This window comes from Periophthalmus magnuspinnatus, chromosome 5 (genome assembly GCF_009829125.3).
Source record: "Periophthalmus magnuspinnatus isolate fPerMag1 chromosome 5, fPerMag1.2.pri, whole genome shotgun sequence".
NCBI classification, from domain to species: Eukaryota; Metazoa; Chordata; class Actinopteri; order Gobiiformes; family Gobiidae; genus Periophthalmus; species Periophthalmus magnuspinnatus.
Genome location: NC_047130.1, coordinates 22,080,771 through 22,202,666, shown reverse-complemented (window position 1 = coordinate 22,202,666; position 121,896 = coordinate 22,080,771). Strand labels below are relative to the sequence as shown.

The following is a 121,896-nucleotide window of genomic DNA, read 5'->3' as shown; positions in this document are numbered from 1 at the left end:
ACATATACGTAAAACTGTCAAGTAGCCTCTAATTGGTCCATATGTCCATCTATTCTGGCTGTCTACCTGCTGCATCGTATAGGATCAGACAGCTGAAGGACTGCATAGCAACACTGGCACTTTATATAGAGGAAACACCGCAAATTCACTAAACAAATCATATATAACCGATTTCCAACGCTCTGTTAAGACTTGCAAGGTGATGTGCATGCATGAAGCGCGTCTTACCTGGTTGTACGTGAGGAAGAGGAGAGCCATCGGGAGGGATGAGGATGGGTGAGAGGCAGCTTTGCAGGAGCAGCGGCAGTAGCGGGGAAAGAGAGCGGACCAGTCACGACACGCATCCCGAGGTCCCTGCGCCTTTGCCGGGCTGTCAGTGCTGCCTAGTGGCGCATCAACACGAACATTCCTCCGGGTGACACCTGGGTTTCATACGGAATGTAAAATGTCTGGTTTTTAATGATAAAATCTAATAGAAAAGTGTCATATGGTTTTGAAATTAGCTACTTTTCAAGAATATCAAGCAATACCACCAATTACATGAACGTAATAACGCCAAGGTTAACTTACGTAACTACATGCTAAAATTCATTATTATGCCATATTAACTTAGCTAGCTTGACCTGACGTCCCTATTTCGACTAATTTGATACCCTCCAGCTGTAAAAAAAAAAAAAAAGGGGAATATACTGTCACATGTTTGTCAGAAGACCCTTAGATTATATACTGACCCATAAGAGTCAAAAATTGACAATGTGACGTGTTTTTTCAGTTTTATTTATACCAACCAAACCCCAGTTATGACATTTTGAAAATCTGGTCACCTTGTTGTAAGCCTCTTTTGGAAGTGCAAAGTAGGGTCAAAGTTTCCTCTAAAATCATAAGCTGAAAGATAAATTACGCACATACACACATTTCAGATAAACTAGATAAACAATGCTTATTTAGATTATATATATTTACCACAAATCAGTCATGGAAACAGTCTGCAGCTAAAGGTGGCACGTGCGTCCTCACACAGATGATTATCCAACGGTAAATTCAAAATGGCGCCTCCAGGGTTTTAGGCCTACTGTGTTTTTTCCTTGTAGTTTTATTTATTTGCCTCAAAATGTTTGCGTGACAAAAAATGTACATTCAATATTGACCTAAATATTAACCCATAAATTAACCCATACCTAAAATGTGTGGGGTTTGGGTTGTTTTCTTGTTTTTTTCAACCATTGTAGCCTAGCAAAACAATCCATGGCTTTTAGCTTCCTGTTTATAGGCAACATTTTCAGGACTTTTGGTCATTCAAAAGACAGAATATTTTTGGTATTTTGTAGCTTTATGCATATAAGCCAGCCAGTGCAATAAATTGAGTCAAAGTTGCTAGCTTCATTATAGCACAGTAGTTATCCTAGTGAGAAAAGTAGGACACAGGCATACTACTTTTAATCAGTATGAACCAGTAAGCAATAAAAAGTTCATTTTTTCTGTTACTATGTGCATCCAAGAACCACCTTAAAATTGTTTGCAGGCACAACACAATAATAGATCAATGCAGTTTGCAGTCAAAGGATTTTATTAGAAACTAGGCCACTTTAGACCAACCATATTTGTTGCTTGTCAGCTGTGCCGCTTCAAGTTCCATGGCGAAAATTTGTAGCAAGCGTCCACTGAGCTGCAAAACTGAAGCATATTTCCCTTAGACAATGCAAATAAATGTGAGATTTTTTTTATTGTTGTTTAGCTACTCATGTTAATTTTTTGACACTTAAAAGCCATTTATTTTCTTCATAACTTTCTAAATGTGTCTTTCTAGATTAGAATTCACTTCATGTTTTATCCTGGTAAATACACACAATTATTGTCTGACAGTGAATAACAGGACGAAATTAAACAAATCAGCTTGAAAACCACAGTATTTCCTGATTGTTGAGTGCGAAAGAAAAAAGTACAGAAAGAGGTCAATATTTCTCTGTTTAAAAACTAACCACAAACGCTTGTTCATTAATTATGACATTTGATGCTTAGTGCCATTGCCAAAATTAAAAAATATTGAATCCTACCCTACTGAATAAATATAATCTTAGACACCAACCATTTCAGACATTTTTGTTAACCACAAAACTAAGAGGGTTAACAATACATGTCCACTATAAATGCAAAAAAGTGCACTATGTAACTTTACTGGTGGACAGTCTGCTATCTTCTCGTCTCCATGGTAAGGAATTAAACATAAATCTCCATGGAGACAAGGAGGTGATGCTACCAGGTCAAGTTACAGGTAAAATCTGTGGAGAGGTGGCTCAGCTCACATTAAGTATCGATATTTTCAAGGTGTTATTAAGCAATAAATGTGATTCAATTAATGCAAAATGGATCATTTTAATGCCTTACAGCGGAACAGTCCACACAAGGCACAAACAGAGAGAAGCGGATAGCAGACCCTACCCCAGAAAAGTTACAGTGAAGAAATCATTGTGACAGTACAACTTAATATTGTAATAGACTTCTATGTTGTCCCAGCATTTATTCATACTTTTATGAGTAACAGAATCAGAATGTAAATGAAAGAATCCAGTTTGTTTTTAAAGTAACATTACTGAGTTGATGTGAAGTTATTTCAATGGTTTCATGGTTGGATGGTTTTACGCCTCGGCCGTGGTGGGAAGAACCCTCACAAATAGGGTCTTGGTGTCCAAAGATTTTAGAGAAGAATCCTTTGGCAATTCTGTAAAATACAAGTTAGAAAATTTAAAAAAATGTATTGGCTCAATACATTTTTATCAGTTTAAGGGAATACAGTTTATCGTTTAAAAAAACCCAAGTATTTAAAGGGGATATATAATTTATACATGGCTTGACCATGTGGTAATAATGTTCCTGTATTATTATCTCAAAGTTGTATTTCAGCTGATTCATGCATGTTTGAGTAATCATGTTTTGTCCTGGATTCGAGGCTTGAGTGCTCAGAAAATTACCCCTTTCATCCAATCTCTATCCCTTCCCAGCTCTGTATTTACTTGCATAAAAAAAATAAAAATAAATCCGAGTCTGGATTACACATGTAGGCTTCAGAATTAGTTATTAATCAGTAGCTGACTAGTTTCAATATAATTTTTTTGATGACCCTATTGGACTTATGCATTATTATTATGTGTGTGTCCTAATTACTCCAATAACTATATGTGGTGATAATATGAAATACCATAACCCCGACTTCTCACCCTGGTTGAAGTCCTGGTCCAGATAAAGCTTGAGTCTTCGGCTACGGAGCCCGAACACTTTGGCCACCTCTGAGTGTAGGCGTGTATAATTCAGTTCATTTTTACCAACCGGGTTCAGCAGCAGCAGGGTGCCCACCTCCCCTGTCTGACACTCTGGGGTAGACAAGAGGACAGTGAGAAATCCAAATGTCATAAGAACAGAGGGTAAGGAAACTTTAATTTGGAAATATGGAGAAATTGACTTGTTACAACAGCAAATTGCATGAACGTAGGCTGGTCATGTCACTAATTTCGAAGTGCAATATATTGTTTAACTGATTATAGAAATAAATGGTAATATTGAAACCAAACCATAAAACGGAGTTATCCCCAAAAACTATTCTAAATGTATAATATGGTTAAAAATATGAGCTGCAGTAAATTAATAACAGAATGCAACACTTTAGTAGTTGGTTTGCATCTGTAATTTCACAATTGAACCTTCTACAGCTAAAATCTCAGAGTAGGACACAATAATAACAAAAATTTCCCCACTAGTGCAAAGAAAAAGTACTCAAGATAAATACTGACCCCAAAAATAATAGTTTCATTGATCATGTATTGAACGATAAATCAATATAGTAGTTATTGTGACAGGCCTACATGAATGACTCTAATGAAGAATAATAAAGAATGGCAAACTGGTAGCAAACTTTATAGATTAAACAATTTTTACCTCAAATAAAAAAAAAAATATATATAAAAAAAAATATATATATATAAAAAAAAACGTTGAATATAAACAAAAGAAAATACATTTGAATTAGAATCTGAATTGCTCAACAGGCTGGTTATGCAAAAAATTGGTTGAAGTCATTTTATACTACATAAGGATTATACACATAAATACACACATTCTTATTTAATTTTCCATAAAAGGCGATGTTAATCTGACTTCTCTGTATGCAAGTATTTCAAAGACAAAATTACCAAAAAATTACCAAAATTACACCACAATGGACAAAGCTGAAACCTTTAGCATAATAGTCTTTAGCTGTTCATTTGTTTACTTTGTTTTCAAGCAAATACACACACTCACCTGTTGGCTGGGCGTTGCAGAGAATGAGGTTGACATAAGGACAGAGGGGGGAGTTGCTGGACACAGATCCAGGAGAGGAGGAGGCGGAGGTGGCCACTAAAGTTTTACCACTCACACTCAGTAGGTCTGTTTTGGGCGTAAGCTCTGAAAAAAAAGTGATGATTAGTTATGATTAGGGATGTAATTTTACCACATCCTTCTTGTTCGGTAAAGCTTTTTAAATTAATTTGTGTGCAATGTGAAATCTACAAATAATAATAATGCAACAGGTTGATATATAGTCCTTTTTTGGACACTCAAAGACACTTATCAGAGCATTACTCATTCACTCCACACACTGTAGTGGTAAGCTACTATTGGAGCCACAGCTGCCCTGGAGTATGATGAAAGTGAGGCTGCCAATCTGCGCCAATGGCCCCTCCTCTAAAATCTACCTTTTGTAAACAAGTACGTCTTTAGCACAATAAAAGTGTTCCCAAATTTAGTTAATCTGACTATAGCACTTTTCTTTATGCTGTAGTCAATTTTAAACAAGCTTTCTTTTATCCAGTCCCATCAGTTGAACATACAGCTACAGCAATACTAAATATGTTCTGAATGATAGAGGCAAAATTAGTTCATTATTTAATTGAATGATGGATTCCACACAGGACAGTCTTACCTGTGGCACCGTTGTAGAATCTGATGTTGGTGTTGGTCCCAAAGATGCTGCTGCAGACCTGCTTCAGTTTGTCCAGGTTCAGTCTGTTATCACCTTGAGGGTTCTCCAACAACACTACGCCCTCTAAACAAACAACACAAAAACACACAACAAACTGAGTAGCTTTAGGGATGGGAAGTGGCCAGATAAAACTGCCACAAGATAATGCACATCTGCGGAAAAATGAACACAAAAGGGTTAACTCTGATAAACCTTTTGAGAAATCTTGTCTCATACACAAAAACTCAATCTTGTGCCTTTCCTTGCACTGTGAAAATTGTGTCTTGTAACCTAGTAGCTGCAACAATTTCAAGTTAGCGCAAAGTGGGTGGTGGACTCTAGACCACTAAAGGTCCACCACCTGCTGGTCTCCATGGAGATGTTATTGCTTGACAAGAATATTCCACAGAATGAAACCTCACCTGCCTGTTAATCATTGATGACGGAACATTTAATACCAGATCACATGACTGCGTAAGGCTAAGGACGAGCTGCACCAAAACTGAGACGGGAAAGAGGCTTTTAGCTGTTTTGCTTCACAAAAATGAATACACTCCAAGGAAAAATCTCTTTAACATAGACGTGATCAGTGCCTTAAAAGCAATGGTTATAAATATTTACAGTACAGTATACATATTTTTTATTACCTTGGTCCTTGTTGTTGACTTTGACTTTGAGATTGACATAGGCACACGCTGGTCCATTTAGAGAAATCTTAGGAGTTGAGGACCCTTTGACGATGGTGAACTCCAAATCTGACCCTTTAAGCTATAGAAAATACATTAATACATTTACCTTAGCATACTGGTAAAACAATAGAATACAAAAATACAATACAAAACCCAATCCTCTTCATAACCTGGCCACTCACCAAAAACAAAATGCATCTTACATACATTTTTACTGTATAATGTAACATTGATAGTAAGATAATAGTTTGGGTAAAGATTATAGATCAGCTCATTATGCAAAACTGACCTCCTCTTATGGAGCTTTGTAAACATAAACACCTGGCACCAGATAAATGACTTGGCTTTCATATATATACAGCACATTACACTAAGTTACACCCCATGAAACACCAAGGCTAAGCTACTGAATAATGCATTGTATAAGATTTGGGTGCTACTGCTTACATTGTGTTTGAATGAACTGAAAGTGTATATGTTTGCATATCTCTAGCATTTAATATAGTTAGATGTGGATGGGCAGTTAGTACTAGGACTGGCCAAAAAGTTCATGTCACGATTTTCATAGCTTACATCATTCATTTTATTATAATTTATATATGCCTAAGAGGTAACTAAAGCAATCTGCTGAGTTCACGCCTCACTATGATTGGATACACTTGTGCCACCAGGCCTGTCACAATAATTACTATATCGACTTATCATTCAATACACGAAAGCTGGAACAATATATTTTGGGGCTCAATATTTATCCTGTGTACATTTTCTTTGCTATTTTTATGTAAAAAGGTGAGATTTGAGCTGTAGAGAGTAGAAAAAAGCCCTCTAATGATGCAGTATATTTAAGAACTAGTTTACTGGGATTACCCTGCTTTGTGTCAGTAGCTTAAACTACTTCCCATGTTATCGTTTATCACAATATTTCTCTGTAGCAATATAGTAAGTTTTGAAATGTGTTATGACAAGCCAAGGTGCCACAATTGTATTTTAATAATCTGGTGATAGACATTTAAAATCATAATTGCATACATTTTAATGTTTTAATAGAGCAATGCAAATATAATTATTGTCTTGTTTGCTTTGTTTGTTATGTCTGAACAGGCGCTCAAGAAAAAGCATCTGGTACTTTCATTAGTCTTTCCCTGTATAAATAAAGATAAATGAAATGATTGGTAAAATCCTTCTGTCACTCAGAATTAAACAGAATAACTAAGCCACAATATGAAGCTTTCACCAAAATAGCATATTGTCACATGCATCAGATCAAACTGTAGTAGTCAGAACGAAATGTAATGTCATCTTAGTCAGTATTCAATGCTGATGTACAGACAGGGGTGAGACACCATATTAACATAATTGATCATTTAAGCTTTAAGGTCTTATAATATGTTAATAAGGGATAGAGCGGCTTTCCACAAATGCAAGAAAGAGTTAGGGCCTATAGCTGATCTTCAGATTGAGATAAATGGCTTTTGTATTATGCAGCCTGTTGCAAATGCAGATAATTGTGAAAGAAAATGGACAAAAAGACATTTTTGCATTTTACAAAAGCGTTTTGTTTGGTAATGGCTAATAGAAAAGTTACTGAAAGGGTCACTCACTTTCATACAAGAGGAAAGAATCATGGGAAACTGCTGTCTCACACTACACCAGACAGTTAATTCTCTGTCATGATGAACTGGTGAGTATACAACACAACATGGGTAGAGATCAATGGGAACTATGAAGGTTACCTGGGTCTTCTCCTCAATGATGACACTGCTGGTCTTGGGCACAGGGAACGGCAACATTGGTGCTTTGGTGGTGGCCAGGATGAAGTCATTATGGGCCTGGATCACAGAGTCTAAGTAGTCCCCCTTTGGCTGGCACTGGTAGTACACTGTAATTTCATCAGAGGGAACCAAGTGGGCCTGGGAGAAGAGGAGAGTGGTAAATTAAAACAAGAAAACACCAATCTCCATGGAGACAAGGATGTGACCCGATCAAACCAAAGTATTTTCAGGGAAATGCAATGCAGTGCATGTAATTGAATAAATGAAAGCTAGCTAAGTTTAAGAATGCCACAGTGGAACATCTGTAGCAAAGCAATAAGAACTTCAAGAGACAAAAACAGTACACATTTAATAAAAGATATAACTTGTAGTATTTCCTCCTCAAATCTCTCTGTATAAAAATCCATCCAAGTACCCAAGGGCAACTGATACCAGAGGTCACGGGAGAATGGCTGAAGAAAGAAAAGCAATAATAACTCAAGGTCTGGAGAAAACCAGATCGGTCTTGAAGTGGATGGGTCAGAGTATTTGGTATTAAGATCCAGCTATTGTTACCCGGGGTAGTAGAAAAGATTAGGATTGATAAGAAGGGTTGTCAAAATACTTCTAAAACACTTACACTTACTTCTAAAATACTTAGATGCAAAATACATACATACTGTAATGATCTGATATGTTGTGTTTAGTTCAGAGTTGACACCTTTTGTTGTTCTGGTAACTGTTTATGTGTTGTTGTTGTTGTTAATGTAACCAGTTTTGTGTGTGATACTTGGTTGCTGGGAGATTTTATTATTCGTTAGTTACCGGCCTGTTTTAGACACTGACTTTAGTGAGTTGAGACGGCTGTTGTTTTGCTCGTGTTTTGGCGTGGGTTACGGCCTACAGTAGCCCTTGTGCTCATAAAATAAACAACCAGAAGAAATTTGGCGCGTTTCCTCACACCAGAACGCCATAATACGGTAATATTCATTTCTAAATGCTGCCATGGTCAGTTCGATCACCTATCTAAAAGAAAAAATCCAAATGGTAAAAAATAATTGAAAAACCTCTCTGGACTGGTTGGTGAAAACTAAAAACTTGATTCTGACAACACCACCTTAGTAAACGAAATTTTAATTATTGCCAATGGTGCAATGATATTTTGATTAAACTCACTCACATAAATAATGAAACATTAGTGAATTGAAGATTAACACATATTAAAGGGGCAGACGATTGCACTACAGTACACAGTGGGCCCTCTCCAACCTTGACACATTGAAACATATTGATCTGACAGTAATCTCAGTGTGTGCGTCCACAGACTTCCTGTTTAATGACTGCAGCTCAGTGTGTGGCTCAAGGGCACAGGGGTAAGGTTAGCAGGATACACACGAGCTCAATCAATGTAGAGGAAGTGGAGGGGGGTGTTATAGGCTTCTCCTGCCAAGTCGAAGCACTGACCCTGCCCTGCTGGCATCACCATACTGCGTGTGAGAAGGTCATTTTTAGCATAATTAATATACTTCAAAAAACGTAAAGGGCTAAACTACTACAGTTAGGTACTTTTAGATCACAACCTTATCTTGAGATAATACACTGGATGCCCTCACAAAGATTGCTTGCCATTCATCAAGGCTTGGGACTGGTCATCTTTAGCATAATCAATATACTTCAAATGCAGCAAAAGGATACACAACAGCTACTTACTTCAGATTACAACCTATCATGAGATCAGGATCTTTACACCGGATGCCCTTCAGAAGATTACTTGCCATTTATCAAGGCTTGGGACTGGCACAAATTATTTTTCAGTTTCATTTTAGCAGTATAATGTTTGAAGTATCTGTCAACACCAAGTACCAACTAAAGTGAACATTACATCTGATCCAAATATACTATACAACTATTATTATTTTAACAACAACTCTGCAACCATACTGGCCAGAAAGTGTGTAATAAATGAATCAGTTTGTCTAATCAAGATCCACAACAACCTGGTACATTTTGGGAACATATCCACCCTTAATACCAACTGTATTTGTACCACTGTGGCTTGTGGTTGTTATCTCTTGCCAGTTGTAAATACCCAAATATAAGCTTTACAAATAACACATTTCCGAAAATGACACCCGGTTTTAGTTCTACAAACATGTTCAGATTAAGTCCGTGGTGGAAAATTCCTTAGTTTGAAATAACACGAGGAATTTGATCTGGACCAGAGCCAGAGCACAGCGCTGTCTGCTATAGGGAACGGAAAAACTGTTGTTGCTCGTGAAAACAAAACTAATCCTTCTTCAAGTCCCCAGACCACTTCAAAGCCCCAACATTAGAATCTGAAAGAGGCCAGACTGTAATTAAGCTCTTATTAAGCCTGCCTTATGATGGAGAAACTCTGTGACGCGCCAGTGGAAACATTTCAACACTGCTTTGGTTAAAGTAGACCGAAATGTTAAAAGGAAAGAGGGTGCAGGGGTCAAGTGGGTAATAATATACAATGCCTATAGAAATGGGTAGTGGGCGGGATACATATTTCTAGCAGAAAGAATATTTGGGTTTAGTTAATAATAACACTGTATTTTAGCATTAATTTTGCAGTAAGTACATTTAGCAGTACAGTACATTTTAAAGGTGCACTATGTAACTTTTCTTGTCCTCTCTTCATAGAGATAGACAGGTTTACTCTCTTAGTGCGAAACATTCCAGGCAAAGTAATATCTCAGTGAGACAAGCAGGTGGCAACTGAAATGTATCAGCCAATTTGAGTAAACGTTCTATAAATTGGTTTCTACTATACAACTCATAAACTTTGTAAATTCATGAATTCTATTGGAGGCAAATTTACATAAAATGTCATAATGGATTTTCAAACAATCAAGATTCAGATGGGAGACTGTGATCTTTTAAAATTTATGTTGTGTAAAACATTTTGTAGAGGTTGATATGGGATTGGGACATTAGTGGCAAAGTCCCCCATACTGCTGTAAAATATCCAGACATACTGGCCAAAACAAAATAAAAAAGTCAATAAAAGAGCACTGGAACAACCAGATAAGCTGCTGGTGTATCGATGCATTACAATGCATCTGTATAATTTAAAAATAATGCCAAGTTAAGTATTTCACATCTTAAAACCTCCTTTGATTAACTGAAAACTGTATGTGGGTGACAGTAGCTCAGTTGGTACAGCTGACCTATAGGTTGTGCAATTCCAGTTCCCACAGATGAATGCTGTTGTTGTGTCCATGGGCAAGACACTTAACCCACCTTGCCCCCAGTGTCTACGTGCACTGGCGTATGAATGTGTGTGAATGAGTGGTTACTTGTTGTAAAAGGCCTTGACAGTGGACAAACGCTATATAAAAATGTGACGATTTACCATTTACCGTATGTGTTGTAAGGAAACATTGATCTCTTTATCAATGAACACAGTAAAATTAGAATCACAAAAAATCTGGTCATGTCTGTAAATGCAGTACTACCAAATACAACTTTACTCCTTCACAATAGATCTATATTAGAATTTACTATGTATTGCCCCCATGAGTCATTGGTAAGAACCGCTCACCCTGGCAGTGCCCTCTTACACTTGTTATAAACTATGAACGCCTCAGCATTATCTTCATTAGGCACTGGATCGCTACATTCATTTAAACTGTGTGATCTGTCACTCTGTTTGCACACAGAGCAGTGGGCTGGTGTCACTGTCCCATACAAAGCAGTGGGTGGGTGAACACTGGAGGGGAGAGGGAGGGGGTGTGAGGGTCCCACCTTCTTGCGTAGTTTCTGAATGCGATTGATGACCTCACGAGCCACTCCCTCATCCACCATCGACTGGTCCGGGGTCACGTCCAGCAAAACCAGCACCTGCACGAAAACAGATAATCCACAGTAGAGCATTATTTTCCAATGTCAAATCAAACGCCCTTCACATATAAATGAATGGTGAAGCCAGTCCCCATATTAAAGTACATAAATGATGATATTTGATTATATTGATGTGTCATTTATCTGGTCTCCTAACCAGTAACATGTACATGGTCACTAAATGTTTACCAGAAGTTCAAAAATTTCAATTGAAAATTGATTAGTCGTTAGCTTAGATGCCCATTTTACATACCAATTAGAAATCTAAAATAAAACGCCAAAGGGTTTACACACAAGAATTACTTACTTACTATGGAACCTCGACCTCACGCAAATGTGGTCGATGAGTTGGTATCAACTGATAACCTCGGGATTATTCATAATTTGCTAATTTTGTGGGATAAAGCGAATGGTTGTAGGAAAAAATACAGGGGACTGGCTTCGGTGTTCCATAACCTTCCCAGACTAAACAAGTTGCTAAGTGGATGATTTGCCAGTTTATAAAGTAGGTTGATTTGTGTAAAAAGTTTTATGTTCACATGCACCAACAAGGCAACACTGCACCAATCCTCTAGAACGCTTTAAAATGGCTTTGTAGTACATATAGAACTTATTTGCTGTCAAGATCGGCAGTCCCATAAAAAATAATACAACCCGAATGACGATGGTGGTCCCCACAGCAACCTCCAGAATATGGCGAATATATCAATGATGCTACTGGCAATTTTGTAAATTACTATGAATATATATGCAGGTAAGGCTTGATTAGAAATGCAGGCTAATCTGTTCTGGCTTTGCTCACACGTGACCCTGCTCTGGCAAAATGCAGGTAAATATCCAGATCAGGCTGTATGTGTGAATGGGACTTTTGAGAGGTAAGGCTGTCCTGTGTGTAAAGTGGTGCAGCTTCACCGTGTGGCGTGTGCACGGCTGGAGGAGCACTGATTAGACGGAGCCTGTGGGGCTGCACAGCTCTCCACTTAAGCGTGAAATGATTTCATACATCACACTTAACAGTAAAGACATCAGGCCCTGTGCAGTCTGTGGCAGCTCAGTGCAGCAGAGCCACTTCCCCTTTATTTCTTTTACATCATGAGACATTTATAGCAACAACGCGCAGGTCGCTAACAGGGCCAGCAAAGACTGTGTGGGATGCATTTCAATACTTGTTCAGCATGGGACTATTGATCAGAATAGTCCAATATAATATACATTTATCTCTATGGAAAAATCAACAAACTGCAATATCCATAATGCTATATTGGTTGGTCTTCCATTTGACATTTACTCAGTCTAAATAACTGTCCAACATGTGGTGCAAGTGCCCTGTAGTACTGCTTGACTACACAACAGTTTCAACCCACCTCTTCTCCCTGGCATTTAATACTAGCTAGACATTGTATCTTTGTGTTTTATTATTCTTTGTTCTTTTGTATAGTCTGTATAATTTTTTTTGTTGACTTTTATGTGAAGCACTTTGGGGAGCTGAACTTGTGTTTAAATGTGCTGTATAAATACAAATTGAATTGACTGAATTTAATGTAATGTGTATTCTAAAATTCCTTATTGGTACATTTGTAATAGTTACATTATATACTGTGTAAATTGAACAAAAAGTCTATATTGCGAGAGAAGAAATATCTCAGTGTCTCGTGTTTTGTTTCATTCAACCACGTTTAATACAAAATCCCTGCATATTAAGGCTGTGCTCTCGCAAACAGAAAACACTGTTCTAACTTGTGACGTCATGTGGTAATACAGGAAGTGCTCCACTGTGTTTTTAAACTCCAGAATCATTTGGATGATTTCAGCCCTCTACCATCTCTACTGAACTAAAGGTAAAAGGGAGCTGTTAACTTAAAAAACTACCACTAAAAGACATCATAAGGTGGAACAGAGCATTTTGAGCTTTGGAGATTGAAGGACGTAGAAGACAGACTAATAAACCAGGATTACTCAAACATGTGTGAATGAAACAAAACACAACTCTGGGTATGTTTTTGAGGAGGTAACATTCAAAACATGGCTTTAGGTTCAAAAGAATCAATTTTGTGTAATATTGAAGCTTTAATGTTCCAAACCTGTGCGTCGGAGTGGGCCTCATACTGAGCAGAGGCTGAACCAGAACTCTGATCAAAGGTGTACATCAGCCTCAGGTCCTCCTCATGTAGCTCGTGTCCATCCACCACTATGGAGCCTGAGAGGGAGTGGCAAAGAATAAGGAATTAGATTAGATTTAACTTTATTGCCATTACAACTGAACAAGTACTGTGTAACGCTAAGTAGGCTAGGCAGACTGACTGCTTAAGATAAGTAACGTTGTATTACTGTAGCCTACTTAGCGTTACAACTGTACAAACAAATCCAGTAATAGACACACCACTCATTATAAATATAAGCTGCTAAATTGTGTACCAGAAATGTCCAGGTTCATTCTGTGATACCAAGTTTGTACACCAATTTTTTTTTTCAAAAACACAAAAGGTAGAAAGATAATATAAATAGTCAATAAAAAATATTCACATTCAGTTTGTGGTGCCTAGTTTGTTTTAAATTACAAAAGAAGAAACCAATGTATTGTATTTTACCAATGTCAAAATATAGAATTTATCAACATCAACAAGTATTTTTGTAATAGGTTTTAGTTTAGTAAATCAATCAGTTTGCAATTTTGTAATCTGGTTTAGTTTTAGGCCTGTTGCAATAAGTCATGGAAGCTCAAATCTAATCATAGAACAGGAAAAATTACCTAAAGTTCCTAAGAAAAGTACTCTATACTGAATGATAAGGTGATACAGTCTTTATTGCGACCGGTCTATTTAGTTTGTATATTGTAATATAATTAAAACTATATAAAATTGATATTATTTTCACATTGTATCCTTTTTATCAATTACACCAGCAAAATTATTTTAAGATTTTTTTTTTTTATTACTGAGGTGTTTTTTACAGGCCTAAAATAAACAAGACACAGCCTGCAGTGACTTACCCCCTGAGTTCCATGTTTTCCAAAGCTAAAATTGATTTTGGCTACACGTCGCGTTAGCTTCCTTCCACACTTTTAATTAAACTTCTTGGCTTCTGTCAAATTTTACTTCTTGCATCCATTCCAGGAAGCCACAAGCCAATTCACATTATACTTTTCTTCGCAAGTTATTTCAAGGTTGTTTATGGTCACATTTCCTTCTAAAACCTTAGTGGGGCAAATACCAACAAACACTAAACAAAAAGAAGTCAGGTGCAGGCAGACTTGGCTGGAGGCACCAATTAACTCCACTAAAAACCATGACGAGCTCCTCCACTGCTCAGACCCAGAGGCAGAGGAACATTTCACTCCAATACTGGATTTCCATAGTTCATGTCCCCACCATCTTCTGCTGTGGTATTCTCAGGAAATAAGATGGGGATAGAGGGACTGAAATATCAAGTTTGGGCCAATTATCTTTGACGTTTGTAGTCAATATAAGCGAGTATATATAAGCGATAAGACTAAAAAGCATTATAATGAGTTTTCATTTCAACAGTAGGATTCCTGATTTCAACAACCATTTGATTCTCATGTAGTTTAAAATGATTGATTTCTTGAATATGTACCATATTTTATTTAGTTTATTTGTTGTTTTTAATTTTATTTTGTCACAGGGGACAGAAATGTTCTCAGATGTATTACCCACAGACAACATAGTATGCCCTGAACCTCTGCACTTAAACTACAACAGAAAAATATTTGGATTTAAAGACACACTAAATGGCCTTTCTGGTGGCTTATCTCTTTCCCTGAGATTTTCCACAGTATGGCATTAATTAATAATTTAAAAAAAACCTTAAAAAACATGCATTCTTATGGTGAGCGAGATCTGTAACTCCCGTTTGTCTCCATAGAGATAGCCAGGTTTAATGCCATACTGTGGAATATTCCAGGCCAATAAGATCTCCATGGTGGACCTCTAATTAACAAAGAAGCCATTTTGATGATCATTTGTGTTTTTTCTAAAGACGTTCAAATTACTGCTTAAAAAACATTAAATCTGTACGATACATTATACATACACTATAATCCTTCTCCCTGCTGGTATGTTTCCATTAGTCCCATTTTTTTCCATGATTTCTTTAACTTCCCGTTCCTGCCGTACTCATCCTCTGCCGACTTCAAACATACAAATAATTGAAAAAGTTCCCACAGCCGCTCTGACCCTCTGCCTCCTCCCCAGAGACTGCAGGGCTCCCCAGTGCAGAGATAATTGGACAGACAGGATACCTTTTTTTGCTTTGATCGCCCCCAATACAATACAACGCTTCAGGGGGTAAAGGATGTGCTAAGCTTTTTCAAATAATGTTTATACACTGCATTAAATAACATTAAAATTGCTACAATGTGTTGTGAGTATAAGAGAACCTTTAAAATAGAATATAGCTAAGAAAATAATGGTTATTCCAATAATGTCCCATTTACTCTGTCTTAAAAACCAAAATACCAAATTATAACTATTATTTAATCTGAAATCCAGTTAGTTTAAACCTGAAATGATTCTCTCTGTTCTGAATCATCACTACATTACTCCAAGCACCTGTTCTGAGCTTTCATATGAAGCATGACCTGTGCATAACCAGAGTATGAGGAAAAACTTGTATGTGTTTTGTATATGCACATTAAGGGACTAGCAAACCGGGTTCAGTTGTGATTGTAGTAGCTTTTTTAAAACCGTTTTCTCAGCACAAACAGACCTGGAGTTGTGTTTTGTTTCATTCACGCATGTTTAACATAACAGCCCTGCATATTTAGGATTTAAGAGTTCTTCTCTCAAACTGAAAACACTCTGGAGCACTTTCTGTATTACCACATGATATCACGAAAAGGATCAGAGTGCTTTTAAACTCCATGCACTTGAATCATTTGGATGATTTCAGCCCTGGAAAACTACCAGTTCATGACATCACAAGGTGGAACAGAGCACTGAGCTTTGGAGATGTAGACAGACTAATAATGCAGGATTACTCAAACATGTGCGAATGAAACAAAACATAACTCCGGGTATGTTTTTGATGAGGTAACAACATTATTAACGTGGCTTAACGCTCACAAGAGTCCATTTTGTGTAATATAGGATCTTTAAATGAACTATACATTTCTAAAAACATTGTACCATGAGACTGGTGTACAGTCTCTACTAATGCCCATAAGTAACACTGTTCAAAAAGTGTTTACATATTGTTAATCACCCTTTACAGTTTACTTTTACATACCCGTTTTCTGGAAGGCCTCGAGCTGCTCGTTGCTCAGGCTCTTGATGGAGGCGGTGACAGATTTGAACGCGCCCTTTAACCTCTTCCCCAGAACCATGTGATCAGGCTCCGCCCTCAGACTGATCCCGTACCGGTCCTTATCCGTGGAGAGGGTCAGCTGACGAACATTCAACTCCTGTAGGACGAGGAAAAGATTTATAGTATTTTATGAAACTGATTCATTTGTCATAAAGATCATGAGTTTAAAGGTGCATTATGTAACGTGTCTGGTGGGGTCTGCTTATCTCCATGGCACTATGATCCTACAATGTTCCACAGTATGCCATTAATTCATCCATCCAGCATTTATTGAAGTATTTAGGTAGATGTTATTTCATTTCTTGGAGCAATCATAGTTTAGATTAAGCCAATAAGTGGCTCGTCTCCTGCACGATTCCATGGAAACAAAGTTAAAACCATACTTCAGAACATTCTCCATGGAGTTTTATACCATGCTGTGTAATATTATAGCAAGGAACAACATTTCCATAAAAACAAGTAGGAGGAGGCCCTCATTCAGGCCAAGAAAGAGTCACGTTCACGGAGATGCAAACCCACTCACAGTAAGAAGTCGGATGCTGCTGAAGACTTTTAAATTCCTAATATAAATGCAGTCCTTCAACATCTGCTGCCTATATTAACCATTCAAATTAGGCATACTCCATTACCACTTTGTAACTCATGGCTTCAGCAAAGTTTCATATTTTCTACATCATTTAACTGCAACTTTTCACCTTTTAAAAAGCATTTGCCAAAACTGTAATATATATTCATCAGCTCCAAAGGGACATTTTTCTAATATGTTTTTGCTTTGACCATTAACCAACATTAACCAACAAATATCTACCATATCTGCAAAAAAGTGAGCAATGCAAGCCTCTCCAAAACCCAATTTAAATCAGTATTTATATTTTATAGTCATTTTTCAACAGTTCATTAATTTTACAATAATATACTCAAGTCCTCCTAACATCCCAGTCACAATAACACATTTTGAAGTGTGATATATTGTTTAAGTAAATATAGCCGATAAACGGTAAATGGAAACCAAATCATAAAACAGAATTATCTCCCCAAAAATATTCTAAATGTACAATATGGTTTAAAAAATCTGAGCTGCAATAGATTAATAACAGAATCCAACACTTTAGTAGTTAGTAGTTCTGCAGCTCAAATCTCAGCGTAGAACAGAAGAACAACCAAAAGGTTCCCACTTGTGCAAAGAAAAGTACCAAAAATACAAAAATATTGACCCCAAAAATTACTGTCCCATCTATCATGTATGAACATATAAGTTGATATAGTAACTATCATGTTAGGCTTATTGCCTAACCAAGTGAAAGATTGACATACCTGTAATGTGGAAGAACTTTATGAATCAAATGAATTAAATTAGTTTTTGGAGTATGAATAACATTTTAATATTATATCTAGCTATAGCCATTATTAATACATTTAATTCAAAAACAAGAGCATTTTAACATCTACAATTACAATTTACCTCAAGCTGACGACCTTAGTTTCTCCTAATTCTGTTCAGATAAAGCTTGTTTACTTGTGAGAGCCACAGATCAGGGAGGTTAAATGATTTCTTCACCACAAATATATCCAAGTACAAGGAGCCTAAACTTTAAAACAAGGCAACAGCAATCTGAGTAACACCGCTCTGATCCCTGGAGTCTGTTAATCCAATCTCTCTTTTTGTCGGTCAGCACTGAGAAGACAAAGACTTAATTTACATTTACCATGCATCTAGTTATATTTAATCCCTGTATAATGGAATAATGTTGAAATATGCAGCGGCCTCATTCATTTTGGCTTTTCTTTCTGGGGTTGTTGCTGAAAGCAGTTTTTTCTTGTATTTATTTTAAACCTAAAAGCCTGGTTTACAAATATTGTTTAAATTTATAAAGCTTAATTGATTTAAGTTTCAGGCAAAGTCTCCTAGTGTTCAATAAATGAAAAAAATAAAATTCAATGTTACGCCACATCATAAATTATAAGTTTTAAGAACACAATCTCATAATCTCCAGGGAACAGATTTATAATGGAACATATTGCATCTTAAACAGTCACTTCTCATAGCCACCATCACAGTGTGTAGTATTTTGAATATTTACAGGTTTTAAATCAGATGTCCTTCAATGTCTGGATTCCTGAGACAAATACCCATCCACTTAAATCCTTTTTATCAGTACGGTTGGGTTTCAGATGACATCACCACATTATACACGCCTATAATATCTCAGTCAAAAGTAAACTTGACTTTAGTAACTTTAGTACTTTTTTCAACTGTATTTTATTGCTATTCCATAATGAGATCAAAGCCCCAGTCTCTAATAAAACATGGATGGATTTTGTGATCAATATGGAAATCCTGCCCACATCCCAAGAATCCAAAAAACATCCACTGTCAACACAACTGTCCCATTGTAATAAAACAAAACATTTTTGCTTTGATATGGAGTATACACTGCTTGTTTAGATGCTTTTGTTGAAGAAAAAAAGGCATCCAAGTCCTGGAAATCTATAAATTATGAAGCTATGTAAATATCTGTTTTCCTCACTCACCTCCAGGATATATTTCTGAAGAGACTGTATGTCCTTCAATGCCTCTGGGTCCTGGTGAATGACGACCACCTCCTTCAGTGGATACTAAACACAGAGCACAATATCAACCGAAATACATCTGAAGTACAACTATATAAACTTATATACTGCATTATTCAGTTGGGGTATTTAGAGATGAGGTCCTTTACCTTCACTGGGAGGGTTTTTCTGTCTCTGATGACTCGGCCCAGTTCAATCACCGACTGCATCTGAGACACTGCACTCTCAATGCGTTTGTCGATCACACTCTCCCTGATGAATTAAAAAAAACATGAAATGATGAAACAAAAATATGACTGTTATAGAAAAATAAAGTGGTTTCAAATAGCAAAAGGTGGGCAGGTTATTAAAAAAATGTGTAAGAAGAATCTGTAATATTTGAATAGTGAATACATTCTTTATAATGAAAAATGCTAAGTGAATGTATTTTGTTAACTTCTAAATAAAAAGACAGTCATAACACATTTTTCTCTTGGATTGAGATAATATGAATACTGTTTGTGATGGCCCAAAAAGATCTGAGTGGGCAATACTGATAAAAACAAATATCTCATCATTTATTCAACAGCACTTGTTTTAGTTGAGGATTTGCCTATATTTGCTCTGTACCAACTTATAATGTCAGGGAGTGGTAGTTTTCAAGGTAACAGCTAACTTTTACCTTTAGTTCAGTAGAGACTGGTAATTCCAGGACTGAAATTATCCAAATGATTATAGTGGAGGTGTTAGAGTTTAAAAACACAGTGGAGCACTTCCTGTATTACCACATGACATCACAAGGTGGGACAGAGCGTTTTCTGTTTGAGAGAAGAACTCAGCCTAAATATGCAGGATTTGTGTGTTAAACATGTGTGAATGAAACAAAACACAACTCCAGTTATGTTTTTGATGAGGAAACAACATTATAAGATAGATAAGAAAAAAGCGTAATATGAGCCCTTTAATAACATGTTCTTGCTTGTGATTCAATATATTGCAACAGCCCATATTCTGATTATGCGACTTCTGGCGAAACAATATCACAATACTACAATATTTTGGTTACTGTGCCAAGAAAAAGGCCCACCTCTAAATCCAAATTGCCTTTCCTTTATAATGAAACAAACTCCAAGGTTAATAAGAGTCTATAAAATTAAGAAAATATCTCCGCCTAAAGAGATAACTGTTCTACAGCCCACTGAGTAGCAGCAGCTTCATAAGAGCTAAGTGTGTTTGGGGATCTGAATTTTCTAAAACCGGGCTTCACTTCCTGCATTCATAATAACAACAGTGGAGTAAAATGTGTTAAAGTGGACACCAGGGAGGAGTGAATGAGGAGCAGCTGGTGCACGGTAAACCACTGCACGTCTCAACTATAATGGACTGGAATGAATAAACCAAGGGCAAGAAGCAAATAAAGTAACAAAGATGAGGTGGCATAGACTAGCAATCAGCCCCATTAATTTTCAAAAACATGTATTCATCATTTATACATAGATTAAAGAGGGAGTATTACACTTCTATGGGGTATTAACTGCCAACATATAGCTTTAGATGTTTAATTTAGATGACCATGTTACCCTTTATTGTTTTGAAAATGCTATATTCACCGAAAACAATGTATTAACATGTTTTTTAGTTTCAGTTTTAGACATTTTGAGTCTCCCCTCAATTTGTTCTCCACGCTAAGTCACTCCCCCTTCAGAGCTCTATCACATTACAATCAGTATGCATTTTGTTACTGAAAATACTGCACATTAGATCAAAAGTTAGAGTGTATTGTTTTCGAATGCTTTTGTATATTTATGGACAATTGTCTTCTGGGAGCATGGGTGATGGAGGCTTGTGGGCTGAGCATCGGACAGAACCTCACAGCTAACCGCAAGGAGGGTTCAAACAGGGCACAAGAAAGAAACATGCATGGATGACACCTAAAACCTCTTCAGGCAAGTATTTGATAAGGGAACAAAGTTATAACAGGGTAGAACGCTCAAACATGTAAATTTTGCATAATACCCCCTCTTTAAGCAAACAACTTCTAGCAAATTAGAAAAATCATTCTTACTACGAAACATTTAACTGAGAATCATTGAGCCCAAAACAGTGATGGATTATGGGTCGACTAAGGCCTTGGATATTTTTTTTTATTGTTTGAAATAAAATTCTGCTCTTACTGCACCGCTTGAAAAATGTCACAAAACACAAGGAAGCCAGGGGAAACCTTCTGTGAACTTTTCAAACTTTGCTTTTGAATCAACCATCAAAGCCTCAATGTCTACACTAAACAGTTAATAACGCTACGTTGAATTATAAGGCTTATCAAGAAACAGGACAAAATATAATCATTCTTTAGTGGTTAAAAAATAATAGAGGGTGACCTATATACTTGCTTACCCAATATCAATTATTACTTCATTATGGTATTCATTGCAGCTCATGCCTTTTAATAATACTATATATTTTAAAATTGGTTTACTGGGATCATCCTGCTTTGTGTCAGTAGCATAAAGTCGTTTCAGTACTATCGTTTATCATGGTATTTCTCTGTAGCAATTAATCTCTCTTTAAAATGGTCTTATCATAACAGACCTATGTACTGGATCAATAGTTCATTTGTGTTCTCTGCACATCTTTGCATTTAATACCCAGGGGAAATTTCCCTTTGTGGCACAATAAAGTGGAACTTCACTTTTAAAAATGTTTTGTTAGGTGAATTGAGAACCTCCTGTACCAGTTTTCTTTTTGTACTTTAAAAACACATCCGATTTAAAAGGAAGAAAACGTCACATTTGTAATACTGATTTTAACGAGGTCTTTATGAGCACCTATATTTGTTTTCCTACCGCACTTGAGGCAGCATAAGGTAGTGGATGCTGCTGGCGTCCTTGTCCTCCACAGAGGCCGGGTCAATGAGGTGCCTCAGGTTTTGGTACATCATCTCAGTTATGAAGGGCGTGAAGGGAGCCTATGGGAGAAATGAACAAAGTCAACCATGACGAGAAAACATATTACATGCTTTATGCTATAATTGACATTTTCACAACAGCAGCATATGGAAAAAAATATCTGTTCTCTTATGAAATATAATGCATGAAAGGTCAAACAAAGTAGAGCAGCAGAGAGGTTAGCGCTAATGAAACAGCCCCCCATTACAACCGCTGCTAATTCACTTGTATGGCCTGTACTGCGATGGTATTGATCGCTTTGCATGGGAATGTTGTTAAGGAGTTATAAATAAAATCTACTACCACTGATGCATTATTCATGATCACAGAAGGGCACTTGTACTTTATGTGAGGGGGAATGTTTACACTGGTATGGTTTTGGTTGGTCTGAGAAAGTTTACAACATAATCTTTACTAGATTGGCCCAGGCCAATCTAATAAAGATTATGTTGTAAACTTTCAAATAAAGGCTAAAGTAAGTATGTGAGTGAATTACAGAAAGTTTTCCTGTCCAGGGACTGCAGGTGGAAACTAGCACAAGGCATATTTTCTTTTTATAAAATGAATGCCTTTTGTGAATAGTCCCTGCTCAAATAAATACATTTAAATGTAGTTATTGCGATATCGCCATTCTTAATGTTTTTCCTGGTGAAAAATACAGTTAGACATTACACAGTATTACAGTAGAGATAGATGATATTTGCACTTTTTTACACATTAGCTATCGGTCTTAACTCTCCTGCGTAGGCCGATATTTGGTTTAGGTTCATCAATTACTGCATAAAGCTTTATTTTAACACCTTACAATGAAATTACACAGCTCCATTATGGGTTAGAAGTAAAAACAGGGTTGTGAATGTCTAAATATGTCATTATTATTATTATGCAGGGCAGTAAAAAGTTTATGTTAGTATTAATTTTATGGGGAAAATAATCAAGATCAGCTGTTGGTTGCTGTGGATTCTAAACAATCGGTATCGGCACTGGCTATAAAATAAACAATATCGGCCGATCTCAAATGTAGTTAGTTGCTAAAAAAAACACAAAGTTCCTTACACTGTACCATCTATTGGAAAAAGCAGGCCTAAGTAGCAGCTCAGCACATCAGAGCAGGCCAGTCTCCGTGAGAAAAACACTTGTTATTTTGGTGTGAAGAGAGTGACTCACCATGAGGCGGCACATGGAGAAGAGCACGCTGAAGAGGGTTTCCAACGCCCACACACACTCCTCCGAACCACTCTCGCCCTGAAACACAGAGTAGACTTCAACCAAGACCGTTACAATACAATGAACCAAGACTACAGCTGAGACCACCTGCTTTAAGCTACTGATGAATTTACTCCTTTTTCCCCTCTCAACATCCATCTATTGAGTTCATCTATGGGCACTCATGTGTCCTCCTCAAGTAGGTCTGTCACAATAACACATTTTGAAGTGTGATATATTGCTGAAGAAAATATAGACGATAAGCGATAACACTGAAATTAAATTATACCAGTGACATAATAACATAAATGCAGAATTATCCCAAAAGAATATTCAAAATTGTTTAAAAAAATAGCAGCAGAGAACACTTAAGTAGAGGTTTTTATCTATATTAAGTATAAGTATATTAAGTATATTAAGTTAGTTATTCAACCCTTTACAGCTCAAATCTTATAGTATTGCAGCAAAATGGTAAAAAGTCCCTCACTACTACAACGAAAAAGCACCTACGATAATACTAACATCCAAAAACAATTGTCCTATCAGTCATGTATTGAACAGTAAGTCGATATAGTGATTACTGTGACAGACCTATCCTCAAGGTTTTAAAATGTCCCTTTTCTGTTACCAGACTTGCATTGTTTTCACATTGCAGCTAAGCAACCTTCGATTTTAACAGCTGTTATATTTTGGCCTCCACTGAGATGTTATTTTTTTGTGTGGATTGTTGAACAGTATGGCATTAAACTTCTCTATAAGGCCAAGTTACAGATCAGATCTGTGGAGAGATGATGCCACTAACAATAAGAATGAGTAAATGCAAAGTAATTATTTTTAATGCCATACTGTGGAAGAATCTGGGGAAAATCATTTTCTTCAGTGGTGGATATCTTCATTTGAAACAACTTTCTGAGCCAATGTAAACAATCACATAAATACCACATGTTATTTAAGACACTATAAAAGTAACAGAACCGTGAACTACCACAAGGACATCACAGTAATCCCCATTTCAGACCTGAACTCACCTTCAGACGGCGACGGTTGGTCCTGACGTACCAGTTTGTGAGCATGTCCACAAACTTCACCAGGCGAGGAACCACAGTATAGAGACGATAAGCTAAAGTATAAAAAAGTTAATTATCTTACAAATACAAATTCTACTTCAAATCAAATGTTATCAAATGCTTTGTTGTACCGTCCATCTCAGCTTTGAAGAACTGGATGAGGGACTGTGTGAAAGACTGGATCCATTTGTCCATGATGTTGTCACTTTGTTTGGCCGTGTTTTCATTATAGAGAAACTGGAGATTCTCCTCCTGACAGTGTGACAAGAATTTTAACATAAGATTGTACAATGTTGCTAATTTATTATGCAATAAATTAAATGTCTTGCAATAATCACAAAGTCCAAGCTGATTTTCAACTGAGTATTAACCAATAAGAGTAACATTTAGACTTTGTTTAGTCATGAGGTTTTACACTGGGGCAAATCTTAACAAGTAAAAAGGAACATGGAAACCATTTTTACAACCATAACTACTTACTACTTAACCCACCACGTAACTTTTACCCACAAAAGGGACTATGGTTTATTTCTATTGTATAAACAGGTGTTGTGCCTCCTCCAGAAAAGTTACACTGTGTTGCTTTAACCCTTGTGCCCTGTTGAAAAAATGTTTCATACAAATTGACAATTTTATGGCAAAAAACAAAATACACAAACATTAATATTTTTCAAAATTTTTTTTTTCAGATTCAAAGACATATTCATTACCAACACAACCAAACCATTTTTGGTGACTTTCTGTATTTTCATCTGGTTTTACATGCACAAATTGTCCAAACATTTTGTATAGGATGACAATGGTCATGGGGGGAGAGGCAAACATTTGGCACATTTTTGAAAAACTTTTTTTTTCTAAAATTAATTTGATTTTACTGCAGAAAAATTAGCAAAATTATGATAATGGAAGGCAATGGATATGCAAATTTCCAAAACACGCTCAGTGCCTACAAAACTTCTCACGTTGCTAAAATTGGTCAGATCAGGATGAAATTCACGTATGTCTAAAAACCTGTAAAAACACATGTGAATTTGCATGGCAATCAAACAACCACAGTCAGAGTTATCACTATAACTGCACCCTCAGATTCACATATTTCTATACAAGGGCATGTGAGCCTCTGATTCAGCGACCCACAGAAACATCCTTTGAAATATTTTTTTCACTCCAACTATTCAGACTTGAAGAGGCACTCATTACCAACACATCCAAACCATTTTTGGTGAAAAAAATCTCCCTTGCTTTCTAGGCACCAGTTGTTCATAGCTATAACATAATATTTACTAAAACTCACTGAGTTTGCTACAGAAAAATGAAAACTTGCCCCAAAAATTTGTAGGTCAAAAAATGACTTTATAATGGATACACAAATTTCCAAAACAAGCTCAGTGTCTTCAAAACGTGTTACGTCGTCAAAACTGGTCAAATCAGGATGAAACTCACATATGTCTAAACCTGTAAACATCTGCATGAATTTCCATGGCAATCCAACAACAGCTAAAATGATCAAGATAAATGTACATTCAAATACACAAATTTCCCTTAACAAGGCAATAAAAAGACAAATATATCAGAATCAATCAATCAATCAACATTTATTTGTAGAGCACTTTACAACACTCAAAGTGACCAAAGTGCTTCCCAGTAAAATCAAATTAAAACAAGTTAAAATCATACTAAAACAGTAAAATAGGAGAATAAAATAGAATAAAATACATTAATACAACAAAATATAAATAATGATAATGTGTCACAACATTACTAGGTGTTGAAGGCCAGTCTGAATAAATATGTTTTGAGCCTGGATTTAAAAAAAAAAAATGTAGCTAATAGTACTACTTTTAAAAAATACTGTGAGCCTCATTTTTTTAAATATTGTGAGCCTTATTAATATTCTCAGACTTACTTTCTCCAGCCTCTGAACGTTCTGCACCAGGAAGCGGTAGGCGTTGTACCAGGGCAGAAACACATCCTTTAGGACGTCCCGGACCCCCTCCTCTTTGAAACGCAGGTTCTCTGCTCTAACCACTGGAGAGTTGATCAGGTACAGTCTGCAGGGACATTGGGAAATAAGTTTAAAGGGAGACAGTATGTAGGAACCGTTAAACATAACTCAAGTATGTTTTTGATGATTACTGTGGTAAAGTTCATGAGTGTCAAGTCAAAGACAAGTCAAAAATTTGTCTGTGTAATCCCTCAGTCGTCCAAGTATGATCTAACCACAGCTGCCCAAAGTGCTGTACAAAGGCAATACAAAGTGCAATCTCATAAATTCAAACATGCAAAAACTTGATAAAACAATACAACAGAAATGTCCCACTCAGCTTGTGTTAAAAGCCAGAGCAAACAAATGAGTGTCTTTCAAAATGTATCAATTCCTCTAGTATGTGACCAGCTTTCGGTAATAAATGTTTTGAAATGGTAAACTTAATATGAAACAAAAAGCAAGAAAAAAATTGCATTTAAAGGGACTGTTTCTGATGATTACCATCTTAAAAACAAGTAGTTCACCTTTAGTTGTAGCATCGGTCCAAACTTATCACTTTCCCAACCATTAACAATACGTAATTACCGACGCCCTTTAACACTCTCAATTTACCGGGCAAAATTCATGAAAAAAGTGAATTCAACAACATGTGGTTTGATGAATTAACTTTTTTTGTTTTTTTTTTTACAAAACTACTGTACTACTGTATGAGGACACTACTACATTTTAGGGAGGACACTTTTAGAGACACCCTTGAGTTTTGGCAGCAGATCGTTACTCTGGCTTTGTGAAAAGTTGAACTTCCAAGTCCAATAAATCCAGTTCTCTTCATAAACATTTTAAAGATGTGAGAGATTACAAGTGCCTTCATGTCTACTCCTAAAACGTACTTTTTATAGGAACTTTTTATCAAGTTGTTACTCTGCAGTTAACATTGTAATTCAATTCAAAAGTGATTGCCATTTTGTAATAAAGGCCGCTGCCAACATAACACTTATTCAGTATTCAGTGCGTATGTACTCTGCATTAAGTGTTAATCTGTGTAGTAACTCAATCACATCAAACTCTGGAAGAAATCCTTGAGCTTTGGCTGCAATTCAGTCCTTGGGACTTTTCAGAAAAAGGGAAAGAAATTGGCAAAAATAAAAAGTTGGACTACTGTGGAGTAAAAACATGTCAAACTGAAAAATCATGTTCCCCACGCCCCGCTGTTGATAGATGGATTTTAAACAATGTGGATTATTATACTGCATTTGAAAACCTCCACTCTGAAGTTCCTCTTTACTGTAAATGTGGGCATATGGTTTGGCAGCATAGTGCTTTATTCATAGGCCCATATGGTGCTGTGTGTTTACACCGGAGGGCAAAGGACACTACTATGTATGTACTCTCTATCCAATCTCAATATTTACTGCTCTATCGCTTATGGTAACAGTAGCTGAACAAGAACTGTGCAAGTAATGTAGGAAACTGTGTAAACTTCTGATAAATAAGTGTAAAAGGTGTTGGTGGTTGAAGTACAGAAAGTAGCCATGATGAAAGAAAGAATCACAAACCACATAGATTCAGTATCGAAAAAGTACATAAATGGGATAAAATTGGATCTTTTCCTGTTTGTGACAAAATCTGTATCAAGAGCCAAGCCTTCTCCTTGAGATCAAAATCAAGTTTGAAATCAAGTCCCAAGTGCTAATATCAATGGTAAGAGTAATAGGAGTTGTTGTAGTAGTAGTTTAAGTAGTAGTTATCATAGTAGTCACAGTAGTAGTTGTCGTAAGTTGTAATACTATTAATATAAACCTGGCATACTTTGAAACATATTTTATCCTAATAAGATGTTTTCCACACAGTACTAGTAACAAGAAGGCTTTTCACACAATTACAACAGCTTTTCAAGACTTCTGGGGCTTTGGGGAGTTCCTTGTCCCTAATGTACATTGTTCTGTTGGTTGTGGGGCAAATATTGAAACATTTCTGACATAAACATGGAGATCAGAAGCCAGTGGCACATAAACTTCCACGCTTCATTGGCCCACACGAGCAGTACCAACTAACCTGAGGGCATCGGCACCATAATTCTGCACGATAAGACCGGGATCGGGGTAGTTTTTCTTGCGTTTACTCATCTTCTGTCCATCACTGAAGGGAGAGAGGGAGAAAGTGAGAGAGAGGAGAGATGGATGTACAGGCATTAATGTACAAAGGCAGGAGGAGAGCATGCATGATCAGAAGTGCATGTTGGGAAAAGCCCGAGTTGGATTTTTCAGTTTAAGTGAAGTCTTCCAGGTCAGCAGTCTGGTGAGCATTGAGCTGCACTGACCCCCGGGGCTGAAGAGGAGATGCTAGTGCTGCGCTACAGAGGCTAAAGCTAGCATACACTGTACGACAACAATCAGAAGAAACTACAAGTAGTGAACTAAGTAACTTTCTGGTTAGGGGTCCTACTCTTGCTTGTCTCCATGGGCAAGTTATTGCTTTGCCTGGAATAGTCCACAGTATGACATTAAACTCATCCATCTACCATTTATTCAATTACATGTATTTTTATTGCTTGACAGTAAGTAGGAAAAACGCGCGCTGCGCAGATTTGACCTGTTACTTAGCCTGGTGAAGTCACCTCCTTGTCTCCATGGAGATTGATTAGTTTAATGTCATACGGTTTTTATTCCAGGCAAAGCAATGATCTCTCCATAAAAGTTAAAGTGGACAATGCCTACAGCTTGATTTAGCTAATAGGGCATAAGCGTCACACTAGTGAGTCATAGCATTAAATCATGTCCAATTAAGTCACACTATAACTAAATGATATTTCAAAAGGCATATATGACATTTTCAGGTTAATATTCAATGGTACAAAATACAAAATTATATAAATAACGTCAAGGACAGAAGGGCGAAAAAGTGATTGTAATTTGCTGTACTGTACCTGGCCAAGACCAGACCATTGACAATGACGTTCTTAAAGGGAGGTTTGCCGAACAAAGCAGTGGAAAGGACCAGGAGGGTGTAAAACCTAGAAAAACAAACAATATTTTTTTTTACTAATCAAATACAAGAATTTTAGGTTTTTCCAAGGTTAGTAGCACAGGAAATGGTTTAGTTTTGTTGCGAGTACTAGCCAATGCCATATTGTTCACAATAGTTGTAGATTTAGTATTTGGTGTTTAAGTGAGTTGACAGTTCTTCTCATTCAAACACATTTCGTTGAATTGGTGACTGTGTGTTAACGTGTATATGAAAAAAAAAAACATCTAAATCTATCTAGTCATGCTTCTTCTCACCATCCTCTGGTTTGGTCGATGCCCTCGGCGATGAAGTCTGCGGGGAAAGTATCTTCAAACTCCTTTCTGTTCTCAAAGGGATAGTGCACCTGGGCATAAGGCATGCTCCCAGACTCAAACCAACAGTCAAAGACCTCGGTGACTCTGCGCAGCACGCCTTTACCACAGCGGGACGGGATTGTCAGACTGTCAATACTGCAATGATGGAAAACAATATCTATACATTAATATCTGAAATAACCACACTTCTTACTCAATATTACCTTGTAAATGATTAAAAATACGAACAACTATAATTGGTAATTGATAACGTTTTTTTTATACCACAATAATAAACACTCTTTTGGTGACTTGCTTTTGTCAGCATGGAAGGGCATTTTGCTGAAAATTGCCTTTATGACATTCAAAAGTCAGGTCTAGAGATTGACCAATATGGATTTTTCATAGTCAATGCTGATTGTTTAGAATCCAGATCAACTGATGGACAATAAAATCTGCCAGTGTTTTGGGGCCAATATGTAGAGCAGATTTTGATTATTTTGCACAAAATCTGAAATTTGAATTTATTAAAAGAGAGCTCACTCAGAGCTCTGTTTTACCATAATTCTATAAGATAGCTGGTGTCATATTTTTGCAGTTACCTGTACTCTCTACGAACTAAAGTGTTCAAATAAAGTTTGATGGGTGTTTTTAGATCTACTGGTGTGTAGGCTACAATAACCACATAGTATAATCGACCTTACAGATCTACTAGATCTAGTCACTAATAATTGCAAGCAACTTTTCAAAAACTTTGGCAAAGTTACTGGAAAATGTTTTCCAAAGCCCATCTTCATTTGAGACCGGTATTCATTTATTCAAACTTAACTAATGAAATGACTAAATAAAGTGCCTTCTCACCTCTCCCTGTGCAGATCAGTGACTTTGACTCCTGTCAGCTCCTCCAGTTCAGCCATGGAACCAATACACACCACCTTTACACAAGAATAACAATACAAAAATTGTATTAAATTTAGACATCATCACTATTAATTACATAATTCTAACCTTCTACCCACTCCAAACCCCATACCAATACCCATAGAGAAGTACTATTAATGCCACACGAGTCAACCTGCTAATTTAAGGCCTCTTTTGCGTGTATTATTATCCCAATGTCACAGATTTAGGCCTACTTTAGGAAACCTCTAGGTAACTTTACCTCCAAACTGTTACGTCGACTCCTCAGAGAGCTAACCTGTAGGATCTGCTCCATTTATGCCAAAGCAAAGTGGCCCAGATACAGCCCCATTTTCAATTTAATTTCATTTAAAGGCTATGGAGGTAATGGACATGGTTATGTAGCGCTGCAAGCTACATGACTTGGAAGATGTCATTCTAATCTACTGTCGATTAATAACAGTATATTTTTGTCAAATTTGGCTAAAAATTAAGCAACAAACTAAATAAATACAATTAAATCTGATTTTGCAGTAAGGGTCGCGGGTCATTATTTTGGGGGTCCCAGTTTAGAAAAAGAAAAAAAGTAATTTTACATAATAACATAAATCTAGCTTGGGACGAACACTATACCAAGGAAATAGCAGCATTAGATAATGAACTAATAATGGGGAAACATGGAGCAGATAAAACAAATTCACTTCAATTTTTAATGAAATAACTGCAGAAAAAAGACCAGTACAGCAGTAGTGGTACTATAGTAGAAATATTTATGGTAGGAGCTGTGGTGATGGATAACAGTAGTGGTTCCGGTCAAAACAAAAAGTACTTAAGAAATAGCAGCAGAATCTTCTATGTAGTACTCATAAAAAAAATACTTTGACTATACTGGAAATAAATGATTAGGCAGAGAAGGAGTATTGGCAGCCACTGATAAACTGCAGTGTGTTTTGGGCGTGTGAGTGGAGTGCCCACAGAGGGGAAGGGGGGTGGGGGGGGCATCGGGGACAGTTCTGGAAACAGCCAGGATCCTATTTGAAGAAGGAGGTCACGGACTGTCCCTCTTTCAGCCTCTGAGCGAGACTCCATTTCTCCAACACTCAAACAGCCCCATTTACGACATCGCCACGGCGCTCGGGCACAGGGCAGATTGTGACGCACTGACCAAAAATTACTCTGCCACTTTCATCGTGGAACATTAGAAATTGACTTGATTTAAATAGTTATTTTCAACACACTCAAAATTGTAAGTGTGCATGTATTCAATCCATTATGATATTGATTATATAGAAGCCTATACTCTTCCCATACAGAGAGGATGTGCAATTGAGATCGAGATTCAGTAATTTATATCTGTCAGTCATCAACTTGGGCATTTTCAATCGTGAGTGCTACAGCCAATCCTATGCCAGTAAAAGCATGTGGTTTGGAGCAGAGATCTGACTGCGAGGGAAAACATTTGACTACCATTTGTGTGTTGAAAAGCCATGATTAAAATGTATTGGTCATGTTCAAGAACTTCAAATACTGAAAGCCATTTGTCTTTAAATAACATTTGAAATCTTGATCAATCACCATAAAAAAAATAAATAAAAAAATCAAATTTCATTTGCCCAGCCCCAATACACCACCTTGTTCTGTTTTTGTACACGCTGCTGTACCTCACCTCTGCTGCCATCATCTCTGGTGAAGTGAGTTTAACGCGCCTCACGCTCTGCTCACTTTGTTTATTTATTTGCCTTTAATGAATTATTGATGTGATCTGTTTCAGTTTTAGTTTGACGGTGGTCTCAACAGTGCCTCAGGGGAGCAAATTCACACGGCATACACTGGTCTGTCACCGCCTCTCTCTATCTCCCTCTCCATCACTCTCCTTCTCCCACCACCTCATCTCTCTCTTTCCTTCTCTCCCCCTCTCATCCTCTTTCTCCCTCCCCTCTCTTTTGCTCCTCTTCTCCCTCTCAGTCTCTCACCTCCCCTCCCTCTACCCCTCTTTTTTCCACCCTTTCCTCTCTCTCACAGCAACCATCTCTGCTCCAGACCCTTCAAACAGAGACGTGAGCTTACTCAAGTGTCAAAACCAGGTCAGAGGGGAGAGATGCCCTGGCTCTGTGCGGGAGAAAATACGCTTTGGAGTACCACGGGCAAGAAAATACTTAGAGATGGGGGATATTTATATTGCATAAGGCTGTCAAATCAATCAATACCTGATACAAATCAATACTAGTTTGAACAAGTATCAGTACACAAAAAAACTGTAGATAAATAAGACAGAAGTTGACAATTCCTGAATAGTTTTTGAATGGTCTGGATCTATATGTAAACTAGTATAAGATCACATGATAAGATTATAGGTACAGTATGTCACTTTCTGGAGATGGCACGTCACTTGAATGATTCCATGGAAATAGAAAGTTAAAGCAATAATTTGGAACATTTAGATACGTTTTACGACATACTGTGGAAGTTTATAGTCAAAGGAACAACATTTCCACGGAGAAAAATATGAAGAGGTTTGCGTTTATTGCACTGAAAAATCAATCATCTCAACTTGTTGTGAACGGGTTTGTATCTCCACAACCAAAATGAAAAATCAAGCTTTTAGTCTTTTTTTGGCTAAGAAGTTGCATTCTGTGCCTTTATTTTGTGTTGAAACTGACTGAGTGGTACAGGAGTATTGATAATTTCTGACATTACTGTATATGGTAAGGAGGATATGTGTTGCGAGAAGCTGTGTTTATAAGACAGTTTAGTTAAGAAAAAACAAAGCAAAAACAAAAAAAACACGATTGACATGATGGATTTACGATGAGCCTAACGATCTGCAGATAGTCAGATAGTATTTTTCAAACCAAGGACCAGAACTACAATTTTATTTTTTCCATGTAGCATCTTACCACTAATGGACTAAAATGAGTGAGTCATGGTTTGCGTAGTACAGGGAAAAAGGTAACACAAAAAAATTGTTTGGTTAATGCGGCGAATACAAGACATAATCCAGAACTACAAGGAAGATGTGTTTTTTACCGTTCTTAGTTAACTAATAACTACTAAAGTATAGTGTTTTAATGTGCAGCACAATTTACTATGGAATCTACTACTGCTGTAAAAAGTGCTATAGAAATTAATTGGATTGAAAATACTAAGTCACACATTTTAATTCAATGTTATTTTTTTATTAAAACAAATCCGTAGTAATTTCCTTAGCATCAACATAACTGGCCATTATTAAGAGTAAAGAGTCTACGTTGTGGTCCTCCAAATTCTGAACTCTGCTTCAAACCAAAGCTTTTACAGCGAGAGGATTGGCTGTAGACCACTTCATTAAAAAGACCCAAGCTGATCATTGACAATTAGAAATGACAGGATCTTGATCTCAGTTCAAATTAGATTAATTGCACAGCCCTACATAGAGGCCTCTTGTTTTGCTTCTTTGAGTGTCGTACTTTGTAACTCAGTGTATAAGCACAGTTTGATTGCTGACCTCCTCGTAGTCATCGCTGACCCACAGGGGGATGGGAGTGCCCCAGTATCGGTTCCTGGACACGGCCCAGTCTCGAGCATCTCGCAGCCAGTTTCCAAAACGCTTCTCTCGCACAAACTCTGGGACCCTACAGGAGGAAATATGGAAAGTCAATAAGACGTCATAACCTGAGACTTAATAATAATTCTGACTGTATTTCTGCATTACACAGTTATAAAAAAAATATTGATACCCTAGAAAACTAGTACTGAAACTAGATTTGAACAACACTGAAAAAATATAAATAGGAGAATATTTAACCTTTTCTGAATAGTTTTAGAATGGACTTTATCTATAGAAGAATCAGTATAAGACTACACAGTAATATTAAAAGAACCACTGTTATTTGTGTTGAATCAGAATAGGAGAGTATCAAGTCTTTTCCAATACTTAAACCTGCCCTAAGTATAAGAAAAAACAGTAAAACTTATAACTGGCATTTCATTTAATTAAGGACTAGGGTTGTCAAAAGTATCAATTTCGAGATATTAATCGATACTAAAACTATTATGAAAATTAGATACTCATTTGAACAATAGGCCTGTCATGATAATTACAATATTGACTTATCTTATTCAATATGTGAAAGCTGGAACAATATTTTTTGGGGCTCAATATGTACCGCAAGGGGTTTTTGTTTATTTCTTTGTAGTACCATAAGATTAGAGCAGTTTAGGGTGAAACAAGTAACTTCTACGAGTCATTATAGATACAAACTAATTATCGTTTCATTCTTCTTCGTAGAAGTTCATGTTTTTTTAATAGTATACATTTGGAATACCATAGTAATCCTGAGAGATAATCCCACTTCAGGGTTATTGTGTCAGTGGCATAAATTAGTTTAAATATTATCGTCTTTACCGTACTTCTAAATTTGTTATCATGACAGGCCACTTATAAGCATTGATAGTGAAAAATAATAAAATACAAAATACCGCATAAACAAAACATAATCTATACCAGAACTAATATAATACCACATAATAATATTAGCGAAACTACTAAGATTTTGTGCTGAAAAATAATGTTGTTTATAATGACTATGACTATAATGATGTTGAAATTATTATTGGTTTTCCCTTGGTATCAAAATTAGATTAGAAGTTTGAGTATACGAAACTTCAAGTACTTTTTGAAAAATGCAAAAATTAAGAGTTCAAATGCATCAGGGAGGCTAACCAGCTACGTGCTAACTAATATCCATAACGTGGTTGTCTTAAGTCCAAAAAGGCTGTTTAAAATGCATGATTCTTCAAAATGTTTTAATAACTTTACCGTTTATAAAGTTTCAGAAACAGATTTTAAATAAAATTATCTGTCTTGTGGTCATTAGTTACCACATATTACTGATTACTTATACTGATTATCCCCGAGCAAGATTTCAAACTTTTAATATTCATTATTTTGGAAAGTCTATGAGTAAAATTTATGGGAAATTTTGTTATGAAGCTGTGGGGTGGATGGTCACTCTTGAGCTCCATAGTGACAGACTAAAGAGCAAACCACCAGAAGAACTACTGATTTTGTGTTGTATAATTACTTATGTATGGCCAGATAAAGTATAAAGATATAATTTTCCTCATGCATGAATTATCTGATTTTAATCTTTATCAGAAAAACAAACAGCTCTGCTCTTCATGAGGCTCAACCACAAAAGGTTATCACTTCCTTCAAGGCATAGTCCTCTTTACATTTATATCTTATACTTTATACTTAGCACCAACCAATTACTGACTTTGCGAGTATCTCACAATCTTGATATCTTTGGCAGTTTTCCCTCTTGGATAACAACATAAGGGAACTGATCTATATCTTTACAGCATATATTAAAACATGATTTCTTATTTTGTTGTGACTGTGGCAAAGTTCTACTGCTGGACCAAAGACAAAAGTGATAAAAACAAATTGTTTCTATCAAAATGTTCAGGCTCTGGGAATTATATTTTGATAAATTCTGAAAACTTAAATCAAAACATTATCCTTTCCTATCCTAACATGCCATCTCACAGTCTTGTAATTTTCTAGATTTTGTTGGTGCAGTGTTGCTCTGGTGCAGCTGGTAGTGTGTGTATGTGTGTGTGTGTGGGTGTGTGGGGGTGTGTGTGTGTGTGTGTGTGTGTGTGTGTGTGTGTGTGTGTGTGTGGGGGTGGGTGTGTGTGTGTGTGTGTGTGTACAATCCATTCGCTAACCAATGAGTTCATCAATTCCCATTTGAAGAAGGCATTTCTATTTAGGCCCCTAATATATCAATTTAACGATTTCTTTGGCAGAGTTCAGCACCACCCCTGCAGCCCACCACTCCCCCACTCTCTTCCCCCGCTCAAGGCTAAATCTGGATTTAAACTGCACCACAGTCTTGTAGAAAAACCCATTTAGGCAGAGGAAGGTTTCTATTGTAGGTCAAATACAGGGGGGGTGGGACGTTATAGAGTGAACTGGAGAAATTAGCATTAGCAACTGAATCTGCGGATTGAGCCTGATACAAAAATGTTTGGGAAATGGCGACAAAACATAGCACATCACCTGCATTCGGAATTGTCTCCAAAGAGATAAATTTTATGCCACACTGTGGAATATTATAGCCTCAAGGACAGCATTTCCATGGAGACTATGAAATTCAGGTTTACGGAGATGCAAGCCCAGCATTCATAGTAAGGATACATATTTTTCAGTTTTTTCAGAAAAATCATGATTTCATTTTAGTCTGTTTTTGGTTAAAAAGTTACATGGCGGGGCAGTTAAGATCAAGCATAATGTTTCTTACAACTAAAAATTCCAGTTTTAAAAATATATTACCAAGGCAACCATTATGATTGCAGAGCCCTGCTTAACATAACACTGGGTAAAAAATGATGAAAAAAATACATGTATAAAACCCCGTCTTTAACAGCAGATTTTGCTTCTGAAAACTGTACGCGTGTTCTGCCTGCTCCTGTAGATCCTCACCTTTCTAACGCACCTCATTCATCTCGGTTTGACAGTCCCATTACCAGCGGCAGCACAGAGACAGGAGCACAGGGCAATACCACTTAGCAAAGCCATCATGTGCACACACACTTCTGATACTGGGATTTTCAATTACAATTAGCATTAGGCTAATGTTACCCACTAACGTCATTTAAAGTGTATTATGCTTTATAATACTTTAAAAGGGGCATTAACAACGATAAGGTGAAAATAGCAGAGGGACGGTATATCAAGCCTCTAGAACTATTTATCAAGAATGCTTCTATTCTTCCCAAAATTAAGTTCTTTCTTGTTACTTTCTGGTGCATTGTGTAACTTTTCTGGCATGGGGTTCAGAAATTAATTGTCTCCATGAAGATGTTATTGCTTTTCTTGGAATCTTTTTGGAAAATTTCTCTGGCATTAACATATCCATTTTGTTGTCACTTGCCTGTCTTAATGAAGAATAGATACATTTAATGCCATACTAACTACTTAAGTGTTTCATTCTATTTATTTATTGCAGCTCATGATTTTTCAACAATATTACACATTTAAAATAGTTTTGCGGTTTAAGTCTGCTCTTGGGTTATTGTGTCAGTGGTATAAATTAGCTGCAATACTGTCTATATTTCAGCAATATACTGCACTTATTGTGACAGGCCTATGTATGAAGACCATACTGAGTTATACATTGACCACACAAAAAGAAATGAATTCGCGTGTAAGAAAGAAAATATTTTACCAATAGCATTTCCCGTTGTTGTCCAACAGTTTGTCCACCATGTTCTCCACTCGCACAAACCAGCTAGGCACAGCTTTGTAGATGAGAGGTGTGTCTGACCTAGGGAAAAATACACAATGGTCATTTCACTTTATGTAGTCATTTTACTTTATATAGTCAAAACATAATAATAAAACACGATCGCACTACATGAGTTCAATTATGCAGACTGGTGTTTTGGTAATGTTTTGAAATGACACTAGTCAGAGGGACCAGTGGTGCAGAATGACAGTTTTGCTTCCTTCAGTTTACCCCGGGGCAGCAGCGGCTAAGTGACTTGCCATTGGATATGGAGTAAATAGTGCAATAGAAAGCATTTTGAGTGCATTTCTGTGCATTTGTAAATTAATTTTAGTCCCACGTAAAGCTAACAAACAAACTGGCTACATAAGGTCTATTGGCAACACTTAATAATATAATAATAATAACTACACTACTTAAAGCCTATATAAAGCATGAACAAACTTCATAATGGGCGAACAGTTAATCAAGAATGATTCGGGTTAGTATTAAATAAATAGTTACTAAGCTTGAATCATTCTTAATAAACTGTTTGTTCAGTGATCTGAAGGTTCTCGTCATAAACATCACTGGTTGAGCAGTCAGATCCACTGACCCACAGGTTGGCAGTGTCTGTGTACACTGGAGTATGAATGTACGTGTGAATGTGTGTGTGAATGGTTGAGTGGTTCCTTGATGTAAAGTGCTTTGAGTGCTATGAAGGTGGAAAATGTGACCACTATTTTCATGATAAAGTGTTTGTTCATGCTTTATTAAGGCTGTAAATACTGTATTATAAAGTCTACTACCATCTGGCTCTCCATAAGGGATCTTTAGTTACCGTGGGATAATGTGGGCTGATGTTATGTGTAAGTCAGCAGACTGGCTCTGCATTGATTTTGAGCAGAAACCACAAACCTCTATTGACAAAGTGCATGGATCCTCAGGGAACATTGTGAACAGAAAACCTACAAACCACCAAGTCTGAATACAAGGATTTTACATCAGACCACAGCACAATACCTGACATTTATCATCATTGATATATTAACAAGTCCAATGGATATCATTGTGTCAAAGGTCTTTTGAGAGAGACAGATTTTATCAGGGAAATGGCAACTCCACTATAAATCACACTGGGGCTGACAAAATGTAAATGCAGCGCAGTGAGATACATAGCATTTTTATGGTAAATCGGATTAGATTGGGGTCTTAATTTGAACTGTGGTGGTTGGTTTAGAGGCGGGGGTTTAGGGCCAGTGTTTAAATCCAGATTGAATCTAGTCTTGTTAGATTTAGGTAAACTTAAATTGAGACTAAGCTGGTCTACGTCTGGGATTTATACTGATACCACATTAGTTTAGTTCTTGTTTAGGACTAGAAAAGATTATTCCCAGTTTAGTCCCTTTAGGCCAGGGGTGGTCAATTTCTTTGACACATGGGTCACAATGGGTTCTAAAGATTTGGCCTGTAACATGTAGCAAAGCTTGAATATGCAAGGCTCACTGTACAAATTGTTTTCCAAATGCATTAATTAAATTAATAATTAATTTAATAAATTTCAGTTAAATAAACACAGCAGAAAAACTTTGAACAAGGTTTACCTTACCTATTTAATATAACTTGGTCACGCTTGGCGGGCCGGATTAATAAGCCTAAAGGGCCGTGTGTGGCCCCCGGGCCGTAGTTTCCCTATGTCTGCTTTAGGCTCTTTAGGCCAGATTGTCAAAATAAAAACTGACTGTGTTAAATATTAATGGGCAGTCCCATCATCAACTTTGGTTTACACAATTTGTAGCGTCTCCATTGATGTTAACATGAAATTATATTTCTAAGGACAATCCCCAAAGCATGACTAACCTAAATATAAATAATTTTTTCCATTTATTTTGGGACTTGGGAAGCAGTGGTTTTATTATAGCCCCGTGTGAACATGTCTTACCTCCAGCAGAATGGGTAACTGTGTTTGAACGTGCTGGCATTGACGAGACGCCCGTGCTCCTTCAACCACTTGATGATATTTTTGTCAGCATCCTACACACACAGAAACACACACAACAGAAGACAGGCATGCACTTTAAGAAATACTCCCAGAGGCCATGTTAAAAATACATAAAACATCTCCTACTCAAATACAAAGTTAGCTTGTTCACATTAGCTTAGCAATAAGAAGCAATAATGAGAACTGTGATACAATGATTGATTAAAAACCAACCTTTCTTCTGTTGTTAGACGTGTGTTTGGGTTCTTATATTTGAATCAGTTATAAAATCCTTATGATCATCTATCAATTACATTAAATCACATGTATCTCTCCATAGATGCATTATTTCTTTGCCTGGAATGTTCCACAGTAGGATTAAAATTAATCATTTCCATGGAGACAAGAAGATGATACCAAAAGGCCAAGTTGCAGTTACATCTGTAAATCCAAAACCTATGTGTTTAAAGTCATTCTGTTGAACATGGTAAGCAAAGAATTAACATTTCCATTGAGACAAGCCAGTAGCAGATCCATTGGAAAGGTTACATAGAGCACCTTTAATACATCATTTGATGTGTAATCATGTTTCATAGTGATAGTGAATTCAGATCGACTGACATGTTTTTTTTTTTCATAGCTGATGCAGATACCGATTGTTTCGCATCCAGAGCAACTGATAGCCGATAAGCTCTGCCGATATTTTTCAGCTGATATGTAGGGCCAGTTTTTATTATTTTCCCCAAGTTCCATCATGTAAATTTACCAGATTCACCCACAGCCATAAGACTATAATAGCAGTTGCAGTGCAGTTATCTGTTTATACTAAAGTGTTCAAATAAAGCTATTCTTTTATGAAATATTCCTCAGGCAGCAGGTTGGCCAAAACATCAAATCGGCCTGTGCTGGAGATTGAAGCCCGACAGCTAATACGCTAATAAAGGGTAAATATCTGCAAATATATGCGTACATTCACCATTCTCATGTTTTTTTCACAATCCCATTGAGAATTAATGAGCCCAGGGACACACAGCTTTCACGACTCCTTGAAATTTACTCAGCATTAGAGCACAGTTTATTCAGCCTTCCTCACATGTAATCTGTTTGCAGTATTATAAGCTCACCTGACAGCTCTGTTTGCATAATATCTGGTGTTATTAGGGTCAATTACTTCAATCTTAACAGGAAATGTAGTCATCAGTTCAACGATAAGCTATATTACTGTAAGCATAGCCATAATAAACTCTGTGTGTGAGAGAGAGAGTATGGAGGGGAGGGTGAGAAAGAGTGTGAAATGTGAGCGTATGAGTTTGTAAGTGTGTAATATTTTGGTATTTGATTTTCTTGACAAATTCACTGTATTGATTTTTCTACAAATAATCCCACTGCTTTTTAGTGAAATTTGAACAGTTTTAAAAGCCCTTCTGGGGACTGGTGTTGCGAATTGGCCCAGGCTATAAACACTGTGCATCAGATTACTCAGTTGTTACTCTATGGTTGTTGTATCTGTCCCTATTCAAATAAACAATAAAAAAAATAATAAATAAATAAAACATAATTTGAGATGTGTTTGCCGACAGTCCCCATGCGTCTTTGATTCTACAGATTTTGAATGGAATGATATATATTTTTTTGTTATTGTTTATTCATTCACACCCCACAAAAAATACATAATTTATAATTTATAAATCTAAATAGATAATTGTGCTGCACATGCATTTTTTAGCTCACTATCTAACACCTAATCAGCCTTGTGCAAGTTATCACACAGTATTTCATCTTCCTCCAACCAAGCCTGAAAAGCCAATTAACAAAAGACTCATAAATATTAATTCTCGACATGGTGGAGCTAGGCAAACTGCAGTGACCTTTTAGTTTTTCCGCCCATGCTAAATTTTGTAATGCCTGACCCGTGCTCATTAAAACATCAGAGTGTGCTTGTAATGTGGGGATATAGAGCAACTTCACTTCACCACCTGGTCCATCAAAACAAAAATGAGGTGGTAGAAAGTTAATGAAATAGAGGTTTTTGAGAGATTAAAAAAATGTAAACAGAAGGCTAAGCCAGTGGAGATTCTTTAATGGGGAAATCAAACCTGGGTCGTCATGGAAGTATGGATATGGCTTAAAATTAATTAATTATTGGAGGAATACTAATATAATGAGAATGAGTTTGGTGAACTAAACACTTTCCCAGCACCTGGATTACTCCTTAATGACATCACAAGGTGGAACAGCCCATTCTGAGCTATTGAGCAGGGAGATTATCCAAATAAACTGATAAAACATGAGGAAACAACATTTTTAAATATAGAAAAAGCTAACTGATGGCTAATTGGCATTTTATTAGCACTAACTGTTCGTTCTACACCAAATAAAGGAGGAATGAATAGCTGCCATTTTGACATAACTTTCTGTAATACGGTTCACTGTAATTCCATTAATAAAATAAATATTGTAAGATAAGTGAAGAAATCCTTAAATCAAAGTCAGTACAAAATCTTCCTTCATAGATTGCATAAGCAAAATTTTGTGAAAAAGATAAAGCATGTCATTAAGCATTTATATTCTTCCAGTTTACACCAACTGTATTAAAATGAGTTGTGTTTATAATTCAACTACCCTCTCTGCCCGGGCTAGATCCATCAGATTTCGCCCTGTTACATAAATTGAATTGAACAACTCGCATGTATTTAATGTGAAACCACAATGTAAAAATATATTGTTACTTCACAATGTAATGCAATAGAAGAAAGAAATGAAATTAAAAGCATTCACTACACACTTTATTAGGTAAAGATGCAAAGGTGTTTATTGGAAACCAAGTTGACTTAACAGATTTGAGCTTGTATTGAAAGTACAGAAGATAAATTATTTCTGTTAGAATCACAGATATTGACAGGACGGACATGAGTTAGACAAAAATACAGAGGAATGCGGAAAAGACCAGACTTCAAAAAAGGTACTAATTATAAAGCAAGACTGTCTATACAGGTGAGGGAAAGCTTCTACATTGATCAAGCATAACATTAAGACAACTTGCCTATTATAAGCAATCAAATCCATCCATTACTGTTCATTTTGTGGATTTTTGTGGATCTTTTGATAGATACAGACCAGTACAGAGCAGGACACCCAACAAGGAGTGCAATTTCAGCTATGCTCTCATGCAGTTGTCTAATCACCATAATTTAACTCCCAACAACCCATTTATCCTGCATCCAACACGTTATCTTTGACGACAACATGTTCTCTGGCCAAACATTAATAGGTAATAAAATGTAGCGAAAGTAGTCCTAATGTTATGTCCAATCTATGTATAACTATTTTTGCTTTCAATACAGAAGGAACTATCTAAAAAGGCACTATCAACTTCGTCCCCCTCTGCGTCGCGTCCTCAGGCATCTTTGGCGATCCCGAGTCTCGTCTCCTCCCCTTCCAGCAGCTTCCTGTAGGTGGCGATCTCCGCGTCCAGCTTGAGCTTTATGTGCAGTAGTTCTTGGTAGTCTTGGAGGTACTTGGTCATCTCCAGCTTGGTTTCACACAGCTGAGCCTCTAATTGGGCGATGACGCTCTCAAGCCCACCCACTTTATCCAGATGTGAGATTTCCATGTCTTCCAGTTGTTGTTCTAGGGCGGCGTTTCTAGCCCTCAACCCGTCAATTTGGTTCTGCAGCTCTGTCACTTGATTTTGGAAAACGCTAATCTCTTCTTTCATTGATTTAATTTGGTCTTCATGCTTGCCTGCGTGCTCTTTCAGGGTGTCGAATTTGCTTTTGTACCATTTTTCAGCCTCTTGGACATTTCTAGCAGCGACAGATTCAATTTCGGCCCTCATGTTGCGCAGATGAGCCGCCAAATCGGGTCTATCGCTATCCAGATCTGCGGTAATCTTTGAATCCTCAATTTGTTTCATTAGATCAGCAACCTCCTCATCGTGCAACTTCTTCAAGAACTCAATTTCGGCCACCAATTGCTCTATGCGCTTCTCCAATTCAGCCTTTTGCAGTGTGGCATTGTCAACATCTTGGCGAAACTCTCTTAAAATCATTTCAGCCTCTTCCTTTAGTGCAAGCTCTTCTTCTAATTTCAAACGCCAAACTTCGACTTCCTCCTCGAGATAACCCCTTTCGATATCAGCTGCTCCTTTCTCATTGGTCAAAGTTTCAATCAGATCACGCACCTCTTTGAATTTCAACTCGTACTCTTCGCCGATAGTAGTGGGGCCTCCCTTGTAGCGGTTTTGGAGGGCAGCTAGCTCGGCGTGGAGGGCGGCGTTTCTCTGCTCCAGCGCTTGTACTTTCTCAATGTATCCGGCAAACTTCACATTGAGTTCTTGCATCTCCTCCTTTTCGTTAGCATGGTGTTGGTGAATTTCGGTCCCCAATTCAACCGCGGTACCTCGAAAACCAGAGCGTCCGCGGCGATCATAAGAAGATCCACGGCATCTTGAAGGCGAGGGACTTTGCACACGAACTCTACTGCCCGAGCTGCTAACTTGCAAGCTCTTTTGGGTATAGGATGCAGCTCTCATTTTAGCAATAGAAGTAAGTAACCGCCTTTGTCTGTTCCGATGTTTCTCGTTCACCACACGGGATGAGACTGTTGCACACTTCAATCAACCCTGACTTTATATTGCCTGGTAAAGAATCTGTCGGACAGCCTTGAAACTAGCGCTTGGCCCAAACATATTTCAAAAGTAGAGTGTGACAGACACTTCATGGATGGTGGCTGTTTATTAGATAGCGCTGTACCGTGAGTGGCCGGGCAACTCTAGTACACTCCCTGGTCTTAGCACTGTGGTATGAAATAGTGATCAGATCATGTATGAATGCTACACTGCAGTTCTCACTCTTGATGCATGTAGAAGTGGGATGAGGTTGGGTGGGATGACGGTCAACAATGCCACAACATTGATTAGCTACACAAATTGCCCAGCATTAATATACAAATTATGCACAGTGACTGAACGCAGTCATATACAATGTATATAGCTGTGGTATTAAATTGCTCTACAGCGCCCCCTTGCAATTTTCAAGACAGTGGTATTTTAAAAAAATATATATTTTAAATAAACAAACTAACTTGCTGCCATTCTCCATGTATATAATGTTGCAATACCTGGAATTTTCTGCAGTATGTCATTTAATATATCTATCGCCACGGAGACAAGCAGGTGATTCTACCAGGCCAAGTTACACTCATACTAAGAATACATGATTTTCCAAGATTTTTTTTTTAATAAAAAATTCTCCTGTACTTAAATAAATGCTAAATAAACAAGTTTATTACCATACTGTGGAAAATTCCAGGAAAAGCAATATTATCTCTATGGAGAACGGCAGCAACTTACATACTGGTGTACTGTTTTTTTGGCAGACCCCCAGTGGAAAGCATTTGTGCTGTTAAAGCTATAAAGAAAAAAATACTTGCCAATACAACCTTTTGATTTCGTTTTCACAAAAATACATAGTTTGGACCAAGTGTAACACCACATTTGCTCTTAATCATGTCAGGATTTCAGATTTTTTGGCTAAACATCGGTGTAAATGTTTTGGGTGTCACTCACTTTGACATATTGTCCAGCGAAGTCTGTGACCTCTGGAGTGAAGCAGCCCGAGGCGTCCACAGGGCAGATCGGAGCCTGGTCCTTCTGGATGATGTTGTAGTCGGTACAAACACGGAAATCGTCCTGTGGCAGAGATGCAGAAAAATGACTGACACATATTTTAACTCACTTTTATATTTTCTATAGTCAGACATCATGAGACTGGATTTCAAACGTTAGCATTTGTTCTTTAAAAATATAGAGATTTTGTCCATGTAAATATTTTTAAATTTTTTTATTTATTGATTTTTTGCCTTATAATGCTTTAACCATTTTATTTTAGTGCCACTTTGACCATTGCAAGAAATTATTACATTATTCTTAAGCGTCACGGCATTTCAAAGTAGAAATTGGATTACAATTAACAGATATTATATTTGAAAATTAAAACAAAGGCATTTTAATTTTATATTATTTCATCTAAACTCAATCTAGCAGCCCAACAATCCTTTAAGTTATTGTGTTTGTCCAAAATATAGAAAAAGAGGGTTATATCTAGGAGAACATCTGGTGTAAAAAAAAAAAAAATTTAAAAAATCCTGCCAAAAATAAATGAATTGAGGTGTCCATAAAGTATTACGTGTATCGCTTCCAATTGTCAGTGATCGGATTTAGAGCCAATCCTCAGTCAGGTAAAGTACGTTGAATAATTTAGACTCAGTTTACAAGAATCAAATCTATTTCTTGTAAAATCCTTGCTTATGTTCATGTTAAGGTCATATTTAATTGTTTTTGATATTAAAAAAATAAAAATTGAAGAGAAAATTGTGGCCAATTAATACAAGGAAATAATGATTGATGTTTTTCCATATTGCCAAGCCCTTAGTAGTTGGAACATCAGCATATAATCCCTCAGTATCCCTCTATGATGTAAAGCCTATGGCACTTGTTACTCATTTGAATGCCTGTTTGGTGGCGTTGTCCGTAGCTCCAGTGGCATGTGGCAGTAGCTCATGAAAATCCCTGCCGTGTAAATGTATTCTGTCATGTCAGACCGAAGACGGATGGGCATCAGGGTCACTTCACAGATCGTCATGACAACATTAAATCTGTGAGGCTCAGGTCAGGGCCTCTCCGCTCACTGTAGATCTTCTCCAAATGTGTTTGTCCAACAGATTGTAGCTAGTTAGAGCTGTCCACTGCAAGATTGATGCAGTGTTCCCATAACATTACAAGTCCATGTTGGGGGAATTTATTTTGAAAAATGCCCTTAAACAGTATCTTTGGCATCATATTTCATTAATGTTAAGACTTATTTTCATGTTTTCGATCTTGAAAGAGGTCAAGTAGTCCCCCATTAGTGTCACGATGGGTAAAATAAACAGACAGATTCATATATACAATATACAGGATTTTTTTTAAATACATGTAAAAAGAATAGATCTGTTAGTTTATGTTTAGAGAACTATAACTATGATCGTCAGCAATAATTCATATTGCTAAGCATAAAAAAATCCACATACTGTTTTTGACCATTTTCCTGGTATCAATATTGTGATTCAACAGCTGTGATTGGTTAACAGAAACATTTACCAATAAATCATGGTGCACGTATATCACATTATACTTTTCAGTTGTAAAGATTACATGGGAAGTTCATTACATTTTTATTTTGTGCTTATTTAGAAGCATTTGCATGTTTTTGTTTTGTTTTTTAGTTTTGTTTTTTTTAAACGACAGACAGTATACTTAATATTTAAATTAATTTTGCAATCCCAGTAAAATAATTAGTTGAATTGACCAATAAAAATCAAATCGATCAAATGCCTACATAGTTACGAGCTATCTCCCACCTCTTGTTGCTTTACAGTGTCTGCATCTCGCTTGAGCCTCAGAGCCACATGTGCCCTTGAGAGGACATCAGAGCTATTACCAATAACCCACTCGATCTCAGAGACCACATTTATCACAGGAGTACATTAACATTTTTATAGTTGGAATTGCATTATCTAGTCCAGAGCAGTTCGAATCTACTGTAAAATGTGTTGACTGGCGCAGCATTGGTGGTCCTTATCAAAAACATTGGAGGTTGAGATGCACTTGTAGTAAAATCAAATATACTTCTTCACAACGTTTCTGTGTCTGACCGATGTTGTTTTTTTCATGGTCGAAGCTTTTTTAGAATGAAGAGTAAACGATGGCAAATAAGCTCTGACAGTGTTCTGACGATGATTTCAATAATTTCCCCAAAACTATGATTGAAATGATTAAAGACCCCCAACAAAACAGTTTATACAGTGCAATGATCTATATAAGAAAATCATAATAAGAAGGTCCTGGTTCACTTCTGAAAGAGTTGTGCGCTCAGATTTTGAGCAGCGCCCTCTTGGTATGAAAGTCTTTAAACAAATCTTCATAACCTATGTCATTTGTCCTTTAGTTCAGTGTTTGGCCCAAACAAACTACTAGTCTGCTATATCATTAAGGCTGATAGCCAACAGTCAAAAAGTGCATACTGCTAAGAAGGTCCTAAATTAAGCATAATCCTCTCCAGGGGCATGGAGAATTGGAGCCGTTTAAATAAGTCTATACACAATAGCTCCTGGATTCAACGTTTAGAGGCATCTTAGTGAAGGCAATTTTAGCATCCAAATGATCAGAACAACTCTGGTAAAAGGTGTATGAAGGAGCACAACCAAGATTACTTACCACCTACTCAAAAAGAAAGTGGGACAGAGCATTTTGAGCCCAAGTATGCAGGGTTAGTGAAATAAAACACAGCTCTGCAGGTATGTTTTTGATATGAGCACACTATAGGAAAACTAAACAAAAAAGAAAAGAAATATCACATACAGCTCCAAAGTACGGGGCCTGATGGACCACTCCTGTACCCTCTTCCTCCTTGACGTAATTATCCAGCACAACTTGGAACGCTCCTTTATCGCCACACTGAGAGAAAATCATCAAAAATCTTGGAATTAGAAAGATTAAATGAACATATGCATATAATACCATACAAATCTATACAGAGTGATTTAGCAAAGACATCATAATCATAGTATTATAAGTACAGGAACAGTCAACAGACCTTGGCAAAATACGGGAACAAGGGCTTGTATTTCTTCCCTTTCAAAACTTTGCCCGGAAATCTAACAATGAAAAGAGATGAGATATCAGGAATTAGGCCTTGTAAGGATCACATTGTTGAAGAAAATGGTAAATGAAAAGAAATACTCATCCAACAGGAAATGGAATGTAGACGAAAAGAGGTGGGCCATGAATAAACAGGAATAGTGTTATATACTGGAATATTTCAATGCCTTTTAGTTTGTTTAATAATGCAATATTTCCAATCAATGGTTCTTTTTAATATTGGAAGACCGAAATGAACCTCTTTGAAGTTTTAATGCAATAACTGATCCTTTTTATTTATGATTTAACACAACTTTAAATAAGGAAAAAGCTATTTATCAAATTTTAATAGTCAATGATATACTTTTTTATCCATATGTCTACAGCCAATGCAGCCAAGCCTGTGGTTTGGAACAGAGTTAAGAGATAAGAGGAAGAAACTTGAAAGGGTAATGATTTAAAGTGTTTACTGGATTTAAAAGTTTAATTTGTCGGCTTGTTCCAGTAGAGAGAAAAGCTCATACATCTTTCTTGTCAACAAATGTACAAAGCACTTCCCTCTGCACGTTTTTAACAAACAAAATAGTATTTTCACTAAAAGAGCCTGAAGTGCATCCATCAGCATCGCCATGTTTGTTTTGCCAAAGCACTTCACCTTTGGCATCCACCCAAACCACAATGCTGTTCTGTTATTGGTCTGAACCGCTGGTCAACTGGGCAATAGTTGGGTAACAGTGGGAGTCGGGCCAGGTGGATTTGTGAAGCTCATGAACTCACTGCTGGCGAGTTTGTTTGTTCTTAATAAGACAATCAAATCAAAATTGGAAATTGACAAAGAGTTAAATATGCAGGGGTAAAAAAAAAATCAAATAAAAAAAAAAAAAATCACCAAGCCCAGTGCAGTGATGTAAAGCAATGCAGTAGTACAACTTTAAGCCACATACAAACTCACTATTCTGAACTTATTAGAAACAGCACTTTGTAGGCAACACAGTCCACTATTAATCACATAAACACACCTGCGTCCCAGTAGATGGGGATTTTGTCCTTGCACTAGGAAAGATTTGTACCGATTAAAACATTTTTCAAGCCTCACATTTAATACCAGTCAATTTCTCCAATGCAAGGATGAATGGGCAGAAACCAAGCCAGGGAGTATTTCCAGAGCTTACAACCGTACGTGGTTGACACTACGGCTGCTTTCTGGTTTGTACAATTCCTTTTTATTTCATTTCTTTTTCCTCTAGGCTTTTGCTCTGGTATTGTCCAGTGAGCTGGGAAATTGGGGAGGTGATTTGCTTCTGTTGTGTGTGGTAAAATATGGCTTTGCTAAAAATCCCAATGGTTCCTTACTTCATCCATCTCCAACTACGGAAGACAGACCATAACCCAGGGGGATGTAATAAAATGAAGTGATGGGAAAGCTTGGACAGTTTTGAAGATTGTGCCAACTTTTTAAACAGACTATAAATGTTCAGGATTGGGTAGGAGTTACAGTGAACCATGAAGGCAGCATAGCATAGAGAAGCCGGTGGAATTAGTCTGATAGGAAATAGCTAAAAGGCTTGATAATGTTGCAATAGTACAAGAACTTACAACAGTGTTAGTCAAACTTCTAATGAAAAAAAAAAAACTTTCCAAGTGCCAGCAGATCTAACTTGGGTCTATAAAAAGGGCTATACTCAGCCTAACCAAGGTCTAAAGGAGGACTACATTGTGAAAAATGTGAATAATTTGGATTATAAGTCCAAAACAAGTCCACCAGTGGTACGCAAACAACATTTTGCAAAATACTGATATTAGTTTATAGTCAGCTGTGTGCAATGTGCAGCTAATAAAGGATTTTATTGTACCATAATCCGAATATATTCAAAAGCATGCTAGTTGTTGTTAGCTTTACCATCAAGGCAAAACTCTGCTCTAGCCCCTGAAAGTTGTAAAAAGCGATTATAAACGGTGACGGTGAATAATTCATGCTGGGAATGCAAGTGTAGTAAGTGAGGACTCTGAACCACTGGAACCAGTTTAAAATGAAGTTGTGCTTTTCATGTTTCTAAGATAGGTACAGTGCCATTAGCAGAAAATTATAGGATCCATCTGAGAATGATTTTTTTGATGTGCAATCCGTACCTTCAGTCCCCCAGAACATATAAAGTTACACTGACAAAATTGAATGTACAACTGAAATGGAAATGGAAACAAAATGAAGTTGTGTTTTTCACATTTTTAAGATCGGCATGGCGCCATTAGCATAAAATGACTGGACCCATCTTGGTATGGATTGCACATAAAAAAAAGTCATCCCTTCAGTTCCTATACTGGCAAAAATGAATGCACAACTGAAATATATTGGAAACATGCAAAATAGAATGTATTGTATTAAGAGCAGTACAGTGACTCACTTGTCGAGGACAGTGTATTCGCTCTCTGCCTTAAACAGAGCACTGAGCCTGGCCTCCATCATGATGTAGGTCCTGTCAGTGGCGTTATCTGAGGAAAAGAAATCAATGGCTTGGACGGTTAGCACTTCGCATACATTAAAACTGTCATAGGCAACATAAAAATCGAAATCCTACTCAAATTTAAAATGGATTTGAAAGAGCACAATATTTTAAGTCTCATGTTATGCTTTTAATCAAGTTTAATTCCTCCTTGAGTTCCATAATTTACATTGGAGATTTTACGCTTCAATTTTCTTTCGTTACATGGTGTCTCTTAATGAAAAAATAATTAAAACGAGCCAATGCAAACAGAGATATAGCACATCCATTCATAAAAAAGCGCATTCAGCATAATACATTAAATGAAATTATATTAAATTTATGAATTCAAAATCCAAATGCTACACAGTTTGGAGTCACTTTGTATTTATGCTATGACTTGTGTACGGCACTTTTGGCTACTTTCTAAATAAAAACAAACAATACATTGAAACATGCAGTGAAATATATTTTAATTCGACACTTTCTATTCAATGCTTATTCAGAACCATTCATTTAAATCTATTTTATTCAATTCGATTTTATTTATATAGCATATTTAAATGCAATTTCAGCTGCCCAAAGTGCTTCACATAAAATGTCTAAAAAAAACATATACAGATAAGAAAGTACATAGGAAAAGAACAATAAAACACCAAGAGATCCTGTCGTCAATCAAAACCCTTTCTAAAAAGACAACTCATTTTTATAGCAAATTATTTATTTACTTTACTGTGCAGCTCAACAGTGTGAACAAACATTACAAATAAGGTATTTGCTGACTCCTCTCAACTTGACTTATGGTAAGTGTGAAAGGTACATTTTTTAAGGCGACAAAATGGGAGAAAAGAGACAAGCAAATAAGGCTGCTAGCATTCCCAAGGACAGAAACAGGTGGATGTCAAACTATGAGAAGAGAAGGGGGACATTTAGCAGAATAACCAATAGATTCAGAGCCAGTGAGGATCATAAAGAGAGCAAGAGAGAGGGATGGAAGAGAGGAGGGAGGAGAGAGAGAAGAAATGAGGGAGAGAGGGACAGAGGGAGGAAGAGGCAGTGGAAAAAAATCATTAGTATGCTGAGGAGGTCTTCAGTGCAGCACCAGCATATAGATAAGACATGCTTCAACACTGCCCCCTGCAGGAGCTAACAGGGAAGTGATTAGTAGGGATGAAATCTAGGTCACTCTGAAATCCCACCAGTTTCTCTCAAAGGGGACTAAAAAAATACATTGGGAGGGCAACACCAAAACACTAGATCTGTCTCCAGGGGTTGAACAAGGATGGTCTTTTTAGGACGACCTCATTAGGAAAGTTCACGGGTGGTTTGAATACAGAACATGGGAATTGCAAAGACAAAATATATAACTGTTTATAAAGCCAAGGTCAGACAGGATTAAGAATTACAAAATGATGAGTTTGTGCAAAGCTAATGATCTACTGTTAAAATGCTTCATATTAACTTGAAGGTCGTTCAGTTAGTTTGTTACTACGGGTGGAATCTGAGGCAATTTGACTATTTATAAAATGAATAGTGTCACAGCCGCTGTTGTGCTGCGTTTTTATTTATAACTAATATTGTGTCTGTTTTGGAGGCGACCTGTATGCACTAGGGCCCAGCGCATCCACCCGACTATAAAAGGGACCACCTCCACACCCTGTCACTCTTCTGACTCAACTCTGGCCCTTCCGTCAGCCAATCTCCATAACGCACTTTAGCTCAATTTGCACATATTAATTGTAACTTGTAATCTATTGAATAAATACTCCAACAGAGAGCTTAAAACTTTTGAAGCCATGTCTGCCACCTTTCTTTGTTGCGGTCATATGAGAGGGGCCGCAACAATTTTATGAAGAAAATCATATTCCTGGGTTTCAGTATTATGAGAATTTAGGATTGTTGCCATAGCAATGTGTCCTCAAAATGGCACCTGTAAACAAGAAACTGAAACCCATGAATGCAGATTTTGAGTATTGCCACTTGTAAATTGAGCTTTTATTCTCAACGTGGTATTTCTAAATAGACTCGCATTTAGACAGATTTTGACACCATTATGAAGCTACAAATTTAGTAATCATTGAAATGGTGCAATCTACTTTCACACCAACCAGGGCTGGATGTTGCCAAGTAACGTTTTGCTACATGCTCTTATTGTGCTGAATAACAAAATGCATTAAGATTTCGTGTGCACAGTGGCCTAAATATATTGATTTATGAATAACTAACTTAGCAGATTGACTCTTAATGCCCTAGTAAGCAGTGTATGAGTCAAATATATTGCCATATCGATATATTGAATAGCCCTAACACTAATCAGGCTGGGATTTTTTTTATAAATCTAATACTGTAGCTAACGTGTGTTTTTCTAAGTTTGTGTTATGACTAAACTGTAGGCGTGTGCACATTTTACAATCTCAATTGTTCTGAACTAGTTGTGCCAGACGAGTTACATTTTGGCTAGACGCAATTCAGGTTATAAACTGTCAGGAACCAACTCACAAAATACACCAGACAATTTCTATTTGAATGAAAAGAACGTGATAGCAATAACTTGACCAGTTTGACACTGAAAAAATTATAAAATTAGGGAATGCAAAAGCACACAGCATAAGTCTCTTTTTTCGTCCAACTTTAATGTAAACCTCTTTTCTTTGCTAATACTATACAGATTCCCTGAGTAAGAATGTAAAGATTATTTGATTAGTTAATAATTTGGAACATTTAGGTCATAATATAATTGAAAATAATAAAATAAAATATGTACTGTACTTTTAATTCAATATATACTTTAAAGTGCAGGTCTAACACTGCGTGTGACAATACCTTTATTTTTATCATTAAGAAAGATTAAATTTGTAAAGCGAGTCCATTTTTAGGATTTCGACCAAAGAGCCAATCCAGAGTCAGGCTTTTGAAGGTAACCACTCGTTTAGCAGGGACTGGGTGATTAGCAAAGCTGTCAATCAAAACTGTTGGTAACATTTGTGGGAGCGACCTCAGGGAAAGAAGGTGCCTGATTTGGCTGTTATTAATGTCCATGTCTTGAGTTACGGACACAATAGCAAAATAAAAATACCAGGATAGTGTAGAGCGGGTTAATCTGGACATTTTAAGCCTGACAGCAGCAGGGAGAGGGGCGACAGTTTTTCAACACAAAGTCAGAGTTGATGGAGCCAGAAGCGCACCCATGATCAATTCCTATTTGGAACACGGCGGCTAGCGGGTTGGCCATGTCCATTTATATAAACAGTCTATGATTAGACACTAGACTAGACAATAGCATCAGAACTTTGTGTTGTTAAATTGGTACCCCTAGCCCTGAGTAAAAGTTTTATGATTTAAATGAAAGAAACCAGGCTTATAACTCACCTTTGACTTTGACATACAGGAACTCCGGGTTGACACAGAGAGCCAAGTTACTGGGGAGGGTCCATGGAGTGGTGGTCCAGGCGATCAGAGAAACATCCTCATTCTCCAGAAGAGGGAAGTTCACAATCACAGAAGGGTCCTGCACATCCTGAACATCAAATTATATAAAGAAATTAAACAAGAGCATAATTTCTTGTGTATAATATGACATTTAGCAAGAAATGAAGTGGCCAGCAGGGATATACAATACAAGACAAACATAAAATACTGGGAATTTACACTCATATTTTTCAGGTATTTTCATACAATTTCTAACAAAGCCACTTTAATAAAAGAAACAGAATTGTTATTGAAAGTTTGAATAAAAACAAAACGGTATAGCAATACATTAGTAGGGCTTTTAAGATTATTTGTATATAATTATAAAAACTAAAAATAGTCTAAGTCACACAATCAGAAAGTTAAATCAAATAAAGCTAGTCACATACTAAAGGTGTTAAACAATAGTAATAAAAGTTTGGATTTTACTGTTGTTAGGTCACTTGGGAATAATTGTTAAATTGTGACCATTCTTCTCACAATAATCGTAAAAACAAAATTTGCTATATCCCTCATACAAGCTAGACAGGATCTCTTGGTGTATTATTGTTATTTTCCTACATATCGTATTAGTAGATTTTTATTTTGTTGACTCTCATGTAAAACACTTTGGGCAGCTGAAGTTTTTAAATGTGCTATACGAATAAACTTGATTTTAATAGTTTGTTTCTTGTTTTGTTTTTTCATCTTAGCAAAGAACTGTCATACCTAAAAGCATTGACGTCAGAATCCTTGTACAAGGACTCTTAGAACATTGGATCAAAAATATATTTTTGTCAGTTCTCCACAGACATCTCTTGAAACATTTCAATGAAGGGCAATCCCAGAGCTCCAGAACATGATTTAGAAATTTAGTTAGAAATAGAAAAGGCAAAGGATCCAGGGCTCGACTAGTGGTATGGTTTGTTATGCCATTATAGCTTTATTCACCACCAGTAGCACCACCATATACTAAAAATTTACCTTATAGTTCTGATGGGCCTCGAAGTTGGACAGAGGAGTGTTGCAGGCCGTGGAGAAGGGCATGACTTTGACACCTCGATAAACCAGACCCTTGTCATACAGCTGCTTAAACACCCACCTGGAAAAATGAATAAAATAAATAATAAATAATAATAAAATAAATAACACATTGTTTACAATTAATACAAAACCAGTAAGGTGAGCTGTAGAATCAGGCTCAGATGAATTAGCCAACATTAATATTGCAAAAATGTAAACATGGCATAGGTTTATAGGTACTATTCTTGTCATTATTACATCATGGGGAAAAAAATGGCGGAATGAAAATGAGTATTTCAGCTCAGATACTACTGATGGGTAGAAACAATAGTTAACTGGGATATTGCAATTAACACTTTGATTCTAAAATAAACCTAGTTCTCCATATGATATAAGCCAGATAGTTTAAATAGATAGATAGTAGTCAGATAGTATAACTGGCACTCCAAAATTCTCATACAAAAGGCTGAACACATAATATAATCACTTGGGAGGTTCTTGGGTTTATAAACAAATGTATTAAAAGTTTAAAAATCTACCAAACTGTCTCCATGAACCAGGGATAAAGGGTCTTATAGTCATTCTTGAAGTCAATCCATCTTCCCATTCGTCTCACTGAGATCTAAAAATAAAAAATATTATTGTGAAAATAAATCAAATAAATGAACGCAAATCACGTAAATTAACACCGGTGGATAACATACCTCCCATTCATTGGAGTATCTCATGACAATGTTCCTGCACTGTTTGTTGTACTCAGCAATCCCCATTTTGGCCACATCCTCAGGACCCTTGATCCCCAGAGTCTTGTCAATCTCATACTCCTACAAAGAAAAATGTAGTGGATACAAGATTCATTTTTCAGAACAGCACATTTGATCCTTTTAGTTTGACAGGGATCAGAACAAGAAAGTGTATTTTTTTAATCAGCTGTATTGTTTCCTCTATACAATGACAGTGTACTATTCAAATAACAAATTATAAAAAGTTTGTATTTACCACTGGCAGGCCATGACAATCCCAGCCAAAGCGGCGGTCTACGTGGAAGCCGCTCTGGTGAGCAAATCTGGTCACAATGTCTTTGATGGTTCCAGCCAAAATGTGTCCATAGTGAGGCAGACCCGTCGCAAATGGAGGACCATCATAAAAGGTGTATCTAGAAACAATATTATGTGTCACTGCAGTTAGAAAGACTGATTTCAATTTGGAAATTTGCTCTTTGTTATAATTGTAATGTGTGACTGTGAGCTAGTGTGTCAAAGTGATTTCACTTGTAACTATTATTTCAGAATATTACAGGAGATACAATATAAAACTCTTGATTTACAGAAACAGTATACACTTTTAATGCAAAATCAGATTTTAAGGGCTAATATACATAACCCACGATAGTAGTATGAGCAGTCAGTGTTTGCATAGAAATAAGTTTCTGAAATGTATTCAACATAAAAGTGAGTGTCTTTAGTCCAATGACTTTGCAAAACAGTTTTGACATGTGGCCATACCGGCTTGCCAAACCCTAATCTCATCATATTTCAGAAGCTAAAACAAACATACTTTGGCAAAAGTAACTTATTTTGTAATGATTGAAATACAGTATATTTGCAGCAGTACCTGGGCCTGTTCTTGGACTGTTTGAGACATTCCTGGAAACAGTCCTTGTCTTTCCAAAACTGCAGGACCCTTTCCTCTTGAGAGGGAAAGTTGATGGTCTCAGGAACTGGTTCCACCATGGCGTCTGCACGTAAACAAATGAGACGTTCGTGACATACAATTAATATTCATCCATAACAAAAAATTCAATTCTGCGAACTGGACACAAGTTTTAGAGTGAAGACGTTTCAAAGCTCATCCAAGCGGCTTCTTCAGTTGTGGCCAGATTGCTGGTGGACACTGCCTTAAATCTATCTGAAGGGAGGAGCTGACTACACCAGTTCACACCATCCACTGCAGTACAAAGTCAGAGTTTTTTGAACACTATAACAAAGGGCTCAAGTGGTTCCTACAAGCACAGAGGGAAAAGGGAAAAAAGAACAACATGTCCAGAAAGCCCTCTCTGCTTGTGGACATCCCAAATGGGCCTTCAATGCATTTAAGTGAGCTAAAACACACCACCGAAAATAAGAACCTAGGAGAAAAGGTGTAACTATTCCCTACACAGCTGGTGTGTCTGAAAAGCTTCAGAGAATTTTCAGACAGCATGAAATCCTGATTTATTTCAAACCCACAAACACTTTAAGACAGAAACTGGTTCACCCAAAGGACAAAATCCTGAGCCACAAACAAATAAATGTGGTTAACTCCATTCAGTGAAGTGAAGGCTGCAGTGAATGCTATATAGGAGAAACAAAACAATCATGTCGCTAAAACAGCTCGGGACCCTAATCTGCCGTACTTCTCCATCTCAAAGCGACTGACCACTTCTTTGGACAAAGTGAGGTACGTACAATCCATGTCTGAACAGGAATGGGGGGCAAAGACATCATTTATCCCCCATGTATAATAACATCCTCAGACATAAATCAAAACAAGGAAAACAACAGCAGGGAGAGCTAGTATGCCAATAGGTGTGACCGATCAATCATGCTAAATATGACTTAGGGACAGTTCACACTTAGTGCAGTTCAATAGACTTAGCTAACAAACAGAAACTGTAAACACATAGGAGTGTTACTTTCAATGCAGTTAGCTCCTCCCTTCAGGTACATATAAGGCAGTGTCCACCAGCAATTTGAGAAACATGTTCATTATAAAACGTTTGTCCAGTTGACAGAATAGAATTTTTCGTTTGCTATGGCTCATAACTGGACGACTGAGGGATCACAGGCATTCAACTATAACTGTACATACTACACTTAAACACCTGCATTTAAACACAGAGAATGGTAGTACACAGCAAAACGAGCTCCACATAGTGCCAAGAAAATCAATTCCACATTTGACAGATAACCTGTTAGAAACTACAGCATGGGCAACATAAACTGAAGACCAAAGTTTCAAATAGTGTCTGTATTAAAAGCAACATTGTTAATCTGTCAGTTATCCACAGTATCCACGATGGAGAAGTACTTTTCTAAAAGTTATATGCAACAATCTTTCCAAGTTCACCGGCACTTCTCTCAGACTGAAGGCAGCTGTTATTAGCCGCTCAAGCTAACCAGCTATAATACTGCAAATATGACGCTACTTCAGCAGTGCATACACAATGACAAAGTTGGCGATTATTTGTTTGTAATATTTATATAATGTCGGTAAATGCCGAGGGCAAAGTTACTTTAAATCGGGCCGCATAGATTCAATGAATATACTCACATGTTCCTGAGTGCGGCTCCGGAGAATGATGCAAACTGAGGCCAACGTGAGCGGAAGTGACGTAGTGACGTAAAGTCCATGATAGCGCCCTCCGCTGTGAGCTTATTTCCAGTCAGTTTTATTTCAGAATATTCATAGATCTATGCTTCCATCAAAATATTACTCAGTGTAAGTCTTGATTTTATAGAAACCGTATAAATTTTTATAGCTATCAACAGAATGGGACTGGTCACTTTAACGCAAAGAATTTTAGCTCCCATGTCTGTAAATTTAGTCACCACACATAAACCACATCTCTGAAGACAACAGGCTGCACATAAATATAAATACTAAAATGTTTCTCCGTTTAACATTCACTTTTAAGTTCAAGCACTTTATCACACTTTCCCTTTGTGTAATACTTTTAAATTCTTACAGAAAACTAAAATAGCAGGGATTATGAATTAAAGCAATTATTAATTTATAATAGCTGACATGACAAATGTTGGTATCAAATAATCATCCCAGAAACAGAAATAGTCAACAAAGCATAACTTTATTAACACAAAGAGTGGAAACAGTTTATTTCGGGGCGACAGCAGGGGCAGGGGCCTTATTCTGAGCCTTCATGCCCTTCTTGTTATGCTTCTTGGCAAAACGCATGTTCCTCAGGAACTTGGGATCCACCTGTAAAAGAAATTATAAAAATCTGTCAATGCGAGTATACAGGACACAAAATAATTTAAAAGGTTCCTTAACTTTTGAATACTAAAGGGGGCTGGCTGTGTACACAGAATGTTTTTTCAGTTCATCCTACTGCTTAACATTGATACAAATGTTTGGGAAAAAACATTTGTAGCCCTCAAAAAATATGAAATGCCATGAAATAAAGAAACTTCTTAGCAAAGCGTCACCCATAAACTTCACCATGTCCAAGAACAGAATGCACATACAACTAAAAAAGAAATTTCACTAAGCAAAGAAAGTGGGAGAAAAAGACTAAAGAAATTCTAAGATTCAGCATTCATGCCCATACCATGGCTTATAATGATCATATCCCAGGTATCCAACTGAAAATGTGTCCAGTGGCGATGGAGCAAGTGTGACAAATGTTTATGTTCATATTCACTATTAACTGCATGCACAAAGGCCCATAGCCTGCAGTTATTCCACACATGTGACTGGTTCAAAGGAAAGATCTGACCAATGCAAGACCAAAGAAACATTTGACATCTGTGATGCTGTAACGCTGTGTTTGAATATTAGTTAAGTATATGCAATTTGAGCTTCAATCTCCACCTTAAGATTTTGATGTGCGATACAGTGTCTTGTTTATTATAACTGGGCACTGCTATGGGTAGGTTGACACATCTCTGGGTAAGCTGCCACATCTTTGCAAATTCATACATTTAAGATCGCATAAAATGTAGGTGTGCATTTGGCGCATAAAGACTAAAAAAATTGCATGCCAAAATCCATCATGTAAAACATTTCCTGTGCTAACGCAAATACAATCTTTTAGTACGGATGCCAAAACACAGAAAATCTGACAAAACAGTCTTACAAGAACATAACAGGTGACCACTATGACCCAATAAGTTAACTTACAAAATTAACAGTTTGATATTGAAACCTTCAATCTTCTCCAAAAACACTAGAGCAATGCCAAACACTATTGATGCACAACTTTTGGACAACCACTGAGTCATGCACAGCTAAGATGTGACAACTCAAACTACAGCTTTTACCTACTGCATGCTACACACTGTATTTACATACCCCCTTTAGAGACTCGTAGCGCTGAGACCTGGGCTTCTTGATGCCATTTCTGTGGTGTTTACGAGCTGTACAGAATAATACACATTTAATATATACAAATTTTACACAATCTATATTCAACAAGAACAACTTACCCTGGTTGTGAAACGTGTGGTTCTTTGACTTTGCCATTTTGGGGACTGGTTAATCTAAAAGAGGGAAATCTTGGGTCAGTATTGCTTCGCATCTAACCCTGATGCTACCCGGTTCATAATATTAATCTAAATAACGTCTAAAAATTATATTCTTAAAACTGAATAGTCGCCTATCTTAAGAGTACTAGGTTTTGTAAGAAAATGCTAAAATAGTTAATAAATAATTGAAAACTATATGCGTCCAATGCACAGGCGGTTCACTTAGCTCCAACGCCTTAGCCCACTTTAAAACGTAATATTTAGGATGTATCACCATTTATCGTCTAAAATTTTGAATGGATAATGAAGCGGGGATATGTATGCATTAAAATATATTGTCAAATTAACCTGTACGTGTTTATAACTTAAAGATTGACAAAGATTAAAAATGTAACCCGGTGAAAAATATACCTGCCACACGAACAGACGACAACCGGAAGAGAGAGCGAATCACACCGGAAGAGAATAAAAAGGTATGGCGCGTGTGTTTTTGTTACAGCGACCTCTTATGGTAGAGTTTATATTTGAGAAAAGCGGCCACGAGATGCCACTGTCCGTCTATGTTTCTATGTATGTATGGGGTTTCAGATGACAGCAGATCATTCTAATAGACAAATTATATTGAATGTACGTGGGGGCAGTTAAAATAAATGTTGTTCAAATGCAAACTGTTGTAATATAGCTACATAACAGGGTCTTACTGATAGAAATGATCAGGTTCAGCATTTTTGGATAGGCCTATTGTGTTTTGCCCCTCATTCAATAACCTGAAAACAATATGAGTTAGGGTCATGTTTAGTCTTTTTTATTATAATCACACCATAGAGATCCTCTGATACCAGATCTTTTCAATTTGGTCTAATTTTCATTACTATATTTCTCATTATATTCAGAAAAGATGAAAAACATATATTCTTACTGTGAGTAGTAGTAGTAACAGTCCACCTTCAACCCCATTATTGTGAATTAAGTAACAGCAGGGCTATTCCTAAAGTTAAATTTGTGTCCGTATGGCTTGTATTTGTATCTCACTTCTAAAACATAACCATCGTAGTTATTGCTTGAGTTGTGAACCAAAATAATAACAAATTCTGCTTATTTTTTATATTTCTAGACTATAATGTGAGACAAATACGAGCATATGTAGACCTAAAACATAGTCTCGTAATAAAAATCTATCTGTGTGATCCAGTTATAAGCGATAACAACAGGACCCCGAGCCATCAGTCTAGCACAGTGGGAGCAGCGATTAGATTTCTCATTTCTGCTTCCTCCTTGTGGTCTCATGTAATCTGACCTCACCATGATCTCTGTGACCCACCGGCTGCTCTTATAACAGTATATAATGATTCCCTATTGTGGCAGGCTTGTCTTTGCACAATTTGTCCAATTACTTCAATTACACCATCTAATACTTCACCCTGAGACTACCGTATGGCCATGTAATAGTCATTTCACCTTTTACAATGAGTTAATGAGATTCAGAAATCATTGCTAATGTTTGGGAGTAATTATTTTAATAGCCCGTAGCTGTAGCAAAGAGCCCTGTGTGTAATTAGGTGCTATTACGCCCATAGATGCCAGTTCAAAGAGAACGATTGGATACTTGACATCTTCAGAAGTGACAGACCAGAGTTGGTTTTTAATGTTGTGATTATGCAATGTGTTACCTTTATCTGTCTGCCAAATGTGCTTCATAAAAAAGGTTTAAAAACGTGTTAAAGACACATTGGTGGAGGAGAAGGTGTTATATTTTTCATTCACATCATTTCTTCATTGACTTAAATTGACGACTGACAAAGCAGCACATTTTCATATTTCTTTCTGTTGTTGAAAAATGGCTGCGTGACTTTTGTGAACCGTATAAAGGTAAAACATGGAGGGGGAGATAGGGGGTAGGTGAAAATAGAGCTTTTCAGAACATTCAAGTTTTGAATGCAGGACAAGACAGAAAAATAATGAGGAGATCAGTGGTGGAAGAAGTACTCAATTTTGTTACTTGAGTAAAAGTACAGATACAGAGGTAAACAGTTACTCGAGTAAAGCTAAAAGTATCACATGAAAACATCTAATTAAGTAAAAGTACAGATACAGAGGCAGTTACTCAAGTAAAAGTAAAAGCATCACATGGAAAAAAAAATCAACTTAAATGAAAGTATTGAATGTACTTTAAGAGTAAAAAGTAAAAGTATTTCACACATGTTAATTTGTGTTGGGTAGAAAGTACAGATACCTGCTCTCAAATGTAGTGAAGTAAAAGTAAAATGTATCCACTGTAAAATCTACTTAAGTAAAGTACAGATACCTAAAATACATACTTAAGTACAATACTTTACTGCTTGTTCTTTGTTACCTTCCATCACTGGAAGGGACACTGTTAATGTGGTTTAAAACTCATAAAAGTGGATTCTACATAACTTCTCCTCTTTAAAGAATAGTCTATCAACCAGATGTGCTCCATTTTGATTTGGCCGTACATCATTAGAGACCTTAGATTATTTATTACTGCATAAATCTGGTGGTCTACATCACTTCCATTACCGTTGTACTGTACGTATTTAGTTTTAGGGCTGTGCATTAATAACATTTTCAGATCAAGATTCACTCATTTCTGATCTATGTTTTTCAGAAAAAGTAAAAGTATCATATGAAAAAATACACTTAAGTAAAAGTATTAAAGTACTTATTTAAAAATGAACTTAAAGAGAAAAAAAAAAGAAAAAGCTATTTGGATGGATTTTGATGAGAATTGTGATGAATGAAATCATTGAATAAATATTTTTTTTCTGGCTGTTTTTATCTGTATATTTTTCTTTGCTCAAACTATGAACTTGATAAAAAAAAAAAAAATTAATAAATAAACCCTGAGACTTTTCAGCAGGTCTCAAGAAATAATAATAATAATAATAAAAAAAACTTTTACTTTTCAATCCAGTAAAAAACGCAGTGGAGTAGAAATGTAAGTAGTAAGTAAAGGTAAAAAAGTATTCACTAAAATCCAATCCAATTTGTCCAATTTAGAGTACAGATAGCTAAAATTTGTACTTAAGTAGCATACTTTATTACTTCATTATGTTCCACTACTGCACATCTCCTGTATCAATATATGTTTATGAGCCTGAGCTTGTGCGGGAGGTTGAGCGTTACCGGCTAGATATAGTCGGCCTCACCTCCACGCACAGCTTGGGCTCTGGAACCCATCTTCTTGAGAGGGGTTGGACTCTCCATTTCTCTGGCGTTGCCCGCGGGGAGCGGCGGCGAGCTGGTGTGGGCTTGCTCATTGCCCCACAGCTCAGCCACTGCGTGTTGGGGTTCACTCCGGTGAACGAGAGGGTCGCGTCCCTGCGCCTTCGGGTCGGGGACAGGTCTCTCACTGTTGTGTCGGCCTACGGGCCAAACAGCAGTGCAGAGTACCCGGCCTTCTTGGAGTCCCTGGGAGGGGTACTAGACAGTGCACCAACCGGGGACTCCGTTGTTCTCCTGGGGGACTTCAACGCCCATGTGGGTAACGACAGTGACACTTGGAGGGGCGTGATTGGGAGGAACGGCCTCCCCGATCTGAACCCGAGCGGTGTTTTGTTATTGGACTTCTGTGCTAGTCACAGCTTGTCCATAACAAACACCATGTTCGAGCACAAGGGTGTCCATCGGTGCACATGGCACCAGGACACTCTAGGTCGGAGGTCGATGATCGACTTTGTTGTCGTGTCATCTGACCTCCGACCGCGTGTCTTGGACACTCGGGTGAAGAGAGGGGCTGAGCTGTCAACTGATCACCACCTGGTGGTGAGTTGGATCCGCTGGCGGAGGAGGAAGCCGGACAGACCTGGCAGGCCCAAGCGTATTGTGAGGGTCTGCTGGGAACGTCTGGCGGAGCCCTCTGTCAGGGGGGTCTTCAACTCCCGCCTCCGGGAGAGCTTCTCCCTGATCCCGGGGGAGGTTGGAGACATGGACTCCGAGTGGGCCATGTTCTCCACCTCTATTGTTGATGCGGCTGCTCGTAGCTGTGGTCGTAAGGTCTGTGGTGCTTGTCGCGGCGGCAATCCCCGAACCCGGTGGTGGACACCGGAAGTAAGGGATGCCGTCAAGCTGAAGAAGGAGTCCTATCGAGCCTTGTTGGCTCGTGGGACTCCTGAGGCAGCTGATGAGTACCGGCAGGCCAGGCGTGCCACGGCTCGGGCAGTCGCAGAGGCAAAAACTCGGGGTTGGGAGGAGTTCGGGGAGGCCATGGAGGAGGACTATCGGACGGCCTCAAAGAGATTCTGGCAAACCGTCCGACGCCTCAGGAGGGGAAAGCAGTGCTTCACCAACACTGTTTACAGTGCGGGTGGAGGGCTGCTGACCTCGACTGGGGATGTTGTCGGGCGGTGGAAGGAATACTTTGAGGATCTCCTCAATCCCACTGTCACGTCTTCCGAGGAGGAAGCAGAAACTGGGGACCCAGAGGCGGACTCGTCCATCACCCTGGCTGAAGTCACTGAGGTGGTTGGCAAGCTCCTCGGTGGCAAGGCTCCGGGGGTGGATGAGATCCGTCCTGAGTACCTCAAGTCTCTGGATGTTGTGGGACTGTCTTGGCTGACACGTCTCTGCAACATCGCGTGGCGGTCGGGGACAGTACCTGTGGAATGGCAGACCGGGGTGGTGGTCCCTCTGTATAAAAAGGGGGACCGGAGGGTGTGTTCCAATTACAGGGGAATCACACTCCTCAGCCTTCCCGGTAAGGTCTATTCTAGGGTGCTGGAGAGGAGAATCCGACCGATAGTCGAACCTCGGATTCAGGAGGAGCAGTGTGGTTTTCGTCCTGGTCGTGGAACACTGGACCAGCTCTATACTCTCCATCGGGTCCTCGAGGGCTCATGGGAGTATGCCCAACCAGTCCACATGTGTTTTGTGGATCTGGAGAAGGCATTCGACCGTGTCCCTCGTGGTGTCCTTTGGGGGGTGCTCTGGGAGTATGGGGTCCGGGGCTCTTTGCTAAGGGCTGTCCGGTCCCTGTATGACCGGAGCAGGAGCTGTGTTCGCATTGCCGGCAGTAAGTCAGACCTGTTCCCAGTGCATGTTGGACTCCGCCAGGGCTGCCCTTTGTCACCGGTTCTGTTCATTATATTTATGGACAGAATTTCTAGGCGCAGTCAGGGGCCGGAGGGGGCCTGGTTTGGGAACCACAGGATTTCATCTCTGCTGTTTGCAGATGATGTTGTCCTGATGGCTTCTTAGAGCCAGGACCTGCAGCAGGCACTGGGGCGGTTTGCAGCCGAGTGTGAAGCGGCTGGGATGAGAATCAGCTCCTCCAAATCCGAGGCCATGGTTCTCGACCGGAAAAAGGTGGTTTGCTCTCTCCGGGTGGGTGGTGAGTCTCTGCCCCAAGTGGAGGAGTTCAAGTATCTCGGGGTCTTGTTCACGAGTGAGGGAAGGATGGAGCGTGAGATTGACAGGCGGATCGGTGCAGCGTCTGCAGTGATGCGGTCGCTGTATCGGTCCGTTGTGGTAAAGAAGGAGCTGAGCCGGAAGGCGAAGCTCTCGATTTACCGGTCAATCTACGTTCCTACCCTCACCTATGGTCATGAGCTTTGGGTAATGACCGAAAGGACAAGATCGCGGATACAAGCGGCTGAAATGGGCTTCCTCCGCAGAGTGGCCGGGCGCACCCTTAGGGATAGGGTGAGGAGCTCGGTCACACGGGAGGAGCTCGGAGTAGAGCCGCTGCTCCTACACGTTGAGAGGAACCAGCTGAGGTGGCTCGGGCATCTGCTCAGGATGCCTCCTGGACGCCTCCCTAGGGAGGTGTTCTGGGCATGTCCCACCGGGAGGAGGCCCCGGGGAAGACCCAGGACACGCTGGAGGGACTATGTCTCTCGGCTGGCCTGGGAACGCCTTGGGGTCCCACCGGAGGAGCTGGAGGACGTGTCCGGGGTGAGGGAAGTCTGGGAGTCCCTGCTTAGACTGCTGCCCCCGCGACCCGGCCCCGGATAAGCGGAAGAAAATGGATGGATGGATGGATGGAGCATGTCCTGGTACATTTCACAAAATTAGGTTGTTAACTGAGTACAATACACTGATTATCATAGTATTCATCTATTCATTAGATATTTGCACCAGATTTTTTAGATTTTCTCATTAAAAAAAGTGTATATAATGAGATCTGATTGTTTGGGTCTCCCCTTCAGCTGATTTGTGCGGTTGCTATGGGTTGCGGTGACAGAGCTGATGTTGGTAAATCCTGTTCAGGCAGAAGAAATGGTGTGAGATCCTATATTTAGAGCCCCGTGTGATGGAGGCTCCTCTCTGCTCCCACCGCTCTCAGCCACACGCACAGCAACATGTGTGTGGATAATAACATGCATCCGTCTGCCATAAGAAACACAAGCCAGGGTGAATGGGTTTAGAACGCGTAGGCCTGTCATTATAAATATTATATAAACTTATCGTTCAGTATATGAAGGCTGGAACAATATATTTTGGGGCGCAGTATTTATTTTGAGTACTTTTCTTTGCAAAAGTGAAAAGATTTTGAGTATTTTTGTTGTGATCCGATAAGATTTGAGCTGTAGAGGGTTGAATTAGTCCCTTTTATGGCTAATTATTGGTACATGTCCTTTAAAGTAACAGTCTATTTAAAAATATTTACTTGGATTATCTTGATTTATTTATTTCTCTGTTGCTATGTATTGTGCTTCAAAATGTGTTGTCGTGACAGGCCTGGTAGCGTGTAAACTGAGTCTCAAAATAGTAGAATTCTAGACTAATTTCACGTTTATTATTGTTGTTATTTATTTGTTAAACTGGTGGTAAATGTGGAGTGAACTGAAAAGTCAAAAGCTGCATGAAATGGTCCATAGAAAGAAAAAAAAAAGTTGGGGTTTAGTGTTGTGACGTTTATTATAAACACACAAACGGTTCCTTAAGGTGAACGATTTGAACCGGATCTCATTTTTTAAAAGAACCTCATCTTTTTCTTTCTGATTTTTTTTTTGATTGTTGCACTGATTAACACTGAACCCATAAGAATCATCACAGAAGCAGAGCAGGTGACATGAATGAAAGATTTACGTGCACAAAAAACCCATTTGGCATAATAACAGTTAGATTTGTAATTATCATTATTGTAGTGCAAAGTTACATTTAGATTATGCAACATTTCAAAGGGTAAACACACTCCCACTCTCAGTTTGAACCATTTTAAACAAATCTGAGCCATGTTCTCTCTGTGATTAGTTTGTTGTTAAATGAGTTCTCACATTGGCTTCTGTCGTATAAATAACTCTAAAAAGAACCAGTCTTTTGAATTGTTCTTTGAAATGAATGGATCCAAAAGATTCGGATCCCATAAAGGAGCCAAAAGTCCCATTACTAGTTGGGGTGAATGGGTTTATAGCAGGAAAAGCTTGGTTTGATTATACTGATAATGAGATAAAGGTGCATTCACAGTTGTCATTATTTTATCTTGGACTGGACAGGACTTGGGTTAGTCTTGTTTTAGTCCTTGTTTAGTTCTAGTTCTGGTCTAGTCCAGGTTTAGTTTCAGGTTTAGTCCCAGTTTTCAAGCGTAAATCCACCTTGAAGCAACACAAAATGGGGATAAGGATTGATCATGGATTTAAAGCTTCACTACGTTACTGGGTATGCTACCTGCTCGTCTAAATGGAGATGTTATTGCTTTATAGAATGTTTCAGAGTATTATCAATCTCCATGGAGACACCACACCAGGTCAAGTTACAGGTCTGATCTGTTTAGAGGTGAGCCCAGTCACACAAAAAAAAAGGTTTATTCTCTTTTTCAAGTTATTTTTGAGCACTAAAAAAGCTTTAATCAAATAAGTGTGAGATTGATAGTTTAATGCCATGTTGTGGAACTTTCCAGGCAAAGCAATAACCTCCCCATGGATACAAGCAGATGGTGGATGAAAATGATTTCTTAGACCCTGCTTAAAGGTTCTGTGTTACACAATTAGCCATGTTATAATGTTGTTACCTCCTACAACATTATAACATAGATCTGAAAATAACGTTATATAAGATCTTTAATCCATGACTAAACCATAAATTTATACCAAACCAATCATAATATATAACTAAACTCTTACAAAGACTTAACTGATGTTTGCATGTGACTGTATGGGAGTAAATCTGCACAGTGCGTGTCTAACAGCATTGCCGGGGACTTTCCTCTCTCACCTACACAATTTCTAACCAGTTCATATTGTGGTTGTGAATGCAGTTTGTTACATGTTATGCATTTGTTAGCACCTCCAGGAGAGCACCAGGCTGTTACTTAAAGAGCCCATCTTACTGCGTTTTCTGATCTATGTTATTATAATGTTGTTTCCTCGTCACAAAAAGACCTGGACTTGTGTTTTGTTTAATTCGCACATGTTTAACACACAAATCCTGTCTTTTTAGGTTGTGTTCTTCAAAACCAAATAGACGCCTTGGCTGTCTAACGAACTGAAAATATTATTAGCTGCACTCTGCAAGTTGTTATGGGTTTTAGGATGGATCGAGTCTCAATGAAGTGGTTATAAATGAATGAGTATGCCAAAGTATGCCAACTAGGGGCAACTAGCTTGAGTCCTGTAGCAGAGGGAGTGTTCTATGTGTATTTGTGCATGTGTTTTAATTTAGTAATTCTGAAACTGCCTTAATAAAAAAAAGGAAGTAAACTGATAATGGTCATATCTTGAGTTACGGACGCAATAGCAACATAAAAATACCAGGATCATGTTGTGCAAGTTAATACGAATATTTTAAGACCAACATGACGAGCCTGAGAGCAGCAGTTACAGAGAGAGGGGTGACAGTTTTGCAATGTAAAGTGAATTGGAGCCAGAGTTGATGGAGCCGGAAGCGCGCCCATATTTGGAATGTGACGGCTAGCAGGTTAGCCACATCCAGCCTCCCCACACTGACCTAGGTACTCTCCTGACACTCAGAAGGTGGTCTTGTTGTGCAGAGACAGACATTGCAGGAGGTCTCAGCTGTAGCCCTGAAACAGAGGCAGCCCCAATATTATGCAAAATTGACTTCTTTTTTTTTTTAGCTTTCTGCCATGTTGTAACAGTGTTCTCTCATCAATAACATGCCTGAAGATGAATCCATTATGATGTCAGCTAGTAAACAAGGGCGGAGCAGTTTCACTCCAACACTCCTCCCTTTGGGATTTAGTGAACTCAGAATAGTATAAATCCTAGTGTCTCAAGCCAGTACCATCAAAGTGGGAGTGGCTTCTGGACGAGAGACGAGACATTTTGATTGTAAAAACAGTGTCCAGATGACCACCAATGAACCTCTCTCTACATTACTCTTACATATGTACTATCAAAAATCAGATACTAATCGATATTAAAGCTAGTCCTGAAATTAGACACTCACTTGAGGAGGTAATGACAGAACATGTTTTCTCATTATGGTTGTTTTTCATTGATTACACCTGGAAGAAAGTAGAATAGCTCAAATTGAGTTAAAGTAAAAGTAAAGTTACCTCAAAATAAGATTACTCAAGAGGTACAAAGTAATAGTCCAAGAAATTAATCAAGTGAGAAAAAAAAAGTATTTGGGGGAACTACTACTCAAGTAAGACTAGCTGGTCGTATGAAAGACAAAAACATTAAATAACATTGGGTGTGTTCATTTGCACAAACACTATATCAAAGCTGTGATTGAACCTGGAACTAGACCAGGACCAGACCAGGACCAGAACAGGACTAGAACAGGACTAGAACAGGACTAAACTAAGTCTACATCAGGACTAAACTAGGCTCAAAACAGGACCAAACCAGGTCAAGCGTGTACAGACACTTACAGAGCCATACAGGCAGTAGGGAGAGGACCTAAAACATATAACAGCAACAAAACTTCTCATAATGATTAGGTTGAAATTGTAGCTTCTCATGAAACAGACATAATAATTCAATTTTTTCCAGAAACTTCAGTAAACGTAACTAATTTCTGTTTGTTATGGATCTGATTTGGGGCCCGACAGAGACACGTGAGTTCAGATGTTTTGTCTAGGCGCCTATAGATGAAATTCGCTGATAATCTCTTTCAAGGCAGGAATTCACATCTGCGCTTAAATAGAGCTCTTTGGAACACAGTCTAATATTTAGTCATTATTCACATACAGTTGTGTCATTTTGCCTGTGTGTGCTTGTACATGTGAGTGACGCAGCATGGAGCAAGTACAAACTTCTCCTTCAAGGTCACTTTTTCAGCACCTCGCTTCACAAAATTGTTGATTTAAAGACCATATAGCCAATTTTCCCACATATATTTGAGCAACATTTGCCTCGTCCAATATATATTATGTAATACGTCCACTGTGTGCTGTCCGCATCAAAGTATTTTTATTATTTGCTTATTATTTGCTTATTATTTGCTTATGGGAAAGGCATTAATAGCATGCTAGTTATTGAAAGCTTTACACAAGTCTGAGTTGTGAAAAGCTTTTCTAAATTGCAATGAATAATATGGATGTTTGGACTGCACAACGTAAGTAGAGAATAACTTTAGACCTGCAAACCGTTTTAGCGTGGACTAGTTCTGCTTTTCACGTTTTTAAGACAGTAAAAATCAGCGTCTTGGACCAACAAAAAGTTAGAAAATCAATAAAAAACAAACAGATTAGCCAACATTGAGGTGTATTGCCTGAGGACACAGCAACAGTGCCACTGTTTTCTCCTTCTTGCTTCTTCTAAAAGTGGTTATTCTTTTCCTGGGAGGTTGAAGATTCTTGGTTGAGTGTAAGATAGAGATTGACAGATGAGAGCAGAGGCTGTAGTGATGTGGGTAATGTAGCAGTGAGCTGTGAGGAGCTGAGACTGAACAAGTGTAAAGTGCAGTTGGGTTGTGTTCACATGTACCTGTTCATTCTCTCACTTGTTTTCATAAAGTGTAGGTCATAAGACTAAAAAAGACACATTAATAATCACATTTTAAACATCCACAGGGACAGGGCTCGCTGCGAAATCAAACTATGCATTTATAAACTTTAAGTAGGAAAATAAATGGATTGGATGGAACAGTTGTCCAGATATCAACTACTACCACTACTACTACCACTACTACCACTACTACTACCACCATCACTACTATCTCTGCTATTACCACTATCATCACTACCCCCAAAACTACCACTATCACCACTACCATGACCACTACTATCACTGCTACCACTACAACCACTACTATTACCACTATCATCACTACCATTACTACTAGCACTACTACCAGTACTACCACTATAACCACTACCATCTGTACTAACTCTACTATCACTTTTACCACTACCATCATTACTACCAGTACTACCACTATTGCCACTATGATCACTACTACCACTGTTACCACGACTACCACTACTATCACTACTACCACTGTCATCACTACTACCACTAGTACCACTATTACCACTACTACCACTGCTACCACTACTACCACTGTCATCACTACTACCACTAGTACCACTATTACCACGACTAACATTGTTACCACTACTATCACTGTCATCACTACTACCACTACTACCACTATTACCACGACTACCACTGCTACCACTACTACCACTGCCATCACTACTACCACTACTACCACTGTTACCACTACTACCTCTGCTACCACTACTACCACTGCCATCACTACTACCACTACTACCACTGTTACCACTACTACCTCTATTACCACTATCATCACCTGCCATCACTACTACCACTACTACCACAATTTTATTTTCTTAATTGGTGATACGCTCAGGATTTGGCAGTGTTGTGTAGTCATTTTGGTACAAATGAAACAAAAAAATTACAGTGCATTTTAGATGAATATTGTGATTTAAAATGTACAAACTGTAACATAATGATCCACGGGTGTCAGATTATAAGTATAGAACAGACACAGGCAAAATAATTCTTCTTCTTTAATGCTGTACTGTGGAACATTCAAGATGACATAACCATCGAAACAAGCCAGTGGTAGACCTCCCACTTGAAAAGCTTTAAGCTGTGACACTACTTCAAAAGCACAGAGTGTAATTAATAACATACACAAGTGTTCATCTTCTCCTCCTCGTGACCCCTCACTGAACTCTCAGATCTGGAGGAACAAAACTTGTGTCTTAGTGATGCGGAGGTAGAACTGGTCCCCCGAGGACACTCAAACTACGAGCATCCCTCTCAACATGAAAGGAACAGAGGAAATGCACGGAAATGACAGAGGGGGGAAGGAGAGAGGGAGGGAGAGAGAGAGAGAGAGAGAGAGAGAGGTGCAGAGGGAGAGAGAGGCAGGGAGAGGGAGAAGGGCAAAGGGAGAGAAAGAGAGAGAGAGAGAGGCAGGGAGGGGTAGAGGGAGAGAGAGGCAGGGAGAGGGAGAAGGGCAAAGGGAGAGAAAGAGAGAGAGAGAGAGGCAGGGAGGGGTAGAGGGGGAGGGAGAGAGGGAAGGGGGCAGAGGGAGAGAGAGGCAGGGGGAGAGGGAGAAGGGCAAAGGGAGAGAAAGAGAAAGAGAGAGAGGCAGGGAGGGGTAGAGGGTGAGAGGGAGAGAGGGAGAAGAGCAGAGGGAGAGAGAGGCAGGGAGAGGGAGAAGGGCAAAGGGAGAGAAAGAGAGAGAGGCAGGGAGGGGTAGAGGGGGAGGGAGAGAGGGAAGGTGGCAGAGGGAGAGAGAGGCAGGGAGGGGGAGAGGGAGAAGAGGGGGAAAGAGGGAAAGAGAACGAGAGAGGGAAAGAGTGAGAATGAGAAGGCGGGGGAGAGAGTGAGCGGTAGAGCGGTAGAGCGAGAGAGAGAGTAGGATAAAGAGAAAAACAGAGGTGAGAGAGAGGGAGAGAGGGAGAAGACACATCAAGGTCAAGGCTGAGAGAATAGCAGCACAGTGGATTCAAATATGGATATTAGGAAACAATTGGTACATTTAAAGATAAATTATGTTTGTCTCCATGGAGATATTATTGCTTTGCCGAGGATGTTCCATTGTATGGCATTAAAAGTGCTATATTACACAAAATTTACTCTTGTGAGCTTTAAGGCATATTGTTACCTTCTCAAAACATACCTGAAACTGTGTTTTTCTTTCATTCACATATGTTTCAGTAGCATTTTATTATTAGTCTGTTTACATCTCCGAAGATCAGAATGTTCTATTCCACCTTGTGATGTCACGAAGTGGTAGTTTTCAAGTTAACAGCTCCTTTTTACCTTTAGCTCAATACCGATTGGCAATTCCATGGTTGAGATTGTCCAAATGATTCTAATGAAGGTGTACGGAGTTTAAAACACAGTGGGGCACTTTCTGTATCACCACATGACATCACCAGGTGGAACAGCCTCTCCCAGCCTAAATATGCAGAGTTTGTGTGTTAAACATATGTGAACGAGACAAAACACAACTCTAGGCATGTTTGTGACGAGGAAACAACATTATAACAGAGATCAGAAAACAGTGTAATATTGGCCCTTGAAACCTATGTTTGTATTACAGGTCGCGGACCACATAAAATGACATGGCGGGCCGCATTTGGGCCACGGGCCTTGAGTTTGACACACGTGTTCTAGGCAATGCAGTAACATCTCCATGGAAACAAGCCGGGGACAGACCCTAAGTGACTGACGAGGTTAAAGCCTTCAATAAGTTTAAGATCTTGGCTGACTTATGGATTGTACAAACATGTAAAAAGTTAACTTCTTCAAGCAAACTGTCACCTCTGCCTTCGTGCTGTTGAGCAAAGCCATGACTCACTTCATCTTCTTCCTGGTTCTGTTGTGCAAAAAGTTATTTCCAAACTTGGGCTAAAAAAGTTGTTCTGCTTATGACACAGACCTCATGTCACATTCAGTGTCTGGTACGTACTGTCCCTGCATCCATGGGTTTCAGAATGATGAAAAGTAGAGCTGCTGCCATGGCGATTAAAATATTCAAACTACATATTATATTTTCTGAATGGGAAACATCTTCAGAATGTTCCTAATAACAAGAAGTTACATAGTCCCATATCTTTGTCTCTCCATGACCCTGTCCCATGGCTAGATTTTTCTTGCTGCATTGCCTCCATTCAAGCAGAGAGGCCAAAGTGATGCAATAGCTGTAGTGAAAGAATGAGATCAGAGAGAGAAAGAGGGGGAAGGGAGAGAGAAAGAGAGCAAGAGAAGGGGGTCACATGTTTGTTTATGTGTATTGAATAATGTGTGAAGATGAATGAAAGAGAAAGACAGTGGGATGATGTGAATGAAAGCCAGATGTCACATAGTATTAGAGTGTAAAGGGTGAGGGGAGATGAGAGAGAGGAGAGAAACGGAGATGAGAGACAGAGAGAAAAACAGGGAGAAAGAGAGGAGTGGGTCACATGTTTGTTTATATGTACTGAATAATGTGTGAAGATGAATGAAAGAGGGAGACAGTGGGATGATGTGAATGAAAGCCAGATGTCACATAGTATTAGAGTGTAACGGAGAGAGAGACAGAGAGAAATGAGAGATGAAAGGTGAGAGAGAAAGGGCAATAGTGTGGGTAGAGAGTAAAGGGCACAAGAAAGGGAGAGAGGATAGAAGAACAGATAGAGAGGAGATAAAGTGGGGGAAAAGTTAGACGAGAGAGGGGGGGTGAGGGGGTGAGAGGGATGGACAAACGGGGAGATGATAGTGAGTGTTTGAGAGAGAAAGGAGAGGGGGAGCATGGTGAAAAAAGGGGTGGTCACATGTGGGCTAACACAAAAGTCACTGACACTTTTAAATCTTCAATAGCTCCTATAATTTTTAACTTATTCTCACCAAATTTTAGCAGTAGGTAAAATGAACCTTCTGAGATTTCTGGCAATATATACGGTTAGAATTGTTCACTTACACTTGAACTTATCACTACTTAAACTAGGGGAAGTAAAAAATAATGTTAAAGTTTTCACCATTTTCGGTTTCGCTCTGAATATCCTGATCCAACACACTTTGCGTAACATTTGAAAGCATTTCCGGGCTTATAACTCTCATTTGATCCTCGATATTATGTTTTAAGTTGATTATTGTCTATTCACATAAACACCTTTTCTTTAAGATTGCCCCACAGGAAAAAATCTGGACTTATTATTCCTTTAATGGTGTTTACGCTTGGGGCATCTCTGGTATTTAAATGTCGACGTGACACCGCTGGGTTTCTGAATTTGACCCATGTGACTCAAAGTACCACTGTACAATGAGGGTTCGTTCCTCGGTGGTGTATTTGCTTAGATTAATGTCCGAAGGGTCGTTCTAAATGCTCTGAAAAAATAAAATACAAATATTTAGAAACAAAAGAGTTATAATTTTTTATTTTTTTTTACTTTTTGTATTGATTGAACAATGCGTGAAGATGAATGAGGGAGAGGGAGATAGGAGGTGGTGTGAATGAAAGTCAGATGTCACAAAGTATTAGAGTGTAAAGGGTGAAAGAGAGAGAGAGAGAGAGATTTGGGGGGAAGGAAAGGGGGATGAAAAAAGAGAGTGAAAGAGAATAGAAACTGAAGATAAAGTTAGGAGAGAAGTGACAGGGATATGAGAGAGAGAGACAGAGAGAGAAAGAGAGAGAGGTGTATGAGGTGAGGGAGAAAGAGAGAAGGGGAAGAAGGGATGAGAAAGAGAGAGTCCTTCTGTTCTGTCCCACTGAGCGCTGTATATCTGTACTACAAGACAATTTTAAACACCGCCTTTGAATTAAGCGTAAACTGTTTCAATGTTAAATCATATTACTGAAGAACATAAGAAAGAAGTAAGAAAAACGATTGAAAGAATTATCATGTAGAGTAAAAGGAGGTGGTTTCCTCTCCTGGTCGAGGCAGGTGACAGATGCTGTTTGCAGAATACAGGGCCTTATACTGGGAAGTCTCAAATGGGACAGTGATTCAGGTCGGCTCTCAACTGCGGCTGACCTCAGAAGAGTAAGTACAGAGGCATTATCTAAACATGACAAGTGTTTCAAATGTTACTGAATAATATTAATAATGCATTTGACTTGTATCGTGCTTTTGGACACTCAGAGACACTTTACATTGTATTATTCATTCAAACATCACATTCATACTGGGCCAGACCATGATTTGCCTGACGAGCGACAAATATAACGGTACTTCTACTTTTGTTTACAAAGCATATGGTAGATTTATGATTTACTAATGATTACTTTGCTTGAGAGTACACATGGTAAATATTTGCTATATTTGACACCAGTGAAGTAGGAGTTTATAGACTGATTAACTATAGACCAGTGGTTCTTAACCTGGGTTCGATCGAACCCTAGGGCTTCGGTGAGTCAGTCTCAGGGGCTCGGCGGAGGTCAAGACACGCACCCGACTCATATGATTCGCGGACTGCGAGTGTCTCCAGACGCTGGCCGTGTCCCAGTTCGACAAATACACCCTTTGATGTGCCTATCGAAGTACCCGCCCAACTTAAATGAGCCGTTCAAACGGCATAAAAACATAAAACGACATAAAAATGTAGAAAAGGAACAGACTTTGCTGTGAAAATAACATGAGAGTGGCCAAGGTGAAGCCATGCATTTCTGAACTTGTCTCTCAAAGGCAACAGCAGAAGTCACACTGATTTGCAGTAAATATTCATTATTATTGTAGCCTGATGGAAATTAGGTGATGGGTGTGTGTTAAAATGTTAAAAATAATAAATACCACAAATACAATAAGTTCATTATTGGAATAAATAAGGTTAAAAATTAAAATCATTTCAGTGTGGTAGTATTAAAAAAGGTCATGTCTTTGTGAAAAGGTATGTATGTAATTTGTTATGAGTTCACGTATTGTATTGGTTTTATTCTTTGAACGCAGTGATGTTAATGCACGGTTCATTTTGTGCACCAGTAAAACATACATGTGTCACCCATATAATGACCGTAGCCTCGATGAGCTTCATTAGACTGGAGCCAAACGCTATGGGTGACGTCACAAATCCCTTAGTCCACTTCTTTATACAGTCCATGAAGTACACACATACACACAAAAATTAAAATTCCTGTTTATGTGTGTACTCCATGTGATCAGACCAGTCAGTAACCATCTTGTAAATATCACTGTGATATAATTAAGATCACAGGTCCTCATTCAAACTCGTCCCTGCTTCATTGTCCTGTGTTTTGACTGTGTGCATCTGGATCATTTTCATCAGAGAAATCAAAACGACAGCAGATGTCAGTTCACATTAAAAAAAAAAAAAAAACTAAACTCAAAAATAACACAGGCGAAATCAGACACAGACAAACTTGAGTCGTGATGCGTTTAATGAAAACATTCAAAAAGTAAATAAAAGAAAGACATTATGTATGCAGTATGCTAATTGGACATGTTTATTAAGCTGCAGTGTTTATTATTGAGGCTTGAATTATTCATGCTTTTTTCATGTCCGTATATTATGAGTGTTTCATTATTTATATTAGTACCTGGATATGTGCATGGATTTCATATTTGTTCATAAAGGAGATATAAAGGTGCTTCTATATGAGTTTGTGGTGGGCTAATTATTGTCAGGTTCATTCACGATTTGTATTTGCATCATTACATTTCATTTCTCCCACGTATTTCTGTTGTATTTGTATTGTAAAAACTCCCTCTGAAAATTCAACAGTAATTCAAAGTCTGTCTTAAAATGTTACGTATGTATTTAATTTTTCCAATAGTATAATTCTTAAGTTCTCCAAAAATACTTCTTGGGTTAAAGAACAAACACATTAGACATGTATTTTCACATATTTCCTTAGTATTTACACTATAACATAAGTAGATGATTATGTTACATTTTGTTCATTGCAAACCACAATATTGATCTAAATCTGCTTAATAATTGAAGACGGATCATTACTTTCCTGCAGAACTCATTGGCCTTGCTCCCTCATGGTGGCATTTCACTGTAGCAAGCAGTGTTTTGATTTAGAAAAAAAAAACATATTTTTCTGAGCATGAAAGCCTGAAATGCAGGATGATACAGGATTATTCAAACATCCAAGAATCAAATCAAAATACAGTGAAGCTGAAGATGAGAAATCGAAACATTGCTCAAGGTTCATAAATGTCAGTTCTGTATAATATGTCTCCCTTAATAAAAATCACATTCCAGCTAACTTGGTGCTACTAAAGTTCATTTATATAGCACATTTAAAAAAAATAAATTCAGCTGTCCAAAATGCTTCACACAAAAGTCAACAAAAAACATCCAAAAAAACCAACAAATATACAGATAACACCATACATAGGGAAGAACATTTAAAACACCAAGATGCCCTGTCTAGCTAGTGTTAAATGCCAGGGAGAAGAGGTGGGTTTTCAGTTTCTGAAACAGTGTTAAAGACTGAGAGGGTCTGACAGGTAGAGGGCGCTGTTCCATAGTCTGGGCGCTCTGGTCTTGGGCAGGAGCTGGTCAGGTGATCTCAGGTCTGCAGTAACTCCCTCACATAAAGAGGACCCATAGAGTGACACATTTAAACAATCAGTAACAATAATTTAATCTATAATTTGCATTATAGATAAATCCAAATGAAAATATTGGCGGGCAAAAAAATGTATTTGTTAAGATTTTTTTTTTGTTTTTTGGATAATGCTACTTAGAAAATCGATTTTATGAAGAATAAAAACACATTTAAATTGCAGACACTTTATTATCATACATCAATAACTCCACCTCAGCAGAATAATATGTTGGTTTATAAATATACATGGTTATGATTGTAGTCAATGTTTTTAGAGGCTCATTATAATTCATACACATTGATTAAATCCCAGAATGCACTACACTTCCCAATAAAGACGCACTGAACCAGGGGCAGCTATTGTTGTGGGAGGGTATTCATCACATTGTGGGGACTAAAACCTGTAAACACACACTCACATCATGGGGACCTTGTGCTTGGGAATCAAAAATCAGGTAAATTCTTTTATATTAGATCTACAACAGGATTTAAAGAAGTAGCTCAGTGGGTAGAGTGTCCACTGGTTCAAAGGTTTGCGGTTCAAATCCTGCTCTTGACATAAACATTATTTATTTATTTATTTTGTTTTTATTTTATTCATTTATTTTTTTCATTTTGAGGACAGGTACACCTAAAGCACATCTCACAATCTGTTCTTATACAAGCCAGGCTTCCCACAGATAAATGATGTCATTGTGTCGTCGGGCAAGACACTTAACCCACCTCGCCCCTGGTGTATGAATGTGTGTGCGAATGGGTGAGTCATTCCTCGATGTAAAGTACTTTGAGTGCCTTGAAGGTGAAAAAGTGCTATATATATGACTAGTTACCATCTGAACATTTATCCATTATACCAACCAGATGAACTGTTTTGCATTAAAGTATAAATGTTCTCTTTGGTCTTCCTCCAGACTTTTTCCTGGTCTTTCTAACCTCAGTGTGGTTGTGAATAAATGTACACGTCTCTTGTGTGAATAAATGTGCAGGTCTCCTCCAACACAATGGACCATAATTACAGAGAGACACAGGGACTTGATCTTAAGAGCACCCTCACTTCACCACTCGACAACAAAACACAGTAATACAGACTGTAATATGCAACACACAGCACATGGAGATCTGGGTGACTTTATTGTCCCTGTTAGCCTGGGGATGGGAAAATTGTGGTTATTCAGGTCGCAATATATCCGGAAGGGCTAAGAAATATTAATCGTGAGTATTTTAGAAGAAAAAATTAAACTTTTCACATCTATTGTCCAAATAAGTACACAAAAACGTTTATCTGGCTATTTGTGTCACTCAAACTTTATTTCAGAGAGTTTGAGCTGGTAACATCATGGAAAAGTAACAGAGACAAAGGAAATGAAAGAAAATTAAGGATGAGCTTTTTTTCGATCATGGTTTCAATAATTGTGAATAATCTTGAAATCGTGATGTTTTTTTTCGCGATAATATACAGTATATATGGCCAAGACCAGGGGAGTCGACGAAGGGGTCTGTTGTCCCGGTTCCCAGGGTTTTAGGGGCCCAGAATTGAACCCTTTTCCTATTAATTTATATTAGAGATGGCCCATGTGAGGCTTCGTGTCTACAAATTTCTGTCGACGGACCGCGCCAACATGACGAATCGAATAAACGAATTAAAATAAGATTACAGAAGAACCCTGAGCGAGTTTAATCTGAACTATTAGGACAGGATGGATCACATTTTTAGTGATTCACAACTATTCATGAGTTTGCACCAAAAGCAGCACATTTTTGTACCAATGTTTTCACACAACACTCCCACTCCACAGCAGACTGGATATTTTTGAACTGTGTTATTGGGGAGATTTTCGTCTAAAATGGAAGTCTATGGACAGGCCTGCTGGTGTGTGGTGAGAGTGTGGGAGGGTGGGAGCTGTCCAGTACATGGGACAGATTCATACGTCTAATTTGAGATGACTTGATGACTGACATGATAAAAAAAAAAAAAAAAAAAAGTGTTAATTTTGGTTATTTTGGGTAGAAATATGTTACTGGACAAATAGGGCAGTGACCAGACATGAGAATATTAACAGCAGCTTTGAATAAGAGAAGGTACATAGTAGTTTTTTTCAGCATTTTAGAAGTTCACATACTTGGGAATGTTTTTATACAATGGATTAAAATATAAATATTAAAACAGTAGACTGGGAAACCAATTTATACCTAAAAGAGAATCACCATTACAAACGTTAGAAGGTAATTGTGAGAAAAAGTTCTTGAGTCAAAAAGTGTTGGTAACCAGAGTTTTGAAGACATTCTTTTCCCCGTAAAGTATTTATGAGTTTCACAAAAATAAGACATTAGGAGCGTTGCCATAGAGATGTAGCGTGTAAAATGGATTCCCGTGATATTTGTGAATTAACAAACTCACTAGAATACATCTTTGCGTGCTCCCGCTGGTGCGATAGGGCCCACCCACTAACAATCATAGAGCAGCACTGAAGTTTGAGCATAAGCGCCCAAATAAACCAAAGCAGACATCGTGACAGACACAATCCATCCTATTTTAGTGAAAATGTGCAGAAGGTGAGCACATTTATGGACAGGGACGACGTCTGTGGTTATCTCTCAACTGGATGCAACAAAAGTTTGATTTTTTGGCTTGTTGCGCTGTTGTGAGGTGTTGCCCAATCAAATTCACATAATCATCATGATGTTCTGTCTTTTCTCAATTGCTTCCAGCGAGCAATGTTCCAGACTGATAAATGTGTAGAACAATTCAGAGGGATGCGCATATAAATCTGCCGTGAGCCAGGTTAATAGAGATTAATAATGTAAAACTAAATATTATATCTTTTGAATGGGACAAAGTTATCAAAATGTTGCATATACAGTAACATCACACCCACTATACTTTTAACTTTGCGAAATACATTAACAATAGCATCAAGTACAACTAAATGAAACGATAATAAAGACTTGATCGTGTAGTAAAAATAGTAAAAACGTGTGAGCGAGTCTTGTCTCTTGGTTTCAGAGTGTTCATAATGATGTGTCCATGTCACCTCTGTTCTCTCTGGTGTCTGTCACTCATCACAGTTTCTTATGTAACATTTCTGCTTCTCCTCTGACGCCATTATTTTAGAATAGATTTTCACTTCCTTTGACATGTGATCGGAGTAAGTCTAGTTGTAAATGCATATGAAGTGAATGACACACCAGCATCAATACATGTAAAATAAATCATGTAAACCTCTAAGTAAATATATATACTAGGGACTCAGGTAGTGTTGTTCTGTACATTTGGTTATTGGTTGAGGGTTCAAATCCAGCTCTAATCCATATATATTGTTGCTTTTCTTTTGGGCAAGGCATTCTAACCGCATTATCACTATTCAAAGCAAAGCAACAACATCATCGTGGAGACAAGCAGGTAGTATACAGTCTACTAGAAAAGTTAAATAGTGCACCTTTAGTATGAGGGTTGCTCTAATTGGACACTATCATTGTGCACCATTGCTCTAATTTGGATATGAACTGAAAGTGTGCTCATTTCGCTGTGGTGAATGCTGTGCAGTGTTGATTACTGCACATATACAGATATATGGACTACAGCATTGGCCCACAGTCTAACAGTGTCCTCTGGGGCCGGCTCCTCTGTTATAGACCCTCTTGTTCTCATTAGTGCAGAGCAGACCATCAGAGCATTGGGTTAAAGCAGCGGTCTGTGGTTTAGGGCGCTGCTTCAATCGGCCTTTACTATTTATATACATGCAATATAGTCTACCACCTCGGCCATAAGACAAGTGTTAACAGCTCTCTGTGTAATGAGAAAAAAATGGATGGACCTGGGATACCTTCACCTGCAGGTTGAGGACAAATATGAATGGTGTTGCCCATGTGAAAGCTCAGAATCTACAAAACTCATTCACTTTTTACAAATATATATGTTTAAAATTAGTCAGCGACTCAGTTTGTAAAGTGTTTGTCCACAAATCCGAAGGCTGGTGGTTCAAATCCCGCTCTTGACATAAACTTAACAATATTTGCCATCAGAAATACAAAAAGAAAAAAGAGAAAGATCAAGCGTAAAACATTAGAAATAAAGACTGTACATATTACTTCTATTAAAACCAGCTGTATTTGTCCAGGGAAAGGAGATAAGACTGTGGACATATTCCATGGTGTGGTTGGATAAATGAGTAACTGTCTCAAAAATGACATTTCAGATCGTCAGCAGTGTTTCCGTTTCTGAAGGACTCGTGCAATATAAAGCGCTTTGGGTGCCATATGCTTGAAAGGTGCTATAAATCCAATAGAGAGAGAGAAAGATGAACAAAACTGTGAACACTGAATAAATAAAAAATCAGTAAATTCCAAATGGTTAAGAGAACATTATCCAACAGTACAATCGTTCTCTAGAGGGTGATTCATCAGATCTGTCTGCATAAATCCAAAATACAGTGCCAATATGTTTAAAGTGCAGCGTTTTACAGAGAACTCCTTTTATTTAAACTGTGTCGCTGTGTGGCTCTTTTCAACGTGTTTAATCAACACCTCTCCTCTCACCGAATTACATGTGTGTGAAGAACTGGAACAGACCTCCATTCTGCACCGACACTGTAGCTCCTCTCTCTGTCTCTTCTGTCCTTCTTTCTCTCCAATCTATCACTCCATCCCTCTATCTCTGCTCTCCTCTCTCCTCTACCTTTCACTCTTTTTCCCATACTCGGTCTTTGTTTTTCCTTTCTGTTCTCATCTCCCTTTTGCCTCTCTCTCTCTTCACCTCTCTTCTCGTCTTTACCTATCATCTCTCTCCTCTATCCCCCAGTCTCCCTGTCCTCTATCCTCCTCTTCACTCTATTCTACCCCTTTTCCAACCCTCTCAGTTCTTGTTCTTACCTGTCCTGTCTCCCTTCCCTTTTCTCTCTCCTTTATCCCTCTGTCTCCTATCTACTCTCCACCCTATCCTCCCTTTTTTCTCTCTTGTCATCTTCACCTACCCATCTTCTACATCCCTCTATCCTATCTCTCCCTTCCTATCTCTTCTGCCTTTTCTCTCTTCACTATGTTCTTGCCTTTCCTCTCTCTTATTTATGTCTTCTTCTTCTCCTCACCCACATATCTCTTCCATCCTGCTCTCTCCTATCTCTCTCCCCTTCTCTCCTCTTTCTGCCTTCTCTCACTTTTTTCTCTTTTCTTGACTAACCCCTCTCCCATTTCTATATTTGATATCATGATATTTCTATTTTCTCTCTGTTCTCTTCTCCTTCTCTTCACTCTCTTTGTCCTTCTCTCTCTGCCTTCTCTCTCTTTTCCGTCTTTGTCTTTCTCTTCTACTCTTCACACAGTTATGCTTTGTCCCTGTATCTCCCCCTGTCTCCTCTATTTCCTCTTCTCACTTCACTCACTTGTGCTCTGCCTTCCTCGCTCTCTCTGTTTCTGTCTGTTATTGCTTATTCACTCTCTCCCCACTCTTTTCTCTTTTCTCCTCTTTTCTCTCTCTCACACTCTGTCTCTCTCTCATTCTGTCTCTCACTCTCTCTGTCTCTCACTCTCTCTGTCTCTCACTCTGCCTCTCACTCTGTCTCTCATTCTGACTTTGTTTCTCTCACTGTCTCTCACTCTGTCTCTCTCAGTCTGTCTCGCACTCTGTCTCTCACTCTCTCTCTGTGACTGTCTCTCTCACTCTATCTCTCACTCTGTCTCTCACTCCCACTCTGTCTTCTCTCACTCTGCCTGTCTCTACTCTCTCTCTCTCTCACTATGTCTTTCACTCTGTCTCCCAGTCTGTCTCCCACTCTGTCTCTCACTCTGTCTCTGAAGCTGTCTCCCTCACTCTGTCTCTCACTCTGTCTCCCACTCACTCCATTTCTCACTACAACTGTCTCTCACTCCTACTGTCTCTCACTCCTACTGTCTCTCACTCCATCTGTCTCTGTCTCTCACTCTGTCTCTCTCTCACTCACTCTGTCTCTCACTCCTACTGTCTCTCACTCCATCTGTCTCTGTCTCTCACTCTATCTCTCTCTCACTCACTCTGTGTCTCACTCCTACTGTCTCTCACTCCGTCTGTCTCTCTTTCACTCTGTCTCTCACTGTGTCTGTCTCTCACTCTGTCTCTCTCGCACTCCTGTCTCTCTCTCACTCTGTCTCTCTCACTCTGTCTCTCCCTCACTCTGTCTCTCAGCCTGTCTCTCTCACACTCTTTCTCTTACTCTCTCGCTCACTCCGTCTCTCACTCTGTCTCTCTCACTCTTTCTCTTACTCTCTCTCTCACTCCATCTCTCACTCTGTTTCTCTCTCTCACTCTTTCTCTTACTCTCTCTCACTCTGTCTCTCTCTCTCACTCTTTCTCTTGCTCTCTCTCTCACTCTGTCTCTCTCGCACTCTTTCTCTTACTCTCTCTCACTCTGTGTCTCTCTCACTCTTTCTCTTACTCTCTCTCTCACTGTCTCTCTCTCACTCTTTCTCTTACTCTCTTTCTCACCCTTTCTCTCACTCTGTCTCTCACTCCTTCTTTCTCTTTGTCAACATAAACATATAGGACATAATTTAAGTCATTGTTAATTATTCTAATAAGTTGTTTTGAGATATTATACATGTATCAACACAAGACTGGACAGTTTTTCTCTTCTATACAAACATTGTACTTCTTGAACTGGCTTGACTGCACTTTACCAGGACACAAAACAAAAGATACTGTTTTTAATCTCATTTAATCTGGCCCTCTCTGACAGAAATGGACAGCTCTGGCCAAAATGTGATTTGTAAACAGCGACATCACCGCTTCCAAGAATCGAACCGTCCAATCATCTGTCTCACATCTGTTGCCCTGGGAGACGGAGTCAGCGGCATAATATTTAATGGACATCTGTGGAGCTGTGTTTCTCAAGAGCCACTGTGGTAAAGACACATTTAAGAAGAACTTTAAAGGGTGTGGTGCCCGGAATGTTTCACAGTATAATATTAAACTATCTATTTCCATGGAGACAAGCAGGTGATGCCTGCTTTAAAAGCTCTAAAGTATTATGCAAAATTTACTTTTTATTGCTGTGATGTGTATTTTGCCTAATTTCTATAATAATCTGAGGCGTCTACTCAAAATTCAGACTTCTCTTGTGTAGTTTTTAAGCTCATAAACCATCACCATCAATGCCAGATCCCACAGATGAATATTGATGTTGATGTTGTGTTCTTGGGCAAGACACTCTGACTTAACCCCCCTCACCCCAGTGTCTGTGTGGCGTATGAGTGGCTGAGTGGTTCCTTGATGTAAAGTGCTTTGAGTGCCTTGAAGATGGAAAAGCATTATATAAAATGTGACCATTTACCATTTTTACAACAAACACATGGCTCTATTAGCGTAGCATTCATGTGGCCTAAGGGCTTGATTTGTTTATTTCCTCATTGTTCATTCCCCTCGCTGACAGCAGAGGGAGCTCCAATGCCTAAATACCTCACTAGAAACAGAAACAGAGTTGTTGCTCTGTGTTTTCCATGTGTAGACATCATTAAGTTATAAAATGTGAAATACTTATCTCAAGGTGACCAAAAACATGTTTAAAACAGAATTAAAACCCCAGGAATGCATTATAAGCTCTTTAAATGTATTATGTACGTGCTTTCTATAATAACCACCTGTCACGCCCGGGCTGTGACTCTTCCCTGTCTGCTGCTCCCTCTTACCTGTGTGGATGTGGGCGGAGTCTGCTGGAACCACTCACCTGCGCTCAGTCTGCAATCAAACTGACAACATAAATCCCGACAGACTGTTACATCAACTAGGTGGTGATTTTTCAGTCAGTTGTGATTTAAATATTTATCATTGTTTATACCAAGTTTACTTACCTTCATTCCCTGTGTTCCTATAGCTCCTATGGTGAAAACTCCTGTATTTCTGGTGACTACTTCTCCTGGAAACCTTCCAATCCTCCTGGCCTTCGGACAATAAGCTCTATTACTTTTTGCATTTTGCCTTGAGTCCAAAAACTGGCTACCGTTTACAGCACTGTGCCTCACCTAAGTGCTATAGTTGCAATTTTAGTCCACTCTCAAACTCTGGGAAAAAGTAGATAAATAGGCCTAAAATATCCTTTTCTGAATTCTCGTCAAGGTGATAGGACTCATGGTAAATCGTGAGTAGTCCTTTATTATACATCGATGAGTAATGCGACCTCGAAACATGAAAAAAAAAAACACTCTTACACAACATCAGCTCAGCAGAATCTGACTTTTTTGCTTTCAGTTGTACAACCACTACTTTCTCTCTGGAGTGAGGGAGTAAAGACAACATTTATTAGCAACTACTATTTAAACAAGACCAGGACATATCGGTTATTAATTTCAACTGTTGAAATAAACAACTGGTTTATGTCTTATAGAAGGTTCTGGGTTCAACCTTTCTGTGTGGAGTTTTGCATGTTTCTTTCCCCTGTCTGAGTGGGTTTTCTTCTCTGGTTCCTATTGAACATTGAGGAATGGGTCAAATGCAGAGGACAAATTGACCTACGTGTACCATAATACAGTAGTGGGACTAAACACCTAACCTCACCCACAACAGCAGTCAAAACCGCCGTTAAACTGGGTGTACCGTGAGGGAGGTGAAGGTGTGAAGTCCGGACCAATAAGACACAGCGAGACTCCGCCCCCTGCAGGTGTGTGCCTCTCATGACATCAGAGGTGTATGATGATGTCACAGGTCGCTTAAAATGCACAGTTTAACGACAGTTGGCAGCGCACATTGGGTTTGGGACTGTTTTAAACTCATCACAAAGCTTCAAATTTACCTAGTTTGATCTAAAACAGCAAAAAAAAACTTTAGAAACGGTACACAGTGCTATTCTGTAAACAGTTTAGTAGTAAAAACAATAAAACTCCCACTTTGAAACCAAATGAGATAAGAATTTCGGTTTCATGAGTTTTATACGAGCAAAACCATTTTCAGAATCGTACCCGAATTGTCTTTTTTCGAAATTCTATTATGCCATTTTGTAAAAAAGACAATATATTTTTGTGCCCCGTCTCTCTCCGTAGCGCTGAGTTTCACATAGCTGCTGACTCTAATGCCCGTTGTAATCTAATATGTTGTTTTTGTCCGAGCATTTCAGCGGCCGTGTGCCAAAGCTTCCACAAACTATCGATCGCGGAGCACTTTAGCTGCAACCTGACCCCCTGCCCCCCCCCCTCACATCCCTTCCTCCCTCCCTCCTCCCCCCCACGCATCAGGAAAAAAGGGGGCTGCTCTGTCCCGGGCCGTACTGGAACGTATTGATTCATTTGGAGGAGAGACAGATCCTGATGTGCTTTATGGCTGCGTAGATGGAGATGTTATTGTTTTAGAGGCATTACGTTTCGGGTGAAGGAGGGATGAGGTCAGTGCAGAGAGGAGGGAGAGAGGGAGAGAGGCGATAATGGGAGGTAACTAGATACTTCTACTCAACTTATTTAAGGTTAATTTCAGGGTCATTTTGAGATGACAATGTTGAAAAATCATGCACTTACTCAAACGATTCGGGGGTGTTAGAGTGACAAAAAGAGAAACCAAAATGTGACCCAGGAAGTAGATAAAGCAGTCAGACGTTATTAAAGGTCATTTTAGGGTTAGGGTTGAGGAGACTGCACTTTTAGCTAAACAATTCAAGGACGTCCGAGTAGCAAAACATACAACCAAACTGAAAAAGATTGTGGTGATTGACCCCAGAAATGGGCTGAAGTAGATCAGATTAAGCAGTTGCTCTTAGACGGTTCCTGGTGAAAATCCCACTATTCCCAGTTCAAATTGTTGTTGTGTCGTTGGGCAGGACACACCCCTCGCTTGAATGAATGGTTTAGTTTGAGTTTGACGGGTGCTGGTTGCAGGGGCAGTGGGGGCAGTGGGGGCAGATTGGCAGCTTGTCCGCCCCAGGGAAACTGAGTAGAAAAATGAAGTGGGATTTGAGTTTTCTCAGACTAAAATGGTTACTGCTCTGAGCTGTCGAGGCCCAAGTGCCACTTACAGGTTCCACCATGAAAAATACAGGTTTTCAGAAATACTCAAAGTGCATATGGCAGGTTTTCATGTTTTGTAATTATAAGTTAGTATAGTGGGGAAATACCTGTGGTAAATATGAATCATAGTTTTACACAAAAGTGGCAGTTTACACATTTACACATTTACACAGTATAAATACATGTACTGTAATACACATTTATTTTTTATTGTGATATTAGAGACAATATAAACAATAAAAGACATTAGACAGAAAAGAGAGTGCATACGTCCAGAGAATGACATCTGTTGTTTGTTTTTTTTAGTATATATATGGGAGTGTAAGTGTGTGTGTGTGTGTGTGGGGGGGTGTGTGTGTGTGTGTGTGCGCGCACGCGCATGTGTGTGCGTAGATAAGTAATAAAACAGAAAAAGAAAACTAAAAACTAAAGAAATAAGAGAGAAAGGGTGGAAAATCTAGATTTAAAGAAGAGTAAATAAAATAAATAAATAAATATAATAATAAATACATAAATAAATAAACAAACAAATAAATAAATAATATAGTAAATAAATAAATAAATTAGCGAGGTTCCATTTTTTCTCCTTTAAAAAAATCTCTTTTCTCCTTCCATTGCCCCTTTGTTTCTTTTGTTATATTGTATATATATGTATGTATGTATATTATATATATATATATATATATATATATATATATATATATATATATATATATATATATATATATATATATATATATATATATATATATATATATATATATATATATAATTTTTTTTTTTTTTTTTTTGACAGATATGGTCATAATTTTGTAAATCTGATGAGCCTTTGGCCCTTAAACATCACCAAAAATATTAATTTTTTTGCAAAACATTTTAGTCAGCTATGTTACTAACAGTTCCATTGGATGGTAGCCTACTCTGTCATATGCACTTTAAATGGACAACTATTACTTTTACAATATTGATTCTCCCATTACTTGTTTTGCTTTTATTTGTGCCCATTTAGATTAGCAGTTTCAGCGCTGTATTGGATGTGTGTGGAGAGAGTGATCGATCTCTAAGTGATGACATCATGGTTTAGAGAGGGGGGAGGTGGAGGGAGGTGGAGGGAGGTGGAGGGCGGTGGAGGGCGGTGGAGGGCAGTGGTGGGTGGGGGGCAGTATGCCAGGAACCGCCAACACCAGAACTCTGCCTGAATCATTAATGTATCCGCTGCTCCGTCTGCGGCCACCCCGGGTCAGGTTACAGGACACCTTCAGCATCCAGGCCTCTGTCAACAACAACATATGCAAAGTGAGCTAATACTGAAACATAATAATATTAATAATAATAATACATTTTAATTATTAGGCGCCTTTCTAGACACTATAAGTCGCCTTACAACAAAAAATACATAAAACACAGCATACAGTTAAAGCGACAGCTGGTGGTGTGGTGGCGTGAATAAGTGCGTTTTGAGTTTGGATTTTGAAGTGAGTCGGTGTTGTAGAGGTCAGGAGAGAATGTTCCAAAGCTAAGGTGCGGAAAGGCTGAAGGCTGCGCTCCCCGTGGTGACGAGGCTGGCAGAGGGAACAGAGAGCTGGAGAAAGGTGGAGGAGCGGAGGAAAGGAGGGGGGGAGAGGGAGGGAGCGGGTGGGTGTGGCAATGTGGAGGAGGTCAGAGCGATATGGAGGTGTGAGGTTGTGGAGGGCTTTGAATATGAGGAGCAGAAGTTTGTACTGAATGGGGTGTGGGTGTGGAGCCAGTGGAGCTGTTGTACAATGAGTGTGTGTTTGATGTGTTTTAGCCAATTGAAGTTTATGGAGAGTTTTTTTTTTTTGTGTGGGAAACCAAACAAAAGGGAATTGCAGTGATCTAGATGGGAGGTGACAAGGCTGTTTTGGTGGTTGGCAAATAGACAGGCACATTCACGGGTGCTAGTCTCCAATTCTCGCGGTAGATTACAGCGAGCCCGCTCCCTCAGCCAGTGACATGAGGATGTGAGAGGTAAACAAACCCCAGAGGAGTAGCATCGTTGAGGGGAGCGTAGTCGTTTTGCTCCTGCCACGTCTCCATCAAGCACAAAAAGTCCAACTTACAGTCCGAATCTCTGTTCTAACAAGTCATATGATGTGAATCGGGAATTGTTCTTTCTTTTTGCCCTTCATTTTAGATGCTATGAACAATAATCATGGAATCTAACGGTCTGTGTCCAGGGTGAGAAGGGTCAGCTGTGATTTAACCTGCTGTCAGCTAATTTGTGTGCCTCTAGTCCTGAAGAGGTAGAGCTGGGAGACTGCAGCCTTAAGAATGGACTCAATGATGCCGTGTAGAGCTGACACTGACTTTTCTGAAATCCACGATCTTCTCCATTGTCCTCCAAGTTGTTTCTGCTGCACCAGGTCACCAGCCGATCCACCTCCTCCTGTAGGCAGTCATCCCTGTCTGACATGAGCCTGATGAGAGTGACGCTGTGATCTGCCATTAGATCAGCTTTATGCAGTCGTGGCTGAAGGTGCAGCGGTTGGTGTACAGGGAGAAAAGCAGGGGGGGAAAGTACACAGCCCTGCGGAGTATCCGTGCTGATAGATCCAGGGAAACAACATGAATGAGTTGCATTAACATACCTGATTGGCCTACACACCAAACTCATTGTTGGACAAATAAAGGCTGTCTTATCCAATTTTATCTTACTCTTATTTAATGTTGGCCAAAAGCATTTAATTTAGATTTTAAGATTACAAAAGGCTATACGTTCATTTAGTATATCTCAGTGTTGTACCGGGATTATACATTTTAAATCTTTGAAAAAATAACTACTATAAATAACTTTTATAGTTGCGTTTATGTCACTCGTAAACTCATGCCATCTAAAGACACACAGACACATTCATTTAAAGCCAGACACATTTGAAAATAGGTGAAGCTATTAAGTCACAAACAGGAGACATCCTCTACCTCACCCTGTGACCTCTGCTGACACTTATCCTGTCTGGAGGTCAGCTCACAGCAAAGGTCTGATCTGGGATCTACCTACATCACTATACATTGAGTATCAACTGCACTTAAGTCAATGGGACGGTATAGTAAACGTATAGGGTTAAGTGCACATGGAAAGTGAGAGTAGATAGTTAGATAGTTAGATTAGAGTAAGTCTTATGGACACGGTCTGGAGGTGAATGGGGTTTGGATGTTTTATTAATGAAGAATAGGGAGAGCCCAGTGTAACCTGCTCCTCTGTCCTGCTCTGACTTTAATGAGAAGGCCACATCCGAACACAGGTGGATGTGTGCAGGCTCAGACAGATGGATGAAAGACAAGAGAGGTTAAAGGGACAGTGGGCACATGATAGACAACATTTGGAATACTGAATATAAGTCTGTAATCTGGTGTTTTTCAACCTTTTTTGTCACAGTGGTGGAAGGTAATAAAGTACAGGTAGTAAAGTACTGTACATAAGTAGAATTTTTAGGAAGCTGTACTTTATGTTTTCATTTTACAGTGGGTACTTTACTGTTACTTCATTACATTTACATTTGAGAGTAGTATCTGTACTTTATATTCCACTACATTTTTAAACTGGAATGAAAAGTAAAAAGTACTTTTCCTATGATTTGAGGGGTTATTTTTTATCATGTCTGTAGTAACATCCTGACTAAAGGTTTTGAGTTCAAGCTTCAGCTTTGAGCAAACAAAAATAAATACACAGAATTCTCAAAAAAAAGAAGAAAAAAAGACATTGATTGATATTGCTACAGCTGACCAAAATATGTATTTTTAATCAATATCACTACATTTAACACTTTAATAAATTAAAAACACTACCTAAATACTTTTACTTGTGTAGATTTTTTTCATTTAATACTTTTGTTTCATTTTACATAACTTTTTCCCTCTACCAGACCATTTGAAAAAAAAAAAAGAAAAGTTAAATATTTTTCTTGCACCTGTGTCTGATCCTTTATATTTGGTGTGATTGTTTCATTTCTTAACTGGTTTGACTCCAAAATAGTCAATTATTCAATCAAACGTATGTATGAATCAAATTAACTAAAGTTGAATTTTTTCCCAAGGCACACTTGACGATACCTCAGGACACAGTAGTGTTCCCTGGCACTGGTTGAAAATCAGCGCTGTAATCTATGCAATAGACAATGTAATATAAGCACAGTACATTTCATGTGATGGTGGTGCCTTATATTAACCCCCTCTCTAGTCTTGGTGATGCAGCAGATCACAGCATGTCACAGGGGTAGACTGATATTAGCACGGCTGCACTGTACTCATACCATGAAAAAAGGGGGAAAAAAGAAAAGAAAACAAATAGAAGGACCACATGTGGATTAAATGTTCTTTGTAAAGGCCCACGGGAGCGGTGGATTAGGTAAGGAGCCTGTTACAGACATTGTTCCAATGGTTGCCTCTTCATGTGGTAATTACATCTCCTGATTAATTAAAATCAAAAAGGAGTAAAGTTTGTGTTCATAAAAGGAAGGCAAAATCAAGTCACTGCCCCTCTGCATCTAGAGAAGCAGTGGAAATGGGCTCAGTGGTTAGAGCATTGGCCAAACCAACAATCAGAATCGATTCCTTCTCAGACAAAGTTGCCGTTGTTTTCCTTAGGAAAGACACTTCAACCACCTTGCCTAGTATGAATGTGGTGTGTACGTGAGTGTCGATGGTGGACGAAGGGGCCGATGACTCAGACTGGCAGCCTCACTATAATGCTCTGCTTTGTGTGTCTTGAAAGATGCTATATTCAGTTGAAACCAGAAGTTTACATACATTACATAAAAAGACTCATACACTTTTTTTCCTCAGCGTCTGACATGAAATCAGACTAAACTTTTACTGTTTTGGTCAATTAGTATCACTAAAATTATTTCTATTTGCTAAATGGCAGAATAATGAGAGAAGGATTTTTTTAAACCATTTTTTATTACTTCAAAGTCAGATGTTTACATACATTTCATTAGTATTTCATACCATTGTCTTTAAACTGTATGACTTGGGTCAAACGTGTTGGGTTTCCTTCCACAAGCTTTCTGTATCTGTGTAAATCCTCAGTCGTCCAGGTCTGATCCACAGCGAAAGGTGAAGTTAAATCTGTCAACTGGACAAATCGTTGTAGGAGTGAAGACGTTTCGCTGCTCATCCAAGCCGCTTCTTCAGTTCTGGTCAGATTGCTGGTGGCCATTGCCTTAAATCTATCTGAGGGGAGGGGCTAACTAAATTGAAACTGTAAACAGCTACTGTCTCCAGTTTCAGCTGGAACTACCCTATTCGGCCCTTAACACAAGCTTCTCACAATAGTGGGCAGGAATGTTGGTCCATTCCTCTTGACAAAACTGGTGTAATTGACAGAGTTTGTTGGCTGTCTTGCTCACACATGTTTTTTCAGGTCTGCCCATAAATTTTTTGAGTTGCTTTTTCATGTTTCTTTTGGAGTAATGGCTTCTTCCTGGCAAAGTGTCCTTTCAGCCCATTTTGGTACAGTACTTGTTTCACTCTGGATAATGTCACACTCTCACCAGCTTCAGCAGCATCTTCACAAGGTCGCTGCTTTTTTTCTTGGGTTGATATGCACATTTTGGACCAAAGCACTTTCATCTCTGGAACACAGAATTTGTCTCCTTACTGAGCGGTGTGATGGCTGGACATTCCCTTGGTGTTTATATTTGGGTATAATTGTTGAAACAAATGAACGTGGCACCTTCAGGCATCTGGAAATTGCACCAAGGATGAACCAATGAACTTGTGCAAGTCCATAATTCTCTTCCTGATATCTTGGCTGATTTGACTTTCCCCTGATGAGAAGCTTCCAAAGACATGACATCATTATCTGGGTTTTCCCGAATTGTTTAAAGGCATACTTACTGTATGAAAAATGGTCTTTAAAAATACTTCTCTCATTATTCTGGTGTTTAGCAAATACAAATAATTTTAGTAATCCTAATTGACCCAAAACAGTAAAAGTTTAGTCTGATTTCATGCCAGACACTGAGAAAAAAAGTGTATGTGTCTTTTTATATAGTGTATGTAAACTTCTGGTTTCAACTGTAAATCCAATGCATTATTATTAGTGTTCAATGAGTATCTTTCTCAGATCTCTTTAGTCATGTCCCACCACAAATAAACCAAGGGGAAGACCTAGTTTTGGATTTCAGATTCCTGTTATATGCAAGATTTGAGGACTTCTTCGATATATTTTGTTTTAAACTGTTAATCGCTATGGCAATGGTCCTAGATTCTCATCATTCTGAAACCCGTAGGTAGTCCTATAATATTTGATGAAATGTCTGTGGAGAGAGCAAATTGTACTAGACTTATGCTTTTTTGTACAGTAAATACAGAACAAAAACCATGCAGTTTAAGTTTATGCAATGTGTCCTTTTGACCAGCCTTTGTCTTCTCCATCTTTGTCTTGTATCCTATAAACACTACATGCAGTTTATTGTGGTTAAGAGTGTTTGCATCTCATATATTAGTCGTTATTATAGATGTCCTCTCAGCCCTGTAGCTCATGTTATGCCGACAGGGCTGTTAGATGGAGGAGGTCACACGGTGCAGTATATGTAGTCCACACAGATTTCTTCATACATTACTTACTGTGGTTGGTGCTTGTATCCACAGAAACCTCAGTGTATCTGAAGTCTACAGGCTCCACTTAGACTAATAACACCGTCTACCTCCTCGCAGCATGATCATAAGGGCTAGATCGACTTGGAGACCTGAAACTGTAATCCAGGACAAATACTTTCCTTGTTACGTTGAGGTGCACTATATGTGAAGGTGTTATTGCTTTGAATGTTCCACAGTATGGCATTAAACTTCTCTTGCATGTATCAATTATAGGTGTTTTTATTGCTCAAAAATATCTTGAAAAACTCTCCTCTCCACAGTGCTGGCCTGTAATTTGACCTGATGGTGTCACCTGCTTGTCTCCAGATGGGTATGTTTACAGTCATACTCTAGAATATTTCCAGCAAATCAAAAACATCTTCATGGACACAAACAGGCTCCACCAGTAAAGTTACATAATGCACCTTTGTGATATGTAAAGACGTTGACCTCTTTTATAGCCCCTTCTGCTCTAAATACTTTTTTTTATTAGATTATCAAAGTATGCTATTACGTAAAGCTATATCAAGAGCCCTCACTGCTTATCTCCATGTAAATATTATTGCTTTACCTACGAACGTTCCAAAGTAGGGCTTTATTATCTCCATAGAGACAAGCCCTCTCACTGTACGAATATATATGTTTTAGGTTGTTTCAGCAATAAAAACATCTGTCATTGATTACTTGCAAGTTATGTTTAATACCATACATGGAGCATTCTAGGCAACGTAAATACAAGCAGGAGTTGGACCTTCCATCAGAAACATTAATACACCTAATGCCATACTGCACCTATTTAATGCCGTATTGAGTCAGTGGGCGTCTGGTTAAAACCAAACATAAATCTGCTCTTATAAAACAGATGTGGACCACTCTCATGTTTTTACATCAAAGGATTGTGAGCGTTCCCTCAGTGAAGTAGGCCTATGTGAAACCACCATATAAATATCTCACTGAGGAGCTTAGAGAAGTGTTCTATATGCTATAGGTTAATCCCCACTGTACTCAATGCATAAGCGCTTAAATGTCTCTAGCGTTAACATACAGTCACTTAATCTGATGCTGCTGCTTTCAAATGCATGATAGAATTTATTTGTATGTATTTTTATATATTCATTTATTTTAAAATATATTAACGCTACAAAAGATCAACAATGTGCCCATTTGAACCTGTGCTCGTTTATATAAGACGTGAAGTTGTGAAGCGTCTATGACTGACACGAAAATTCTTAAGCTGAGGGGAGATTTTGTATGAAACTTACAATCTTACAATCTTTCTCATGATCTGATGCACACCTGTGTTTAAAGCCTGAGGCCCAACACACTCAAAGCTGCTGTTCCACAAAATAGAAATAACAGCATTCACGAGATGTTTGTATGTACTGGTCTATTTACAAGGTTGGTTCATACAATTGTAGATGAATGGGTGGTTACTAATGACAACAAAACACAAAAGAGTCACGATACAGTCTTTTTAATAAGTCTATGTGAAAATGAAAAGGACATTTACTGTTGAACTGCATTTGTGGTTTTCAGATTCGGTTTTTGTTTCTGTGTAGTTTTCAGATTCTACATTGTGCCAGATGAGAGCACAGGGCAAACTTCCCTGTTGATCACTGACCTTATTCCAGAGGCTACGCCACATTGTCATTCGGGTTGTATTATTTTACATGGGGCTGTCTATATTGGCAGCAAATAAGTTCTATACATTTTAAAGCCTCCCAGAGAATCAGTGCAGTGTTGACTGGGTGGGGCAGAATAAGGTCAATGTACTATCCTCACAAAAAAAATATCTAAAATATAAATTCACAAACCCTAGAACGTGCTATGACACAACAATAATCAGCATTTCAGCCATTTTCATTTTACCCCCAGTGTGCAGTAAAGGTTTATTAAACTACCAGATTTTAAAATGAAGAAAAGATAAAGATTCATTTTAAAACGTTTGCAGAGGTCCAAGGTTATGCCTCACTTACCTTGTACATTCCAAGCATCTCCATTTTTCCCCTTACCGCGCACTTCCTACTCCTACTAGGCAATAGAACGGTTTGTATCCAGATTGCTCAAATACATGGAAAAAAAACCCTGTAATATTGTGTTGGGCCCCCTCCAGTGCTCTCTCTCTCACACACCTCTGTTGGAGCGTACAGGAAGTGATGCGAGCGCGATGGTTGTTAATGATCGGCGCAGCTATTTTCAGGACGTGCTGTGAAACTGGAGACGTCCACCAGCTGCCAGGAGTCACCCCGGGCCATGCCACTAGAAGACTTCTAGTGTCACTGCTGCTGCCCATTCACTCACTGCTGCAGTACTGAGAAGGGTTGGGAATATATATATATTATAGGGCCTCTACCTGATTTTAGTGTATACTTGTTATGATAAATGCTCTTTAATTGTGCGTAACAGCTCACAGGTAATAACTAATAATGCTAAATGGTTGCGTTTTTACATAGCACCTTTCCACCATCAAGGAACTTTAAGCGTTTTACATCAAGGAACCACTCACCCGTTCACACACACATTCACACACCAGTACATGCAGATACTTGCCCAAGGACACAACAAAAGTATTCATCTGTGGGAGCTGAAATCGCACCAGCAACCTGTGGGTCAGTGTATCGTACCGCTCTGTCAATGATGTTTATGTCAACAGCTGGATTGGATAAATACTCAGGCTACCGTCATCCTATACAGAATATAGAAACTACTGGCAGCGTCAACTTTTCACGGTATATTGTAACTAAGAATCATGGGAAATGAACTGTCTGCCACTATCCCAGACACTTGATTCTCTGTTATGGTGCATTTTCAAGAGTAACATAAAACTGCATGACACGATCCCAGATAGTTGTTGCAGTGTCATGGTGCAATATCCCAAAGGCAGAAAAGACGAAGCCGGCGGGGCTAAAGGTTCAAACTAAAACATGTTTCTGACTCATGGTTAGAGTTGTGTTTGGTCAATACATATTTTTTTTATATGGCTTTTGGATTTTATTTTTTTTTAATTGTATTTTAGATATTCATTGGAGCTGCAGCAACTGAAGAATTTCCCTTGTGGATCGATAAAGTGTTTTCTGATTCACTGATTCAGATCCACTGTTCCAAAGGTTGGCAGTTCGAATCCCGCTCTCAACGTAAACATCATTGGTTGAGCGGTCAGATCTGCTGAACCACAGGCTGGCAGTGCAATTCTAGCTCCCATGGATGAATTCTGTCGCTTTGTCCTTGGGCAAGACACTTGATCCACCTCGTCCCCATTGACTGTGTACACTGGTGTATGAATATGGTGTGAATGGGGGAGTGGTTCCTTGATGTAAAGTGCTTTGAGTGACTTGATGGTGGACACGTGCAATAAAAAAAAAAAAACAGTACAAAACAACAACGGAAATCATGGGAGCAATGCTGGATTGAACAGGTGAGTTTTTAGTAGGGATGTAAAGTGCTGTAATAAGTTCCTGATGGGTTGTGGGAGTGAGTTTCAGAGGGTGGGTGTGGTGGCCCCCAAGGTCCGGTACAGGTGGAACAGTGCTGATGGTGGAGGTCGGTGAGATTGGGAGGGGCAGGATATAGAAGGACTTGTAGGTTATAAGGAAGTCCTTGTATTGGAGATGAATGAATTGAAAGAGGAAGGCCGCAGACAGGTGGACAAAGTCATTCAGATGGATGCATTTAACATAGATCCACCATACTTACAGTAATAAGGCTTGGAACATGAGCTTTAGGTCTGTATCGCTGCGTAATGTGATGTAACTGACAAAACACGAAAACACTGAATGAACAGCTGAAAAATCAGATGCGCAAACACATGGATGAACAAATAAAAGAGGGATAGAACAAGCGAAAGAATGAATGATCAAAAGAATGAATGACTGAAAAAAAGCAAGGCCAGACAATCAGTTGAGCAGTCAAACACTCGATTGAACAACAGAAAAAATGTCAATAGTACTGCAGTATTCATTTAAGTTTCTATGCGTGTGTTAGTTTAAATGGCCCATATTCCTTATCACAAACAGACCTGGAGTTGCGTTTTGTATCATCCACACATGTTTAATAAACGAAAAACACTTTGTTCCTCTTTGTGATGTCATGTGGTAATACAGGAAGTGCTGCACTGTGTTTTTAAACTCTATTCACCTTCACTAGAATCATTTTTCACCCCTGGAATTGCCAATTTCGACTGAACTAAAGATAATAGATAGCTGTTAACTTGAAATCTACCACTGCATGACATCACAAGGTGGAACTGACCATTAATAAACGATGCGACGATTAATAACCAATTCCTCAAACGTGTGTGAATGAAACAAAACACAACTCCAGGTATGTTTTTGAGGACGTAGCAGCATTATAACATGACTTAAAGCTCACATGAGTGCATTTTGTCTAATATAGGACCTTTAACGGATGGAGAGGCTGGAACTAGCCATGGCCCTATAACTCCGTCTGATATGTGGAGAATGTGTCACGTCGCATCACTGTGAGGGGCCAAAGGGGGCAGTGTTTTCCCAGTACCATCTGAGCCTGCACACAGAGGCCAAGGTAACAGACAGGAGCAACACGTGCAGAATGTATACAGCCATATACTGTCAGTCAAAACTTTGAACACAACGTCTCAGTAAATGGAATTATGTAGCCAAGAAAAAAAACATGTATCTTACTTCATATATTTGATGACCTCTATATGTATCTAAAATGTAGAAAGTAGTGAAAATAAAGAGGAAAAAAAAAACATTGAATGAGAGGATGAGCCCAAATGTTTGATTGGTAATGAAGACGCTCTGGGAAAACAATTACCACAGAATCCTACCACCAAACACTTGAGCTGTAATAGTTAATCAAGTGTGAATGGATACAGAGGTGTGTGGTTTGTTCTTGTAAGTCAGTGTGTAGTGCTAAGAACTGGCTAATAGTTAATGTTAAAAGATCTGAGAGGTTTACAGAGGAAGAATTTGATAGGTTGCATTCAAGTAGCAGCATAATAAGAACAATCAGCTCAGAATTCTATGGTGTTTAGCTGTCAGATTGTAGATTTGTTGACCTGGTTTATGGTTAATATCTCTGTAACTAATGGGTCTATCCACATGAAACAAAAACTGGCACAAAGTTCAGTGTTTTCTCTGTCTGCATATATAAACAAATGTGTAATGTTTTCGCTTCAAAAAGTGGTGTCATTGCCAAAAGTCGTGATTGTTGTCAGTTGAAAGGGCTTTAAGCCATAAAATGAATGGAATGAATATCTAATTTGTGAGCCAGTTCCTAAAAAGACAAAGTAAAGTAATGTTAAGGTTCAACATTTGTGTATGATAAGCATAGATGGTTTATATAAATGGACATAGCTAATCTGCTAGCCGCCATGTTCCAAACAGAGATGATCAAGACTGTGCTTCCAGCTCCATTGACTCAGGCTCCAATTCACTTTCTACTGAAAAACTATCGCTCCTCTCTCTGTAACTGCTGCTGTCAGGCTTGTCATTTTGGTCTTAAAATGTTTGTATTAATTCGCGTTACATGACCCTGGTGTTTTTATTTGGCTATTTTGTCTGCAAATAAAAATATGAACATTAATAACAAACCAATGAGGCACCTTCTTTCCGAGAGGTTGCTCCCGCTAGCAAGAGGTTTGATTGATAGCGTTGTTAAGAGACCGCTCCCTGCTAAACCAGCGGTGCAGACGGGAAGGGGCATTGCCTTCAACAGCCTTGCTCCGAATTGGCTCTTTGGTTACTATGATATGATACTGGTAGGAATTCTGAATATGGAACCCAGCTTCAGATTCACTCTTACAACAAGCTTCATTTGTGTGGAGCCAAACACTGTGGATGTCGTCACACTCACTTAGTTCACTTCTTTATACAGTCTATGATGATAAGTTAGGACAACAAAACAACAACATTAGAAACAAAAACAAACAGTCAATCTCCAACAGAATTATATCAGTCTGAAACTGTCTAACTATCTAATTACAGATTGTGAATGCAGCCTAATGATGCTTTCGCCTTTAACACTGACACTTTTTCAGATGATCACGGTCGCGTCTAAATGCCATCATTCATTCTTAATTCTTGGTCACAGTGAGCTCCTTCTAAGCCACAGTTGCCCCAGGGTAGACTGATGGAAGCATGGCCGTCAATCTGTGCCATTGGTCACATCACTCTGTCACACACCTCATTCAGAAGTAAGTGAGACGGTGAAGTGTTTAGACCAAGGGCACAATGGCAGTATTAACTTCTAATTCTTTGGTCACCCATAAAAATGTGTGTTCTGCTGGTTTGGGCATTTAATCTCTGCTACTGTTAAGAGGCGACATAATGCAAGACACTTCACATCAGTCTGAATAATCTCATGTGATACTGGTGTAGAAAAGGGAAAATGATAAATACAGTACATTTTAAATAGAGTTTGCATAATTTCAACAATGTAACCTATTCATGGGTTTCAGCTTACTGTTATATGAGACATTTTGAGGATTTTTTTTACCCTTTCAAAGAAATGCTCCATGAATCATGATGAACTAATGCATTAACTCATGTACCATTATTAGATAGTGCGACCAATTTACTTCAATCTCTATGGCAACCAGCCTGATTTTTCATCATTCTGAAACCCGTGGATGGCATAATTGTTTGAGACATTCAGTAAATGTTCTTTATAGCCATGTACATGTACTTGTCATTTGACTTTCACAATGACGTTACTGAGTTTTGATCAAATAATCTAGGTAATATATTAATAGTTAAAGCGCATATGCCAGAGTTTTATATTTTTTTGGTTTGGTGGGTTGCCCCCGCGACCCGGTCCCGGATAAGCGGAAGAAAATGGATAGTTTGGTGGGTTAGAAGCTGTTCAAATCCCACTCTCGACATAAACATTATTGGGAGAACAGTCAGATCCAATGACTCACAGCTGCAATTCCAGTTCTTACAAATGAATGCTGTTGTTGTGTCCTTGGGCATGACACTGTGTCTGCGTACACTGGTGTTTATGGGAAAAAGTTGAGAAGAAGAGTACAAAAATACAGGAAAAAGCTGTGAATTCTAGAGGTAAGATCTTAAGCCCGAGCCCGAGCCCGACCCGACCCGAATTTCGGGCCGGGTCGGGCCTAAAATGTCAATCATTACGTTCGGGTCGGGTTGGGCTCGGGCTTCTCTCTACCTGACTTTTTAAAAAATAAATATATGTTTATAAAAATGTATACTAAAACAATGTGTGAATACTAAACTTAGGAATACTTGTTATAAAAAAAAAAGTAATTTGGATAAAACAGAGAAGGCGCTGTAAGGTAACTGCTATTTAACTACTAAACAGGAGCCGCAGAGCCAGAGCATACTCTGCACACGTGAACGCCCCCTCTTCCCCTCCGCAAGTCCGCATCTATTTTGACCTGGTATCGCTGATATGGAGCAGCAAGAAGTAAAGGATAAACTAAAGACAGGGGAACTGAAAAGGCAAACACGCACCGGCAAGAGTGAGGTGTGGCTTCAAATTGATTGTAGAAAATGCTACAGAAACTTTCGTTGGCTTCGCTGAATGTAGTAAATGTGGCGCTTTGCTTTCATACAAGAGCAAAAAGACTGGCACCTCGACGCTGAGCAGACATTTAAACAGCTGTACTGGCAAAAGTGATGATCGTCAAACATCTATATTATCATTTGTCCCAAAGACCACACCTCTTCGCGCTGAGCAGGCCATCACAGACAAGTGCGTGGACTTTTGCTGTCAGGACCTTAGACCATTTTCAGTAGTTAGTGGCGAAGGTTTTTTATTAGTAGGCTTATTTTTACGCATGTTTAACTTTGTTTGGTTCTTTATTTTTTTTATTTATCCTCACAAATAAAATATGAAATTTCGGGTTTGCTTCGGGCTCGGGCCTGCAAATCAAGTTAATTGGTCGGGCTCGGGCCGGGTCAGGCTTTAATACCCGCGGGCCTGGGTCGGGTCGGGCTGGATTTTTTAGGCCCGATCTTACCTCTAGTGAATTCTAAAGATTACCTCTCCTCATTAGCACCAACTCTGCAAATTCCATCCAATTAATAATAATAATTGCGTTATTATTTCTTTTAGTCCAATCATAACTATTTTGCCCGTGTTAACACTATGGTTGCTAGGTAACAGTTATGAAATGATCTCTACATATGTCATATCTGCTGTCTCAAGTTCCTTCCTGAAACTCTATTGATTGCACATTGTCTATCCATAGCATAGCCTGTTCTCAGCCCATCGCAGAACATCTCATAATAATGGTGTTTTTTTGCTCCGAGCTCCTGTCACGGTCGCTGTCAGAAGTGTAGGGCTTGTTAGCGCAGTGAGCGAGAGGGAGGAGAGGTCTGACCCTGTCACCAGCACAGGTAAGACAAATGCACCATAGCTCTGTTTAGGAGAAGGCCAAGCTGCAGGGTTCATACAGGTAAAAGGAGTGGAGACGTAACGATGCAGGAGAGAGGGAGAGTTCAGTCTATCACTCAGCGTCTATAAAGCTAACACCATTATTTTAAAATATATGAGATAATTTAGGGGAGCTAGCCACCTAACGGTCTCCATAGTGATTTTATTTGCCTGGAGTGTTCCGCAGTACGACATTAACCATATCTATGTAGCATTTATTCACTTACAGGTGTTTTATAGCTCGAAAAAACCTTGAAACTTGACGTGGGGTTGGTTTTCTGTAGGTGGACCCTGTAGCTTCAGTCGCACCCTGCTGTCTTTAAGGTGGATAGGTTTGGTGCTATACTGTGGAACATTACAGACAGAATCATAACATCTCCATGGAGACGAGGTTATATTGCAAATTAAATCATATATTGTGTTCATCTGCGTGTGTTGAACCTCATATGTCAGCGAGTCCACAAATATGCCACGTTCGTACTGTTATTTAAGTCTATACAGTCATCAAGTTTAGTATACAGCTCAAGCACATTCATTCTTGCTGAGAAAGACAGAATTATATTGAACTTTGTGCCAGTTTTTATTTCATATGTATATACAGAAGTCTTAGCCATAAACCAGAACAGCACATCTACTATAAAACAGTTAAAAAAGCGAATTCTTCCTTAATTCTGAGCTGCCTCGGTCCTGAACAGATTGTAAAGTTTGACATCTTAACAGTTTCTTGCACCAGTTGAAATGATAAAATAGCCTTAGATTAGGTCCTTATACACGTCGTACCTCTGCTGGCTGCTGTAGAGCCCACTCACTACTGGTCTAATTATGACTCAGGTCTGGACCACAGAGGAGACCCGGAAATGTAGTTTATAATGATCCACTGCACACACCAGCGAACATACAACTAAAACAGGAAGTATCTGTCACTATGTGAGATAATGAGGGAAGACACATACAGGAGGGAGGGAGGGAGGGAGAGGAGGGAGAGGAGGGAGAGGAGGGAGAGGAAGAGGAGAGAGGGAGAGGGAGAGGAGGGAGAGGAAGAGGAGGGAGGGAGAGGGAGAGGAGGGAGGGAAACGAAGAGGAGCGAGGGAGAGGACGGAGAGGAGGGAGGGAGAGGTGGGAGAGGAAGAGGAGGGAGGGAGAGGAAGAGGAGGGAGGGAGAGGAGGGAGGAAGGTAGAAGAAGAGAGAGAGTGAGGAAGGGAGAGGGAGAGAGGGAGAGAGTGAGGAAGGGAGAGGGAGAGAGGGAGGAAGGGAGAGGGAGGGAGGGAGGGAGGGAGAGGGAGAGAGAAGGAGGGAGAGAGAGAGGAAGAGGGACAGAGTGAGGGAGAGAGACAGAGAGAAAGGGAGGAAGAGGGAGTGAGAGAGATAGAGAGAGGGGGAGAGAGAGGGAGAAAGAGAGGAAAAGGGAGGGAGGGAGAGGGAGGGAGGGAGAGAGAGGAAGAGGGAGAGATGGAGAGAGAAAGGGATGAAGAAGGAGAGGGACGAAGAAGGAGAGAGAGAGACAGAGAGAGAGATGGAGAAAGAGAGGGAGAGAGAGAAAGAGAGAGGAAGAGGGAGGGAGACGGAAAAAGAGAGGGACGGAGGGAAGGAGAGAAAGAGAGGAAGACAGAGAAAGAGAGAGGGTGATAGAGGGAGGAATAGGGAGGGAGAGAGGGAGAGAAAGAGAGGAAGAGAGAAAGAGAGAGGAGGGAGGGAGAAAGAGAGAGGTAGAGGGAGAGAAAAAAAGAGAAGGAGAAAGAGAGAGACAGAGGAGGTTGAGACAGATCATTGCTTTTCAAACTGTGGGACGACTGCAACAAGTTTGCCACTATGCAGTCCTGTTTTAGACCCAATTTACAGCCTAATTTGGACATGGTTTTGACCTGATTTGGTCATTGTTTTTTCCTGGTAAAGTCCCGGATATCCCTGGGTTTCAGAATGAGAACAAATTAGGACCATTGCTATAGCGACTGACAGTTTAAAACAAAATAATATTGTCATGGCCACATTTTTATACAGCACTTTTCCACCTTGAAGGCGCTCAAAGCACTTCAACCATTCACACACACATTCATACAACGCTGTACACAGACACCAAGGCAAGCTAAGTGTCTTGCCCAATGACACAACTACAACATTCATCTGTGGAAGCTGGAATTGCACCACCAACCTGTGAGTCAGTGGACCTGCACCTCAAAATGGTGCATATAACTGAACGGAAATTGAAGTGCTGGTCCCACAGTATGACATTCACTCTATTCAGTCACAGGTGTTTTTATTATTACTCAAAAATACCTTCATAAAACATAAGTGGGGTCGACTTTCCACAGATCTGACCTGTACCTTTGCTTGCTGGGTTTAAACTTAAAGGTATACTGTGGAACATGGCAGATGGCATGTTTTGAGATACACAACAAATGTTTTATTTTATTTTATTTATATTGGATTATTCATGAACTTCTCAGTCATACTCAGTTATTATTCACATATACAAAAATATAAACTGGCTAGAATGGGAATTGGACCACCAAATTCTGGTTAATATCAAGCATAAACATTGAATTAAACGGTCTTGGGTAATGGAAGGAAGAGAGGACACGTATTCAAAAGTATATTATCCATTTAAAACAGGAACTGAGAGGAATTATCTGGCTACACAATTAGTCCCATTTGATGAAGGCAGAACACGCCGAGCACATAACCAGATTAGGAACGTGGAGGGAACATTCATGATTATTTTCAATGCTCCGGGGAGCTGCCGTCCACGATTCACAAATCCACCACTAATAATAAATCTGCTGGCATTCAACACACGACACATCTGAGCAACAAAGAGTCCCCAGTTTAACACAGAAAAAAAACACTGGTGCAAATTAAAATGATAAACCATCTCGAAATCACAAGGACTGATGCAAACGCAAAGATAATATTTATGGTTTCAATTTCCTGTTATCGGTGCCATTTTGAGGACTTTTCATTCCGAAGATTTTATTTCGAAATGGTGCAATTATTCCATTATGAAAGCCACAGACGCCATAAAATAATGTGTTTTATAGAGTGGATTTCCGATATTGTGTAGATTATAAACGCTCACATTATTATACAGCGCTTTCCCACTTTCAAGGCGCTCAACGCACTTTACATCAAGGAAACACTCACAGATTCACGCACACATTCATACGCCGGCGTACGCAGACACTGGGGGCGAGGTGGGTTAAGTGTCTTGCCCAAGGACACAACAACAGCGTTCATTTGTGGCTTCCCTGTTCATTTGTATGTCATGTGTCAATACAACGCTGCACGGGTTAGACAAACATTGACGTTGTAGCAAAAGGCAAATAAAGAATAGATGTGTCATACGTGCTGCTGTTGTCATGTGAACTGTTAGAAATCTGAAAAGCGTAAAGTCTCTTCTGTGTCCAAAGCAGACAGCATTGTGGGAAAATTTAACAAAAGCCAGAAATCAGCTGTGAAGTTGCAGTTGAACCTGGAAGTGACACTTAAAAACTCTATTATGAGCAGGTCTGAAATAAATATTCACACTAATAACTAACTCGTTTTCAAGAAATATTTTTAGCATGGTATCTGAGAGGTTTGTGCTCTCACCTCGAAGCAAAAAGGTTCCAAGTTCGACTCCCGAGCAGCCTTGGTGGGTTTCGTTTGGTTTGGTCACTCTGGTTTCTCCCATCAACCCCAAAACATGCACAATAAGTAAACTCCTTCAGCTAAGATAGTCCTGACCAATTCTAACTCAAAATCTTGAAATGTGTCCCCAGACGGTGGCACTGCGTCTCCCACTGCGCTCAACCCAGCAGCATTGAAGCTTGGTCAAATGCAGAGGACAAAAGTCTGTCCAGTAAAGTGTACCTTATCCTTTAATAATACAAGTTTAGAGTTTTGTTTTTCCTTTTTGGCTTTGAGTAAAGTTTATTTGAGGTCAGTGACAGATGATTATACAACGTGGTGATAATCTATGTGGGTCAGTCTGAAGCCGCTGACCAGCTCCACCGGCTCGTCTGCTAATAGAACTGTAATGTTTAGCCATGTGAAGGTCTCCACTTACACTTCTCTTTATCAACACTTGCATAATCCAAATATATGATAAAAACATGTGCTACCCGGCAAACTCAACAGAGCAAACAACGGGGCAACATGAGGCGAATGGTTACATAAGTACGCAACTACATTCCTCAAGTTCACATCATTCATTCAAATTACAGCTCTTATCTTTGTCGTTTTTTCAACTTTTCTGTCACAAACTATGACAAATATTTATCACCAAAACAAGGAAAACACAAAAACCTGATCTATGCCCTCTAAATTTGACCCACATGATCACACCACAGGCCCGCACAATCCTGTCTGTGTCTGGTCAGTGCTGAGCTCCACACTTCCACTTCCTGTTCCTGTCGTCATGGTAACAGTAAAAGAACACTCATTGTCGACGCATCAGGCACAAAATTATTTTTATCTCCACTTCCCCGTCTCTCTCTCTCTCTCTCTCTCCATCCCTCTTTTCTCTCTCATTTTCTGCCCTTTTCAGACTTCATTTTCTCTCTTTCTTTCCCTCCTCTTCCTCTTTCCCTTTGTTTTTCTTTCTATTCTTTTTCTTTCCCTTCTTTTTTCATGTCTCTCCCTCATATTCTCTCTCTGTCTTCCTCTCTCTCTCAATCCATTCTCTACCCCCTTTTCTCTCCTTTCTCCTTCATTTCTCTTTTCTTTTTTCTCGCTCTCCCCTGCTTTCTCTTTCTCTCTCTGTGCCCATCTCTCCCTCTCTCTTACTCTTTCCCTTTGTGTTTTCTCTCTCACCCCCTCTCTCCCTACCCCTTCTCCTTGTCTCTCCCGTCTCTCTTCTTCGTCCTCTCTCTCCTTTTCCCCACTCAGTTTCTGCCTCCCACTCTCCTCCCTCTCTCTTTCTCCATCTCTCTCCTTCACTCCCCACTCTTTCTCTCTCTCTCTTTTACCTTTTACCCTTTTACTCTCTTTTACCCTCCTCCTTCTCGCCTTATCAACTCTCTCCTTCGCTCCCCTCTCTCTCTCTCTTTTGCCCTCTTCCCTCTCTTTTCCCCCTTTCTCTCTCTCTCTCTCTTCTTCCATCCTCCTTCATCTCTCTTTCTCCATCTTTCTCCTTCGCTCCTTCTCTTTCTCTCTCTGTCTCTCTTTTACCCTCTTCCCGCTCTCCTTTCTCCCCTTCTCTCCTCATCCCACTCCCCCTTTCTCTCTCTCTTCTTCCAACCTCCTCCCTCTTTCTCCTTTTCCCTTCCTCTCCTCCACCATCCCTCTCCCCCCTCTCTTCCTCTCTGTCTCTTTTCCACCTTCCTCCCTCTCTCCTTCGCCCCCCTCCCTTCTCTTCCTCTCTGTCTCTCTCTGTTTCTAAATTCTGGTGTGAGCAGCACATAAAGGTTGTCCTCAAAAACTGTGAAGCTCCAAAAAGCAGCAGACACAGATTCAGTGAAACGACTCACAGTTTTATTAATGTACAGTATTTTCTGCACAGTGACTTTTACTGCATGTACTGTACTGTAATGTATATTTAAAGATGCACTATGTGACTTTTCTGTTGAAGGGTCCACTCAGGTGGTGGACCCTTCAACAGAAAAGTCAAGAGACATTAATGCTTTGCTCTCTATTTATTCTCTACCACATTTTCTCTCCTTTCTTCTTGATTTCTCTGTCTTATTATTTCCTCTCTTGCTGTCCATCTCTCTCCCTGTTACTCTCTCTCCCTTTGTCTTCTCTCTGTCACCTCCTCTCTCTCTCCCGCTCTCCATGTCCCCTCTCTCTTCCTCTCTCCATGTCCCCTCTCTCTCTCAGTCTCTCCGTGTCTCCTCTCTCTCTTCTTCTCTTCATGTCCCTCTTCTCTCTCCTTCTCTCCATGTCCCCTCTCTCTCCCTCTCTCCATGTCTCTTCTCTCTCTTCTTCTCTTCATGTCTCCTCTCTCTCTTCTTCTCTTCATGTCCCTCTTCTCTCTCCCTCTCTCCATGTCCCACCTCTCTCTCCTCTTCTCCATGTCCCCTCTCTCTGTGTCCCCCTTCTCTCTCTCTCCCTCTCTCCATGTCCCCCTTCTCTCTCTCCCCCGTCTCTCCATGTCCCCTCTCTTTCCTCCTCTCCATGTCCCCCCTCTCTCTTTCCCTCTCTCCATGTCCCCCTTCTCTCTCTCCCCCGTCTCTCCATGTCCCCTCTCTCTCTATCCCTCTCTTCATGTCCCCCCTCTCTCTTTCCCTCTCTCCATGTCCTCCCTCTCTCTCTCCATGTCCCCTCACTCTGTGTCCCCCTTCTCTCTCTCCCTCTCTCCATGTCCCCCTTCTCTCTCTCCCTCCCTCTCCCTCCATGTCCCCCCTCTCTCTCCTCTTCTCCATGTCCCCTCTCTCTGTGTCCCCCTTCTCTCTCTCCCTCTCTCCATGTCCCCCCTCTCTCTCTCCCTCCATGTTCCCCCTCTCTCTCCTCTTCTCCATGTCCCCTCTCTCTGTGTCCCCCTTCTCTCACTCCCTCTCTCCATGTCCCCCCTCTCTCTTTCCCTCTCTCCATGTCCCCCCCCTCTCTCTCTCTCTCTCTCTCTCTCTCTCCATGTCCCCCCTCTCTCTCTCCATGTCCCCCCTCTCTCTCCTCTTCTCCATGTCCCCTCTCTCTGTGTCCCCCTTCTCTCTTTCTCTCTCTCCATGTTCCCTCTCTCCCTCTCTCTCTCCATGTCCCCCCTCTCTCTCCCTCTCTCCATGTCCCCTCTCTCCCTCTCTCTCTGTCCTCCCTCTCTCCTCTGCTGTTATATTCATATTCTGTATCTTCAAACCAGATTTACATTGACTTACTTTATCCAAATCATGTATTAGTTCCATTAAATCAAAATCTAAATAACCATAATACTTCTAATCATTCCAAAGTTGTCATAATCATAGTAAAAATATATAAAGACGCACTATGTAACTTTTCTGTTTAAGAGTTCACCACCTAATGTCAATATCTATCTCTATAAACACAAACAGGTGGCATCACTATGTCAAGTTATGACTTTTTCTTTTCCTTTCAGCTTCTCTTTTCGGACTAGATCAGATCATTTGTTTCTACAGGCCACGATTCACATAATTATATTCATTAACTCAATCTGCAGCTTTCACATTTGTCATAACATACTTCATTTTACATTTAAATAAGTGAAAACATCTTAAATCTCTTGCAAAGATTAAATCGGGGGAAAGTTCTGACTGTAGAAACAAAAAGATACTCAGAACTGTATTTTGCGTACTTTTCATAGTACATAAATAAATATAAACCTAATGTAAATATACTCAAAGACTGCAGTTTTTTCATACTTCACTCTTCTCTTCCTGTTGCTCTTTACAATGATCCCTCTGAACAGAATCCTGCTTTTTAAACATAACTCTAACCCCAAATCTAATCGCAAATTCAATACTCAGAAAATACACAAGTATACGTTTCCCTCCGACGGTGCAGTGCTCATTTGTGGGTTTCGAGTGGTTCCTCCTTCTCTGGTTCTGGTTTTCTCATGTTTGACTTTGACCCCTCGTCTCTGCACAAACAACAGTCTGGGCCTTATCTGTGACCTCAGCTGTTCAGGACACTCACTCAATCACTCTAACACGCTCCATATGTTTAAAAAAAAAATACAAATACAGACGTTAAATTATTAATAGGCCACATCTTTGGTAAAGGTCATAAAGTGTCACTGATGTATTGACTCAAAATGGAGGGATGGTAAGTAAACAGGCTCATTACAAATACAAACGTTATAGTAATCGAGTAAAGTCGGGTGTAGTTTTACTTGTACTTGTATCTCAGGGTATATCTAGCATGTAAAATCTAAGAAGTCCCAGTTGTCTGAACGCACACAGCTGTCTCGCAACTTACAAAAACATTACACACACACATTACGTCATTACAGCAGTGTGTCGCCTAATCTCACTGAAAATATATGGATTTGGGATGAAATAATACAAATAATTTCAGTTTTACACAGTTTAATTGATCAAGTTTGGTATGAAAGAGTCATCAAAACTAGCGTAAATATCTAGTATAATGAGTAGTACTTTTCCTGTGTACTTTTTTACCTAAGCGCACATCTGACCGCAGTACTTGCACTTGTAAATGAGTACTTTATTAGCCATGTAACTGCAGTGTTACTTGATACGCTGTTATTCCAGTAGACTCTGTGCATAACCTCACTGTTATCATCACTACTTCCTGTCCAGTTTTATCTCTATGAAGTTTTAGCAGAGTCACGCTAAAACGAATAAATATTTAAAGACAACGCAGTGGATGTCACTTACAACATGTCAAAAACTACACAAATAAAATAAATACTTCAACGGAGTACTGTGTTTAGAACGTTGGAACGCTAATTTTGAGGCGTAATAAATATTAAAACACCACAAATTAAAGTATTCTACATCGGGCAGTCTTTATTTTAACGCGTTTGAATTTTACTAGGTTGTTTATTTTACGATTTTAACAGCTAAAAGTTGATTAGTTGTTCATTTTTAGATTTATTTACTCTCAATTTCAGTTATTTTGTTTGATCCCAGCCCGCTCAAACGTAACCTGCAAACCCACATCGCAGAGACGGTAAGTCGTAGCTAAAAGTTATGTACAATCATCGTTGTGTACAGTTTGCAGTTCCTTTTAAGGACACAGTTTAAGCGTTGCATAAATTGTGTTGTACGTGGGGTTGCCAGGAAGCACCGTGTAATCCCTCCGCTCATTTAAACTCTGCCACTGTAATATCCTGCCCGGTTAGTATCGGCCGCAGGGACAGCCTCGTCGTGACACAATAAAGGGGAAGTCATAAAAGAAGCTGAGCAATAGATTTTAATGGGTGAATTAGTGTTACCCGACGTATAAACATGAACGTTATGCTGTAAACAGATGTGTGTGATAGTAGCAGGTTAAATATAAAGGACGCAGCAGAATAGTGTGTATAAGTAAACACAAATAAGACGTGAAATATATAGTATTGCTGTGTTTGGTGTTTGTCTTTGTGATGCACTTTCTGTAGTGAAAAATACAGTTTACAGCTCAGACTGAAAAAATAAACCTGATTTTTTTTATATTGTAGCGTTCCGGTGTAAGGAAACACACCGAATTTCTTCTAGTTGTTTATTTTCTGAACACAAGGGCTATTGTCGGTCGTAAGCCGCGCCAAAACAAGAGCAAAACAACAGCAGATTCAACTCACTAGGGCCGGTCTCCAAACAAACCAGGAACTGACCAACAGGACCTTCAGATCAATGTGTCGGCAGAGCAAACATCAGTCAACATAGCTTTCATCAGTCTAGTCCAGGGCAGCTGTGGCTACAAAAGTAACTCACCGTCCCCGAGTGTGGAGTGAATGAAGAGTGAAGTGAATTATAAATGCTGATTACCTTTTCAGTCTAATATATTAAGAATGTGTAACTTTTGGTAATGAGATTTTAAATTAATGAATATAAATCATCAAGAGAAGGGTTGCAGGTAGCACTCTAGGGACTCCCAGACTTTTAACTCCCCAGACACTTCCTCCAGATGTTCCCAACCAACCAAGAGACAAACTAATCCCTCCAGTGTGTCCTGGGTCGTTCCTGACATGTGTTATCGATATATATCCTTCATATTCTGTCACGTCTGTCAAGTTAGTTTTCAAAAACCTAAACCCAATTTCTGATTTGAGTAAGACTTTGAGGCGATTTTCACAGCTTGAGGATGAATTCCAGTTTTCCGACTCCCCTTGAAGCAGCACAGATTCATATTCTGTGTGATTCACACGCAGCAGAGCCTGGTATTACATGAGATTGCAGAAGATTGTGGAACAAGTGTCAGATGAGGACAACATTATGCAGCGCTTTCAAGAAACTGTCAACAGCTCAATAATACTGTCTGTAAATGTTGGCACAAACGTGGGGGGGACGTTTTGAAACGCTGCTGTGTGGTTTAGACAGAGGTTTGATGGTTCAATCTCTGAACAGTGCTGCTGTCGTGTCCTTCAGCAAGACACACTACACCACAATGCCCCTGAATAATGTTTATTTTATTTAAATGTCCTCACCAAATAAGAATAAATTAATGCACTTCATAAATATCCCTATAGTTCTTTATAAATTATAGGGATGAGACACAAGAGTAGGTCCATGAAAATATTTATATTTTAAAATTTTGTACTTTTAGGATTTTAGCACCACTTTTTGAACACTGGCTTCTCAAGACATGTAACCCACCAACGCTTCACCCGTTTATTTTGTAAAGTTGAGTTTTATGAGCTTATACTCATGTTATAATGGTTTCTATTAATCAAGTTGTATTTTGATTGATTCATGCATATTTGAATAATCTGTACTGTCCTGAATTTGAGTCTTGAGCGCACTGAAAACTGTTGTTTTCACCTACCCCCTATCCCCGCCCACTTCACTATACTCTGTGATTGTCCAAAATATTCAGGCTCTGGGCCTCTACTAAATACTAAATAAGCAAAATGTCTTCTTTTAAAACATGCAAATAACAACTTCAAACATGTTAAAGAAAAAAATATCAATATTTATTTGCAGTATAAACATGTGTATTCATGTACTGTACAATACATGGGGACAATCGTATTGGTTCAGTCACAGAACTGCCCTGGTTTATCATGCCTCATATTTTACACAGACAGATTGCATTTTTAAAAACTGTTTACAGCACAATACAAAACAGCGATTCAACCAGAGTCTGAAGCTGTAACATAATGCAAGAAAGATGCATTGTCAAAAAAATCCCTGAAAATTTCCTCACTGAGGTAACGTTTTAATCATTCACTCCACGCTCCTGCTCTGCACCGTCCCTTATACACGTCCTCAGGGCTGGACGATAACACACACGCACACTGACACCAGCTCCATCTACTATTTCACTGGTTCTTCCCAAATCCCAACTCATCTTTTGGTCAAAAAATGTTCTGTATTATGACATGGAGAATTTAACATTTGGAATATTTTGGAAATGTTTGTGTTTCAGGATACATTAAAGCTGCACTCTGTAACTTTATCAGTAAAGGGTCTGCCACCTGCTTTTCTCCTTGAAGATCTTTTGAGTTGCCAAGAATGTTCCACGGTATGACATTAAACATATCTGTTTCCATGGAGACAGGAATTGACGCCACAAGGCCAAGTTACAGGTCAGATCTGTGGAGAGGCAACACTGCCCAGTATGAATGCATGTTCTTTAAGGTATTTTTTAGCAATAAAAACACGTGTAACTGAATACATACAAGATGGATAAGTTTAGTGCAATACTGTGGAACCTTCCATGCAAACAATAACATCTCCACGGAGATAAGCAGATGGTGAACCTCATAAAGGTTACATAGTGCACCATTAAAAAGGAAACAATACACAGTTTTCAAGATCATTATCTTAATTCTGGTCAATTTTAGTCTTTACTATAAAGGCACATGAACACAAACTTCAGGTAGACTGAAGATATTTTCAAGCTTTCTGTATCATGTTGTTTCTGTGTTAATATGAATAAAACTGAGGAATATAAAATGCATTGTATTTCTGAATTGAACTGTAACTGTCCAGTGTGCAGTTTGTTACCGCCAAACCCTTAACTCCACATACTCCTCTGTGAAACATTCTTACCAAAGTGTAGCTACAAGTTTAAGGACACAGAAACTCTCCGTTCCCATGATCGACCAAATTTACAAAACAGAGAAAGACAGATTTTCTCTTTCATTATTACAAAGACACAAAACACCAGAAAACAACTGAAGATGGGCCACTTGGTCAGTACAAAAATGTGAAATCTCAATCCAAAGTTGTGAATGACCGAGACCCCAGTGTTGTATTGTAAGATGGTGATATGATTCTGATGGTTTAGTCCATTCAAGCTATGTGTTTTTATTATTATTATTCTCCATCCCAGGTGCTATAAAAGGAGAGGAACTTTTGCATATAAAGTCATAACATGTATAATAGATATATATTCAAAAGGCCACAGGAATAGCATAGAGCACATTATATCCAAACAAGACAAAAACATCTGGATTCCTCTGTGGTAGAGTAGGAGGTGTGTCCACAAAGTAAGAATTGGACATTTGAGATTTTTTTTTTTGTCAATAACTCAAAATTTAATGTTGAATTTGGGAAAAAATATGACTTTGCCTTTGCTTTACCATCTTAATACTGTATGTCTGTTGAGTAAAGACGCAGAGTAAAGCTTTTCTAATGGAGCGTCTATCACCTTCTTGCCTCTACGGAGATGTTATTGCTCCGTTTAGGATGTTCCACAATATGGCATTAAACCTATCTCCATGGAGAAAAGCGAATGGTGCTGCCTGGCCAAGTTACAGGTCAGGTTTTTGGAGAAACTATTCAGTAATTGCCCAGTTGTTTTGTGTTTCTGTGATTTTGGTTGGTTTTGATATTAACAGTATCAAAACTATGTAATAAAATCCATTAGTATCGGGTGGACATTTCTTTGACAACCCTAGCCTTGTATAATATGGTAAATAAAAATACCTTGGAGCAAATTTATATATTAAAATATATATCAAAATAATGTTTCTTGCCTCCCTGGACACACCTTGTACATCCCTGTGAATCAATGGCATGCTTTGAATCAGCTCTTCTTTGGACACGGAAAAAAATCAGTCCACAAACTGTAAGAGCCTTTATACTTTTCCAGAAAATTTGTACAAACAAAAAACAAAAAAATCTACAAAATTCTGCGTAAAAGTTTGGATATATTGCAGAGTAACAAAGCTGACCTCGTGTGACCCGTGACTTATTCAACAAACATTTTACATTTTACAGGTTTATAGTGAACAGTCAACAGTTATAAGAACAGTTATAAGGCCAGCTATGACCAAACACTACTCCAGTTTGTTCCCTTAAAAATCTCACTTCAGTTTCCTTTTGACCTCACTCAAATTACAGCTTTAATTTGAATGTTTTTGTGTGAATAGTTTGGCTTTTTTGCTATAACACTGTAAAGGTGCACTATGTAACTTTTCTAGTGAAGGGTATACCACTATTGCTTTGCCTGTTGTTACACAGTATGGCATTATACTTATCTATTTCCATGGAGACAGGTCGGAGAGTTTGAATGCATATTTTTCAAGGCATGTTTTTAAAATGAAGACATCTGTGGTTGAATAAAGACGTGTTTAATGCCATATCGTGGAGCATTTCAGGCAAAGCAATAATATCTTTACAGAGACATGGAGTTGGTAAATGTTGCACCAGAAAAATTACAAAATGCCTCTTTAAACTTCTTTTAAACTGGGTGAAATTGCAAGATAGGGTCAACATTACTAACCGCGGCCAAAGGGGGTCAGTAGAGGAATGATTAGATTAAAACCTGATCTCTAGAACTATATATGTATCATTACAAGGGCCTTAGACGCCAAAATAATCCACAGTGGGCATTAGTTTTAGCGGGATTTAAAACCTATGTTGTTGAAATAATGGAGAACTGTCGATTTAACATTGCGAGATAGGGCCAGATGATTTATTCTGATCACTAGGGGTCAGTATAAGAGCAAATGTTAGGTGGAATCTTCATAATAGTAAGGTATAAGGGCATTGTGGCTTCATTTATTAAGAATTTTTCCCATGGTTCACTTCAAAATCGTAACCATTGCGAAACAGGGATAATCGACGTTGACTAGTTGAGTGATACTAGTTACTCTTCTGTCAAATTAAGTGCTCGAAATTCGTGATTGCAATTTAATAACGCTGTTTATGTAAATCAACAAATGAATCAAATGTTTTTCTTCGGTGCCAGAGACGCCAAAATAATCCACAGTGGGCGTTAGTTTTAGCGGGATATAAAACCTATGTTGTTGAAATAATGGAGAACTGTCGATTTGACATTGCGAGATAGGGCCAGATGATTTATTCCGATCACTAGGGGTCAGTATAAGAGCAAATGTTACTTGGATTCTTCACCGTAGTAAGGTATAAGGGCATTGTGGCGTCATTTATAAAGCATTTTTCCCATGGTTCATTTCAAAATCTTAACCATTGTGAAACAGGGCGACTCTACTTTGACTTGTTGAGTGATACTAGTTACTCTTCTGTCAAATTAAGTGCTGGAAATTCGTGATTGCAATTTATCCATGTAAAAGGACAAATGTTTTCCTTATCGAAAATACTGATTAATTTCAAAGTGCTAGAATAGGGTCGAAGAAACTCGCTATGCTAAAAAAATCTAACTTTACCTGTCTTTTTCTCTTGATTTAGCTGTTGGCCAACCCATTCAAATGTACCAAAAAGCACACAGGACCTTGGCATGCTCAGGTATACAAAATATGATAGATCTCTTTACTATTAGCTCTAGAATAAAGTATATAAATATTTCATTTTCAATATATATCTATGTTTAGTAATACCCAAGGCTTAAGGGTGATCAACTCAATTTTCTTGGATAAAATTTGGGGATTCATTTAAAAAGAAGGAAAAAATATATTAAGTTTTTTTTGGCCAAAGCAATGAAGAAATTATGAAATTTAAGTGCAGCTATAGAAAGCGAGACCAGTCCCAGATTAAACTACTAGAAAAAGGTCAAAATAGTATTTAAAAGAAAAAAATACAACATAAAATACTGTTGCTGTTAAGATAAATGTATAGGGCCAGGCGAATTGGGAGGAATTGGATCTAGTTTGCCATAGTTGAGTAATTTTGGCAAAAAGTAGTGGGTTTAAGCTATAAGGAAGATGATTTAGTAAAAGCCATATGCCGACAGTAAAGAGCTGGTGATAAGGAACAGTCCAAAGTTGGGCAACAGTCACATGACAGGAAGGAGGAAGTAGAAACTGGGTGAGTAATTATGACAACACTTTGGCATTACTACACACTGCAATTGGGTAAGGCATAGTAACTGTTCACATCCTTACGATAATAAAATGGATTGCTTGTCTAATCCAACAATGTGCTAAAATAAGAACGGATATAAACACTTCCCTGGACATTATATTTTAACACTTGCGAGATAGGGACGATTTCATACAAGTGTTTTCAAGTATGCAGTGGTGGAACAAGTGCTCAGTTTTGTTACTTTAGTAAAAGCACAGATAATAGATGAAAAAATACTCAAGTAAAAGTAAACACATGACATGAAAAAATCTACTTAAGGAAAAGTATTAAAGTACCTGTTTAAAAATGTACTTAAAGAGTAAAAAGTATAAGTATTTCACGCAGATTCAGCTTCAAATGTACTAATTTTGATAAAGATTTATGCGTAATTTTGATCAACTGAAACAACTGAAGTGATTGTTTCTTCTAGCTGTTTTTATTTGAATATTTTTGTTTGCTCAAATTATAAACGTGTTAAAAATAAACCCCTTGGCTTTTTCAGCAGGTCTTGAACAATCATAAAAAATACTTTTACTTTTCAGTTCTGTTCAAAAATGTAGTGGGGTTGAAAATATTGATATCTGCTCTCAAATGTAGTGAAGTGAAAGTAAAAAGTATCCACTGTCAAATCTACTCAAGTGAAGTACAGATACCTACAATTTATACTTAAGTACTGTACTTTACTACTTTTTCTTTGTTACGTTCCACCACTGCAATTATGTTTAGTTCAAGATGTAGGTGTAAAATTTAGTCTAAAGGTCTATTTTTGAAACTGTGATTAACATTATATACATTAACAGCTGCTCTTGTACTTGGTGTTGCAACGTTGAAACTTCCCCATTGTGAATGAAAGAAAGGCTCTAATCTTCAAACCTGATGTAGCAGTGTTTAGTAATGCTTAAGTGTTTCCGATCATGTAAATTTGGCATCTCCACTTGAATAGTCAGTTCTAGTGACTAACCCTATGGGCGCATCTCCTCAGTGGCTGGTGGCTGGTCGTGCTCAGAGCTGTTCCTGCTCCCTCCCCACCTCCGAGTGCAGCTGTCTGGGCACGTCACGGCTTGGGACTGGCCTCTCCTCCACTCCTCTCAAACGCCTCTTTATCTGCGCGTCAAGTGCCAACAAGTCAATGGCACTGTGCAAACCGCATTAGGTCATAGTACTAAGCTAAAATGGATGAAAAAATCTAGTTTAAAGTGCATATGACAGGTTCTAGGTATTAGGATTTTGGTGAAGTTTATCATTTTAATTCTTGGTTGGACATGGGGAGTAGATAAACCTAATTACACGACTGTTACTTAGCAACCATAATGTAAACAAGCGCCAGGACACAACAGTTATGATTAAACAAAAAAAAGTCTGCATTTTGGATGGAATTTTCCATATTTACGACATAGGTAGAGGTATTTTGTTTTAGAGCTCACTTCTACTTCCTGTATCTTTTCAACTTTTTACACAAACTGCCACTTAACTGATGTAACACTATGATTAACTTTTACCACAGGTACTATCCCACTCAACCAAGTAATAACTGGAAAAACCTAAAAACCTGTCATATGCACTTTTACTACTATAGGGATGTTGGACTTGCCACTGTTGTTGAGTGGTACAATCGAAAGCCATTATTTGATTAACGCTTTTGGACAAAGATAAGCTTCTATGTAGTATACTATATAGAGTAGTTATATATAAGATTTGTGTGTAAATACGCAAAAGTTACAAAAATGCATAACGACATACTGGTTAAGGACTGCTACAGTATGCACCATCAGTACATACAGTACAAACATACATACATCGTTAATGAGAGTTAATTCCTTGGTTTTTAAAAACTTTTCCATAGAGTGACATAAAATCCTGGATTCTCCACTTGGCACCAGTCAAATTTATACAAGAAACACAATATTATGTCCATTAAAACCTGTGCAGTGCTGATCCCATGTTACTGTATATAAAGCTTTGCAATGTCTTCAATAGCCACTGGTCTATTGTAAGTTATTGTAGTCAACTTAGGCCGGAAATATGGCCATAACCTTTTAGCATCTCTCTCGGTTAAAAATCTTCTTCTTAACTTGGCATCTTCTCCCTTCAATGGCGCTTTTGGATGCTAGCCTCTTAGCGTATACGCTACAAGAGACCAAAACATTCACCTAAACTGCCTTGTATACCTTTATAATAGGCAGCCACTCTGAGTAAAGCCATACCCTATTTTCATAAGGTGAGATTCAATTGGTTTTCATGTAGACTCCAGCGTATCCAGTTGAAATACGTTGTGATTGGTCGGCGTGGTGAAAAACAGCTGGTCATGGGGCGGAGTTGATGTGTGGTTGTCGCAAGGACTGTTTAAGCCAAGAGTTCGCTCAAAATCCAAAAGTTGGCCCATGAAGTTGAAATTGGGAGAGATGTTGGACTTTTTGCGTTTGACGAAATCGTAGGCATCGTTGAGGGAGAGGTTGAGCTTTTGCATCAGGTAGGCCACGGTGACGGTGACGGAGCGGCTGATACCGGCCAAGCAGTGGACTAGGATGCCACACTTTTTGGAGCGAGCCTCGTCTACAGCAAAACAAAGAGGAGACACAAAAATACCAAAGGTTAGAGAGATATATCACAAGACCTAACGGCTGGGGCTGAATGACTTGAGGAAAAATAACTAATTGTGATTTTTATGACAAGCATTGTAATTAGATTTGCAAGTTCACATTTTAAAAGCACTCAGAAGAATTGACTAAACACTCAAAGGCCAATGAAATGACAAACTAATAGAAGAATCACATTTCAGAACATGTTTGAACAGATCTAAACTACAGGGTTAGCAGTTTTTTATGCAGAACAAGACAGAATATTTTTGTTGTATGTGAAGGAAATTATGGTACTTCAAAAACTGCAGCATATACAGTTTGCTAATTGTATCCATTTAAATTTGATTTGATTACAATTAATCTCGCAGCTTTACAAATGGCTAAAGATAAAAGTGCACCATGTAACTTTTCTGGCTGTGTGCCTGCAATCTTGTCTCCATGGAGATGTTACTGCTTTGCCT

At 38.7% G+C, this 121,896-nt stretch overlaps 4 protein-coding genes across 5 annotated transcripts in view; all 4 read right to left on the bottom strand.

Annotated features, from left to right (window-relative positions):
* Positions 1-1,549: 1,549 nt before the first annotated feature.
* Positions 1,550-58,837, bottom strand: iars1 (isoleucyl-tRNA synthetase 1). Its single transcript, XM_033966122.2, has 34 exons — positions 58,774-58,837; positions 57,076-57,199; positions 56,461-56,617; positions 56,166-56,285; positions 56,001-56,083; positions 55,423-55,540; positions 54,361-54,508; positions 50,914-51,001; positions 48,468-48,528; positions 48,233-48,328; positions 45,401-45,523; positions 39,793-39,884; positions 37,812-37,910; positions 34,082-34,208; positions 30,559-30,632; positions 29,659-29,853; positions 29,304-29,390; positions 28,433-28,516; positions 26,297-26,441; positions 24,522-24,642; positions 24,352-24,443; positions 23,285-23,362; positions 22,016-22,137; positions 19,343-19,445; positions 19,155-19,238; positions 16,545-16,719; positions 13,382-13,497; positions 11,205-11,300; positions 7,416-7,592; positions 5,641-5,761; positions 4,955-5,077; positions 4,294-4,437; positions 3,216-3,368; positions 1,550-2,719 (listed from the first exon to the last, which is right to left on the bottom strand). Exons 2-34 carry the CDS (start codon positions 57,192-57,194, stop codon positions 2,637-2,639), a joined length of 3,804 nt encoding a protein of 1,267 aa, XP_033822013.1. The 5' UTR covers positions 57,195-57,199; positions 58,774-58,837; the 3' UTR covers positions 1,550-2,636.
* LOC117370646 (vimentin-like) lies at positions 43,072-44,424 on the bottom strand. The gene has a single exon (XM_033966123.2). It carries the CDS (start codon positions 44,363-44,365, stop codon positions 43,229-43,231), a length of 1,137 nt encoding a protein of 378 aa, XP_033822014.1. The 5' UTR covers positions 44,366-44,424; the 3' UTR covers positions 43,072-43,228.
* Positions 58,838-59,289: 452 nt separating the features above from the next.
* Positions 59,290-61,189, bottom strand: rpl29 (ribosomal protein L29). 2 transcript variants are annotated; one of them, XM_033966578.2, is made up of 4 exons: positions 61,116-61,189; positions 60,666-60,719; positions 60,532-60,596; positions 59,290-59,439 (listed from the first exon to the last, which is right to left on the bottom strand). In XM_033966578.2, the coding sequence occupies exons 2-4, from the start codon at positions 60,700-60,702 to the stop codon at positions 59,335-59,337; spliced, it is 207 nt and encodes a 68-aa protein (XP_033822469.1). In that variant the 5' UTR covers positions 60,703-60,719; positions 61,116-61,189; the 3' UTR covers positions 59,290-59,334. The 2 variants fall into 2 exon arrangements, with proteins under 2 accessions (XP_033822469.1, XP_055077676.1); XM_055221701.1 differs by lacking the exon at positions 61,116-61,189 and having other exon boundaries at positions 60,666-60,739.
* A 53,348-nt stretch (positions 61,190-114,537) lies between these two features.
* dusp7 (dual specificity phosphatase 7) overlaps positions 114,538-121,896 on the bottom strand; it is a 14,072-nt gene continuing 6,713 nt past the window's right edge. The window contains exon 3 of the mRNA XM_033966814.2: positions 114,538-121,409. Coding sequence (XP_033822705.1) covers positions 121,093-121,409 — 317 coding nt within the window. The 3' untranslated portion in view covers positions 114,538-121,092. The remainder of the gene's footprint in view (positions 121,410-121,896) is intronic.

Coding starts and splice junctions, on each gene's coding strand:
- LOC117370646 (XM_033966123.2), bottom strand. CDS start 44,365: ATGAGAGCTGCATCCTATACCCAAAAGAGCTTGCAAGTTAGCAGCTCG.
- iars1 (XM_033966122.2), bottom strand. CDS start 57,194: ATGGTGGAACCAGTTCCTGAGACCATCAACTTTCCCTCTCAAGAGGAA. Junction 19,239..19,342: donor GAAAAACCCTCCCAGTGAAG/GTAAAGGACCTC, acceptor CTCTGTGTTTAG/TATCCACTGAAGGAGGTGGT. Junction 16,720..19,154: donor TTCAGAAATATATCCTGGAG/GTGAGTGAGGAA, acceptor CTCGTCCTACAG/GAGTTGAATGTTCGTCAGCT.
- rpl29 (XM_033966578.2), bottom strand. CDS start 60,702: ATGGCAAAGTCAAAGAACCACACGTTTCACAACCAGG. Junction 60,597..60,665: donor CCACACGTTTCACAACCAGG/GTAAGTTGTTCT, acceptor TATTCTGTACAG/CTCGTAAACACCACAGAAAT. Junction 59,440..60,531: donor GCTACGAGTCTCTAAAGGGG/GTATGTAAATAC, acceptor TTTCTTTTACAG/GTGGATCCCAAGTTCCTGAG.